Raw genomic sequence first — 132,066 nt, 5'->3', positions numbered from 1 at the left:
GGAATACTGATTGCATTGGTGCAGTTATTTAGACGAGTCACCTTGTTTTCATCCCTAGGAGCCTCAGCTTCTGGGCCTCTCTTCCTCCTTTCCTGGTCAGGTTTCCCTGCAATTCGCACGTCCCTCCTCTCCCATTCATCACTCAGTGGGGGCTTCATTACCAACTGTTAAACCCTCCTTACCTTTAGGATGTTAGGGCTTGCAACCTCTTTGTCACCCAGGGCCTTTGCTTTGTCTTCCTATCCTCCAATTTCTCTCTCCATGCATCCTCCTCGGTCCCTCTTCTTCCAAGTTCAGATATTTTCTAATGAGTTGGAGAACATTTTTCTTCCTGTCAGATAAAGCCACTCTCCTTCCTTTTTCAAATTTCTTATTTCTAGGAGTTACTGAATATCAGTCTGTCTGTTAGACATCCAAATTACCCAATGTTAAGTTGAGTGGCAACTGTGTGTAAGACATAATAAAGACTTAAAAGCTACAAAGATTAGAATCTTCTGCTCCTGCTCTCAAAGTTTGTCATCGACTCTTGTGCCCAAGTCATTGTGACATTAGTCAGAATGTGTGCCCAGTATCCTTACAGGAAAAAAAAAAATAATGCCATGGGAAAGCAGAGGGATTAGTTACATTAAAACTGTAGGGAGTTGGCATCAGTTGGATCCTGTAAAGGGGGAATAAGATAATAGACCAGGAAAAGTGAAGGCAGAGCCACTTGCTCCAGGAGTTGCAGAGGCACACAGTCCTGGGGTAAGAAGGTCTCGCTAAGGCCTTTTGGGCAAGGCTCTGTCCCAGGAGAGACCTCAGACCCCTCTCAACGGCTGAGGAATTCCAAGAGTTACCATCTAGCTCTCCTGGAAAGGGAAAGTGCGTTGGAAAGGAATAATACACAGAAATCCAAGTTTCTGTGCCAGAGGGTGCTGCAATAATGAAAATACTGCTCTCCTAGGTAAGACAGAAAAGAAAAACCAACCTTATAGGGCTCCTCATACATTCTCCAAATAAACCAGGGACTTGTGCATCCATTCATTAGTGCATTTGGTGAATGGGGACTTACTGAGTGCCTCCATGGATGCCACCTCAGAAAACATGAAGAAATCTCTACCTATAAAGAGTTCACAATTTCATGAGGGAGACAGAGCAATAGACAGAAAATAACATACTTGCAACAAGACAAGTGCTACTGCATATTTAGCACAGGGTGCTGTGAGAGCCCCATATCTCAGCTTTGGGGAGATCAGAGAGGGCTCCCCAGAGATGGTGACATCTAAGTTCAGACCTGTAGGATCAGTTGGAGTGGCCAGGGAGAGAGACAGACCACCACCCCAGGGAGAATGGAGCCCCATATGCAGTTGGTGAGGCTTAGAGACAGCAGGTGGAAGAATAGCTGGGAGTTAACATGTAAAGGGAAGAGGGGCAGAGTGGAGTGCGATAGGATTAAGAAGGTTTTAGGGGTGTCAACGTAGGTGCAGGAGGTAACAGAAGATAAAAAGCTTTTCATGCCATGCTGCACTGAGAGAGTTAGAAAGTATTTCCTGAGGAAGATGGGGAACTTCTGAGCTACTGAGGGTTTTACAAATATTAAACTCACATGACTCGATGATAAATTAATACCACAAGCTTAAGGTATATGCAAATGAGAGAGGCAGGACTAAGCTGCATAATTTGCAGAGTCCAGAGGAAACTGGAAATGTGTGCCCCTCTTGTTGTGGACCCTGAGAAAGAAGGTACCTCAGAAGGGGTCTCAGCTAACCGGGCTCAAATTGTGAAAACAGAGCCTAGCAGCCATTTCTTCAAAGGGCCTCTCACACAAACTGCACTTCAGGGAGAAGCCTGCACTGAACTACCTGCCTCTGCACTGACCTGCCTCCCGGCCCTGTTTCTGCCGCCTGAGACAGCCCTTATACAGGAGTTCCTGGAATCCTATTTCAACCAATAGGACGGAGGCTTTCCCCAGGCAATGGGAGGCTTCTTCACTGACCAATCAGAGCAGCTCCAATCTGGCCAATCAGGACAGTGCATTTTGGACCAATCTAACTTCCAAGAATTTGGAGTCCTCATTTGTATGAGGATGAACCAATCAGGGGCCAGAGAGGGGACTTCTATATAAGTCAGTTCCCCTCTGGCTCTAAGAGCTTACTTTTCTTCCCCTGAAAAGAAAGTTGGAGCCCTGACTGGTTTGGCTCAGTGGATAGAGCATCGGCCTGTGGACTTAACCTTTTGGACTCGGATGTCGAGTGTGACTCGACACGGTTAGCATCGGTAGCCCATCCCTTCCTTCCCTCCATCCCTCCTCCTTTATTTGGGCTTTTCTTACATTAAATAAATAAGGTTGTATGAAAAAAAACTCCAGTTTTTTATTCTATTGCCACGCTTTGTAAAATCTGGGGTATTTAAAAAATTAAATCCCAAATAGAATAAAGGAATCAAGAAAAAAGCAAGCGAGTGCAAAGGGTTAAGGGTTCCAGGTTCAGTTCCGGTCAAGGGCATGTGCCTTGGTTGCGGGCACATCCCCGGTGGGGGGTGTGCAGGAGGCAGCTGATAGATGTTTCTCTCTCATCGATGTTTCTGACGCTCTATCCCTCTCCCTTCCTCTCTGTAAAAATCAATAAAATATATATTTTTAAAAAAGAAAGAAAGCTGGAGCTGAAGCTGAAACACGGAATATATCTGCGGGTGCAGAATGGAGCAGACCAGTGCAGAGTTGTCTAGCTGAAGAAGGGCCTCCTAACAGCCATGCTGTTTGCACTGAATAAAATGTTCTTCCTCACCACATCCCAGACTGAGGCTTCCTGTCGGTGTTGAACGGACAGCAACAACCTTCAGTTAGCATTGTTTAAAAAGCATGAATAACTTCAACATGGCAACGGTGGAACATGAACCAGGCATGGGCCCGTCAGGGGGACCCTGTGCGCCTGCCAGGCCCCATGCCTGACAGGCCAGCAGAGGACATTTGGCTCAGGCGGACTAGAAAGTGGCCCCGGCCTCATGCCGTGGAGCAGCTAGCAGTCACTCTATCCAGCACAACAGGAGGCAGCCGCACCGGAGGGCGAGGCAGCAGGCCATCGATATAAATGGCCGCTTACAGCCCCCAGCCTCCATGGCCAGCACGAATCGGTCTGCAGGACGACGAGCTCCATCTAATCAGACTAGAACACTTACAGCCCCAGCCGCCGCCCCTTGCGGTCTTTGCACAGAAAATGCAACCCCAAGGACAGCGGAGGCTGAGTCCTAACCTCCCCCGGTTGGGGCTCCATCCCCCCATTCCCGCTAATAAACTCCCCTCTTGCTCGCTGTGCCTCCAGTCTTACAATGACCATGAAGCTGGCCCTGGAGATAGGCCCCATCTCTCTCTTAGAAATTAAAAACAAAACTAAACAAACAAGCAAATAAGTGAGAGTTGTCTCTTGTGGGTTTTTTTTGTTTTGTTTTGTTTTTTGTGTGTTTTTTTTTTTCCAGATAATAACTGCTTCATGGGGGCTGTGATAAATGCCACTTTCATAGGAGTGTGTGGGAGAAAATAAGTAGTATGCCAGGTGATTCATAAAAGAATCTGGATCTTGTCCCAGACAGGGGGTCAGGACTGTGAAGGTCGGAACGTGGAACTGGCTCCAGCCCTGAATTGCAGCCAAGGTGAACGTCCAAAATCAAGATTGATCTGCTCTCAGAGACCCGTGTAATTCATCACGGAGTTATTAAAGCTGGGCAGCGGCAGTGCATCTCGGGGGGACAGTGAAACAGTCATAGACGTAGTGGGGTTTGCTCAGGTTCTGGACCGGGGGCTGTGAGAAAGAGTGCAGGAGACAAACCCCTGCCTCTGAGAAACTCAGACAATAGAAAAAGAGAGAAAGATGGACAGAGGGAGTCCTTGGTGGAAGATGGTGCGGCTAACAGTGAAGAAACAGCGTTCTGATTAACAGTGCGATTCATATGACACTCCGTAGTTTACCGATGTTTAAAGGTTTGGGAGGCGGTCAAATTCATCTACTCGTGTATCAGAGTCCAGCCAGGAAGATCGGAACCGTTCTCGCTATTCCACACGGAGGGACTGTAATACAGGGAATGTGATGCTGCAATACAACATTTCACAGGTGCCATCTTGACCCAGTTTTGAAGTCATAGCTAAAAATCCTCAATTTCCCTTCAAAAGGCATTTGTTAAGCCCCCGCCCCCTCCAACTACTTTCTTTTTTTTTTCCAACTACTTTCCTTCTAGGCCAGTGGTCGGCAAACTCATTAGTCAACAGAACCAAATATCAACGGTACAACGATTGAAATTTCTTTTGAGAGCCACATTTTTTTAAACTTAAACTTCTTCTAACGCCGCTTCTTCAACATAGACTCGCCCAGGCCGTGGCATTTTGTGGAAGAGCCACGCTCAAGGGGCCAGAGAGGCGCACGTGGCTCGCGAGCCGCGGTTTGCCGACCACGGGCCTAGGTTATAATACATACTTTTTGAAGGCCAGGCACCCAGACACCTAGGGTCCTTTCTCCCTTGGGTCCTCAGAAATATTCAAAATACCGAAACCCCAGAAGCCCTCCAAACCCAGCTGACCTCCCCCACTCGCCATGCATAAGCCACCTCCTGCCATCCCAGCGGCTGTTTCCTTGTCCCCCCAGGTGCAGCCAGTTCCCTCGTTTGGAGCTGTAGGTCACCAAGAGTTCTGCCTTTCAGAGTGTCACTGTGTCGGGTCCTACCGTCCCTGGCAAGGGCTGGCCCGGAGCGGGTCTGCCTCGGGCCGGCCGTCGTGTGTCGTTCTTGACTTTCATGCAGGAAAGATTTCCCAGTCTGAGCGCAGCTGGTTTGGAGAGTATGTTCACTAAAGCTGGGGCCGGAGAAACATTTGTGTTCAAGCTGGGGCCAGAGAAACAAAGGAAGGACTAGAAGAAGCCACAGGCGAGCGCCCAGGCGGGGCTCTGCTCCGGTTCCCTAGGAACCTTCTAGGAAAACAGTGAGCCAAGCGGGGGCTGCTGTTCGCTCCCTGGGAAGTCAAAGGAAAAGGGGGCCTTGGAGACAGGTTCAGGGGATGAAGGGCCGCTGCCCAGTTGCAAGTCTTGTGGGGACTCCTAGAGTTTAGGAGGGACTAAAACGTTTATGCTCAAGAAGGGGCATGGGGGTTCCCTAGAGGAAGCCCACCCTGGTATGCTTTGTCTGGAGGGGTTTTATCTTCTGTGGGCCAGAGTCTTAGGGGAGGGTCTCGGCAGAATATTCACCAGCTTTCCAGGTGCGCTTTTCATAGGCTGATGCATCAAAATGAGCGTGGAGGCGAGCTTGAGCTCATTCCCTGGCCAGCTTCACTGTTTTACTGGTATCGTGGGCCTGTCTGGTTCTAATCAGGTTTTTTTGTTATGTGTTCCCCTGATTTCATCCGTCCTTGGGTTTGGCTGGCACAAATAGCATTCATTGGGTCTCGGTTCTCTATCTCCCTGACCAGAGTGATTTAAGCTCTGTGTTGTCCGGTGAGGGAGGAGAGGTATAAGCCATTTGTTCAGAAGTGTCCTTGGTTTGGGGAGATAAGGTCTTGTGATTCATTCACCAGCTGTCGGTAAGTTGTTCAAATTGTTTGGCGTTTAGTTATCTTGTCTCAGTTTCCCATTCCCCTTGCCCAGTAATTTTCCTAGCTTCTTACTAGCCTGCCTCGCCACCATGGAAACCTCACCCCGCACCGGGCCAGAGCTGAGACCGTGGCAAGAAGGGCCCAGCCCTTGTTGGATGCACCTCCCGAAGCCGAGAGAGGAGGAGAAATGGCTGGGCCGCTCCCCTCCTCTCATCCTCCAGTCTTCAGCTAGTGGGTCCCATTTGGCTCAATTCCCAGACACCTGGAGACATACTGTCCTGCCTTGTGAAAACAGCAGTGGGACTTGACTTTGGGTGGGGACACACAGTGCAATTCACAGATGAACTATTATAGAATTGTACACTTGAAATCTATATCACTTTATTAGCCAATGTCACCCCGATACATTTAATAAAATTGTAAAAATAAATAAGAAGATAAACATGGAACCACATGTCAGGAAACTAGGACCCACAGGCCAAACCCAGCCCACTGCTTTGTTCTTGTACAGCTTGTGAGTTAAGACTAGTTTTCTATTTTTTTAATGGTAAAAAAAAAAAAAATCAAAAAAAGAGTAAGATTTTGGCCCTGGTAACTCAGTCAGTTAGAGCATCATCCTGAGACACCAAGGTTTTTGGCTTGATCCATAGTCAGGGCACATACGGGAATCAACCAATGGGCGCATGGATAAGTGGAACAACAAATCAGTGCTTTTCTCTCTCCCTCCCTAAAAATCAATTCTAAAAATTAACAAATTAAAAACATAAGATTTTGTGACACTTGAAAATTATATGAAATTCAGATGTCAGTGTCTACAAGTAAAGTTTTATTTGAACACACACAAATAAAAGAAATAAAATATGGCCTTGGCTCAGTAGATAGAGCATCAGCCTACAGAGTGAAGGGTCCTGAGTTCGATTTTGGTCAAGGGCATATATCTGGGTTGCGGGCTCAGTCCCCAGTAGGGGGCGTGCAGGAGGCAGCCGATCAATGATTTTCTCTCATCATTGATGTTTCTCTCTCTCCCTCTTCCTTCCTCTCTGAAATCAATAAAAATATTTTTTAAAAATATAAAATCAGATAAACTGTCAAAATATATCAGGGGGTACATTCATGTTTACAGCAGCCTTATTCATAGTACCCAAATGTTGGAAGCAACCCAAGTGCCCATCTACAGATAAATAGATACACAAACTGTGGAACATTATTGAACCTTAAAAAGGAAGGAGCTCGACTGATATGGCTCAGAGGTCGAGCGCCATTCTATGAACCAGGAGGTTGCTGTTCGATTCCGGGTCAGGGCACATGCCCGGCTTTCTGGCTCAATCCCCAGTAGGGGGCGTGCAGGAGGCAGTCGATCAATGATTCTCTCTCATCATTGATGTTTCTATCTCTGTCTCCCTCTCCCTTCCTCTCGAAATCAATAAAATATATATTTTTAAAAAGTTCTAGAGGCCCTAACCGGTTTGGCTCAGTGGATAGAGCGTGGGCCTGCGGACTCAAGGGTCCCAGGTTCGATTCCGGTCAAGGGCATGTACCTTGGTTGCGGGCACATACCCAGTAGGGAGTGTGCAGGAGGCAGCTGATCAATGTTTCTCTCTCATCGATGTTTCTAACTCTCTATCCCTCTCCCTTCCTCTCTGTAAAATATCAATAAAATATATATTTTTAAAAAGTTCTGGAGATCTGTGTCACAACAATGTGAATGTACTTAACACTACTGAACTGTTCACTTAAAATCAGTTATGATTTTATATGTCATTTAAACTACGCAGCATCAGGGCTGGGATTGGGATGCAGGACGGTCTCATTGCAGGACTTGAGTGCATTCTGTCTCCATGCTTCCACATAGATCCTATTCTCAGGGATTCACCGTCTGGGAAACAAAGCACATATATGCTGCTGGCTGATGCAGGGAGCCCGTACATAACGCATTCCTGAAAACATACATGAAACCAGAATGTTCAAAATTGATGCAATGGTTTCTGTTCCAGGAGAGTTAAACATCTTTCTAATTACACCACAACTTTCAAACACAAGCTTTGATGATGTTGCTTTAGCTTTTTACAAGTTTCTTAATGTGTTTCCTTCACAAATGAGCAGCCAATTCGCTTAGACGGTCCGGGGAGCCTCTGATGAATGTAGTCACAGCGTCTGGCATACCCAAGGATTCCTCTCGAGTGTTTTTTTTTTTTTTTTTCCCGAGTGTTTTAAGTTTATGAAATCTGTGTTTTTATGATTCATATCAGCACTTTAACATTCCGTTTTCCACTCATGGTTAGAAATTAATAAGGGCTGAAATGTCATAATATTAAAATGCTTGTACAAATAGTCCCTTACGAGGGCAAGACTGATCACACTGGCAGCATCAGTAGGTGACATCACTTAATGGCTGTCAGCTGAGAAAGGAAAGTTCAAATTCAGCAGAAGAAGCATTTCCTAACAGAGTTGGCCGATTTACTACTGACCTGCTCGCCAAGTCATCTGGTTCCCTCTCCATGGTGCCACTCCTACCAGGAAAATTAGACACCCTGCCCTCTTGAACTCAGGAGTCCCCAGTGACTTGCTTTGGCCAATAGAATATGGTCAGAAGCCATGTGGGCGGGCGTTTTAAGAGTTAGAGGATGATCACCCCAGGTCTTCCTCCTCTACCTGGAAACAGGCAACGTGACGGGTAAGCCTGCTCCTCCATCAGCAGCCCCAGGGTGAAGACGCTGAGGATCGGAGCCGTGGAGTGTGGGCCGGAAATGACGCCTGGGGCTGTTAGCCCAGGGACTCGCCCATCCTGATGATACAGGATGAAAATGTGGTTGTCACACAAGCAGAGCGTTAAAAAGCAGCAGGTTAAGTCCCCAGTAGTGACATCTCTGGGAGATCTGGGCAAACACAAGGGCTTCATAGAGGAGCTGGAACCTAGTAGGAGCTTTGAAGGGAAAGAAGGACTTCAATGAATGGGTACTTCTCCTCTTCTCTGCCCTATTTTAATGGTCTGACTGTGCGTTTTCAAATACCAGGTAACTAAAGGGTCAACACACACAAACACACACAGAGAGATAGGAGACATTTTTATCCTTTTTTATTTTATTTTTATTTTAATTGATTTCAGAGAGAGGAACGGGGAGAGAGAGAGAGAGAGAGAGAGAGAGAGAGAGAGAGAGAGAGAGAAACATCAATGATGAGAGAGAATCATGATTGGCTGCCTCCTACACACCCACACTGGGGATCGAGCCCGCAACCCAGGCATGTGCCCTTGACCAGAATTGAAACTGGACCCTTCAGTCTGCAGGTCAACGCTCTATCCACTGAGTCACACCAGCTAGGGCTAGAAGTGTACTTTTCAAAAAATGAAACACAATGTATTATATTTAGGTATAAACACCAGACAATCATCAAAATGCCAGCTGGCCGGAGGAGGGGACGAGGGAGAGAGAAGACAATATTTGATGATTGCACTGCTGTTCTGCCCAGCTATGCTCACACAGAACGGAGAAAGAGCATTCTCCTGGCCCTTGAGGATTTAACAGGCTGAGGCCACTTCAGCTGCGACGTGTTTAAAGCCGACTTACACCAGTGTCTTCAGTGCCTCCGGCTCATCACTCGGCAAATGCCCTCTCCGGATCCCCGATGCATTTTATATAACTTTCATTTTATTGGCTAAACTATTTACAGCAAAAAAAAAAAAAAAAAAAAAAAGCCATTTTTTATTAAAAATGTCTTTCTCATTCAACTCTTCTCTCTGCCGCCTTTTCATGAAGCCTTTATTATCCCAATAAAAGTGCCCACTGTCTGACAGTTTTTATTTTACATTTTACTGAATTTTACCGTTTTCTTGGAATGGTATTTGGTAGTATTCTTAACCACCGCCACCAACCCCACGTTAGAAAATGAACGAACCTCTGCACGTTGTTTGTCGTGATCCTCGAGATCTGAAACAGTGTGCAAGGTTGGAGGATATAACCAAATATTTCAGGAGTTGAGAATTCTGTAAACATTTGTGTTAGACTGTGTGGCTAGAAAAACACATCCTGTGCTAAGCCGCTGGTAGCCGCCTGCGTTGCTGTTTGATAAATACGTAGTCGGGAACATCTCGTGCTTCTTAGAGGCCGGGGACAGTTGTGAAAGAGAGGGAGGAGAGCTCCCTACGGTTCAGGACAAAGAGGAGGGTGACCTCACTGAAAACAGTGGGGGAAGCTGACTCCAATGTTAGAAATGCTCACGTGGCCCTTCGGTTGGGCCGAGACCGGACCAGGGGGACGTCCTCACGTGAGTGATGCTGGGGGCCCTTCCGAACAGCTGTTGGAGGTCTTCTGGTTCGTTTCCATGGCATTTATTGGTAACTAGAGGCCCGGTGCACGAATTCGTGCACGGGTGGGGTCCCTCGGCCTGGCCAGCATTCAGGACTGATTGGAGCCATCTTGCCCAGTCCCGATGGTGGTAAGGGGGGCCGGCCAGCTGTGGAGGGACCGCAGGAGGGCTCCAGGGCATGTCTGGCCCTCTCGCCTAGTCCCTATCGGCTGGACCCCAGCAGCTAGCTAACCTACCAGTGGGAGCATCTACCCCCTGATGGTCAGTGCAAGTCATAGCAACTGGTTGAGTGGTTGACCAAACAGTCGACCAATTGGTCAGACACTTAGCATATTACACTTTTATTATATAGGATGACCTCATTTCCCGGCCCTGGGACACAAGCTGATTTGAGACACCGGCGCTCCTGCCCTAGCCGGTTTGGCTCAGTGGATAGAGCGGCAGCCTGTGGACCGAAGGGTCCCAGGTTCAAGGGCACATGCCCAAGTTGCGGGCTCGATCCCCAGTAGGGGGCGTGAAGGAGGCAGCCAATCAATGGTTCCCTCTCATCATTGATGTTTCTATCTCTCTTTCTCCCTCTCCCTTCCTCTCTGAAATCAATAAAAATATATATTTAAAAAAAACCCGCCCTGATCGGTTTGGCTCAGTGGATAGAGCGTCGGCCCTGCGGATTGAGGGGTCCCAGGTTTGGTTCCAGTCAAGGGCACGTACCTTGGTTGTGGGCACATCCCCCGTGGGGGGTGTGCAGGAGGCAGCTGATCGATGTTTCTCTGTCATCGATGTTTCTAACTCTCTATCCCTCTCCCTTCCTCTCTGTAAAACATCAATAAAACATATTTAAAAAAAAACAGCCCTGACCAGTTTGGCTCAGTGGATAGAGCATCGGCCTGCGGACTGAAGGGTCCCAGGTTCGATTCCGGTCAAGGGCATGTACCTTGGTTGCGGGCACATCCCCCTGTGGGGGGGGGGTGCAGGAGGCCGCTGATCGACGTTTCTCTCTCATCAATGTTTCTCTCTATCCCTCTCCCTTCCTCTCTGTAAGAAAATCAATAAAATATTTTTTTAAAAACCCAAAAATACAAAACCTACTCATCTCGATACAGCTGTCCTCAAGGAGTCCAGGCAACTCCAGGGAAGGGCTGTGAAATAGGAGACGAGAGTGAGACAAACAGCAGCTGGGGCAACACAGAGCACCCGAGTGTTCAGAGCTATGTCCCCACAGCCAGGGAAGAGCTGAGCCACCGTTGTGGTGTCGGTGACCGTGGGAAAGGCATGTAGTGAGACTAGAGCCACCGCTGTCTAATCATTCTTCACCTTACTAACTGTAGAGGAGAAGGGTCCTTACCGCCCTGGGAAACTGGAGGATGAAGCAAGGCTGTAAAAAGGCAAGATGCCTCGAGGGGTCCATGACTCAGGAAAGAAATACATTTTTGAGAACAGACCAAGGACAGGTGACTGTTGCATCTGATTTGGTTGCCGTGCCCAGACCTTGACCTCCTCCGGGAAGTTTTCTCGGGAACGCTGACCCTTCTCCGGTCCCAGGAACGGGCTGAGCTGGCTGTGACATCACAGAAGATTAGCCACCTTGTTATCGGACTCTGAGCTCCTGAAGGCCGGGCTGCAGACTCTGCCCTCCCCGTTCCCTGTTACACTTGCAGCTCCCAGCTGCACGAGCTATCTTCTCCCTCGTGTGTAGAACCAGCCAACTGGCAGGGTGGGGGTGGGGGTGGAAGGGGGGGGGTGGGGTCAGAGCAGAATTTCTAGGGTGACCTGCTGCTCTCCCATACGGCCGGCATTATTGGAATCAACGCTCATATAGGATTCAATCCTGTCTCTGCTTAATTGGCTCAAGTAGAGACAGGCCGCTCGGACCCCTTGGCTGTCTGGTTACCTTAGAACAAGAGCTTAGAGTCCTCCTGTGCTCCCCTCAGCCCTCAGTGTGCTGGCCATGGCCAGGTCAAATGATGCCAACCATCAGGTGAGGGGAATTGTAACAGGAGGAATAAGAGAGGCCAATAATAAGATTGTCTGGCATCCAAAGCAAACTGTTACTTTTTGAGGGAAGGACTGTCTTAGACCTTGGCCGTTAGGAGCTGTCCTTCTCCTGGAATCGGGGGGCCCGGCAGTTCTCTCTTGGGTTCCCTGGTGTGGCTCCGAGTGAGGGAGCTCTGTCTGAACAGCGGACACGTGGTGTGTGTCTCACCGGGAAGTAATCTGGAGCCTTCTCTGCATCGTTGTCCGACTACCATAGCTCCCCGCTGGGCCTGCAGTAGCCTTAGGGTGACCCGCCGTCCCTGTTCGCCTGGGACTCTGGTGGAGGGAGAGGTTTCTGGAAGGCAGGACTTCCAATCCTAAAACGGGGGGAGTCCTGGGCAAACCAGGAAGACTTGGTGACCAGGAGCAGCCTCCTTCCTGGTCCCCTGCAGGCCTCCGGTGTCCCCCTCTGATCCGTTCTCCCCAGAACAGCCAGAAAGAAAAGGCAAATCCCATGGGGCGCTCCCTCGCTGGAAACCCTCCGATGGCTCCTGGTGTGAGTAGAGCCAAACCGCCCAACAGGTCTACATGATTGAGGCCCTGCGGTTCCCCTGGCTTCACGGCTCATCAACACCCTTCCTCCCCACCCAGCACCCCCCCCCCCCCGCCACCCCCCCCCCCCCCCCCCCCCCCCCGCCCAGGCAGCTGCAAGGTAGGCTCCAGCCACGCATGCGTCCTGCATGAGGCGCCCTCCTCACGCCCAGGCCTCTGCTCATGCTGGTCCCTCCAACTGGAACTCTTCTCCACGGCGACTGTGATTTGTCTGCCAAGGTCTCACCTCTGACGTCACTTCCTCCGGCAAGTCTTCTCTGATGTACCCTATTTGAGCTAGGAAGTCTACATCTGTTAGGGTAATTTTTGGCAATTCATAACAAAAACATGACTACTGTGGCTTAGAGGTTTACGTTCTGTCTCATGTAAAATGCATGTGGAGGCGGCCAAAACCGGTTTGGCTCAGTGGATAGAGCGTCGGCCTGCGGACTGAAGGGTCCCAGGTTCGATTCCGGTCAAGGGCATGTACCTTGGTTGCGGGCACATCCCCAGTAGGGGGTGTGCAGGAGGCAGCTGATCGATGATTCTCTCTCATCGATGTTTCTAACTCTCTATCCCTCTCTCTTCCTCTCTGTAAAAAATCAATAAAATATATTTTTTTAAAAAATGCATGTGGAGGCGGATGGTCCAGGGCAGTTTAGCAGCTCTGCACCGATTGGGGACCCAGGCTCCTTGCTTTCTGCATCCCCACCTCAGCAGGGACCTCCTCATGGTCCAGGCTGACTGGCTCAGCCCTCCTGTCCACGTGATGTTTTAGATTCTGTATTTGTCTAAGTAGCAAAGTGTTTTAGATTCTGTATTTGTCTCATTGGCATCCATTAATCACAGGACCAAACTAATGGCCAGGTTTCTTTTGATCTCCCCCATGATCCTGAGCTCATGATCCTGAACCACTTTCTTCTCTAACTCTCACACCAAGTCAGTGTCTCCCCTGCTCTCAGTCACCCAGGGCCAGGGCCCAGACAACCAAGGACAGCCCTGTGCCCCACAGCCTGCTGGGATTTCTCCCCCAGGCCGATCCTCGGCTTGCCTGTCCTGCAGAAACACAGGAAGGAAGGGCCGTGACCTGTGCCTGCCCCTTGCCCCTTCTTCGGCATCCTGACCAAACCCGGAGCTTCTCTGCGTGGCCCTACGTGGCGTGGCCGCGCCCCCTCCTCCTGGGAACTGTAATACACTCTTCTTCCAATGGCCTTAGCTTCTCCACGTCATCGCTCAGTCTGCTTTGTACATTGAGACCTGGGCACACATACAAGGTGAGCCTGATCCCTTTAGCCTCCCCTGGCCCACACAGCACTGCAGAGTAAGGCCATAGCTGGTCTCCTCCCACCACTGGCTCCAGAGGAGGCGAAGAGGGTGGGTGTGGTCCCACAGGAATCAGGGTTCTCTCCTGGTCACCTCACGGCTCGCTCCCCTGGCACTCTACACGTCTGGGCTGGCATGTATCTTCTTGTCTCACAGCTGCCTGCTGCTTGTCATCACTCTAGGGGCACGTTGGTAAGATGAGAGGCGGATCTGTCATGTTTTCTTGGTGACTGTTGCATCCCTGCACCTAACGTGATGCCCGATGCCTAGGATATTGCAGGTACTCAGGACTGCAGGAGTGTAGCTTGGCCACTATGAGGAACAGAGACATGTCTGCCTTGTTAGTGAAGCTGCCTTCTTCTTCTTCTTCTTTTTAAAAAATACATATTTTATTGATTTTTTACAGAGAGGAAGGGAGAGGGATAGAGAGTCAGAAACATCAGTGAGAGAGAAACATCGATCAGCTGCCTCCTGCACACCTCCCACAGGGGGGGATGTGCCCACAACCAAGGTACATGCCCTTGACTGGAATCGAACCTGGGACCTTTCAGTCCGCAGGCCGACGCTCCATCCACTGAGCCAAACCAGTTAGGGCGAAGCTGCCTTCTTTATAAAACAGGCAACACATTCGACCTGGATTTGTATTTATGCAGCCGTTGAACAATACTTTTCTGAGCCGCTAATCAGGCTCAGTACCGGTTCTAGGTGCCAGAGACGGTGCTGAGCGGAGCGGCACGGACTTTCCCTCGGTACTAGGTTTATAATAAATTCCTGGCAGCAGATCTAAGCCTGGCTGGGCTCACCTTGCCTTTTCCTTCAGACGAGTTTAATCTCAGGCTTTTTACAGTAAGTGTTTAATAAATCTCCACGGAGCCTCTGGCTGAAACAAGGACAGAGCGGGGGATTTTAAGTAGTCTCATTATCATCCCGATTTCCTCTTTAAAGATGCTACTCGGTCACTCTTCCCTTTTAAGTTTTATAGCCCCCAAGAAATGCAGGAGTGAGTAATAAGGGCTGGATATAAATTCTAACTCCCTTTCCTGGAATCTTTGCAACACTCTGTGCTGTTTTCCTTTGAACTCTGGATATTGCAGAAATGTCTGCAGAATAGGTTTTTTGGAGCAAGCTGCGTCACAAAGCACCACGCAGCTTTCCTGGCCCCAGGTTCTTAGATTTAAGGTCTGGCGTGGCGTGAGCTACCATCCTCTCTCTGTACAGATTTCCCAGAGACATTTTCTCCATGCCTGCTAGCTGAGAAAATAATTCACTTCCAAATAATGACTCACTTTGTCATTGGTGCCCAGGTCTTCATTTGTAAAGGAGCTGCATGGTGACATGGAGAGGCTAAAGCCATTGGAGGAATTTTTTACTTGCAGTTCCATTTATTTAAAACCTTATCTATAGAGGGAAGGCGGGGGAGGGTGGCTGGGAAGAGAGCCACCAAAGACCTTGTATGCATATATGTGTACCCCACGGACACAGACAATATAGGGTGCTGAGGCCTAGGAGGGCGGTGGTTGGGGGCGGGCTGAAGGGAGTCAATGGGGGGAAAATGGGGACATATGTAATACTTTCAACAATAAAGAATTATTTTAAAAAATAATGAAGCCTTATCTATGCCTGGCCAGTGTGCCTCAGTGGTTGAGTGTCAACCTATGAACCAGCAGGTCATGGTTCAATTCCCGGTCAGGGCACATGCCCGGTTGCGGGGGCTCGATCCCCAGTAGGGGGTGTGCAGGAGGCAGCCGATCAATGATTCTCTCTCATCAATGATGTCTCTATCTCTCTCTCCCTCTCCCTTCCTCTCTGAAATCAGTAAGAAGATAGAAAAATAAAATTTTATCTGCTCACTGCCTTTCTTGTTTTTAAATTGAATTTATTGGGGTGACATTGGTTGATAAAATCACACAAGTTTCAGGCGTACAGTTCTACAATACACCATCTGTATATTGTGTGTTTACCACCCCACGTCAGGTCCACCTGCCCTTCCTATAGTGATGGTGATAGAAAGGAATGGGTTCTAACTCGGGGTCTCTCAAACACGGCATTACCGACTTAGTAGTGTCTACGCAATGAGGTTCATAGCATGAAATGGGGTCTCAAAGAGGAACTGCATTTTTATTAATTACTGTCAGTGCAGTGGTGTCTAAGAACAAAACAAAACTCCTTCCTTCATTTCCTGTTGAATTCTCCATTAGAGCTGTCCTTGGAAAATCCCATCATTCCCAGGCACTTGCAGTAATTCAAGTCCAGTCCCCTCCGTGGCTGCAGCCTCAACCTCATCCCTTGTCCTTCAAACCTGGCCAGGCTGTGGTTTAGGGATTTGGGGGCGGATGGAGCCTCCCCTGTGCTCCCATTCCTTCCCCCTCCCACCTGGCGTGGAAGAGGGGCTGGCAATCTAGCGTGGGGTGGGGACTCCCCCTCTTCCACACTCCGGTTTCTCTGGGGAAGCCAGCTGGGAGACAGATGTTCTGAGAGTTTCCCTAAATGACTGCCGACCCTCCTCTGGGGTTAGCGATGCATCACCCAGAGTTTGGTCAAACACAAATCTAGATGTTGCTGTTGTTAGGCGGATTATCTTCCATCAGGTGGGTGGGTCTCATCCAATCAGTGACAGCCTCAGGGACAAGACTGAGGTCCCCACAGGGGGAGGACTTCTGCTTCCAGGCCGCCTTTGGACTCCAGGCGGCAGCAGGGACTCCTGCCAGCATTTCCAGCCTGCTGGCCCGCCCCGCAGATTTCAGACTCCAGACTCGCCACCTCCCACCTTCACGTGAGCCGGTTCCTTCAAGCAATGCCCTCCCTCTCAGAAATGAGCTGTCAAGCCACGGAAAGACCCGGAGGAACTTAAATGCATATCACTGTGTGAAAGAAGCCAATTCGAAAAGGCTACATCAAATACGATGGGTTCAACCATAGGATGTCTGACAGGCAAAGCTAGGAGACAGTGAGAAGATCCGTGGTTCCCAGGGGTTGGCGAGGGGGAGGAGGGGAAGAGGCAGAGCATGGAGGACTTGCAGGGCAGTGGAAAGACTCTGACTGACCCTACGATGGCGGGACACGTGCCCTAGACATCCGTCCAAACCCAGGGAATGGACAACACTAGCGTGACCCTGCGGCAGACGGCGGACTGGGATGGTGATGTGGCCCCTGTCCTTCCCAGCGAATGTGACGCTCTGGCTGAGCACGGTGATGATGGAGGGGCCCGTGCATGCGCGGGGCAGGGAGTATACGGGAACTCTCTGTAGCTTCTGCTCAATTTTGCTGTGAACCTAAAACTGCTCTAACAATATAAAGCCTTAATTGAAAGAATACTAAAACAGCCTGGCTGGCCCGGCTCAGTGGTTGAGCGTCGACCTATGAACCAGGAGGTCACGGTTCAATTCCCGGTCAGGGCACATGCCCCGGTTGTGGGCTCGATCCCCCGCAATGTGCAGCGTGTAGGAGGCGGCCAATCAATGATTCTCCCTCATCATGGATGCTTCTATCTCTCTCTCCCTCACCTTTCCTCTCTGAAATCAATAAAAATAAAAATTAAAAATCATAAAGCAACTGGTATGCATCACGCAGTTGTGATTATCATGTATATAATCTCCTCTTTAAGGCCTTCAATTGATTGGATGAGACTCACATTTTGCACACACGTTCCGCCCCCCCCCCCCCTGCACCCTCCCCCCCCCCCACACACACTGTGAGGGTCATTTCTGTGGAGAGCCCCGGTGAGGGGCTTTCTCTGCTTCTCTACCATCACTAACTGGCCTGTTTCAATGGCCTCCATGTGCAGTTACACATCTGTTACGTGAAGCCATTTTTTTTGTTAATCACTGAACTAAAACACTACCTAAGTTGTATACAAAATTCCTATGCAAACAGGAAGCTATTTCTGGGTCCTTACACTGTTCTCTCGACCTGTTGGCCTGTCCTTTGTTGATAACTTGTTGTATGGGTGTAGAGGAAGGACGCTAACCCGGTTTCGGCTGCTCCATCATTGAATTTTGAATACCCTATCTGTTTGGCGTTCCCCACATGGTCCAAGTTCAACCTGCAGTACCCCTTGCTTCGAACAGGCATGGATTTGACTTGCTTCTGCCCAACACCGACAAAGAAAGGAGTGAGGTCATGGGAGGCCTGAGCAGAGCCAGTGGGGACGCTGGGGGGGAGCTCCTGGGGCAGAGGCAGCAGGGGTGGAGCCGGTGGGCAGGCCGCCTGGCGGGGGCCTGTGGGCGGATGGTTTTGGCTAGAGCAGCTTCTGAATGTGGCTGGGTGGCTAACACCCTGTTCTGGGGTGGGGTGAGGACCTGCACCTCTGGTGCCTCCAGATTCCCTCCCAGTTTAAACTAGCCAAAGGGAATTCCTGGTTTCACAACTAAGAATCCTGACAGGTAACAAGCCATTTCATATTTTATCTGATACCTGGTATTCTTTTTTTAAAAAAATATATTTTTATTGATATCAGAAAGGAAGGGAGAGATAAAAACATCGATGATGAGAGAGAATCATTGATCGGCTGCCTCCTGCACACCCCCTACTGGGGATCGAGCCTGCAATCCCTGCAGGCAGACGCTCTGTCCACTGAGCCAAACCGGCGAGGGCCTGATACCTGGTATTCTTTTTTTTAAAAAATATATTTTATTGATTTTTTACAGAGAGGAAGGGAGAGGGATAGAGAGTCAGAAACATCGATGAGAGAGAAACATCGACCAGCTGCCTCCCGCACACCCCCTACTGGGGATGTGCCCGCAACCAAGGTACATGCCCTTGACCGAATCGAACCTGGGACCCTTCAGTCCGCAGGCCGACGCTCTATCCACTGAGCCAAACCGGTTTCGGCCTGGTATTCTTAAGGCTAGTCCCCTCCCACCCATCTCCTGCTGCTGCCCAAAATACCTGATTTTTTCCAAATAATTTGCTTTCATAATCTGTGAGGTACTTTAAAAAATCTATTGCATTCGAATTGAAACCGAACTCAATTTGTATGTTAACTTAGGAAAGATTGTATTTTATTTTCCAAACAAAGAATAGGACAGTTTTTCATTTGTCATATTGGTTTCTGTCCTTCAATAAGACTACAGTTTTCACATGATCTTGTCTTTCTTGAAAATTTATTTCTAGATATAGTTTTCATTGTGATGTAATCGGAATCCCCCCCCCCCCCAATTTCTTTTTTTAGGTGCTTATTCCAATACAGAAAGCTCTTTAGGTTGTTTTATAAAATATATGCCTTTTATTGATTTCAGAGAGGAAGGGAGAGGGAAAGATAGAAACATCAAGGATGAGAGAGAATCATTAACTGGCTGCCTCCTGCACGCCCCCCACTGGGGATCCAGCCTGCAATCCAGGCAAGCGTCCTGACAGGGAATCAAACCATGACCTCCTGGTTTGTAGATCGATGCTTAACCACTGAGCCTGGCTGGCCTCTTTTGATTTTTTGAGTATCAGCCACTCCAGTGTATTCTCTCCCCGGTGCTGGCAGCGTTTTATCTGGTACACAATCAGGAAAAAAAATTCTTTTTTGTTATACCAGTTTTTAAATGTTCGTGTTAATCTCTCTTGTGGAGGAGACTATTCCATAAAGTGACCACTGCAGGACCTTCGAGATGGATCCTAGGCGGAACCATCAGCCCGAGCCTGACTGTGGGAACCCTCCGCGCTACGCCCACGCTGGTTGCTGGAGCAGGCCTTTGCCCAGATCTCAGCAAGCGTGTCAGGTATTTATTTCCCCTTATCTGGGCTGAGTCAAGCACCAGTACCCTATCTATCGTGCCTATCCTACAGAATTCTTTAGTGTCTGCCATGTGCCTTGTATTCCTTTAATAAACTCCTGATATAATTAATGATGGAGTTGTCAGCCCCTTTCTTTGTTCTTGAGGCCCTGGGAAATCTTCCCAACACACTTCTAAGACAATGCTGGCTAGCAGGTAACCCTGCCTTGATTTGATTTTAATTAGATGGCTTTAGTATTTCACTTATTTTACGTTTAAAGAAAAAAAGCAGGATTCGGAGTGATGACTGGATTTTTAAAAAGTTACTTAGCAGTGGCATGATCGCCTTTTCTGTTTTATTTCTGTGATAAAATGTGAACAGAGTTTTGATACCGGCTGACACTTGCACCTTTTGGTAATTTCCTGGATTTTATTTGCTAACAACAGAAATGCATCCTCCCCTTGTTCCAGTCTAAGGCAGGTTTTCTTCCGTCTTTCATTGTTGCGATCATGTCACTTTTGATAAGAAATGGGACTAGTAGCAACTTTTCCTGGTAATCCCATGTAGATATTTAATTACAGATTTAGAAGAGAAATAAATCACCCATACTTCCCCCATCTAGAGTGACTAACAGCTCTTCCTGTTTTGCCATACCGGCCCCCCACCCCGCCTTGTGGCATTTGTCAGGAAGTCTGCAGCCTCTCAACAAACTTCACGAGGAACCTGCCCCGAAGCCGGGCACTTGCTGCTCTTCTGCCTCGTCATCCTCCTTCCTCATGGAAAGGCTGCCCTGCACTACACAACTCTGGGGTCACAATTCACGTGCATTCATTGTCCCCAAGTAGCACCATTTCCCAAAACGTCAGTCTGACTTGAGGAGGAGCACTAGGGAGGCTGCCCACGAGGAGGCTAGATGTCACTTGGGACCCTTAGCCAGTTCCGGCACCAAGGACGACCTGGGACAAGCTGGGGCATTTGACAGCTATTTTCATCCATGGCTTTCCCTTTTGGATCCTGATACCAAACAACAACAAAAGTCAAGTTCACCCCCAATATCCCACTGGTAATGTTCTATTTCTTAAGCAGAATGGTGGTTTTAGGTGTTCATTTTATTATGCTTTATAATTTATATACAGGATACAGATATTCATTTTAAAGGCTTTGATACAATAAATAAAAAAGGAAAGCACACATATACAAATAAGAATGCCATTATCATGGGGATGACCTTGAATTTGCTTAAGTTTTTCTTCAAATTAGCCTGTTCATAAACCTCAATACTGTAATGATTATTAGTCAACAAACATTTACAATGCACCTCATATACTTGTCTTGATGCTAGGGTTAGAAATTACTCTCTCGTTAAATTTAGAAAGTAGTAATGCCTTATTTTTAACCTTTTGCACTCGGATGTCGAGTGTGACGGTTATTGAATGTATCAATAATTTGAAATATAAAAAATCCAAATAAATAAGTTTGTATGAAAAGAAACTCCAGTTTTTTATTCTACTGTCGCGCTTTGTAAAATCTGGGGTATTTAAAAAATTAAATCCCGAGTAGAATAAAGGAATCGAGAAAAAAGCGAGTGCAAAGGGTTAAAGATTAAATATTTTACACACGTTTCAGTAATTCTATCGTAACTAGTTATAATCTCATACTTGCAGTATACATGTGATAGGCTACTTCTTTCAGCTTTTCTCTGGAATTTAAAGCTTTCATCGAGAGGAAGAAATTTCTCCCAGAATATACTACCTATAAATTATTAGCTGCTACTTGCAGCAGCATCTAAGAGATGTCAAACTTTCCACTCAGTTGGATAAGCTAAAACCTGACTTAAAAATGATGCTTGGGTACAGCCTACCTAGTGCATGTCAACCCTACGACGGAGACAACTAGCTGTGCCTCCGCCGCTTCCTCAGTAATGGGTCCTGAAATGTTCATTTGGCCAATGACAACACAGAATAACGACTATTTTCCATCCCTCTTTGTAGCTAGGAATCAAGTGATCAAGTTTGTGTTGAGAAGCCCATGTGGTGTGAATAATTTGTAAGAGGTGTTGTTAAAGGGGGCAGAGATGCTGATAGGACATTTCCAGCTGCTACAACTCTGCAGCCCTGACAGGAAAGCCACGTGTTGAGCACAGGGCGGGGCAGCAGAGGGACCGTGCATCCCGGACCCTGCGGCGTCACGTAGCGCTGGGCTGCCTTTCCATGCGCGAGAAAGAAACTATCTTATTTAAGTTGTTATTGTTGGGGGACACGGCCACACTAACACATAATGCCAAAGGGGAGTCAACTTCTTAGCCTACACGGTTGACACGATTGGTATAATGCACCTGGTGGAAGTTACGTCTCTTGCTAACGTGAGGTAAGATGGAAGCTGTTTCCCAGTGTCACGAACAGGGACATTCTAAGAGGTGCTTAACTCCAACTATTTGACTGGTAAAGCCTACAAGTGCACCTATGGTTTTAAACAGAAACATCCAGAACATCAAAAAGTAATTGATTTTATACTAGCTTAAGATGCAAAATGACTGAGAAGTCCCTCCCCATAAGAGATCTAGAATGAGCAATTTAAACAAAACAAAAATGGCTTTATTTACAATACTCAATGCATTTTACAAATAACACATTTGCATTCCCTAAGTCTTTTGGAAAGTAATTCCAGTTTGTGCAATGTGTTTACAGGAAAGACTTAAGACATCTATTAGACATCTTAAACCTAATTTCTAAGTTTTGAAAGAACTTATATTAATAGAGGACTGTTTTTAATGAAGAAAAACTAAACTCTGTAGTTAAATATTGCCCTTCAATAATTTTTAACCAAATACAAACTGGATTAGTCTATGAAATAATACCATTAGATCTGAATGTATTATTTTCACTGTCTCTGCCCCCCCCCCCCCCCAACAGAATGCATGCACAAAGTAAACATGGTAAATTACATTGACATTTTATTTGAATACTTTTTGGACTCTCTCAACTGTTTCGCTTAGTCCAGAGTATAGTTAGATGAGGTTTCCGCCTGGGGAAACCCTAAACCACTACTCCCTGGTCCAGAACAGGGAGGAATTTTCAGTGAACAAAGGATTAGGATGATTTTAAAGTAGTTTCTACAGGAGCCTTAATTGCTCCTCAGAACAGGTGCCCTCCAGGCCTGATGAAGACCAAAGGGATCAGTCATCTCCCTACTGACAGTTTGGGGAGCAACTAATCCAAGCCCCAGGGAACAATGGGCTCCTCCTCCCTCCCCCTCCTCCCTGAATCACTACTTGATTTTATGCCCTCCGAGTTGATGATGGGGAACAGTTCCTGTGTTCAGATTCGAGAAACTCCTTTCAAGTCACATAAAGACCTCTGGGACAGGTAAAGAGCAAGCAACAATAATACTGTCATCAGGCAGGAGTTTGCACCTCATGCATGTGAACGAGAATAAACTTACTTTTCCACTTCCACAATTCATTTCTCCTTAAAAGACAGTATCTTTAACACCTGGCATAAATGGTTGACTGGGAGATACTAAACTGGAGAAACAAAGTCCAACACTTGACATAGCCAACAAAATTCTAGGATAAAGAAATGGTGAGGTAGAGTTGAGAGAGTTCAATTAAGTTTTTTGAGCACACATCTTTTGGCACATCCTAAAATTAGACTCCCTACTGAATTCTCCTTTGTCAGACCTTTACAAAGTGCTGGAAACATAGGAATCCTTGGATCTACTTAGGAATCATCTACGTGAAAAGCTAACAGAATAAAGTCATTTGAAGAAATCCATTCCTCGAATGTTAGCATATTTATCCCAATATTGAAGCAAATAAAAACAATGCTATCCATTTGCTGAATTTATTTAAAACAAATCAATTTAGAAATATCATAAACAAAACTTCTGACATGTAAACATACTGCCGTGTTCCTGAAACAGATGTTAACACCCGATAAGAGTTAATAATCGCGTGTTAGGAAAGCTGTCCATTAATAAGGCCAGTCTTCAGCAAAACTAAAACCATTTTGTTTCTTTAGCTTTCCTGGACTGACAATGCAATACTATCAAATCACAATCAAAGAGAATAAAGACAACGCTGGATGGATAGATCAGTACCATTGGTTACAGCTAAACAGTTTCATTCTTGGCGCCACATAAAAACAATTAAGCCAATCACATCAAATAAATCATGGCTTTTTTCTTTATCACAATTCACTAAGTGATGTTAATTATGGTCCTTGTCAAACACGTTTGGTAAAGGCTATTTACAGTGTACATGGCTGAGCATGCACTATTTATAGTTACAAAGATACCTGCCAGTTTATCACAATAGAATTACACAGTGCCTGAAATGGTGAAACAGCTCCCACAGCATTTAAATTAATAGTTTCAAGCAGGAAACATTCCTTATTTGACCATGATTGCAATAATTACAAGAAAATTCTTATAAAAACACGAATCCCCTTCAAGAAATTGATGCATATTCTACGCACTACAGGTTAAGGCAGTAAAAAATGTATTCCTGATAACTGGAGGTCTTGACAATGTCAATTAAAGCTGTCTGACTCTAGGTTTCCATTCTCCATCATATACTCAAAGTTCTGTCCGTAGAACTAGTTTGTGAAAGATTTCATTTTTATAGTCAAAAAGTGTTAGTAATGAAGAGATGACACTGGAAAAAATTGCTAGGGAAAGGAAAAATAAGTTACATTTTGCTTGAAAGTTTTCAAATCATAAACAAGAGCATTATTTGTGAGTCTCATCTTTGAAAGTATAAAACAAAGACATACAGTTTACCATTCTTAATTTAAAATATACTGTACTTTGAACAATTCAAGTAATGTAAGACTATCAAAAATAAGTTCATAAGCCATAAGTGTCAACTGCATTTTCAATGTTTTAATTAAGAACTTTTTAAAAATTGTAAACTAAACCATGACAGTTTAGTTAAATAAATGATAAATGACTTTTTATTTGCACTTGTGATTCCTTTAATACAAATTGCTACCAACAAATATGTAAAGATATGGCAGATTATGCATTTGATCAAAGCACTTTGATTTAAGCATAAAACAGATTCAAATGGTATAAGTTCCGTGCATAAGGTCCGAGAAGTTGCCTACGAATTTGTAGGCAACCCTCTCTCTCTAAATCAGAATCCTTTATTCCTCAGTTGCAGAAGAAATAGGGCACAATCTGTTGTAAACAGGGCACTGTTGTAAAACCAGGATAATATTCTTGAATTAAGAACGTTCTCATTAAATTGAAAAGACTTTCCCAAGTGTCTTCCAGCAATGTAGTTTATATATTCTGCTGACCTCTTAATTTCATAAATTAACTTTCCTTTGATTCCATTTTTATGGTGGTTGTGTTCACAGTTTTGTCTTAAAAATTGGTTTAAATTTATATAAAACTCTGTACATGTTCACAAATTATTGCATAAACAGCATAATCTTCAAGACAGTGTCTGCAAACACATGTCCTATTCAGGAAAAGAAAATTCACGTTTCCCGCCTGGCTTTTTTCTTCTTTTTTATTTGTTTTGGAGATTCCCAGCTAGTTTCAGACTTGGCTGAAAGAGAAATTAAAACAAAAATAATAATAATAATAAAAAAAATACAAAAAAACAGGAGAGAGAAAAGTTAGAAGGATAATAAATATTATGTTTCAAAAATATAAAAGTAGCACCAATGAAAACATGCTTTGAAATCCACTAAGAATGCCTTAGATTTTATGTTTAAGTTTTCAAGTTCTAGTTACATGTTTTAGGTTATTCTATGTCTGCCTTCCTCTTTTCTTTCAACTCCAATGTATTATTTGGTTTAACCATATGGATGGCATTTTAAGAGTTCTGACCTAGAAAAATGATGAACAATCTGCTGTTTCAAGAACATGTGCACCCTCTGCCCTGGCGGGGGTAGCTCAGTTGGTTGGGCATCGTCCTGTGCACCGAAAGGTTGCTGGTTTGACTCCCAGTCAGGGCACATGCCCAGGTTTCAGGCTTGATCCCCAGTAGGGGCTATGCAGGAGGCAGTCAATGATATTCCTCTCACACATCGATCATTGATGTTTCTCTTTTCCTCTCCCTTTCCCTTGAAAAAAATCAACTAAAAACTACCATCAGAAGTCTAAATACCTTAGGCTTCTAAGATAGTAACACTTATAAACAGTACCGAGAGCACACAAAAGAACCAAAAACGAGATGACTTACTTTGTGAAGGAGGCACACTATTTTGCTTAGCATTTGACTTGGATTTATCTGACTCTTGTAGCATCGGTGGCACTTGGGAAGAGCTCTTGTCAGAATCACTTTTTGATAAAATAACAGATGGCTCGGTAGAAACAGCAGGTGGAAGAGTCTTGATAGGCTATTTTGGAATACAATTATTTTAAATTTTTTGTATGAAATTCCAAATAAACTGAAATATCATAATAATAAGAGGCCGGTTAGCAGCAACTAAATACAAAAATGGTTTCTAGAAGCACAACTCATACCTGCCCTCTAGTGACAAAACTGAATATATCTTTACCTATAAATACAGGTTGAGATAAAAAATGAAGATTTAAAATTACAAGATGTTTATTGAATCTCAAATAGGAGTAAATAATTTTCATTAACTTTTAAATTGCATGATTTTATATTTGTTAGCAATTCAATGGTTCTGTCCACTACCCACCAACTCAACTCAAAACCTTTTCATGTGAAAGACAAAAAGAAAACCGCTAATTTTAGAACTTCAGAACTACCAGTAGGCAATACCCCCCATTTTTTCCTTCTCAAGAGATAGGAGTATCTCAAATAGCAGCAGCAATAGCTTCAGTTTCCTACCTAAGGAAAAACATGACCTCAAGCAAAAGCCGACTATGGCTATTAGTTCTGCCAATTAAAGCAACTTAAACTCAGGTCCAAATCTTCCAAGTTTTATCCAGTTTGGTGGTGATATCATAATGCCTAGGGCCTAGACTCTTGAGCTTTGCTTCTCCTCTTCAACCTATGAGCAGAAAGGAGTTAAACTGATTTGCCTCCCTGAAGTCAATGAACTGTCAAAACCAGGTAATAATAGAATCTCCAATATTTAGAGTTCCCTGAGGCTTCAACAGATGAGTAAGAGATCATCTCACCCTTTAGCTTTACCTGTGATTGTTATTTTGAATACTAGAGGCCTGGTGCATGAAATTCATGCACTGGGGTTGGGGTGGGGGTGTGTGTGTGTGTGTGTGTGTGTGTGTGTGTGTGTGTGTGTCCCTCAGCCTGGCCTGCACCCTCTCCAATCCGGGATCTCTCTCGCAATCCAGGACCGCTGGCTCCTAACCACTCACCTGCCTGCCTGATCGCCCCTAACTGCCTTTGCCTGCCTGCCTGATCACCCCTAACCCCTCTGCCTGCCTACCTGCCTGCCTGCCTGCCCCTAACCACCTCTGCCTGCCTGCCTGCCTGCCCCTAACCACCTCTGCCTGCTGGCCTGATCGCCCCTAACTGCTTCCCTGCTGGCCTGATTGCTCCTAACTGCTCCACTGCATGCCTGATCACCCCTAACTGCTTCTGCCTCAGCCTCTGCGGCTTTGTCCAGAATAACGTCCGGAAGGTTGTTTAGTCTAATTAGCATATTACTCTTTTATTAGTATAGATAGAAACCAGGGTAAGTAATGTTTCTCCTGCCCTTTGTGCTTTCAGGCTTCTTAGTTCAAGAAAGCACCAAGGAAAAGGAAACAAAAGGAGGGAGCTGTGTGTGCCCAGATAACTGCTGGGGTTCTTCCTATTTCAGGGATCTGAAGCAGCATTATGGTTTCATTCAACTTTCTTAAGGTTCCCTGTATTTATTTCATACCGAACTTATTGTTTTACTACTTATTTTTAATCTCCTTTCCTCCTCTGTTCTCTCACTTATCTACATTAATATTCTTTACAAGATGGCTTCTGAAAATAATTTAAGCAAAACATCAGAATGTCAAATGACCCTTTGTAGTCCTATTAAACCTACAAATGTGTTGAGATTGCATCCTTTTATCTCAAAGTACTCTCAGGAAAATAAAAGCACCCAATCCAAATAGGAAGAATGGTTACAATGTGTTTTAGGACAAGACGGTTATGAATTCTCTCTCTTAGTGGTAATCCCGGTTCTTGTCTAAAGCTGTTTTGTTAAGCAAGTAAGCTCCACAAAGGCAGAGATTAGCTTTTGTTTCCTTTGTTCTCGGATATATCCCCAGAATCTAAAACAGTGTGTGGCATATGGTACCCAATATATTTTTTTTAATGAGTAAATAAATGAACCATTCAACTCTAGTAGAATTTAATATATTTCAACATGATGTAATTCACCTAAATATAAATCAGTCTGTGTCAGTGATCTAGACCTTCTGTAACATGGTGCCTTCTGACACATCAAAAATTTCCACAAAAGGCACATGTTTTAAGAACCTGCTACCAAATTTAATAAATGCTCCGTTTTGAGAGGTTGGACCATAATCATACTATGTGCATGCTTTGGGAAAAATGCAACCAGTCACATTTTCTCTAAGCTATATATTGATCCCTGCGTGCCTAGACAGTTAATAGGAGAAAATACAGACTAGCAGATCTGATTTTGCCATTGATAGCTATGCGACTTTGGACAAGTTTGTTCAACTTCTCTAACCTCATTTACATAATGGTCCTATCTTTCTTTTTTTTGGTGAGGAATAAATTATTCTGAGTATTTTAAATACCTAGTACAATACTTCAATAAAATATTAATTATAATATAATTCTCAAGTCATCAAAATTTTACTTTTTAAGTATCAAAAAATCACCTGGCTATTTTTGACGAGTGTTTCTGCTGGATCACTAGTGCTTATGGTTTTCGAAGAAAAAGCTTTTTCCTGTTTTGGACGGACTTTAGAGGTATTCACTGGAAGCTCTTCTCTAATCTCTTTTTCTAATTCTTCTGGGTCCTAGAGAGAAAAGTAGTCTATTAGATGATATAAATTACCCATTTTTACTATTTAAAATCTATTTGGTTTGTTGTACTAATGTCCAGAAGATATTCCAAAAAATAACTTTAGTTCGGGACTTGTTCAAACAGCTTAAAAGAGCATATAAGAAACAATTATTCAAAAGTTTAAGTTGAGCAAGTAGCTTTGAAAGTATGTATGTTACGATTTGCAATCTGTACAAAGTTAGTGAGAAGACATCAGTTTGTTCTATGCTAAGCTGAACTCAACAGTAAAAAACCGACCAACCAGATACCATAAACTAAATAGAATTTTACTGAAAAAAGAACAAATTTAAAAATGTATTAATTTATAGGTAGGATCATGTGCTATATACTTCACACAGAACTTCATGGACACCTCATTTAAACAATGAAGAAACTAAAATTTGAAGAAAAGTCTGACTCTAAAGCTTTTATATACTTACTACAGGCGCATCGGTGGAGTCCCTCAGCCTGAGCTGCACCTTCTCGCAATCTGGGACCCCTTGGGGGATGTCCGAGAGCCGGTTTCAGCCCGATCCCTGGAGGTCAGGCTGAGGGACCCCACCTGTGCACGAATCCGTGCACCGGGCCTCTAGTATGCATATAAGATCTTTGGTTAATCTCTTCCCCCCTCCACCTCCCCCTGTCCCTCTGAGATTCATCAGTCTGTTCCATGTTTCCATGCCTGTGTGTTGAGCACCTGCCCCCTGGTGGTCAGTGCATGTCATAGCTATCAGTTGAACAGTTGCTTAGGCATACACACACACACACACACACACACACACACACACACACTATATTTTATTTATTTTTATTTTCTTAAAAAAATATATTTTATTTATTTTTTACAGAGAGGAAGGGAGAGGGATAGAGAGTTAGAAACATCGATGAGAGAGAACCATCGATCAGCTGCCTCCTGCACATCCCCTACTGGGGATGTGCCTGCAACCAAGGTACATGCCCTTGACCAGAATCGAACCCGGGACTTCAGTCCGCAGGCCGACGCTCTATCCACTGAGCCAAACCGGTTTCGGCACATTCACTATATTTTAAATACACACACACACACACACACACACACACATACGCACACACACGCACACATTTATTTCAGAGAGGAAGGGAGAGGGAGAGAGAAACATCAATGATGACAGAATCATTGATCGGCTGCCTCCTACACGCCCTCCTCACTAGAGATTGAGCCTGCAACCTGGGCAAGTGCCTGACCTAGAATCAAACCATGACCTCCTGGTTCATAGGTTGATGCTCAACCACTGAGCCATGCTGGCCAGGCTTCACTGTATTTAAAAAAAACAGATCAAACTTAAAAAAAAAAGGAATATCATCAAAATACCAAAGGAACTTTCACAATGACCTTTTCCAGTAAGTTGAAATTTACAGAATACATTAATCTCTCAAAATTTCCTTTAAAAGGAATTCACCTAATCTACAAGCCCAGGAAGGCCATAATCAACACAGAAATCCAGAAAAAGTTGGCTAAATGGATTTCAGGTGGTATTGCTAACAAAGGATAGCTGTCAGTAACATTTCTCAAACAATTATTTAGCATAGTTGTAAATAAGAAATAAGATTTTCATATATTGTAATGTAATGGTGATATGCTGCTTTCAAAAATAAATCCAGCCCTCACCGGTTTGGCTCAGTGTGATAAGAGCGTCGGCCTGCCCAGGCATGTACTGGGTTCAATTCCAGTCAAGGGCATGTACCTTGGTTGCAGGTTCCTCCCCTACCCGGGCCCTGGTCAGGGCACATGCAGAAGGCAACCAATCGATGTGTTTCTCTTACATCGATGTTTCTCTCTGTCTTTTCCCCTTCCTTCCACTCTCTCTAAAAATCAATGGAAAAGTATCCTCAGGTGAGGATTAAAATAAAAATTAAAAAAATCCATGTAGCCCATGTGGCTCAGTGGTTGAGCATCAACCCTTGAACCAAGGTTACCGGTACCATTCCTGGTTAGGGTACATGCCTGGGTTGTTTCTCTCTCTCTCTCTCTCCCTCTCTCTTCCTCTCTAACATCAATAAATATATTTAAAAAAAAATAAACCCATATATATTTCCAGTAATATAGCATGTCTAAAATTAAAATATCTTTGTTTTCATCTATATCAGTGGTTCCCAACCTTTTTTTGGCCATGCCCCACCTAAACATTCCAAAAATCCTGATGCCCCCCTGTGACATACAATTCTATTATTCAAAAAGTGAACTCCTATTCAAGTGGCAGAAGCCTAAAAGGCCATTAACTTGGTCTAAACAAGCTTCCAAAGAACATGGCATCCATGAAAGAGGAAAATAAAAGAACGAAAGGACAGTTGAAGTACTGAGGAAGAAATCCCTAAGAAATTGTTTTTTAAAAAAAAGATGTGATATGAAAAAATAACAAAGTTCAAAACCGTATGATAAAGAACTGAAATGCATAAATATCACAATATATATTTATATACTGTATTTGAGGCCCCTAGAACAATAAGAAATGTAAAAAATTCACTGTTAATAACTCATTCTCAAATTGCCCCCCGCCCCGCCCCCGTGGGGAGTGTGCCCCACATTGGGAACCACTGATCTACAATATAATCTAAAACATTTTCCCCAGATAGGAAAGACCAAAGAAAAGAAAAGGAAAACGGAGGAGCAACAGAAAGTTAGAATTTCTGTAGGTGTGAAATACTGTATGAACCTCCTTTTCCATTTCAGCACAAAAATGCATCTGGACTAATTTAGAATTTTATTTATTTACTTTTGGGTTTACAACTTGGATTTTTTTTTTTTTTAAGCAACAAAGGTTTTTCTTTTTCTTTTCTTTTTTTAGCAGTATGATGTATAAAATCTTTAGAACATTTAGGGAATTTTCAAATAAATTTGATGTGTCTTTTATCTCTACATAGTCTTAGCATTCTCTTTTCACATTTCTGCAGTAGGTGCTTACTGAATGAAGCTTGTTGTTTTGATATTCTACCTGTGCAGGAGAGTTATCGTCACCTTGCTTCTTCTTTTTCTTCTTTTTCTTTTTAGATTTCCCGGTTGAAAGAGCACCCTCTCCTTTTTCTTTATCATCATCTGAAACCTAATTTTAAAAGCAAAAGTGTTAAAAGTGAACCAATTGATTTAGTTCTCATTATTCTAAAAATATTTTGAAATAATTTCATTTATTAGGTTTAGTCTTTATTTAAATACTAAATAAGAATTAGTAACAAGCAATAAAACTGATCTAAAATTACATCTTAAATAACGTACATGGAACTTCATTCTCCTATTGTCTATGACTGACCACTTTTTCCTTACATCTTTCCTTACTTACTATAAGAGCTGTGAAAATCTTGGTTTTTAAAAATTCATTAGGTAGGTAATTTTGTTTTATTTAAGAGTTTAAATGTAGAACTATTTGTATTAAAATTGAATTTGACCCTGTAAAGAGGATGGCAAACTACAGAGTGGGAGAAAATATTTGCAAACCATATATCCACCAAGGACTTGTACCTGGATTATATAAAGAACACTACAAATTCAATAGTAAAAAAACCCAAGCAGTCTAAATAGAAAATGTGCAAAGATCTGAACAGACATTTCATGAAAGAAGACAGATAGATGGCAAAAAAGCACATGGAAAGATGTGCAATATTATTAGCCATTAGGAAAATGCAGACTAAAAATTTAACATGAGTTATCACCACATACCTATCAGAATGGTTAAAATAAAAAACAGTGGTCCTGGCCAGGTAGCTCAATTGGTTAGAGCATCATCCCAATATGGCAAAGTTGCTGATTTGATACCTGGCCAGGACTCATACAAGAAGCAGCCAATGCATGCATAAATAAGTGGAACAACAAATTGATGTTTCTCTCTCTTTCTCTAAAATCAATTACAAAAAATTAAAGAAAAAAAAAATAGTGACAACAACCAAGTGCTTGCAAGGATGCAGAGAAATTAGATCGCTCATGCATTCCCAGTGGAAATATAAAGTGATACGGCCACTCTGGAAAACAAGCAGTTTCTTAAAATATTAAATATGAACCTACTACCCAGGGATTGTACTCCTAGGCATTTATTCCAGAGAAATGAAAACTTGTATTTGCATAAAAACTAGTACATGAATGTATACAGCAGCTTTATTCATAGCAGCCCCCAAATGGAAACAACCCAAATGTCCTTTACAAGGAGAATGATTAAATATAGGCATACCTCAGATATAATGCAGGTGCGGTTCCCGACCACCAATATTAAGCAAGTATTGCAATAAAGTGAGTTGTAATCTTTTTCTGGTGGAGGGTCTTGCCTTCAATTTGTAAATAAATGAAACATTTGTGAAGTGCAATAAAGCGAAGTGCAATAAAATGAGGTATGCCTGTAAACGGAGTAGAGCATGGACTACTACTCAAAAGTAAAAAGAAGCAACTAATGATACATACAACAATTTGGAAGAATCTTTAGAGTAGTGGTTGTCAACTGGTGGTCCGTGAGGTCCAGAAGGTTGGCGACCGCTGCTTTAGAGATTATGCTCAGTGAAAAAACAGTACCAAAAGGTTATCCTATATAATAAAAGCCTAATATGCAAATTGTCCGTTCGACCAGGGGGTGGGGCCAGATGGCCAACCATGGGAAGGGAGGTCCCGACCAGCAGCCAGCAGCCGCTAGGGACCCTACCTGTGCACGAATTTTGTGCACTGGGCCTCTAGTATACTATATAATTCTTTACATAGAACATTCTTGAAATGACAAAATTATAGAGATAATGAACAGTTTACTTCCTGGTTGGCTAGGGATTTAAAAAGGGGGTGGAGATAGGAAGGAAGAGAAGATGGTATGAAAAAGAGCAACCTGAGGGATCCTTGAAGTGACAGAAATGTTCTGTATCTTGACTACATCAGTGCCAACACCTGGTTGTGATACTGTCCTATAGTTTCCAAAATATTACCAATGAGGGACACTGGGTAAAGGGTACAGGGGATCGCTCTGAATTATTTCTTACAAGTAAATGTGACTTTCTAATCATCTCAAAATAAAAGGCTTAATTAAAAAATTAAATCTGAGAAAGTCACTGAAAATAACATTCTGCATAATAAAAACAGTGAATTAGTATTATTAGTACTGATGATCTCTCTTCACACATCACATATAGTAGTTGAATTTTCTATAGAAAAGTGTCTTTTGTTTATTTTGCACAGGTAACAGCCAAGATCCCTAGACTATTCTTAGAGAAAGAGATGATATGGATACCTGCTATTTCTCTGTTCAGCACCATAGTCATTAGGATGATTTTAGAGGTCTCATGAATCACCAAATAGTTTACAAAATTATTATCAGAGAGAAAAACAAAACAAAACAAAACGCTGTACCACTTAGCTTTAGCTAACTGTAACTCAGCCATAAAAGAAAGGTAGTTCTGCATGGCAAAACACTATTTTTGTTCATGGGAAAAAGGAGGACATCAACTCCATACCGTCTTTTAACTCAAATATTCTGAAAAACTGAAAATTCCTTTTATCCCCTTTCTCAATCCCATTCCCACATTACTCCCTAGAGGTAACCATTATCATGAACTTCTTTTATATCCATCTAATCAATTTTTCTATAAATTTATGTGTCTCCCCACACAAAATGTGCACAAATGGTATCATTATTGTTATCTTTATGAAACTTGCTCATCATCATATGTATCGTTTTAAAAATATATTTTTAGATATTTTATATATACATGTGTATATATATATGAGGTTTTAGTAATATTGATATAATTTAGCTTTAATTCATTTTAAAACTCTGTCTAATATGCCATTGTACAAACAGATCACATTTTATTTATCCATCCCCCAACTAATAGGCATTTAGGTGGCTTCCCATTTTTGCTTAGAAATGTAAAGATGATCTCTGAATCTACTCAGATAAAGAACTGCTATGATATGTGACAGTCTTCACTCTATTCAGTGTTTCCACTGTTAAATTCTGATGAACAGGCATGGGAAGTTCCAGTTAAGAGAAACAGACTTTTACTTGTACATTCACTAAACATTCAATAAGTATCAGAATGATTACTGTGTGCTAAGATACTATATACTAAGAAGCTTTTTAAAAAACGTAGTATTTTTTTTTTTGAGCAGTTTTAGGTTCACAGCAAAACTGAGCAGAAGGTAAAGATTTCCATATACTCCCTGCCCTCACACACACACACACACACAGACTCTCCCCATCCCCCATTATCAACATTCCTTCAAAGTGGCACATTTGTAACAATCTACAGTGACGCACCACTATCACTCAAAGTCCATAGCCAACATCAGGGCTCCCTCTTGGTGCTGCACATTCTATGGGTTTGGACAAATGTATAGTGACATGGATCCACCATTCTAGTATCATACAGAGCAGTTTCATTGCCCGAAGTACCCTCTGTGCTCTGCCCATTTGTCCCCTTTTCCTCCAGCTCTTGGCAACTGTAGCAAGCTTTTGTAGTACCAATCTAAAATTCGTTATCCCCCCTGCCCCCGCCCCAGACTTTGATTTTACTGGTAACTGTCCCCTCTACATTTATTTACACCCTTAGTAGTAAATCTCATTAAGGACCTCTCCGTTTCTCTGGTCCCTGAAGATGAGAGGTACTACATATCCAATTAAAGGCTAACCCACAATCCACTTGTGCCTAAGGTTCCCCGAACTCTATTGCTAGGATCTTATTCTATTAGTAAAATCACTCAAATATATTTAATTTTACTTAAGATTCTTTGCCTCTTTGCCTACAGATATGTTAAAGCAGGAGTAGGCAAACTACAAATTTAGCCCAATGCCAGTTTTTGTAAATAAAGTTCACTTCTGTATTGCCTATGGCTACTTTTGCACTATTGTGTGGCTCTTTATTAAAAAATCTGGCGATCCTGCATTAAAATCTCTTCTATAGCCCGGCTAGAGTGGTTCAGTGGTTGAGTACTGACCTATGAACCAAAAGGTCATGGTTCAATTCTTGGTCAGGGCACATGCCCAGGTTTTGGGCTCAGTCCCCAGTGTGGGGTGTGTAAGAGGCAGCTGATCAACGATTTTCTCTTTTTTTAAAAAAAATATTTTATTGATTTTTTACAGAGGAAGGGAGAGGGATAGAGAGTTAGAAACATCGATAAGAGAGAAACACCGATCAGCTGCCTCCCGCACACTCCCCACTGGGTATGTGCCTACAACCAAAGTACATGCCCCTGACCGGAATCGAACCTGGGACCCTTGAGTCTGCAGGCCAACACTCTATCCACTGAGCCAAACCGGCCAGGGCTGATTCTCTCTCCCTCTCCCTTCCTCTCTAAAAAAAAAAGAACTGAACTGATAGCTCAAGGTGTGGATTGGTTCAATTATGTGAATCTTACAGTTATCATAAATGATGACAGGGCTAGAGGTGGAGAGGAAAATTATTTTATATATATATCTTTTTAAAAATATATTTTTAGATATTTTATATATACATGTGTGTATATATATATTTTATCTTTCACTTATTTATTCCTTTTTCTGAATGCCAAGCATGTTGCTTGAGCTACAGAAACAAGATCTTCATGGACCCTTTCTTTAAGGAATGTAGCCTAGAAGGGGGAAGACAGACATGTAAATAATTGATCCTGTTACTAGCTGGTTCCACAGCTGTGTACTATTTTACCTCTCCACTAAGCATGTTACTTAATTTCCCTGCCTTGGTGCCTTTTTCATGATGTTCTCAGTCTTGTCTGTTGCTATGAAGCCTTCCTTAATCCTATACTGGACACCAATTTACTTTTTACTAAAACACATTAAGAGTTGGTAGGTTATTTTAATAATTCTGATAAGTAGACAGGAAGTGTTGTTTGTTTTCCTATCAATGTCTAACAGTGCTTTCCATATAAAGCCCTCCATAATTTGTGGGGCAAAAAACAACAGTGATATGGAGAAGATAATTGAAGTAAATACGATCATAATGTCTCCCTGAAGCAATCTGGATATACTTATAATAATACAGACTGTATCCCCTAATAATTCTAATATAGTTGGGTGTAAAGAAATAAACATACCCGCCAATCCCTTTACTCACTTTTTGATCATCAGGAATTGGCTCCTGGGACTTTAGAAGTGATGCTCTTTCTTCATCTACCCAATTCCCCCACTCTTCTGCTGGTGCATTCCAATCAGAGCTGGGATCAGCAGAAGACAGACCATCTAAAATTTAACATTGTGAATTAGGTATCTATCAATTCTGCCAAAAACTAAAATCCCTTATGTAACACTAAGCTGTAATTTTAACTATAATTTCTTCTCCCAAGCACATTTTAAAAGCTAGAAAAAACCCCCAGTAACAGGATGGTAAAAAAACACACCTTTGCCCAACTTCTACTGGGCACATCATCTGGCTATTTAAGTGGAATTTCTAAGGAACTCCAGAAAACTTATGAATTAACTATTTAATTCTACTCTTCTTACCTCCTTTGTTATCAGTGTCCTGAATTTGCTGTTTAGGTCTAACCTAGTAAAATCTGGTCATTTCTTTGTCCTGATTATTACAACATTTTTGTAGTTGATTATATTTCTAGAATACAGAATTAGTCAATCTTTAAACAGTAGTACCAAAATTATACTCCCTACCTGTCATTTTCCCCTATACTCCCTCCCCACCTTATGAGCTTTTCAAGATTAGGTTCTTCTTTAAATTCACTAAGTCATTACAGAATACTTAACCTCTTCTTTTCCCCTCCTCTTTTAGTAATTGTACCTTTATTCCAAAATATGGGTCACTTTTTGGGCTTCTATCACCCTACTGTCATGAATAACATTTTACTCTAGACTTCAAAATTCCTTCCTTTCACCCTAGGAGGCACTGGCTTATTCTAAAAGGGAAAAACATTCTTTGGCTTTACCTTGATTAAGCAACTAATTCTCAAAGTTAATCCTTCCTTCCTCTTCCAGGATATCCTACAGGTTTGCATATATACTTTTGTAACAACAACTTGTAGTCAGATTTCATTTACACTGGTTTAAGATAACAAAGGTTAGACTTTATTTCTAAATAGTCAATGAGTTTAGAATTCTAATATAGTACTGCTTTATTGAAAAAATCCACTCTTTCCCCACTAATACCAAATGCTGCTTTCATTAAACACTAAATTCTTTCATATACATTTCAGTCTGTTATTAGAATTTTTATTCTATTCCACTGATCTATTCCTGGGATAGTGCCATCTATAATAATAAAAGCGTAATATGATAATTAGATGGCCGAAGTGCAGAACGACCTTCCGGATGAAGCCGGGGCTGCGAGGGCTGAGCCCCTTTGCACGAATTTCATGCATCGGGCCTCTAATATACATAATATAACTGTGCAATATATTTTAGTATCCAGGAAAACAAATCTGTCAGCATTACTCTCATTTTCTTTCTATTCTTATTTTTCCATGTAACAGTGTTTTTGTTTAAAGGGGAGGTATTATGACACATCTTCATGAAGGCTTTAAAATCTGTATTATGAAAGAATATAGTGCTTTCCATATAAAAAATCTCACAGGAAAAAAATCATAGACATAACTGTCTGTACAGTATGATCCCAAATTTACAGGAGGAAGATTTACAAGAAAATAATATATAACAGATATATCTTAACAGTGGAATTACAGGAATTTCATCTTATTAAGCACTTACTATGTACTAGAACTTGAGCTAGGTAGGTACCAGAGATACAAAGATCAGTATGACATAATCCCGCCCACCCCCATGACGCTCAGTCTATCTACTCAGGGATGGAGATAAGTAAATACAACAGCAGAGTGATAAGATTCTGTCACACAGGGTGTAGAGAGGGAGAAGAGGGGCTAAACCAGGAGAGGATGAGGAGAGACTAAAAATGAAAGCAAGAGAGAGTCTAATGGAGGTAAAACATGTAACAAGTGATTACAAGTGTGAAACGTGTTATAAAAAAGGAAGTCCCTTCTTATATTTTGAAATTTATTAACATAACTTGGGCCATTGTTACATAGCATTAACAGAGAGGGTAAGAAGGACCTTTTACAGCCCTGACCAGGCAGCTCAGTTGGTTAGAGTGTCGTTCATACACCAAAAGTTTGCAGGTGTAGGGCAAATAGCTAGGTTGTGGATTCCATCCCTGATTGGGGCAAATATGGGAGACAGCCGACCTATCTGTCTCTCCCCCTTGGGTGAGGATTTAAAAAAAAAAACCAAAAATAAAAAAAGTATCTTATAGTCAAACTAGAGGCCTGGTGCATGCATTCATGCACGGGTGGGGTTCCTTGGCCTGGTGGTGATCGGGGCTGTCTCGCCCAGTCCCACTCGGGGCAGATCAGGGCCAGCCAGCCTGGGGGAGGGACCACAGGAGGTTGGCTGTGGGAGTGCACGGACCACTGGGGGCAGCTCCTGCATCGAGTGTCTGCCCCTTGGTGGTCAGTGCGCATTATAGCAACTGGTTGACTGGTCGTTCGGTCTACTGGTCATAATGGTCACTTAGGCTTTTATATATATAAATAGATAGATGGTTCTACATATCTACATGGGAATATTGCTCTAACAATAACTATGTCATTTTTGTTAAATTTCTTAACTGTAATGAACTACATACTAACTTCATAGGACTGCTGAGAGGATTATATGAGATACATGTAAAGAAGTTCATAATAATGCAGTTAAGTGGTCAATAAATGGTAGCTATTGTTTTTACAACAGAAAGCCAGTTTTCAAGCTATAAGGCATATACAATTAAGAATTTACTTTTCGCCCTAGCTAGTTTGGCTCAGTGGATAGAGTGTTGGCCTGTGGACTGAAGGGTCCCGAGTTTGATTCCAGTCAAGGGCACATGCCCGGGTTGTGGGCTAGATCCCCAGTAGGGGGTGTGCAGGAGGCAGCAAATCAATGATTCTCTTTCATCGTTGTTTCTGTCTCTCTCTCCCTCTCCCTTCCTCTCTGAAATTAGTAACAATATATTTAATAAAAAGTAATTTACTTTTTGTCCAGCCAGTGGTTGAGTGTTGACCTATGAACCAGGAGGTCACAGTTCGATTCCCGGTTAGGGCACATGCCCAGATTGTTGCCTCAATTCCATGTGGGGCATGCAAGAGGCAGCCAATTAATGATTCTCATCATTGATGTTTCTGTCTCTCTTTCCCTCTTTGAAATCAATAAAAATATATTTAAAGAAAAAAGATTTTTCATAATCCTGATAAATCTCTCAATAAGACATACTTGGTATGTCTCAATGTAGAAATCATTTTTACAAGTATAAAAGGTCTAGTAGATGTCTAGAACCATTTGCTCATTTTACTCCAAGCATTCATTAACAATACTACTGTTAGGAGATTTGAATACCAAAGCTGTCATTGGTTTTGCTTAAACATGACAAGTGAGAAACCCAGATTTGGAAAATTACTATCTATAAGCCAGATCTCTAAGTTCTCTTACCAGAAAATTTATTTTCTTTTAAGAAAACAAGTTTAGGCAAGTGAATGGGAAATATACTAACATATAAACTATTCTCTTAATAAATATGGTATGTGGGTGTGGGGGATTAAAATCTAGTGAAGTACTTAGTGAAAATATATTTTTTAGCCCAGCTGGTGTGGCTCAGTAGTTGTGTCGACCTATGAACCAGGCGGTCATGCTTCGATTCTTGGTCAGGGCACATCCCCGGTTGCGGGCTTGACCCCCAGTGTAGGGCTTGCAAGAGGCAGCCAAACAATGATTCTCACTCATCATTGATGTTTTTATCCCTCTCTCCCTCTCCCTTCCTCTCTGAAATCAATAAAAATATATTTTTAAAAATTATATATTTTAAAGGCTTAAATCGCCATAAAGTTTGGAGAGTAACTGTACTATGGTTTAACTTCCATTAAGAACATTAACAGAAGCATAATTTCTATAGGCTTCCCAAAACTTTATTGGTGCCCAGCTGGTGTGGTTCAGTGGTTGAACATTGACCCATAAACTAGGAGGTCACGGTTCGATTCCTGTTTAGGGTACATGCCAGGGTTTCAGGCTCAATCCCCAGTGGGGGGCTTTCAGGAGATGACCAATCCATGATTCTCTCTCATCACTGATGTTTCTATCTCTCTCTCCCCCTTCCTCTCTCTCTCTCTCTCTCTCTCTAATAGCAATAAAAACATATTAAAAAAAAACTTTATTGCCCTGACCGGTTTGGCTCAGTGGATAGAGCATTGGCCTTCAGACTCAAGGGTCCCAGGTTCGATTCCAGTCAAGGACATGTACGTTGGTTGCAGGCACATACCCAGTGGGGAGTGTGCGGGAGGCAGCTGATCAATGTTTCTCTCTCGTCGATGTTCCTAACTCTTTATCCCTCTCCCTTCCTCTCTCTCTAATAGCAATAAAGACATATTAAAAAAAAAAACTTTATTGGTGATGTTTATTGATCTCAGGTTTTTTTAAAATTAACTAGGTCAAATGAAACTATTTTAAAACAACAGATCAATAATCTAAACCTAAACACTGTCACGAGGAGACTTCTCAACACTTAATTCTTAAGACTCATGGGCCTAATCTGCTAACTTCTTAGACATAGTTTCCTTAAAACTACATAGTATAGCTTCATTCATAATATTGGTCGCTCCATCTATCTATAATAATAAAAGCGTAATATGCTAATTAGACTGGACATCCTTCCGGATGACCTCCTGAACAAAGCTGGGGCTGCGAGGAAAGCCTGGGTCCTGGGTGCCTGCTGGCGGCTGGAGGGAAGCCGGAGTCCTGGGTGCCAGAGGGAAGCTGGTGCCGGCAGCCAGGGGAAGGAAGGCCTACTCTTGCATGAATTTTGTGTATCAGGCCTCTAGTTTATAAATAATTTCCTATTTTTCAAAATTCCCCAATTAGTTTTCCATCATCTTTTCTTTTTTTTTTTGTTTGTTAATCCTCACCAGAGAATATTTTTTCCATTGATTTTTAGGGAGGGAGGGAAAAGAAGGAAGGGAGGGAGGGAGAGAGAAAATATCCATGTAAGAGAGACCCATTGATTGGTTGCCTCCTGCTACCAAGGTCTGGGATCAAACCTGCAACCCAAGTATGTGCTCCTGACCGGGAATCAAACCTGTGACCCTTCAGTCTGAGGGCCAACACTCTAACCACTGAACAATACTGACCAGGGATACCAATATCTTTTCAAAGAACCGTACTAGCTGTCTTCAAAATGGTAAGCAATGTGTCTCTCCATTTAACGTGCTTGTGGAGTTAAACATCTCATAGCTAATCTCTACTTTATCTCAGCAAGAAAATGGCTGTTAGCTGTTTCTTACCAGAATTTAATTCATTAACTTTAATAAAACACAACAATTACATTAGGAAGACATTCTTCAGTTTTTAAACACACCATACTAATTAATTAACCCCGAAGAACAGACTAATTTTGCCCCTAGAAGACATCAACAACAGCACAGAAGCACATACTCAAAATTTACTAGAATATTAGAACACAGGGCAGTGTTCTAAGTGTATTATAATGTTCTAATATGTATTATATTATTTAAGCCTCTCAACAACTCTGCCGGGGGAGGGAGGAAGGGGGGGAGAACTACTATTTTTACAGATGATGAAACTGAGACATAGAGCCATGTCTTAGGGCAAAGACAAAGATTTAAGCCCACATAGTCCTCAAGGCTCATGGTCTTAACCCCTTCATTATGCTGTGCCAACAAAAACAAAGTTCTATTCAAAATCTCACTTTTTATAGGGGTTATGATGATGATTTTAAAAAATATATATATTTTGTTGATTTTTTACAGAGAGGAAGGAAGAGGGATAGAGAGTTAGAAACATAGATCAGCTGCCTCCTGCACACCCCCTACTGGGGATGTGCCCGCAACCAAGGTACATGCCCTTGACTGGAATCGAACCTGGGACCCTTTAGTCCACAGGCCGATGCTCTATCCGCTGAGCCAAACCAGTTAGGGCGATGATGTTTTTTTATGGCCAAGATAACTGATAGATTAACATCTACCCTTAAAATATAAGATGCTATACTGTAGCATCTTAACCTTATATTCAAGTCCCTGGGTAGAATCAATGCCTTTTTGTCAGATAATGTTGTCTATGCCTCAAATCAGACAGTCAATATATATAGATTTAATTGATTTTTAGAGAGAGAGGAAGGGAGAGGGGTAGAGATAGAAACATTGTGGACTGGCTGCCTCCTGCATGCCCCCTACTGGGGATCAAGCCCGAAACACAGGCATGTGACCTCTTGGCTTATGGGTTGACACTCAACCACTGACCCACACCAGATGGCAGAGTCAATAAATTAATCATATTACACTGTTAAATGTAAAGCTAGTGTATGTGTATGTGTGTACACACTTTGTAGATTAGTAATCTCAAATATTAAATCATGCCCTCTACAAATTTAGAATAAGTAAATTCACCGAGTACCAAATTAGCCACATTAAAGATGACAACACACAAAATAAAATTCACATAGGAAATGAGGTTGAAGAGAAACTTTGGACTTAAAAGACTACCAATACAGCATAACAAGTTTGAGAAATATGGTATTCCTGATACTACTTTAAGTAGAGTCATGTGCATACATTTTTCAGTCTTATTTTAGCAGCCAATCATATTTTTCGTATTACAAGGATTGTTAAAGAGACGAAAGAGGAGCTGTTTTATTCAAGTTGAGAAGTCTAGAATCTGGTTTGCTCAGTTTTCCTCAGCCTCATACCACAGCTGCCCAAGACATCTCCACCTCACTCCTGCTATTTTCTTACAATCACTCTATTGTTCTTTAATCACTCCTCAATTCTATTGGGCATAAACTTGATCATTCTTCCCAAAGTTTTTTTTTGCTCCATTTTACAACTCAATTAATCTAGATTCCAAGATAAGTGACAAGAAAATGTCCAAGCCGTACTACATTTTAAAATCAGGACTAGAACTAGGATACATGTTCTAAACCAGAAACTCCAACCCCCAGCTTCCTAATTTAGCCAGCAATTCAAGGCTTTGCACAATATGGTCCTCCCTAATCTACCTTTTCAAATTCATCTCCCTTAATCTGTAAGAACTGTGTTTCCATTAATCTATATAGAGATTAATCAGTGTACACACTAATCCTTGTGCTGTGTTTCGAGCTTACCTTCACGATTACAATCATCACCAAGGCTGTACCATGTAGTGGTTAAAAGCATGAACTCTGGAACTAGACTACGAAAGTTTGATATCATCTTCTCCACTTAACTTGAGCTGTGTGGCCAGGGGAAGTTAGATAAATTTTCTTTGCCTCAGTTTCTTAATATGGTAAGTATGGAAAAAAACACACACCTACTTCATGGAATTGTTATAAGCATTAAATTAACAGTATTTACAAGACTTAGAGCAGTGCCTGGCCAATGTGGGTCAGTGGTTGAGCATCAGCCCATGAATCAGGAGGTCCTGGGTTCGATTCCTAGTCAGGGCACATCCCCAGGTTGCGGGCTTGATCCCTAGTAGGGGACATGTAGGAGGAAGCCAATCAATAATTCTCTTTTTTTTCTTTAAATATGTTTTTATTGATTTCAGAGAGGAAGAAAGAAGGTGAGAGAGATAGAAACATCAATGATGAGAACCATTATCAGTTGCCTCCTCCACGCCCCCTACTGGGGGTTGAGCCCACAACCCGGGCATGTGTCCTTGACCAGAATCGAATTCAGGACCCTTCAGTCTGCAGGCCGACGCTCTATCCACTGAGCCAAACTGGGTAGGGCCAAAACATATTCTTTTAAAAAAATTTTAGTCAAGGCAAAAATGGTAGGAAATTCCAAAAATAATGTGCTGTAAAAATTCTGAGAAAGGAGTAAATTCTGAGGTTTGGAGTTAAAAAAAAAATCCAATTTTAAAAAAAAGATAGTATGAGCTTTCTAACATAAAAAACATTATGTTTTTCCCTTCCTCTTTTTTTTTTTTTTAAAATAACTCTTGCCTTTAACCTTCTTATGCTTCTATTAGAAATTAGGCTAAACAAATGGTTTTCTACCAATAAAAAAACTTGCACGCCTCACAAATTCAAAGCCATTCTGATATATTTTAGAACATTCACTTAAAACAAAAATTGTAAAACTAGAGCAAATATAAGACAATTTCATGTTTAAATATCATCTCAATCATAAAAAATGAATTTAGTTTTAATTCTATAGGTATTCAATAATTAGTTTACAAGTAATACATTTGGTATTAGATTATATTACTATGACCTAAAAGGTTAGAAAGTAGGATTAAAATTAAAATATAAAGCATGAATTCAGGAAGCTAGAAATTCTGAAAAAGAAACAAAAATAAACAGAAAAACCCCCCAAACTGATAATTTTTAAAAGGACATACTTAACCCAGACCATTCATCATCGATATAGGGCTGATTACGGCTAACATCCCACTGATAATCAGAAGTGGTAGACTGAGAAACTGGCTCAGCAGTAGATCCTTAAATGAAAACGAATGCAATAAAATTAAAAATGGAATTTTCTAATGATGTTTCATAACAATTCTATACTTTGCATATGGAGACTTAATTTTTTTAAAAATTTCTCCTAAAAGAAAAAACTCAGACATTATAAGAGTTAAGATAAAGGAAAAGTAGAATAAAGGGTAATTTTAGATTACACATGATAATCATTTGATCCAATTCACTAATAATATATTTTTCCTTAGTACCAATCCATTAGATTTTGTCTTTTATAATATAATTCTTCAAACTAGTTATCTATATATTTCAAAAAGTCAAAAAAGTTTTATTGGGGGCACGGGTACAGGATGGAGGGGGTCAATGGGGAAATCTGTAATACTTTCAACAATAAAGATAAATTAAAAAAAAGTTTTCTCTCTCTTCTTAATTAAAAATGATAAAGCACAAAAGAAATCCTGGATGTTTCAGGGTAGCCTATATCCTTAGAACCCTGAAGGAGAGAACTTGAAAATGTCTGAGTTTGCTAGAACCTTTGGCCTAAGGAAATTTAAAGAAGAGAGAGATGATTATTCTAGAGAGTTAAGGCAGTGAGAAGCCAAAGAAATAAGAGAGTTATGCTGGTGATTTAGAGAACAAGTTAAATTCAGGTGCATTTAATGAAAAGAGAATACAGTTGACCCTTGAATGATATGAGTTTGAATGGCGTGGGTCCACTTACTCACAATTTTTTTTCAGTAAAATTTTTGTAAATACTTTCTGATTTTTACAACAGTTTTCTATTCTCTAGCTTACTTTTTATTGTAAGACTACAATATATAATATATATAAAACATACAAAATACGTGTTAACACACTGTTTATGTTTTCAGTAAGTCTTCCGGTAAACAGTTGCCTATCAGTAGTCAAGTTTTGGGGGAGTCAAGTTACATATGTATTTTCAACTGTGCAGGGGTGTGTGTGGAGGGGTGTCAATGTTCCTAAGTCCTGCATTGTTCAAGGGTCAGCTATATTCTAAGTGTTTTCTGTTTTTACTTTTCTTTTTTTGGGTGGGTGGAGAAGAAGTGTGTGGGGGTGTCATATAGTCCTTTAGGAATCTGATAACAGCTGTGGTAGACTACTGTCCAGAACTTACACAAAATATTGCATATAGTTTTAGGGACATATAAATTCATGGTACCAGGTCAAAACACCCTGCTCTACAGCCATAAATTCATTTCAGAATACAAATGTTCTTCATCCAGGATATATATACCCCAGGCCTTCTGAATAAGAATCTCTGTATGTATCAGAATCCTTAGGTGACTCTGATATTCACTTTGGATTCAGAGCCACTGATATAAAGAATTGGTTAAGAAAAATACCTGTTAGTATAAAAGATACAATCGCTTCCTCTGATCAAAGTCTTTACTACCAAATTTTAGTAGCATTCCACTAATATAACTGCTTGATATACTCAAAATAGTTATATATTTTTACGTAAATTTTAAGAGAGTAACACTATAAAATTCATATATATAATTAGCACATGTACTGCTTAGAGGTGCTATAGTAACACTGTTGCTATTTTTTTAGCAGCCCATGCTACTTTCTCTGAATATATGAAGGGACTAGCATCTATGTTGTACAAAGTCACCAAATGAAGGAAGCAATTAACTTGTACCTCTGGAAATAAAATGTATTCTGAGACCAAGAATTGGCAAACTATTACCCATAGTACAAATCCAGCCACCCCTTCTTTTGTATACCCTATGAGCTAAGAATAATATCAGATTTTTAGGTGGTTGGGGGAAAAAATCAAAAGAATAATATTTCAGAACCAGACACTCCTCTGTTTATGTATCATTTCTGGCTGCTTTCCTGTTATAATGATACAATTCAGTAGTTGCAACAGAGATAGTATGGCTCACAAAGCCTCAAACATTTACTATTGGGCTTTCTACAGAAAATGTTTGCTGACCCCTTTTCTAGACTAGTGACTCCAAATACTGTGGAATCACATAATTAGTTCACTGGGCCCATGAATTCCAACATCAATCAAGCATTACAAACTAAATATCTCCCATGTTTAAGTAATATTTGTTAGGTACTTATAGCTTCTATACGATTAATAAAAGGCATATCCATTTAAGTTATGCTGAATTTTTAGAAGTTTACTAGCAATAATATACTTTCTAATCAATATATACTCAAGTAGAGTGATTATGTGAGGGCCCATATAACCTGAAAAGCTTCACTATAAACTTACGATGAATAAGGGAAAATAGAAACAAAATGCCAAATTACAAGTATGGCAGGAGTACACTAGTAACAGCAGAGTATCTTGATCCTGAAAGGAAGGCCTTCCATTTGTACTTGTCTGTGTGCCAAAGCACTTCCAGTTATGTTAGGCCACAGAATCTTATGTCCACTGCAGAAAGGAACTCAGTCACTTGCAGATTAAGAACTTAGGTCTTTCTTCCCCTTTTATTAAGGCCTCTGTCAGTGATAGTATATATCTATTATTATATTGATAGCAATACTTGACACTATTTTTCAAATAGCATGAGCTAAATTAAACAGAAATTTTTTGTTAACTAAATGAAAGACTGTTTTCACATACCAGGAACAGCAGAGTTAAGTGTGAGAGATGCAAAAGAAGCAGAATTCTGTTCAGAGGTATTCATTCCCCTATCCACACTAGACCAAGCAGCTGTTAAAATAAAGAACGTCACTTGGAATCTTCGATTTGCAATGAAACTTGAAAGATTTGTACAGATTTAAAACTATGGTATATTGATATAACCTTGGTATATTGATTATATAACTATGGTATATTGATTATATAACCTTGGAAATTAGAACCACTTAATATAGCAATTGCTACTATTTAGTGAATGTTTATTATGTACTGGCTCTTTACACCAACCACTTTTAATCTTTAGGGCAAACTTGCTAGCAAAGTTTCAGAGTACTTAAGTAACTTGCTGACAGCTAGAAAACATCTGAGCCAAGACCTGAACTTAGGCTGATTTCCAAAGCCTATTATGCTCTTTCTACCATTGCAAACTACTTTATTATCTACCACAATTAAGCTATGACTTTGGGCCAGGCACTGAACTTTATTTATACTTGACATTCATTTATCAAATCCTCACAAGTACTTAAATATGAGGTTCATACAGGAGGTTAAATAAACTACCCTAATTTACATAAAAGCCAGTGGAAGAATAGGGATTCATACCAAATTGATTTATTTGAAGTAATCCATGCTTATTCCACTACACCATGCTATCTTCTCAACATTTCCAAGAGATTTCTTACTTCTATATGAATATTTTAAGGAGCATATACATCTATGATGTCAGACACTCCTGAGCAAACCTAATTTCACAGTTCTCTTTCAACAAAGGTCCTAATCCATTTACGCAGGAACTCTAATCTGCTGCTTAATTTCATCTGTAACAACATTAAGCAAATACCACCTAATTTATGTCCTAATTATGAAAATGCCACATAGCTTTTGTAAGTTGCAAATAGGTCACAGTTCTTAACATTACTTGATAAAACTTGACCATTGCTTGCTTTACAGCATAGACATTTATGCTTTCTTCACTGCTGAAATTAGCTGGGAATTTAGGGATTGTTTCTTCTTCCAAATTTTGGTATTCCTACAATTTTTGGATATTGTAGAGGGAGGAGGGGAGAGCAAGCTTAAGAACAGTATTAGTAAATGACCTACAGTTTGCTTCTTGGAGACATTAGTCAACATGAGTCTTTCTAAGCTTAAAAGTGATGGGAAAAGCAAATAACACAGGAAGAAGGGATTTCTTTCTACTTAAACTAAAAGGAATATACTAACAAAAATTATCTGGCAAGCACAACAGAAAAAAATATCTTTGATGCACAGAAATTACAACTTAATAAAAAACACCACTAAGAAGCAAAGAACATGAATAGAAATTCATGAAAGAAATAGACATGATCAAGAAAGTTGTGAAAATATGTAATACTTTTAACAATAAAGATTTAATAAAAAAAGTTGTGAAAAATATTCAGCCTCATTATTAATTTAAAAAAATTAACCAAAAACAATGTATGTTCTTTTTGCTTATCAATTAGGAAAGATTTTTAGAAATAAGAATACCCAACCTTAGTCAGCATATGACAAATGGCACTCATACTGGTACTGATATATAAATTAGAACTCTCTTAGAAAATACATTGATATATGTCATGAGCATTATAAACATTCATATTATTCCCTTTAATATCACTCCCAAGAATCTATCCTAAAGAAATAATCTCAAAACAAATATATTCAATGCAATGCTATATATAATGATTAAAAAAAATAGAAAAATTATTTCTCTAATAACGTGAAAGTATTTAGTAACTTATGCTATGCTTATACAATGTATTATAGGGCCATTATATAAAAATACTTACAAAATGGAAAATGTTTATGTAATAATGTTAAGTGGGAGGTGGGAACATAAAAATGCCTATCTGATTTGGATTATGTAAAAGAAAAATTGTACACGGGGGGAGGGGGCAGGGGGAGGCCATAAAATACACAAAAACACAGTGGTTGGCATTGGGTGGTGTAGTAACATTGAGTTTTTTCTTCTCTTTCTGCAGTTTTCCATATTAAACATGCATTTCTTTTCATAATACACCCACCCACCCCTGAAATTAAGTTGCTTTTAATTTGATGGCTCTCAACAGAAAAAAGCTCAACTACTGATCTTTGTCTTTAAAACCCAGGGGAAAAATTAGTTACAAAGAGGCATTAAACTATTGAAATTAATAAAAAAGACTGGCCACACATTACACTTATTACATCACTAAAAATATAATTATAACAGTTAGCTACATGGGTAATCAAAATGTGATAAAGTATGTGAAAGCACTAGTCAAGAGCAAATAATAAATGCTATTATTTATTTAGTTTGCTCCATAAGAAGGACCTGAGATGAGTTAATTATTGCTATTATTTCTGTATGGTATTACTAATTTTTATACTCATGGATCTTTTTTCATTCTTGGGAAATTCACAATGTACCAGATAAACAATTTTAAATGAATTAAAAAATTTCTAACATTTCTTACCAATGCCAGAAAAAATTGAACGGTCACTCCAACTCCTTCCCCAGTCTTTTCCATTCACATTAGCATCTCCGGTGTCTTGACCCCAAGCAGATGGCTCAGTTTTCCTCTTGCCTGCAGAAGCAGGTGAAACAGAATTCCACTTCTCCTCCCCTGCACTTATCTGTGAGGAGAGTTTTATAGACTTTTCATTCCAGCCTCCTCCATTTACAGTGAGGTTTTCATTCAATCCTGAAGAAACTTAAAGAAAGAAAATAAAGATTAAAAACTGGTACATGACTCTTTGTTAAAACTGGGATATTTTCAAATTTCTAGAATTGCTCAGTTTATATTTATCACTCATTATTTCCCTATACTGTCCTCTAAATAGCCTGAGCTTAAAAGAAAAAAATAAAGAATTTAAAAAGTGACATGACCAACATAAAATGACTTTTAATTTAAAAACTAAGGGGAAGTTTGGCCTTAATATATATTCACTAATGTTTTCAAAAGCAGAATGACTTGTTCAAAGGAAATGCAACAGAACAAAAAAGGAAAACAACAACATAGCCTGTATACTCAGAATACTTACCCACTAAAAATATAAAGACTTCGGCTTAGTTACAGGTTCTTTACTTAAATATTTGCATATATACCATGTATAAAGCAGTAATTCTAAAATCATTAAAATCAACTGAAAATTTTCTTTCCTTTTTTTTCATGCATGAAAGATGTTTACTGCAACATTGTTTATAATATTAGAAATGAAAAGTAACCTCACATTACATCCAGCCTGCTTCTAGACCTTTTTGTTATGTGAAAATTTTCTTAAAAGTAGACACTGGAGCCCTAACTGGTTTGGCTCAGTAAATAGAACGTCGGCCTGAGGACTGAAGAGTCCCAGGTTTGATTCCAGTCAAGGGCACATGCCCAGGTGGCAGCCGATCAATGACTTTCTTTCATCATTGATGCTTCTATTTCTACCTCTTTCTCCCTCTCCCTTCCTCTCTGAAATCAATAAAAATATATATATATTTTAAAAAGTAGACACTGGAGCCTCAGCCCAGACGAATTAAAATCAGAATCTCCAGATGTCAGTATGTATGTACATATATATTTGTATACAGTTACATGTGCTTATGTGTCTGTATGTATATATAAATGCACATAGGTAGGTGTAGGTGTAGGTGTGTGTGTGTGTGTGTGTGTGTGTGTGTGTGCGCGCGCGCATACAAGTCCATGTTCCTTTTTATATACATGATTGCTATTTTTCTAAGCTCCCTAGATGATTTTAATGTGTAGTCAGGACTCAGAACCATGGGAAAGAAGAAAGCTGACAAGTGTTAAGAACAGCCTAAAATGAGAAGGTGCCTTTTCATTTCTGAATTTAAGTTGTACTACAACACTTTAGTTTTGAAGTAAGGTATATCACCAATTTAATTCAATATTTATCATAAACAAGTAAATAAAGTATGTTTTCTATTTGTGAAGCACTGTATAATTTAGACTATACTTATTGTGAAATACCTGATGGTGTTAAGGAAGCAGTTTCAAAGGTTATAGGTATTAAGGATTTTTTCGTAATAAAGAGTAGAAAAGCCTTTATATGCCTATATTAAACACAAGTCCAAGAAAATCCTTCTTTTCTCCACTGGCTTAAATGAGGCAAGCAAGAATCAAAACTGCATATAAACTATTACTAAAAGAATGTTTTCACATATGGAGGAGAGGGGAAACAACTAGAGCATATCAAATACTATTAGAAGTGGGAGTGATTTTACTTTTTATCTATTTCCAAAATCTCTAGACTGTGATTATGTTACTTTAGTAATTAAAAACCATTAAGCCCCCTTTCCCTTTCTGTGTCATTCATGTGAGGAAAGAGACATGCCTGTAAAGTTTCTATTTTGATGGGCCTTCAATTTAAGTTACATGTAATTTCTCTCACCCTGATGTGTAGGATCTCCTTTTCCAGACTTAAAGTTGCTAACTTGAACATTTAGATGAGATTCACCTGGTTGAAATAGAAATAAAATTTATTTATTTAATACTAAATAGGCCACTATGCACATTAAGTTAGGAGTAACATACAAATCAATTTTATTGCTATTTATAATAAATTGTTCCTTTAAGCACTAAATTCTTTCACTGGAAAAGAGCCATTTTTACTCACAATGTAATTTCACATGTCCTTAAGGAATTTAGTTCTTTAGTTACCATATTCTGAGTCAATGAAGATGCCAACAAAGGACCTGGAATATTTCCCAAGTAAATAGAGCCTGCTCTTATATAATGGTTAATAATCAAGATTCTTTTAAGTAGGAACTAGAGAACTGGGCTCTGTAATTGAATTCAACTTTGCCACCTCATTTTGCTACCACAATACCAGCTGCCACTTCAACAATCCTGGAAGCAAGCACATCAACTAAAGAACTCTGTCAGTATTTGGGACCAGGACTTAGAAAATGTGGCACGAGGTGAGAATACATGTTTTAACAAACATACAATTTATCTGACACTAAAAAGCATAATGATCACAATGTATCACAAAACCAGCATGACACAGGATTGTGCTAGCAAGGAAAGCATGCATAAGACAATCGAAAAAGGGTGACCAACAGAAACACTAAAGTATGGCTAATATGTAACAGTGAAAATGAATAAGTAGATGTCATTTCTGTACCAAAGCAATAAATTCCACCAATTCATCAAGCAAAAATGTAAAAAGGGAACAAACGCAAGAAAGTGGTCTAGAGACAAATGCGGGGTGGGGAGGCAATTAATAAAAAGGTGAAGAAGGTAAGTCAATGCCTTAAAACAAGCTGAACGGTATAACTCTCCCGACTGATGTCTCCAGGGTAAAAATGATGGCAATGTAAAGAGCTACCAGGAAGTTATCACTATTAGATAATCTGAACATTGGAGATACTTGGGAAGAACCTCTGAAGTTCCGATCTAGCTTTATCAAACACCTACGGCATTCTCAAACGTTTGGGGTGGTGAGAAATCCAGATAGAACCTGCACTGCCAGAACATGCTTGTTTCATCTTGGAGTAAAAGCACCACATGCACAATGATGACAAATAATTGCATTTAACATATTGTCCACTATAAGAAATGGAGATGTAAGAGAGTTGGGGCAAAGCAATATACACGAGAAAAAAGAGATAACATCATTTTCTCATGTGACTCAAGGCAATTTTAATTTAATAGGCCATTCATTAAACAGTATAACTGTACCAGTGCTGCTATCAGATAAACCAAGATGTGGTCCACAATGCTCTCACAAAGAAGGGTCTACCAGCACAATGACGTAACTAGTTCAAAATAATAGATTTTGACGTAATGATATTTTGTACATTAGATTTAAAGGAGTTGGATTTGATGTATGACTCTTATGTTCCACTAATATACCTTTATTCTTCTTGGAACCAACAGGAAATGATGCAGTTGTAAGTTGCTCGGTGGTAACTGTGATGGTATTTTCTATCCCAGGGATAGTTGAATCCAATGAACCAGAATCAGTCTGTACCTTATCACGTTTACGTTGCTGTCGTTTTTCTCTGTGACTAATTTTAGTTTCCCAGGCTCCTGACACAGCCCCAGAAAAAAAAATGTTATTCAGTAAGGGGAAAACAAAAAGTTGTAGTGTTGTGTTGTGTTTTTTTTGTTTTTGTTTTTTGGGGGGAGAAAGGGGAATGGAGCAGTGCACACAAGATAGCATGATAAATTTAGATATTAAATATACTATTTAATAGGAGTGCTGATTATAACAATTTATCCTAAGATTTATTCTAATCTCAATATATTGTTTTAGGCAGCTAATTGCCATTATTTATTCTCATAATTTTTATCAAATCTATCTCCTGTGGCTTAGAAAAAAAAATGACGCAGAAGTCATCTTGTATATTTTTCTTTTGCTCAATAAAACTGATACGAGAGTGTTATACATAACTACTAATAAATGGGCTTACTAGGCGATAACAATAAATGCTCACTCGAAAAATTTGTGCACAGCCTTCTAGGGATAGTATATTTAAGAACAATGAGGGAAAACCTAAACTGTATTTCTAGAAAACAAAGACCAAACAAATGGCTTTTTAATTGCTCAAGATATTGAGTTAGACCTTAAGTTTCAAGGCAGTTCCTTTTAGGAAAAGCACTGTTAGATCCTTAAATAATTTAGATAAAAAAGTGTTTCCTAACAATGTCATAGATCTGTACATTAAGATCTATAGTTATTAAAAAGAAGAGCTAGATACAAGATTAAGAAAAACAAACGCAACTTTGATATAATGCACCTTGGTTAAAAAAAAAAAAAGATTAAATTTTTTTTTCTATAGTCCTTTCACTTGCTCAAGTACCTTCATCAACTTCCTTCCCATCATGGCGTGAACTGTTTTGCACTGCTTTAGCATCTGATTTTGATTTCTTCTTATTTTTCTTTGACTGAAAGTAAAATAAAATGTTACTTAATATTTCATGTTTTGAAAAGGTAGTAGTCAGTAAAATACATAATAAATGTATGATACTGGCAACCAAAAAAATTAATGTTTGATTAAAAAAATTAACATACTAAAATGGCAATAATACAAGGTTATCATTTATTGAGTAGTTACTAAATGCTAAGTACTTTACACTATTTTTTTTTTATTAAAAAAACTCAATGGAGAAGGTATCATTCCTATTTTAGAGATGAGAAAATGAAGACTTAGAGATGTTAAATATTAAAAAGGCTGTTCTGGGTCACATAGTTAGTAAATCGTAGAGTCAAATTTGGAAATGGGTCTATCTGGCTCCAAAGTCTGTGCCTGTAGACATTATGCTACCCTAATTTAAATAATAAATAAATAAAGTGCTATAATTTGGTGTTTTTAGAGCATTAAAATAAAAACCTATTACTAGTGTTCAGAAGAAAAATGATGTACCGACTAATGGGTTTGGATTTCATAAAGACTGTTGGCATACCCTATGTATAACAAATTGAGTCAATGGTACAAAGTAGGTAATATTTTGTCAGTTTAAAAGCAATGTGCAAATACCTAGAATTTGTATATACAGGGTGGGGCAAAAGTAGGTTTACAGTTGTTCATATGGAAAATCTTTCTATATAATCGAGGAATATGCAAATTAGCAGGGATGCCATAATGTCACGACCGAACAGCAGGGACCTGAGGCTGCATGGCGCCTGGCCAGAGTGAGGGACTTCAGGCCACGCCCCCCGCCCGGTGGGGCTTGACGGGGACCTCAGGCCGCGCCTCCCGCCCAGTGGGGCTTGACGGGGACCTCAGGCCACGGCCTCCCGCCCAGTGGGGCTTGACGGGGACCTCAGGCCGCGCCTCCCGCCCTGGCAGGACTTGACAGGGGACCTCAGGCCGCGCCTCCCGCCCAGGCACTGGGTTGGGGCACCTAAGGCTGCCCGAGTTCTCCACCGCCCCTCCCCCGCCAAAGACGGGCTTGACAGGGGTGGGGCCGGCAGGGTCTGGGTCTCCTTCGTTTTTTGAAGCGCTGTGGGTGGTGGGCGGGGACTTGACTCTAGGTTCCGAGGTGCGCCCCAGACTCTGACAAGAGGAAGGTTTTCATATACATTTTACTAATTTTCTTTCACCTCTGACACATCTATTATAGAGAAAGGGCAAATAGCAATATTAAAATATTTCCTCTAATTAATTCCCTTTTAATGTGCATGAATTTCATGCACCGGGCCACTGTAATACAATAATAAAGAATACAAGAAATGAACTGTGTTTTGTGTACTTACAACTGTAAACCTACTTTGCCCCAACCTGTAGTAGATGCTTAATAATTCAATTAAGAAAAAACACACAAGACATGGACATTTTGGAATGGCCTGCCAACTCCCTTCCGCTAATATTTTCTCATTTCAAAAGCTTGCTAATAAACTTCTAAAGCCACAATTTCTATATTTAGATTGTTTCCAAAAATTAATAGTCATAAGTGAAGTTATTTATACTTTGTATTCACTCATTTAACTATTTATTTAGATTAACTATGTGCGTATTGTTGCACACTATCTTAAAGTTAAGTTTATAACTAAAAAGAGATTGTTATCTTCATAAGTCTTTTTTAGGGTAAGCAGTAAACAGACTAAGGCAAGAAATGACAGCTAACTGCTTTTTCTACCAATAAACTACTTGCAAATATTCTCAAGTGACATGACCTCTTAAAGGTGATTAAAAATTATCTTTGATAATGGGAGCATATAAAAATTAAATTTTATTTACATTCCCCATAGTTCATTTGCATTTGTTTGTTTCATTGTATGTTATTATCATCATTAACATGTATCATGTATAATGCCCTGTTTTATCACATCTACCAAACCAGGTTCATATCCACTTTTTAAAAATTAAGAGATCATAAGTTGCATAACTACCATCATTATCCAATCCAGAACATTTTCATCATCTCAAAAAAGAAACATGACACCCATTAGCAGTCCCTCCCTGCCACCTTTCCCCCAGTGGCACCCACCATGAATCTTCTGACGGTCTCTGATACCCACTCTTAAGTAAAGATAGCAACATCGAGCATCTGTCAATACACAGTCTAGAGCAGTGGTTCCCAACGTGGGCCAATTTGATTTTTAAGGGGGGCAATTTGAGAATGAGTTATTAACAGTGAATTTTTTGCATTTCTTATGGTTCTAGGGGCCTCATATACAGTATATAAATATATACCCTTTATAATAAAGAGCTAATATGGTAATTAGACTGGACGGTGGAAGGACCTTCTGGAACGATGGGTGGGTGGGGGAGGGGCCAAGAGGGCTGAGCCCCTCGCACGAATTTCATGCATCGGGCCTCTAGTTGTGACATATTTATGCATTTCAGTTCTCTGTTATATGTTTTGAAACTTCATTTGCTATTTTTTTCCTATCACTTCATATTATTATTATTATTTCTTTTAACAATTTCTCAGTGATTCCTTCCTCATTACTTTAACTGTCCTTTCATTCTTTTATTTTCCTCTTTCATGGATGCTATGTTCTTTGGAAGCTTGTTTAGACCAAGTTGATGGTCTTTTAGGCTTCCTCCACGTGAATAGTTCACTTTTTGAATAATAAGAATTACATTTCACAGGGGGGCATCAGGATTTTAGAGATGCTTAGGTGGGGCATGGCCAAAAAAAAAAAGGTTGGGACCACTGGTCTAGAGAATGGGTTGGCAAAATTTTCCTATAAAAACAGTAAATATTTTAGGCTTTGTAGACCATATGGTTATACATGTAGCAACCACACAACCTTGCCACTGTAGCATGAAAGTAGCCATATACAGTATATAACTGAATGGGTGTGACTGTGTTCCAATAAAATATTATTAACAAAAATAGACACCTGGCTCGATTTGGAGGGTTGGAGTTTGTCAACACCTGATCTGGAGCAGTACTGTCCAATAGAAGCACATAGTAATTTAAAATTTTCTAACAGACACGTGTTAAAAAGTGAAGAGAAATAGATAACATTAATTTTAATAATACATTTATCCCAACACATCCAAAGTACTATTATTTTGAAATGTAATCAGTAAAAACACACACCTAATAAGAGTATGAGCAAGACTGCTTAAATAGCCACATGTGGCAAGTGGCTACCATACTGGACAATACAAAACTACAGGAACTAACTAAAAGTGGTACCCCATTTTACTGATAAGAAAACTGAGGCCATAAAGCAGTGGTTCTCAACCTTTCTAATGCTGCGACCCTTTATGTTGTGGTGACCCCCAACCATACAATTATTTTTGTTGCTACTTCATAACTGTAATTTTGCTACTGTTACTGAATCGTACATTACGATTAATCGTACATTACAATTAATCACAAATTAATCTCAACCTGTAGTCTTTTATTCACACATATAACCATTTGGATCCAACAAGACTGTCACCTGGACACATGCCTGTCTGTGCCCAAGCTGCACTGACTGGATTTCTGTTAATAAAAAGTGCTGTAGCCAGGGTGCAGGGTGATTTTCTTGGCCCCCTGAACCATCTATTCTCGTACTGATGTTCAACGCACGAAATGATCTTTTCCTTAACCCAGCTCAAGTTCTACCGCATTTGTGTTATCCATGTCACTTCCCCTTTTTCTCGACTCTCATTACATATCCTTGAATCTTTAAATATTTAAAACTGCCAGGATTTTTGTCATTTGTCACAAACTTCTTGTGATATTCCCAATACTGTGCAAGTGTTCACAGTTTTCCTAATGATAATGTGAACTTCTTGAAGGTAAGAAAACAAGACATTTCATTATGTATATTTTAATCCTCACCAGAGGATATTTTTCCATTGATTTCTTTTTCTTTTAGAGAGAGTGGAAGAGAGGGAAAGACAGAGAGAAATATCAATGAGAGAGAAACATATCGACTGGTTGCCTCCTGCACGTGTCCTGATCAGGGGGGATCAAGGGAGGAGCCTGCAATCAAAGTATGTGCCCTTGACCGGAATCGAACCCGGGACCCTTTGGTCCGCAGGCCGACATTCTATCCACTGAGCCAAACCAACTAGGGCCATTATATTTCCAATATAATCTTTAGTTTGCTTCATTTGAATAGCTCATGATAGATACTGATATACAAAGATGAAGAAGGAAAAAAATACCTATTCTTGAGGAAGTCTGTAGACTATCAGACATAGGCAAGAGCTCAGATGCAGCATGAAGCAAACTACCCTAAACCAAAAACCTCCAACATTATTTGAAATAGATGTCACTTAAAACATTAGAATTGATTAGAAAAATCTGTTTCTAAAGTAAATGTTTTCCTACTGGCTTCTTTTATAATCTCACATTTTGTCTTTTCTCCATCTCATACACACAATATAGGTATTACAAAAAATTTACACTATAATAGTCTCAGAAGAAATCTGTCAGTGTTTCATGTTAAATATATATGTATGTTTGCATAATATAAATACATAAAGTAAGTAAGTACTTCTGAGGGAAGAATGAGTGTATAGATGTAGATGTGAACAAAACCAACTCCATATCTGTGTCCTGGATTTCATTTCCTTTTTAAGTTTCATGCTGTGACCTCTGACTAACTCCATTGTTCTTAACAAGCAGCATATCAAAGCCTTTTAGTTGATGATTATCTGTGTTCCTTAAAATGTAGCCATAAATATTTTGGTTAGCAACAGCCAGAATCATATGACAACTGAGATAAATATCAAACTGGTAACAGTATCAAGTTTAAGCAATCATCTATCACAAGGCTACCAGGAGGTATGGCCCCTTTGTCTTTTCAATCATGAGAACATGAATTATACTATAAAAAAAGGACTGTACAGGGTTTGGTAGTGAATAATAATTTGTGCAAAACTGCTAGGCCATCTGTTCACTTTGGCCCAATCTTCCCCTAGTAAATTACCCTAAAATAAATTCTGGTATATTCTATGAAGTTGTTGGCTTCATCTTAAGCAAAAGTAGAATTATATTCCTATTTCAAAAAATCTTCCTTGATGATTTCAATTTTGGGTAACCAATGTCTACTTAGACCTGTTTAAATCAGGGTTAGGCAACATCCAGCTTGTGGGCCGTATAAGGTATAAGACCCTTGAAATAATTTGGTCTGGTTCTGCCAAGGCATTAGGGGTGAATTAATTAAATGTTTGATCAAATATAGCAGGCTAATTTTTAAGCTGATAATTTTGCATGGCCCTGGAATGTTGTTATAAATATCCAAATGACCCTTGGCAGAACAAAGGTTCCCCACCCCAATTAAATCATCTTAACCTCATGATGATGTGGCTGACAGGGTTCTTGTATGAATACTAATGCCTACTCTTTTTCTAGTTGTTTACTTGCATTACTAAAAGTTTAGTTTAAATTGGGTAATACCATCAATTAACCCATAGAATGGAGCATACATATGTTACAATCTGTCAGGATATGCTATAAGCAAAGAACCAATGAGTACTTTTTCAACTGTAACTCCATTCTTCTCAGAATCCCTCCCATATAGTGTCTTACTACTCCATCTAACATCCCAAATGAGGGTGTCGATGACTAGTCACATATGAGTAAAGCTTACTTTGCTTTTTCAATATAAAACTAAGTACACATAGAAAGTCTTATTTTTTTCCCCTTCATCCCAATTGATCTTCCTATACACTGCACTTTGGAGACCAGGGTCCTAAAAGCACATGCTAAAGTAGTTCTAAGACCAAGAGTAATTTGTTCTCAAATTCATAGAACTTAAAATATCACAAAATTTTAAGCTGGTCATCAAAGAAAACACACAAAAATGACTTCCATAATTAAGCTCATCCTTTAGCTTCTTAACATGAATGAATATTCCTAAGACTAGACAATACTCAAAATGGAAGTATTATCACTTATTAGAGTGGCAAAAGATATATGTTGGCAGCAAAAGTATATCCACTCAAATGGCTAACTGCTCTCTTAGCAGATTTTGCTATTTTAAACAATGGCAAAGAATAAAGGCAGGGCAGTGCCCAATTCATGCTAAAAAGATCAACTTAGGGAGTATGACCTAATATTTGTATAGCATCAAAGCTATCACAAAAGGGATACTGTACAAATTTCAAGTGACATTTTATTTTGCAATTAGCTACTTAACACACCAGGTAAATAGGTTCTGAATGTAATCCTTAGCCAATTTATTAATTCTCTATTCTGGAAAGTACTGGTCCTTAAATTTTTGGTGAACTGACATCTATAATATTTATAGCTTTCTACTCACCTAAAGTCTCTGCTGATAAAGTCAGGAGTAATAAAGGAAGTGGAACATGAGAAAATAGGAATACTGAGTATTTTCTAAAAGTTAGAAATGAATTATGATGATGCTTTGGTCTGCAGGCTAGTGGCTGGTGTATAATGTTTTTCACTAACAGCAAAATGGTTCTGTTTTCTAAGATTTTTGTTCTTTCTATTTTCATTGTGTCAAAATTATTCTTTTTATTTTGAACACTTAGCAAATGCCACTTGAAAAGTCTGGAAACCGTTGCTTTAGAATTAATTTCATCCACTTTCTGCTTCAACAAATATGGCAAGTCCCTATTTTATATTGCTCCACATTTTGGCACTATTTGTTTTCCTCACTTGTCTCAAAACACATAGAGGAGTTGGGCATGGCAAAAAATAGATGGTTCAAGAGGTATACAATTTAGATTTCTCTACTCTGTCTATACCAGTAATTCTTAATCTTAGTAGTCTGGTGACACAATGTCAGGATAAGATTAATTATGAAATGCATCACAAATCTTGCCCTTGCTGGTTTGGTTCAGTGGAGAGAGCATCGACCTGCAGACCGAATGGTCCAGTTAAGGGCACGTACCTCTTTGCAGGCTTGATCCCCAGGGGCGCATGTGGGAGACAACCAATTGATGTATCTCTCTCACATTGATGTTTCTCTCTCTGTTTCTGCCCCTCCCTTCCACCTTCTCTAAAAATCAATGGAAAAATATCTTTGGGTGAGGAGGATTAACAAAAACAAACAAACAAAAAATGCATCACAAATCTTATTATCCCCTTTGGGGAGGAGCATAATTTAAACTATAGTCAAGATTATTGTACTCAGCCCTAGCCGGTTTGGCTCAGTGGATAGAGCGTCGGCCTGCGGATTCAAGGGTCCCAGGTTCGATCCCGGTCAAGTGCATGTACCTTGGTTGCGGGTACCTACCCAGTAGGGAGTGTGCAGAAGGCAGCTGATCAATGTTTCTCTCTCATTGATGTTTCTAACTCTCTAACCCTCTCCTTTCCTCTCTGTAAAAAATCAATAAAATATATTTTTAAAAAAGATTATTGTACTCACTACTATTCTGATACATTTTTCTGAATGGAAGTAAAAAGAATAGCAGCCCGGCCAGTGTGGTTCAGTGGTTGAGTGTTGATCCATGAACCAAGAGGTCACACATTCAATTCCCGGTCAGGGCACATGCAGGGTTTCAGGGCACATGCAGGGTTTCGGCTCAATCCCCAGTAGGGGGTGTGTAGAGGCAGCCAATCGATGATGTTTCTCTCATTGATGTTTCTATCTTTCTATCCCTTTCCCATCCTATCTCTAAAATAAAAAAATAAAAATAAAAAAAAAACATTAAACACACACACACATAATTGCAGGTGCAGGTAAATGCCCACAACTGTCACTTTTTTACCTCTTTTTCCTTACCCTGGTTAGTTACCGTATTTTCTTCCACAGCACTTATCACTACCTGACAGTAGAGAATATATTTGCTTGTTTTTTAGCTGTTTGCCCCACTAGACTTCATGAAAATAGGGACTCCTTTTTCAGCCATTTTATCCTGTTCAGCTGTTATATTCCTACTGCCTAGAATAGTATCTTGCACATAGAAGGCATTAGATTAATATTTGGTTAATCAATGAGAGCCTAAAACTACACTGTATTACATATAGCCCTGTCTGTCCAACTCTCACTGTCTCCCCAAATAAAACCTCTGAGCTATTTCATTTGTATACCTGATCCAACATCCAAGCCATTAAATTACTTAAATGTTTGGTGTGAGCTCTTAAGTTATGGCACACTACACATGTTATGATATCAACTCACAATCTTAAAAAATTTACAAGAAACCTTTCTTAGGAACTCCTTTTACCTAGCTCTGAACACTTTTCTATACATGGTTCTCATCTTTTCAAAAGCCTAATAAATTAATTCCACTTGGAGATCCTTTCTCGCCTCAATCTCTGCATGTTTAAAACCAAATTCACTGTATTTCAATCCCCTCTTGCCACTTGCTGCCTGATACAACCATCGTTCTGGTTCTGGTCTCAGTTTTGCTATTTGTTAGGAGCTTAGACAAAAAAGTTTAGGGATGGAAATAAGGTTTCTTTGGTAAGGTATTCCTTCCTTTATATAATGCTACGTTGTTTACCTTAAAGGAGACCTTGAACATTAATTTCTTGGGTATATAACTAAGAAATCACAAAGCTATAGACTGTCACAGGAGCCCAAGGAGCCAAGAGTCCAAGACCTAGAGAACCAGACCACACCAAAGCACTCCAGATAACATAACATTTCAATGAATCCAAAAGACTTTATTAGGAATTTAAAACAGGGATTCAGCAAAAAGGGGCCAGATAGTTAATATTTCAGGCTTTTCAGACTATAAGGCCTCTCAACCACTCAATTTTGCTGTTGTAGTGCTAAAGTAGCCACAGTGTGGCTGTGTGCTCCACACTTTCAAAAATAGGCAGAGCTGTAAAAAGAAAATTTTACCCTTTGTGAAAGCATGGATGGACCTGGAGAGTATTATGCTAAGTGAAATAAACCAGTCGGAGAAAGACAAGTACCATATGATTTCACTCATACATGAAATTTAATGAACAAACTGAACTACCAAGCGAAATAGAGATAGCTAGACTCATAGAGAGCAGGTAGACAGCTCTGGTGGGGGTAGAAGTGGTATTGGGGTGTGTGTGGAGGGAATGAGCAAAAAAAAAAAAGAAAAAAAAAAGAGAGAACTCATCCAAAAGATCCAATAAATGTGTAGAACTGTTAAAAAAAAAAGAGAGAGAACTCATAGACAACAGTGTGGTGATTGTGGGTAAAGGGGGTGGGCGGAGGAGGAAGAGGGCAGAGAGGGCATACATGGTGATGAAAAAAATAAAATAAAATAAAAATAGACAGAGAGCCAGAATGGCCAGCACATCATGGTTCATCAATCCCTAATTTTAAAACTACAGTTTCTGGACTGTATTTAGGAAGGTCCAATACAAATGTATATAAGCTCTCTGAATGTATTCTCTATTTTGCTAAGAACAGCTATCACTTATGCTTAATACCTATGCTGCCTCAATAATTTTGTCTTTGGTCTTCTAAATACCGATCACTCCTAGAGCAGTGGTTCTCAGATTTCTTGGTCATAGGATACTCTTCTATACTCTTACAATGTATTGAGGATGTCAAAGAGCCTTTGTTTATAACTTCTGACTCTACCATATTATAAACTAAAAAATTTAGATAGGTATTAATTTATTTCAAAATAATGATAAACTAATTACATATTGTATGGTTATACATAAACAATTATATTTTTCAAAAACAAAACATTTTAGTGAGAAGAGTGGCATGTTTTACATTTGCAATTATCTTTCTTTTTTTTTTTAGTGTATTTTTATTGATTTCAGAGAGGAAGGGAGAGAGGTAGAAACATCAATGATGAGAAAGAATCATTGATTGGCTGCCTCCTGCATGCCCCCTACTGAGGATCGAGCCTGTAACCTGAGCATGTGCCCTTGACTGGAATCAAACCCGGGACCCTTCAGTCTGCAGGCTGACGTTCTAGCCACAGAGCCAAACCAGCTAGGGCTGCAATCATCTTTAGGGTCTGGCTTCATAAAAGACAGCTGGATTCACATATCTGCTTTGCATTCAATTTACAGATGTTATTTGATTAAAGCACATGAACAAAATCTGGCTACATAGGACATGGAAGCAACCCAAGTGCCCATCAATAGATGAGTAGATAAAACAGCTGTGGTACATATATGCAATGGAATATTGCTTAGCCATAAAAAATTATGAAATCTTACCATTTATGACAGCATGGATGGACCTAGAGGGTATTATGTTAAGTGAAATAAGTCAGTTAGAGAAAGACAAATACCATATGATTTCACTTATATGTGGAATCTAAAGTACAAAATTAATAAACAAAATTCAAACAGACTCATAGATATAGAGAACAGACTGATGGCTGCCAGAAGGAAGGAGTTGAGGGATTGGGTGAAAAAAATGAAGGGAATAGAAGTACAAATTGGTAGTTACAAAACAGTCATGGGGATGTAAAGTACAACATAGGAAATGTAGTCTATAACAATGTAATAACTAGGTATGATGCCAGGTGGCATTGGGAATATTGAGGGGAACACTATAAAGTATATGTTTGTCTACCTGAAACCAATCTATACTTATAATAGGGTAATATGCAAATTGGTCAGGACGCTGTCACATAACGACCCAACAGCAGGAGAGCAGGGCAGTGAGCTACAAGTGGCAGAGAGCTACAGGAGTATGGGGCAGCGAGCTACATGCGGTGGAGAGCTACTCATGAACGGATTCGTGTGCAGGGCCACTAGTCTCTCTCTCTATATAAAAGGCTAATTTGCAAAGTGTCCCCTCAGGAGTTTGATCGGGAGACTGGGTGTTCGACTGCTCACTATGATGTGTGCTGACCCCCAGGGGGCGACATGGAACCAAGGAAGGCCCTGGCCAGCAGCTGGGGAAGGAAGGCCTAGAGACCCTATCCGTGCACGAAATTTCATGCACTGGGCCTCTAGTACAAAATATTATTGAATGTAAACTGTACCTGAAAAATTAAGAACAACAACAACAACAACACAAAAAAACTGGCTACATACACATAAATATGTAATTGGGAAATGGAGGAGTATTTGAATAGTTTTTTTCAGATAATTGTGATATTATTTGACATTACAAAGATTAGCGGTTGCCAGGAGCTGGGGCTAAGGAGAAAAAAAGGGAAAATGGGGAGCGATAGCAAATGGAGACAAGATTTCTTTCTGGGAAGAGGAAAATGTTAAAAAATTAGAGATTGTGGTGATAGCTGTACAACTCTGCAAATACACTAAAATTGTACACTTAAAAAGTAAATTTTACTACCATAAAATATATAAAAATAAAGGTGTTTAGCAAAAAGAAAAAGAACCAATGTGTTTAGAGCTTAAAGAGGGCAAGAGGTAAACAAAGAAATTTGAACCACAGGCAGGGCCTTTAGGTTATGGTCAGATTGTGGAGTAAAAGCAATAGGAAGTCATGAAGGATTTTAGGTTGAAAAAGAACAAAATATTATACCAAAATCTGTCAGCTGGTAATTTCTTAAAAATCGTTACAATATGGAATCTGAGACTCCATCAACGAACTTTCCATACTCTATTACATTAATATCCATTGGTCTATCTTGCACTTTGAATGAATCTTTTACACTTGATTTTGTAATATGCAAGCATTGGGCAATTTGGAAAATATTGGTTCACTGAGTATATACATCTCCCAAAATGTTAAAACATTCCATTACGCACAATATTTTTCAAAAATCACATTTGTTAATATCATAACTGATCTCATCAGAAATTCTTTAAGTACTGGTATGTTGTCAAGCTCATAGTGGTGGATATAAATTTTCCAAATTTCTGATTTTCACTTGGCAACAAATCATTTTATCATTTGTAACAGATACTATCAGTTGTTTTCTTTGAAGTGACAGGACTGTCTTGATTATTTTTGAGAAAATGTCTGCAAATATCCAAGTCTAAATAGCCAGTTGTCCTTTCAAGTAAAAGTGAACATAATGAAGCTGCTAATCCAGCTTGCAACTTAATTGTACAAGTGTTTTTTCAATACCCAGCACACTTTATACATACTTCCCATTTCATCATCTAGAATAATTAAAAAGCATGTATTCAAAGGTCAAGATTTATAAAACTAACTAGAGGCCTGGTGCATAAAAATTCATGCACTGAACGGGGGGTCCCTCAGCACGGCCTGCCCCCTCTCACAGTCCGGGAGCCCTCAGGGGCGGGAGGCGACCCGGTGATCAGGGGTTAGACGGCGCCCCATCAAACCTCTGCTGCTGCCACTGCCGGCAGTGCAAGCCTCAGCCGGCCCTGGTTACCTGCGGCTTGGGTGGCCCTGGGCGGCTGGGCAACCACCATCTGAGGCTTGCCTGCACCTCAGGCCGGCCCTGGGAAGCTAGGCAGCCACCATATTTGAGGGTGTGGCAGCCAATTAGCATATTCCCTCCTTATTGGCTGTGGGCACCGCCATCTTTGTGACGGTGTGAGGATCAATTAGCATATTCCCTCTTTATTAGATATGATAATTATTTCAATGTGTCATCAAGGATACTCTTAACTGAAACTGGTATTTATTTATTTTTACTATAAGTGGATTGCAGTAAAGAAAACCACTATTAGTAGTTTGATGTCACTGCCTTGATTTGTGCTGAGTCAGCAGTTTCATCCACTATTGCTTTTGCACCATTAGTGCAAATATCAAAACAATAAATAAGGCAAATAATGTCTAAATTATTATAAAAATAGTTTTGTTTTCTGTGACCCCTTCTCAGGAGTCCACAGACCACACTTAGAACTGCTGCCTCAGGAAGATTGAGGTGTATTACTTACTAGCTTGTGATCTCGGGCAATTCACTAAACTTTTTAATGAGCTGTATAAAAAAATAATTATCCCCCCATCAAGTTGTTCATCAGCGTTAAGACAGATGAAAGCATTTTGTACACCATCATAAAAATGTAAGAGCTAATTGATACATATAATGAATGATATCAGTATTTTAGTAGATACCACCAACATTATCCTTAACAACCTTATGGAGACCACGTTTTATATGTTTTTGCTTCTGCTGTTTCTGCTTCTAGCAATCTTTACACTTTTATCTTAATTCAGACCCTTACAAGCACAGCTGTAAGAATGATTTGTTACTCATACATGTTGTGCCAGGCTTTACATCCTGATACACCCAAAATCTGCATGTAAGATTTATCTATCCCCACTCCACCCTGAGGAGTCAAACTTATCTAGGGCTTTCCCTGGAGTATGTCTGAATATGTTCTTTTGATTCAGCTGAATAATGTCTGATTGTGTTCATTTGTTTCTCTCTCCTGCCAAAATTGGTCTTACCCCTTGTACTTACTGAAATACCATCCTCATCCTTAAGAGTCCAATTAGTCAATCTTCTGGATACGCAGATAGGATAATCTAACTCCTCTGAATACCTGACACTCAGTGCCTTGTTACCTGACCTCTCTATTGTGCTTGTTTTTCCTTAATTAGACAGTAATCTCTCTGAGGGTAAGTACATCTTACATTTCTCTTTATTCCCCTTCAGCATCTAATAGCATAACGCATTCAGCCTGGATCATGGCCCTATGTGTGCTCTGCTAGTATCAATGAACCATCGACCTTCATATCCAAATAAAGACCTTTACAGAGCCAAGATCTGTAACTCTTGTCATATGTAATTTTCAGACAACGTTCATCTATGAACCTTACTCAACTGATAGGACAAGTTGTTCACTGTAACAGCTTAGAGTGCAATTATTTACTGTATGGGAAAATTGTACTCCTCAAAGTGCCCAAGATGTGACTCTGAGAGATAAACAAATATACAATAATGTATAATAAGATAAATAAGTATGCCGAAACCGGTTTGGCTCAGTGTATAGAGTGTCGGCCTGCGGACTCAAGGGTCCCAGGTTCGATTCCGGTCAAGGGCATGTACCTTGGTTGCGGGCACATCCCCAGCATGGGGTGTGCAAGAGGCAGCTGATCGATGTTTGTCTCTCATCGATGTTTCTAACTCTCTATCCCTCTCCCTTCCTCTCTGTAAAAAAAATCAATAAAATATATTTTTTTAAAAAAAGATAAATAAGTAGATCTAAGATAATGTTTGTTTACAAAGAAATATAAGAAGTCTGAAAATATCACTTATTTCAAACACACAAAAATACAGTGCAATAGCATAAAAAACTACCTGAAACAAGTCTCACTTGGACTGAACCAAGTTAAAAAGCATAAATTCAAGATGCAAGATAATCAACAGAAATACTAGCCATGAGTTGCAGCATTTATTATGCAAAAGATGAAGAAAATAGGCAACAAACCCGAAGTAGAAGCTTTGTACTGAAAGAGCAACAGCAATTGAGAGGAGGTACTCTCAAATGATTAAAAAGTGCATGGGCTCTCATATCAGAATGAGTGGGATTCAAATCCTAGTTCAGAAACTGTATGAAATTAGTGAAACCACAAAATTCTTCTATGCTTCAGAGCCCTTATCTACAAAATGGGCCATTATTATCTACCTAACAGGTTGTGGATCAGAAATAATACAGAGCAATAAAAAGCACAGACTTTGTAGTCAGTTAGGGCAGTGATGGCGAACCTATGACACGCGTGTCAGCACTGACATGCGTAGCCATTTCTGATGACACGGCCGCATGCTGAGGATAAAACATTTGTTGCTCCTGAGGATGAAACATTTGCGAAATAATTTTTTTTCCTCAAAGTGACATACTACCCGAGTTATGCTCAGTTTTTTGGTGAAGTTTGACACACCAAGCTCAAAAGGTTGCCCATCACTGGCTTAGGGTAATTTAAGCCTCAGGTTTCTTATTTGTAAGATAGGTGTAATACCGCCGCCTCAATGCTCTTGTGAGGATAAATAAGCGATGTGTATAACTATTCTATATAGTCTTAAAAGTACACCCAATAAATGCTCAATAACTTGTCCCTACCAGATATATGTAAATACTAGAGGCCTGATGCACGAAGATTTGTGCAAGAATGGGCCTTCCTTACCCTGGCTGCCGGCACTGCCTTCACTCTGGCGGAACCACCTTTCCGCCTTCCCACACTGCCCAGAGGCCCCGAGTGGCTGGGGGCAGTGCGGTACACCTGCGTTGTCGCCATGGCGCTAGGTGCCTGCATATGCAAATTAACCCAACATCTTTGGGCGCTCACTCCTGATTGGCTGGTGGGCGTCACAAAGGTACAGTCAATTAGCATGTTTCTTTTATTAGTGTAGATATTCACACATATACATATACCTCACCTTACACAATGCCTGCCACATTATAGATACTTAACAAATGTCAATGTTATAATTATTTCCTATCATAAATTTCAGATTATAAACTTCAAACTGGTTTTACATCTTATACACCCAATCTATATATGATTAGTCAATCAGAGTTATTAAATGATAGTTCGTTAGTCCAATCACAAATTTTCAGAATAATTCAGAGAATGGAAGCAGGGATAAGTATAAAATGCTTGCTAGTAGAGAAAAAGCCCAGAAACAAGGAAACACTAAATGAGAGAAGGATAATTCCATAATAAGCATATAAACTATTCATGGTATAAAGTCACAATCCCTAAATTGAATGCTTATTTGTTAATATAGTCATTTACTATTTATTTTTCTCCCAAAGACAAAGTCAGACATAAATGTAATTCTTTCCCACAACTACCCTTCATATTAAGCCATCCTACCTGCAGCTATCTTAGTCGTAGGCCAATTTCATTAGGTTACAGGGGGAGAATTGATTTCATCAGTTCTTCAGTTATTTTGAAAATGCAAGCATTAAGAAACTGCAGCAACTATTTCATTTCACTATGCCTAAGAGCTGGAGCTGCACCCTGGTTCTTAGAAATCAGTTACCTATCTGTAATTGTTTTTTTTTCTGAGAAGGAGTTATGCATGTATAGGGTTAATAAAAAATGGGGAGAGTACCAAAAGGGATTAAAAGGAACATCTTTCTTCCACAGCAGAAGGAAACACTGTTAACAGTTTCTTGTATATTTTGCCTATTCACAAACTAAATTAAGTCAAATAAAATGGTTAGTCCTAACACTGGCAAGTGGAAAATAAATAAAATCCCAGGATTTGTTAGATTGTCTTATTTGAAAACTTAGGGGTGCACATCCAAACATTTTAATAATAACCTGAGTACAGAGCATTTTCTTTTGTTAAAAAAGTCAAACTATGTCACAACAGAAATCTAACACAATACCAAAGGAAAATTTTGTTAAGCTTTTTATTCCAGAAATGCACTATTAACAAAGGTAATACAATTTTGTTTTCAAATAAGAGGTATATTACATATCCGGAACCTTCACTACCTATCCATCCGCTTTGATAAATTTAGATCTTCAGTTTTCCTTGAAGGGGGAGTGGGTAATATGTGCAATTTTGTGAAAAAGAAAAGCATAATTTTTTTACATGTCACTCTCTTTATTTAGAGCCTTGCATCTAATTTTATATGATCCCACCTTACCTTTTCATTTTTCTTATCTGTCTCTAATGGCTGCTTTGCTGTTATACTTCGAGGAGTTCGGACAACTTCCTCCTCAGCCACTTCAACAGTCCGTCCATTTGGCTGCATAAGGAACAAAAAAAAAGACACTTGTTATCAAATTGCTTGGTAGATCAAACCAAAGATTTGTACTCAGAAAAAAGAATATACTACAATCAAATTCTTCCCCCAACCCAAATTAAAAAGGTTTCTGCCTGGCTGTAGTGATTCAGTTGGTTGAGTGTCGTCCTGTGCACGGAAAGGTCGCAGGTTCGATTTCCAGACAGGGCACATCCTGGGTCTCGGGTTTGATCCCCGGTTGGGGCATGTATGGAAGGCAACTGATTGATGTTTCTCTCTCATATGGATGTTTCTCTCTCTCTCTAAGCATGTCTTTGGGTCAGGATTAAAAAAAAAAAAAGTTTTTTGTATAACTATGTTATCTAATACTTGATGGACCATTTACTAACCCAATAACTGTGTTTTATAATATAACAATAAAGTTATAAACAAAATTCTATTTTCTGACCTCACCCAGGTATCAGTCCCTTGAACAAAAAATAGTAGAATGAAAGCAGGAAAAAGAACTGTATTTGCACTCTGACCACTAATCATTGGTGTAGTCTCAGAATATTTCACTCATTATCCTTTTTCTACATCTATAAAATGATAAGTCTGATCTATTCTAAAGCCACCTAACTCTTTCAGTAAGGGGCCAGACAGAGCCATAGATGGCACAAAAATGAATGAGTATGACTACGTCCCTCCAAAACACAGGTGGAGGGCCAGATCTGGTGCATAGACCATAGTTTGTTGGCCTCTATATTAGGTAATCCCTAATGTCCCCTGTAAATCTATAATCTAATGGTGCTACTGTTCTGGGATTAGAAGCTTTTACAAACCCACTGCCATAGTTTTAAAAGGCTACTTCAGCCTTCCTGACACTCCTAAAATAAAATGATAGCACTTAAGAGATGTTCATGAGTAGAATTAAGTATGTGAATACCAATTTTGGCTTCTAATCATAATCACTAGTTTTGTTTTGTTTTTTAAATAAGCATTTCTGAGCCCACTCTCCCTTATTTATATTCAGGAATTTGAAGAATGGGACCCAGGTATCTAACTCTTCTTTCTGGGTACTACTACTTTTTTTACTTACCCATTCTCCTCATATTCAAAACAGTAAGTTAGTAAATAAGTAAAAAATCAATATACTAGTTTCAATTGCTTTATTTCCAGTTCTGCAGAATAGACTTCTATCAGATTACTAATTATAGCAGAGCTATACTCAAGAAAACATGAATGTTCAGTTTCTATAATGTGACATTATCTGCATTTGTAGAAAATTATCAGGAACTAGAGGCCTGGTGCACGAATTCATGCACCAGTGGAGTCCCTCAGCCTGGCCTGCAGGATCGGGCCAAAACCGGCTCTCCGACATCCCCTGAGCAGTCCCGGATTACAAGAGGGCACAGGCCAGGCCGAGGGACCCCACTGGTGCACTTAGGGCTGGGGAGGGACGCGGGAGGTTGGCCAGCCAGGGAAGGACCATGGGAGGGTTCCAGGGCGTGTCCGGCCCGTCTTGCACAGTCCCAATTGGCCGAACCTCAGCAGCAAGCTAACCTACCAGTCAGAGCATCTGCTCCCTAGTGGTCAGTACACATCATAGTGAGTGGTTGAGCAACCTTAGCATATCACTAGCATATTATGCTTTGATTGGTTGAATGAACGACCAGACGACTTGACACTTAGCATATTAGGCTTTTATTATATAGGATATGCAACTGGAAAAAGAGACCATTAATATTCTAAAGCCCAATTTATAAGCTTCCCAAAGACTTATAGCAGAAAAAAAAAACAAAACAAAAGCTGTCTTTTAGCTGATTAAATTCCTAATGAATCCAAATTTAATCTGCTGAGTCTTAAGCAACATTAATAAAAGCCCTCGGATTTTAGAGTCTTCTTCTTTTTAAAAAAATATATTTTATTGATTTTTTACAGAGAGGAAGGGAGAGGGGTATAGAGCTAGAAACATTGATCAGCTGCCTCCTGCACACCCCCTACTGGGGATGTGCCTACAACCAAGGTACATGTCCTTGACCGGAATCGAACCTGGGACCGTTCAGTCCGAAGGCTGACGCTCTATCCACTGAGCCAAACCAGTTTTGGCTTTAGAGTCTTCTTTTGGAGGAAAGCCAGCTCTTCAATTGTTTACAAGGTAATTTGAGTTGTAAAAACTCTTTGTGTGTGTGTTACCCCTTTAAATCTTGGCTAACACAATCAGACAGACAGAAAGCGTGAGTGAGGACCCTTTTTTCTTGCATCTGCACTGGAATCTAAGCACCAGACAGTAACTGCGTCAGGTCTGTCAAATAGATGCATTTTAAACAACTAGTTAAAGTCAGACAGCTAATGACACAACCAGGTCTCCTCACTATTTCTTCTAATTTTCTTTCTTCTGTGCTCTTTTGCCATTTTAATGCTGCCTCTTCTAATCTCTGAGTATATGTATATGGGAGGGTGTTGGAATTGGGAGGAGAGGCAGTGCACAAAGAAAGGTAAGAAGCTCCAAAAAGGAGTTTGGAATTAGAACATATCCACATCAGGAATATAAATATATATATCAGGAATATAAAACTATAATTCTGCTTCCCAATATCACCATCTTACTTGTCAATTTTCATGCTCTTTCTTAGTTCATCCTATCCTCTCTAGCCAAGCCTACTTTTTCTGATTTCCTGTGGTCAACCTCACCGTTCTATGAAAGCCTTGCCAACTGAACTGTCTTGCAGGTCCAATGGAAGTTTCCCATCTCTTTTACTGGCAGCTTACAAAGCTTACATCTGCAAACACTTCATTTAACTAATCCCTTCAGGAAACTTTTCATCATAGTCACTTATATAGCACCTCCATTTTACTCATGACCATGACTGCACTGAGTCATTTAAATTTACTTACTAACTGCTAAAAGATGAGAAATTAAGTGGTTAAAAACTATCTTAACCTATTAAAATATTCAATGCAATTCCTCTGAGAAAAACTGTGAACACTGTTCTTTCAGCCTCCGAGGTAAAAGATGAAACAATCTTTCCTTTTAAACAAATATAAAGTCTGAAGTCCTCAAATCAGTGAAAAGCAGTGGGAACACTGTTTCCATCTCATAGGCTCTGGAATGATAGGCAAGCCAAACCCTGTGCCAATTTTACTTTCTTCTTTGCAACATCAACTTATGTAAAGGCTATAAAAAGAGTGGGACAAGATTGTTCCACAAGTGTTAATCATAGCTCATGTAAAAGCATTGGGTTGTGAAAATGTTTGAAGAACTGAAAAAAGATCACTATAGTTGGAGGTAGCAAATGAGAGGAAACTAATGCAAAATCCGCTTAGAAAGAAAAGGAGATGCTAGGCCATATACAAAAGATGTTTAGATTTAAAATGCAAAAGCTAGCGAAATGTTGGTTTTAGACAAGATCAGATGATTTGTTTTTAAAAAGACTCCTTTCTAGGGTTCTGAGAAAGGATTGGAGACAGTCAACAGAAGCTACTTGTAAGCTAAAGTGACAGTAAAATAAGCAGATTGAATATATATTTTGGAGGTAAAATTGATGGTACTTGCTGATGGATTAAATTATGAAGAGAAGAAGACACGAGGATGTGGGGAAATGGAAAGAATCAAGAATGATTCTGAGTTTTGGCAGGAAATTATGAATTGTTTTGGAGATGTTAAAATTTGAGACAAATGTCAGCTTTCCAACTGGAGATACCAAGTATACATCTAGAATTAGGTTTGAAGATGAGAGGTATGGTCCAGTTACAAATATTGACTAATATACAATTGATCCCCATTATCCGTGGATTCCATACAGGCAAATTTGCCTACTAAAATTTAATCCTAACCCCAATACTTGAGGTGCTTTCCTGATCGTTTTGTGGACACACACAGAACTTTAAAAATAAAAAAATCTGAGTCACCCCACAGGCAACACTCTGCCTTTTTGTTTTAGCTTTCATGAAATATAAAAATTAAACACATGAAAAAGACTAACTCTAATTGGGGAGCTAGGAAAGGCTTTATAGTAGAAGTAACACTGTAATTGGGCCTTTTTGAAGGATAGGTAGAAATTGGTAGAGACACAAAAAGAAGAACCTTTTAATAGAAGAAAATAATATAAATAAAGAGATGCAGAAGTCTAGCTAATTAATGGTCATGCCTGTGGGGTAATGGTAAGAGATGAGACAGATCATGAAGAGGCTTGAGTTCCATGACATAGGCTGGATTTTATTCAAAAGGTGATGGGGAAACTATTGAAAAGATGTGAACATGAAAGTCACATGATTACAGTTGGGCTTTAAAAAATTTAACTGACATGAGTGGGTACAATGGATTGGCAACAGAAACCGAAAGCAGGAAAACTAGTTAAGGTCTGTTAGGACAGTCCAAGCAAAAGGTAACAAAGCCCAAATATAGGGTAGTAGCAGTGAAACTGGAAAGGAAATAGTAACTATAAAAGATACTGCATATTATTAGAATGATCTATTGGCTATAGACAGATGGACCTTACAAAATTTTAGCCCGATGAGGCAAAAAGATGGTTCATATGACTGTTTACCAGGCATGAGGAAAAGGAATAATTGTTAAATGCCAGTTATCTGAGATCTCACATCCATCTAAATAATTGCTCAGATTAAGTCAAATTCTTACTGAGTGCTTGTTTAATACTCACATTGAGCTAGGTGTCATGGAAAATGCATGTAAGATAACAATGATTTCCAAAAATACCAAGAACTAAGCCCAGTGAAAAGAGCCTCCCCCTTCACTTTTAAATAAACTGCAATTCATGCCCTAAAAGACCTAGGGTAAGATATTAGAAGATAAAACCAACCTAATATAAGAATTAAAAAAAACAAAACACCACTTATGACTCTAAAAATAAAAACAACCTATTAGAAATAAATTTTGAAAATTTGTGTTGCAAAATTTGGAATGATTTAAGAGAAAATTAAAAATAATGGGGGAAAGGAAGAAAATAAAACTGTGGTTTACATAACTGAATCCACTTGAATAAGTGTATCCTAAAATGCCCATCAGAATGACACAGTAATAAAGAAATGGATAAGATTAAATCTGAGTGAATTTAGAAACCTCTTATGCTATACAGTTCTTATGGCCCTATTCCAATGAGTGTTTTTCAAACTAACAGGCAAGGATTTACCAAGGGAGCTTGTTAAAAATGCAGATTTCCTGGATCCATTCAGAAAGTTTGAATTTATAAGATCTGTAGAGAGGCTCAGGAGTCTACAAATGTTAACAAGCATTCAAAGTGACTCTACTACAAGTAGTCAGGGGTTAACACTTTGAGGAATCCTGCAGTTTTAACTTAACTAAGACCTTGAATTTATAAACAAGATAAGCTCAACAGAGCAAGGTTAAATGCCTTACTCAAGTTTAGAGTTGCCCATCTCTGCCAGGCTGACAGAGTTGGGCCTTTGCTGATTCTTCAGCCTCTCCCACTAATCTGCTCCTACCCACTTTCAAAGTCAAATTCTGTGACTCTGTCTTCCATTGCCACCTGGGCCCACAATAGGGTTGCATTGTTAATTTTTCTGAGCCTATCTTTTTCACAACTGGAGTAAAAAGCTCCCTAGGGAGAAACTGAGCTTTTACTTTTGTATCCCCTTCACAGCGAAATATCAATACTGTATTCCTTTTCACAGGAATTTGCAAACAGTATCCTGCTTTTTTCCAAAGTGTATGAGTACTTAAAAAAACAGCAATTTCTACTTCTTAGCCCTATAAAGCAGTGTTTGCTAACTGTGGGTCATGTCTCATACTCACATGTAAAACCAATTTAGTGGATCACAAATATCATTAAAGAAAAACAAACAGAATAGTTAGATATGTGTATGGGAGGGTACTGTAATGTAAATATATTTCTTATTGTAGGGTGCAGTCAAAAAAGTTTGAAAGCCACAAGTTTGTAAATGTTTACAAACTCCAACACACATTTTTACCATTAGATAGGCAAAGATATTTTTTCACCCAATTAACATTCAACCATTTGTTTTTTCTTCCCATTCTCCACTTCCCAACGCTAAGAGATTCGTTTCCTCATTTCCCCTTCCTTCATTTCAATGAAAAGGAGAAGGGATAAGCCCTGGGTCTGATGAGCCTTTTCCACAGGAGTCTGTGTTCTTCAGATGAGTCATCTGAGTGTCACCATGCTCTTCAGATGGGCTCTGGGAGCACCTGTCTCTCCACTGCAGGCTAGTCTATCTGCAATGTTAGGCGTCCCAACAGGGCTTTGAAAATTTCACAACCCGCTTCATCCACACGGGGATGAGGCTTATTAGTACATGTGGGTTGTTTTTTTCTCAAGATCATCTTTCTTCAACTTGGGGCCAGGTTCTCTATTTCCACCATAACCTTACTTTCTGGTAATCCTTGATGTTCTCTACAAATTTAAATATAGCTACATATGCTCCAAATATTCTTTTCTATTACTTACTTAGTATTCCTACTGACAAAGTTGTACCCCTTTCTAGGTTTTGCATGTATCTGGCATTCTCTTAATCAGCACGCAGAATGTTAATATTTATCTAAGCCTAATAATGCCCTGTGACCTGTCAAGTCTCTAATGCAGCTTATTCTTTGTACTATCATTACTTTAGTTTGAATTCAAATCCCACTTCCTCGAATAACTTTCCTAAATTCTTCCCATGGAATTAGTCTTCCACCCTCCAAACCTCATTAACACTGCTCACACTTACACAGCACCCATCCGTTTATGCAATATTGGAATTACGAATCTGTCTCCTACATTAGTCTCCACGATTGACTCTAAAACCATCGATGTATAGCCCCTAATGCCCACCAAACACCAGAGTGAATTTCACATGGGAGGGCCTCGGCTACATTTACTTTATTGCATTGAAAAGGCGAAGAGCTTAATCCAAGTGGATACAAAAACAGGCTAGGAGCGGGTTCCAGTTCTGCACAACCCCTTCAGACTCTATTGCTCAACCGCCAAGTATTTTTAAAATACGTAAACCTATGCAACATTTCATGGAAGAAGAACCACCACGGGGAAATGGCAATAACGAGTGCAGAAATAAAACCCGGGGCACGATGCAGACGGAGGTGATGCTCTCCGCCTCTCTGCACGTGGCCCGGTCCACCGGAGCCTGGAGACCTGTCAGCCGGCACCATTCTGCCCCGTCATCCCCCGTCGACTCTTTATTCCCAACCCTCCCCACGCCACTTTGCCGAACTTGCCTCCGCCGTCTCCTAGGGCCACAGTCCCCGAGAGTGCCTCGGACCACCGGCTCCCTCTCTCGCCTCGCTCCTGCCCCGGCCTCCACCGGCCACAGTCACAGACAGGAGTCGGCGTTGGGCAACCATTTCCCTTGACCAGTTCCCACTAAAATGGAAGCGCCTAGACCCGGGCACCTTTCGTCCTCGCAAGCCCCGTCGTTTTTTATAGGTCACCGTATTTCCTTCCGCGGCTGCTTGTCTCAACGTGACCTGAACTAGAGACACCGTCTCCCAAGGCGCCGTCTTTCCCCTAACTTCCCACCGCCGCCACCTTAGGGTCCCAGCGCGCACGCAGCCGACCCGCAGGCCCCCAGGTTCCCGAAACGGCGTGACCGCCGGGCTCTTGTACTTGCACACACCCCGGGCCGTCTAACTTCCTTCCCCGGGACTGTCTCACCCACCCGTCCGACACCTCCCGAGTTTCCCCCATTTCCCCCCCAAGGAACGTGTCCACCGACCGCCCCTCCTGGGAGACCCGCGTCCCGGCTCGCGACCGACCCACCTCTTTCCCTTTCCCAGTCCCGGCTTGGAGCGGGGTGGGGGGGGGGGGGTCCCCCGCTCGCCCTCCTCTCCCGCCGCTCCTGCCTACTTACTTTGGGCTTCTCGGGCAATTTCTTGCGGTTCTTCTTCTTCGGCTCGTCGCTCCGGAGACTCTTCAGCAAGGCCAGGTCGTCGGGGGCCGAGGCCGGCGCGGCCGCCTCCTCCCGCCGGCGGGGCGGGCTCCTCCGCTTCTTGCGGGCGCCGGCGCACGCCGCGGCCCAGCCGTAGCCCAGCAGGCAGAGCAGCAGCAGCCCGAGCGCGCCCGTGCCCACCAGGATCACCCAGCCCGGGTACCGCTTCGGCTCCAGCCCCAGGTCGAGGCCCAGCTCGGTGCGCAGGAAGCCGAGGCCGACCGAGAGCATTTCCCGCAGCCGAGCCGAGCCCTCCTCGGCCTGTCGGGCCAGCTCGTCCTGCCAGCTCCGTGCAGCCATCTTCCCTCCCGTCAGAGGGACTCGAGGGATGACGCCGGGGCGCACGACGCCGATGGGAGAGTCAAGGGAAGCGAGCAAAGGGCCGGGCCGACGACGGCCTCAGGCCGAGCGCATCGCAGCCGCCCCTCGCGCCGGAGCCGGGGATCGGCCGTTGACGCCACCGGGAGGTGAGGGGGGCTCCCCACTCTCCCCCCCCTCGTCAGCCTCGCTCCGCCACCGCCGGGGAGGAGGGGGCGGCGGAGGGAGTGTCTCCAGTGGCGGCCGCTAAGCGGCGTCCGGGCGCCAGTGCCAGGCCGGGCTGACCTCCCTCGGCGGAACAATGGCGGCTTCGGCCGCGATCCAGCCGCGCGCCGGGGCGGCGGGCGAGGGGCGCGGGTCACGTGGGCGGCGGTGGGCGGGGCGGTGTGACGTAGGCGCGGGCGGGGCGGGGCGGGGCGGGAGCCGTTGGGCGAGGGCGCGCCTGTGGCTGTTGGCGGCGACTCTTTCGGGGCTGGCGGAGGAGTCGGGCTTGGGGACCGGTGACGGACGGGGGCCCAGGAGGGGTTAACAGGAGGAAGCCTTTCGCGGGTGGCTGGTGGCTCGGCGCTGGGAGACGTGGCGCTGTGACAGGCCAGGGGGCGGGGCGCCCGGGGAAGCGGGGCGGGGTGGGTGGGGGTGCGGGGTGGAGGGAGAGGGGAGGAGGGTGCAGAGTGCGCAGCTGGGTCGCCGGGTCTAGGTCAAAGTCTCCCTTAGGTTTTCTTCATTCTCATTCGGGGAGTGGTGCCGTCAGGGAAATGGATGTTTCCCCTGAGTCACCGGCGGGCTCGCTGCTCCCAAAGGGGCTCCGCGGAGTCTGAGGCCGGGCACTCGGACCCGGGCCTGGGCTTAATTCACAAAACGGGTGTTTCTCCCCCGGGGCCAGCGCTCCGCGGGCTCGGGCGCTCCTCGCGGCGTTCTGCTCATTTCATTCATTCTCGCTCTGGCTGTTGTTACTCCCCGAGCTGAAAAGCTCGTGGGCGGCACTGCGTTCCTACTAATTTATAGCTTTAATTAGAAACAAGAGAATCGCATTCGAATGGTGTTTACACCGTACAAGTAGCTTCCCGGTTGCACTTGAAGCTTTTTGTACAGGACCACACAGGAGTTGTAAAAAAAATTCTATTTTTATAAGCTGTGCTGAAGGGTAGGAGGAAATGAATTACCTTTTCAGATTTTAATTACAAAGGTGATGCTTTGGGATTACATTAGTTTTTTTTTTTAATTCCATTCGATGATAATTAGCATGTAAAAAGTGTCTTAAGTGAGCTAAATGAAATACAGGCTTTCTCAAAGACTCGTAAGACCTTGAATGCCAAAAATGTATGAAAGAGTCGTTTGACCTACTTGGCAAGTGCTGTTTAATGCATGTTGTGATTAATGGTGGGAGCTTTGTAAATAAAATAAATGACTGCCCTGGCTGGTGTGGTTCAGTTGACTGCGTCTCCCATACACCAAAAGGTTGGCAGTTTGATTCCTGGTTGGGTGCTTGGCGGAAGCAATTGATACGTGTTTCTCTCTCCCTTCCTCTCTCACTATAAGGTCAATAAAATAAAATTTAAAAACATACTTTAAAAAATTACTGCTAAGCTTTCTATAGACTGAAATTTACAAGGCCCCAAACTTAGATGTTATCGGGATCTTCTTTAATTCTAAAAGGCTCCAAATTTTATTTATGTTTATGAAATTAGATTTATAAGTCTATGTTTATGTTTTGTTTTCAGAGACATGAGGGGGATGCCGTTGCTAATGTGAAGGAAAGGAGCCACATGCTAACCTGACAAGCTCAGGGGAGGCCTGCGTGGCAGTCTTGCAAACTCAGAGACCTGAAATAACCACAAAGGATGGTTTGAAAATTAAATATTTAACTACAAACAGGTAATAGTGGGTAGTCATGTCCTAGGCCAATATCTTCCCTGACAAAGGTCAACTTAGATCTTCCTTACTGAGCCCATTTGCCTTTTTGCCTCTAAGATAACATATCTGTGAGATGTCTGGGTAACTTGTAACTTCCTTCTTTTGCTGGAGCCCCTGGGGCACAACCAAATGTGGTGGGCGCCAGGACAGATACTTCAAATTCCTTCATTATCATGTTAATTGTTCCTGTACCCACCTAGGTATGTGTCCATCATTTTACTTTTTATCCAATCCCAGGGGTTTCCCACCCTTTGACTTTAACCCACCTCCTTAATCCGTCACCAATGAATTTCATGTAGCCAACCTATGTCCCTCCTTTAATAGCAATGTATAAATACAGATGTAACCCACCATTTCCTCGGAGCATTATCTCAATTCATTGAGATTCTGCTTCCCGGCATATGTCGACATTTTGGCTCAAATAAACTCACTAAAATTCTTTACAGGTTTCAATGGTTTTTTTCGTTAACACTAAGAAGTTCCACTGCCCATTTTGTAATTGGGGCAGGTTGTGTGTGGGGGTGGAGGGTTGGGGGGAGGGGTCCTTGTCCTCACCTGTTGCTTGTGGGAGTGGAATTCTGCTATATCCCAGAAAAAGAATTTTCTAAGGCTTGCAAGGGAGGATGAAATATTGAAGAAAGCTTTATTTCTGTGGGATTATCCCCCTGAGTTTCCAAGGCTCCTTCCCTTTGTCCCCCCAAGGAAGAAGCGTGGCTGTGGCTTCGATGGGGCTGAAATAAAAGCCAGCGTTAGGGCATAGTCCCCTCCTGCGTCAGGCTAGTTTAATTTGTGTTCCCAGCTGCAGCCCATCAGTCCATTGCATGTGGGGTCTGCGTGGCTGTGGGAGCCAAGAGAGAGAATTCCTTTCTCAGGGGTGGGGAACCTTTTTCAGCCAAGGGCCATTTGGATATTTATAACATCTTTTGTGGGCCATACAAAATTATCAGCTTAAAAATGAGCCTGCAATATTTGGTCAAACATTTAATTAATTCACCCCTAATGCTTTGGCAGGGCCAGACCAAATGATTTTGTGGGCCTTATATGGCCCAGGGGCCAGGCGTTTCCCACCTCTGGTTTAGGGGATTATGCATTCTCAAATTTTAGGGGCTTGCAGTGGGCCATGCCTATTCTGGCCAAAGATCTCTGTTCCCAAGTGTGACTGACAGACACCTCTGTAGTCACTCCAACTTCACTGAGCATGCGTCCATTTCCCCTTTGTTGGACCCCATCCCCCAGTGTTCTGCAGGGGATGGGCTGGTGGTTCCCTGGGGAGTGCAAAGTTGCAGCTTCCTGGTGAAGCTGCCCAAATGACATGCCTATAATGTCTGGCTTCCCTTTGCTCCTTTCCTATTATAAATAACTAGCTGATTAGAGTGGTATCGATTTTAAGTTAACACCAGTGGATTTATGAATCAAGCTATTGTACAATGATAGCAGGATTTGCCTCTTACTTTGGCAGCCTAGCAAGGATTGATTATGTAAAATCATTATCACCTTTTTTTTTCTTTAATCCTTACCCAAAGATATGTTTTCACTAATTCTAGAGAGTAGAAGGGAGAGAGAAACATCAGTTGGCTGCCTCCAGCACACGCCTGACCAAGGATTGAATCCATAACCTAAATATGTGCCCTGCCTGAGAATCAAACCTGCAACCCCTTGGTGCACGGGACAACGCTCCAACCAATCAAGCTGCTTGGTCAGGGCCATTATTATCTTTTTTCCATGACTGTCCTTTAACCTTAAAAATAAAATACATGTTTATGTATTTGGTAATGCAAATATAATCATTTTTACATATAACTTTATCATCCGTCATCCTTTCACTTAATCATATATATTTTATTTACTTTTTAATCCTCACCCGAGGATATCTTTTTTCTTTTCTTTTTTTTTTTTTTTTTTTTTTTTTAGAGAGTGAAAGGGAGAGAGGAGAGAAACATTGATGTGAGAGAAACACATCCATTGGTTGCCTCCTGCACTCGCCCCGACCAGAGGCCAGGGATTGAGCCTGCAACCAAGGTATGTGCCCTTGACCGGGAATCAAACCCAAAACCCTTTGGTCTGAGGGCCAGCCTCTAACCACTGAGCAACTGGCCAGGGCTCACATAATTATATTTTAAAAACAAAGTATGGAGTCATATACTATTTACTGTTTTGCACTTATCGTGGTCATGAACATTCATGTCAATTGATAAAACCCATCTGATAAAACTCACAGGAACACACCTATGAGCAGCAGAATGAAATTTAGGTAAAATTTAAATGAAGCAATGTTTTGAAAAACTCAAAGCAAAGCAGACTGTGTGTGAAAGAGTTAATATCAAACCTGAGCCTGAGTAAACGCAGAATCCTAATTCTGTGGAAATGGCAAAGTTATTTGTTTAAGGCTATAATGAATAAAAATATGTATTTGATAAAAAGCAACTGCAGCCCAGAGACACAGAATCAGGAAGCAACCTAAATTATGTCCCAGGGAGAGAGAGGGGAGGCTGCTTTTTATAGTGAAAGTTCCTCCCCAGGTTCTCAGGTCCATTTGACATAAATGAGATATCCAAATTTGTATACTTCTGATTGGTGTGAGTCAATAGTCCTGATTGGTCATTATAGAGCAATTCTGATTGGATGGGGCAGGTCTTAGTCCCTTGGTGGAAAGACAAAACCAAAAGCTCCATATAATAGTTGACTCGGCTGGGTAATCAAGCAGGGCATAGTGCAGGAAGCCAGGAGTTGAAACTGAGGTTCTTCCTGGTATATAGGGTACATGAGAAGCCCCTGCCCTCAAATGGCTGCCAGGGATAATAGGGTGTTTACAAAATCTTTAACATCACCAGGGAGGGAGAGATTATTTCTGCATAGGGGTAGCAGAACACTTGTAATGCAGTATGTTTAGGTTAAGTCTTGAAGGATGAGGATTGCCCCGCAGATGGCGACCAGTGGCAGCTCTGACACTTCCATTACAGAGAAAGGGCAAATAGCAATATTAAAATATTCTAATTATTTTCCTTTCAATGTGCACGAATCTGTGTACCGGGCCCCTAGTATATCTAGAAAATGGTGAGTACTGCTCTGTAACTAGTGATAAAATCCATAACATTTTGGTGAAGGACTGAAGAAAAGGGAATTGTCAACCATGACTCCTAGGTTTCTCATCTCCAATTAGACAGATGGTGGTGCCATTCACTGAAATGGGGAATACTAGGAAAGAACTAAATTTAGCAAGCCAAGATTAGTAACTTGCTATTATATACATTAATTTTGAGAATTCTAAAATATCCAGATGAAGATATCAAATAAGCAGCTGGATACATGGGTGTGAACTCCAGAGGAGAAATGAGAGTTGGAGATACCTCTTGGTTTCCTTGCTTCAATCACCCTTTTCATTTGTCAATCATTTGATGCTTCTCCTCTCACAAGCTCCTTGCACTTGCTCTTCCTAGGGCATGGAATTCATTTACTTGCTTTTCCCAGTTAATCCTTAATCAGGCTTCATATCTCATATGAAACATCATTTTCTCCCAGAGGTTGTGCCCAACCACTAGATCAGGTCACTTCCTCATGTTACATATTTTCATAGCACCACAAATTTCTATAGTATTTCTCAAAATGTAATTTCACATTTATTTTTATAATTATTTTCTCTCTCTCCTTCTGACTATATTTCTGTGAGAACAGAAACTGTGTTCGGTTTTACTCATCCATCAATTATACCTTGCATATGCCTACCACATGGTAGATGTTCAGAAGATATTTAAACAATAGTTGATATTACTGTGAATGATAATGAGAATTAAAAAAAAAAAACAATATCTATTTACACATGGTGCAAACAAAGGTATAGCCCTAATTGAAGGCATCAGTATTTTGTGCAGGAAAGACTTTCAGATGCACCTCCACCCCAGATATTTTGGCTCCTGGTACTCACATCTTTGAATACTCTCTACCCTTGAGCATGGGAGAGACCTGTGATTTGCTTCTAACCTGTAGAATATGGCAAAGGGTGATGTACTATCACTTCCACGCTTTATATGACATAAAATTGTAGTTCCACCTGCTAATACACTCTTCTTTCTCTTGCTGGTTTTGGTGGAATAAACTTCCATGAGAAGGGGCCTCTGTGGCATAACCAAGGGTGTCTCCTATTAACAGCCAGTAAGAAAGCAAGACCCTCAGTCTGACAAACCAGAAAGAGCCGAATCCTGCCAACAATCACATGCGTTTGGAAACAGATTCTTCCCTGATTGGGCATCATATAAGGCCCCAGTGCTGGCCGACACCTTCAGAGGGACCCTAACACAGAGCAGCCAGTGGAGCTATGTCCATATTCCTGACTTACAGACACTGTGAGATGTTAATGTGTATTGTTTTAAGCTTCTAAATTTGTGGTTATGTAGCAATAGATAACTAATTTTGCGATTTTGGTACCTGGTAGTGGGGTGCTCCTATAATTAATACCTGAAAATGTGGGCGTGGCTTTGAAACCAACCAGTGGTCAGAGACTGGAAGAATTTTGAGGAGCATGATATAGCCTAAATTGCCTTGGACAGACAGTATAAACTTTAAAGACACTTCCAGCCCTGGTTGGGTAGCTCAGTTGGTTAAAGCATCATCCCAATATGCCAACCTTGCTGCCAAGGTTGTGGGTTTGATCCCTGGTCAGGGCACAAGAATCAACCAGTGAATGCATAAATAAGTGGAACAACAAGTCCATGGCTAATATACTAATCTAAAAATTTCCAAGCAAAAGTGAGTTTCTTAATATTTATGGTAAAATACAAGAGGAGAGAAATAAAAAAGAGCTATAAACTAAAAGTAGCCACAACTTAATGATTTTGAAAGTTCTCAGTCTCTTCAGATAAGAAAAGATGCTAAAACTCAGAAGTGGCTCCCAAGCACTGACTAGAAAAGTGACCTAAAGAAAAGAGGAGAGTGTGACTATACAACCTTTTGTTAAAGCCTCAGATCAAAGGATCAGAATATGCAGTCACACAAAGGAGGCTGGAGAGAGATTAGAGGTGTGCCTCAAGGAACCTCTCAACTAAAGCACAGGTCTTTGATCCTCAGCAAAATCAGTGGGGGCCCAAGGTAGAGAAGTGCTTACCCAGGAGAAATTTCCCTTTGCCTGTCATACTATTGCATGTTGGGTGTCTCGGAGGAAGAACACTCATCTCTTTAGTTTCACACTTCCGCTCAGTTGCAAGGAATTGTGCTCCAGGAGATATTTCTATATAATAAAGAGGTAATATGCAAATTGACCATCACTCCAACACACAATATGGCTGCCCCCATATGGACACAAGATGGCCAGCAGGGGAGGCTAGTTGGGGAGGAACCAGGCCTGCAGGGGAGGGCAATTGGGGGGGACCAGGCCAGCAGTTAGGTGTGACCGGGCTGGCAAGGGAGGGCAGTTAGGTGTGACCAGGCCTGCAGGGGAGGGCAGTTGGGGGCAACCAGGCTGGCAAGGGAGGGCAGTTAGGGGTGACCAGGCCAGCGGGGGAGGGCAGTTAGGGGCAATCGGGTTGGTGGGATCGGGCCTAAATGGGCAGTAGGACATCCCTCAAGGGGTCCCAGATTGGAGAGGATGCAGGCTGGGCTGAGGGACACCCACCCCCCTGCCCCCTTGCACCAGGCCTCTAGTATTTAATAAAACTACAAGGCATACCTTGGAGATATTGTAGGTTCAGTTCCACACCACCGCAAATAAAGCTAGCATACCAATAAAGCAAGTCATAATCTTTTTGCTGCTGGTGGTAGGCAAGATCTTCAATTTGTAAAAATGGCAACATCTGAGAAGCTGCCATAAAGTGAAGTGCCATAAAATGAGTTATGCCTGTACTTCTAAGGAGCTTTATCTGCACCTGATTTAGATAATGAGATTCTGGATTTTGGGCAGATGCTATAGTGAGATGAAACTCTTAAAGGCCTTAGGAGAGGCTGAATGTGATTTGCATGTGGAAGTGATGTTAATTATTGGGGACCAGAAGGTGGACTATGGTAGGCTTTTCCAAGATGGCCCCAATGATTCCTGCCTTTTGGTATTTATGGGTTTGTGTAATCCCATCCCCTTAAGTAACTTGCTTCTATGAACCAGTAGACCTTCACCATTGAGAGAAGTCATTTCTATGATCAGATTACAGAAGATTCTGACTTCCATCCGGCTAGCAGACTTTCTCCCTTGAAGGCTTTGATGAAGCAAGTTGCCATGTTGGAGAGACATATGTGACAAGAAACCGAGGGCAGCCCGGCTGGCATGGCTCAGTGGACTGAGCATCATTCTATGCACCAAGAGGTTGCTGGTTCAATTCCCGTTCAGGGCATATGCCCAGATTTTGGGCTCAATCCCTAGGAGGCAGCCAATTGATATTTCTCTATCATTGATGTTTCTATCTTTCCCTCTCCTCTCTCTCTAAAAAAATTAATAAAAAACATATTTAAAAAAAACTGAGGGCAGCCAGTTTTTTTCAGTGGTTGAGCATCGACCTATGAACTAGGAGGTCACAGATAGATTCCCAGTCAGGGCACATGCCTGGGTTGTGGGCTCTACTAAAATTTAAGGTATGCCATCCATGTACTTCTAAGGGTCCAGTTACATTTCAAGATGTATTTCTGAACCTGTGAAACTTTTATTAATAAGAGGGAAACTTCTTTAGAAGTTGCTAAGCAGTTGGAAGAGAGAGGAAAAAAAACCATCAAAAATCATTTGAGACCCAATATTCGAAAAAACAAGTATCTCTTCTAGTGGCTGAGCACAAAAGAAAGTAACAGGTGTCATTGCTGGGAAAGACCAAAGTGTTTATACAGATGAGTAACCTCAGATACTCAAAAGCTGACAAAAGTAGTGATGTAAAGAGTAATCTAAAAATAACTTTAACAGTAAGTTTATTACTCCAATGTGGCCTTGCTACATCTAATGTACCCTAAATTTGATGAATTACTTGAACTCAATGGACTCTCTCTCCCTCCCTCCTTTCCTCTCTCCCCCCTCTCTTTTTCTCTCAGAATATGGTGCATGTGAATTGCAAGTATGAGGTATAGTTACTGTTCGGAGAAATTTATTTAAACCTGATGAACTGTTTTATGAATATGTGTGAGAACTTTGCTTCAGAACAAATTTATCACCTTTACAAAAAAAAGAAAAGAAATTTTTGATAGATATCGTTTTGTGATAAATATGTTAGGACATCGTTTTCTTGGAAAAATAAGGACACAAAAACCTGTAATATGGAATACCTAATTACTTTAAAATAACATTTCACAGTTGTAGTTAGTTTTGGCCAAGACTATTATCAGCTTTCTACTCTTCTCCTGTGAGCTTCAAATGAAATCAAATGAATCATCGAACGTGTGTGAAAGTGCAGGACAGATGCAAATTCACCAAGCCGGCAATTACTTTAAATTTATGACTCCTGTTCCTAGGAGGTTATTTAGTTCCTTATGTGCATTTTGTTTGCAATTAGAGGAAGAAAATCCCCATTAGTGCTTCAGGTATAGCCTCCTCTTTTAAATAGACTTCTAGTCATAGGCAGCAAGATCTAAGAGAGCTTAACAAACGTTGCCTACAGTTATGCTTTAAGAAATACTGCATTCTTTATTGAAGCAGTAGGGTAATACCAGTGATGAGGAGTAACACGAGCTAAGGTTTGGATTAGAAAGAAGGGGTGTGTCTTTGGAGAATTTTCCTTCACTGGAGCTGAGGCTGGTGTTAGAGAATAGTGCCTGCCTCATGGAAACTAGAGTAACAGGATGTCTCAGTCAGCCGAGGCTGCTAAACAGTACTGCAGACAGGGAGGCTTCAATAACCGAAATTTATTTCCTCCCAGTTCTGGTGACTGGCAGTCTAAGATCAAGGTGCTGGCAGAGTTGGTTTTACCTGAGGGCACTTTCCTTGGCTTGTAGATGGCCACCTTCTGTGTCTTTCAATAGCCTTTCTTTCTTTAAAAAAAAATTTTTTTTTTATTTTTTTTTTTTACAGAGAGGAAGGGAGAGGGATAGAGAGTTAGAAACATCAATGAGAGAGAAACATCGTTCAGCTGCCTCCTGCAGACTCCCTACTGGGGATGTGCCCGCAACCAAGGTACATGCCCTTGACTGGAATCGAACCCGGGACCCTTCAGTCTGCAGGCTGACGCTCTATCCACTGAGCCAAACCAGTCAGGGCCCAATAGCCTTTCATCTGTACACATGTGGAGAGAAAGCGAGAACTCTGGTGTCTCCTCTCCTCCCCCCATCCTCCTCCTCTTCCTCTTCCTTCTCTCTCCCCCTCCCTCCCCCTCCCCCTTCTCCTCTTCCTCCTCCTCCTCCTCTTTTAAATCTTTATTGTTGAAAATATTACAGATATATCCCTTTTTCCCCCCATTGACCCCTTCTAGCCTGCACTCGCCCTCTTCTCCCACCCCCCCAAGGCCTGCATCACACTATTGTCTGTGTCCATGAGTGATGCATATATGCATACAAGTTCTTTGGTTGATCTCTTCCAACCCACCCAACCACCCCTGCCTTCCCTCTGAGATTCGACAGTCTGTTCCATGCTTCTATGTCTCTGAATCTATTTTGTTCATCAGTTTATTTTGTTCTTGAGATCATGTGATACATGTCTTTCTCTGACTGGCTTATTTCACTTAGCATAATACTCTCTTCTTCTTATAAGGACTCCTGTCCTATCAGATTTGGGCCTACCCTTAAGACCACATTTAACCTTAATGACCTCCTTGAAGGTCAAATCTCCACAAGTAGTCACATTGAAGGTTAGGGCATCAATATATGAGTTTTGGAGGGGAGATAATTCAGTCCATAACACAGGACAAGAGCTGGGATTGTTCCATAGAGTCTTTGAGGGCAAGAATATAAGAAAATTGATTTGTTAGTATCCCTTACAAGAACATAAGTCCCATGGGGGCAGGAAGGGTATCTAATTTGTGCACTGGGGCACCCCTAGCACTTACTGCAGTGCCTATTAATATAAATATTTGTTCAACTAATGAATTAATGAGCCTGGTGATTAGAGAGTGGGGTGGAAGGGAGACTGTTTAAATAGTTTGAAATGTTAGGTACCACATGCCTAAATTCAACAGTGGTGGAAATGAAGTGAAAGAGGGACAATAAAAAGGTGAGATAAAGGGGAAGGAAGAATCATAGATGACTGATATTCTTTGACTGAGTAACATGGTGACCACTACCCCATTAGTGAAAAGAGAGAAGTTGAGAGGAGTTAACTTATTACTATGAATCTTCATTTTGAAATGAGTTGCCGCTGATGACTTATTCATAGTTTGTGAAACGGAAAGTCCTCATAGCTTCTCCCAGAGGCTCCCTAACGCTTTCTGGAGGTCATGTGGTTTCTTCCTCTGAGGGCTTCTGTTTTCTGAATTACCAGTCTCATTCAATTTTGGTAGCCCAAAGAGGATTAGAAAGAGCCCACACACACATTTCTTCTCCTCTTCTAATTATATACCTCTACCATTACTGTCTTTTATTTGTGGTAGTCACAGTAGACAGGGAAATTATGGTGAGATTGAGCATCACAATGAAATAAAACTTCCAGGCACTAGTAGTCTTCATTTCAAAATTATCTCTCTTCCTGACTGCTTCCTTTTCTTTATAATTCTAAGAGAAACAGCTCAAAACTTTCTAATTTAGTTCTCTAGCTGTTATTTATGAGTGGAAATTTCATCTACTAGAAATCTACTTTCTGAAATTGCTTACACTTACAAAAATCTCAGTTTATATCAGAAACTTTTGAACACATTCATTACTGTATCTCTTCTGAACAAACTATTCTTAGCCAACTTTAAAACTGAAACTCAAAAGGTTGTTAAATATAGACCAAGAGTAATCTGTTTACAGCTGCTAAGAGGATTTAGCAACTGGATTATTTGTTTTTCATGAATAATTGGAATACTTTTTCTAGCTTTTGCCCTAGTTACTCCAAAAGGAGCCAAGTTCAAAGTTCAGGCGCATTCCCCCTAACAGACTGTGTTAATGTTCTTTATGAATAGACAGCATTGTGCATTACCTTGAGAATAGAGTTTGTTCATTGGGTTTGAATTTTTATAGTTAGCCAATAAAATGTCCGTTTTGAACTATTGCATCAGTTTTAGCAAATTTTCATCCTTCTTTGTACAGAAATGTATATAATTTTTAATATATTATTGCTCCTTGACTTAAGTATTCTGTAACAACTAGTGACAATGAAATAGCAATTAGTAACCCAAAGCATAAATTCTAAATGTAATGTAATTGAAATGTAAGGTTTTTCAATTAGGATACAGATTAAGATGCCTTAACAAAGATTTACAGAGGTTTAAACAATATAGAATTTCCTCATTTAACAATGTGATTCATTTCTCACATAATATTGGTATGTTGTCTCCTTCCATCCTATAGTTCTATCAGTGTCCCTAAAATATTAACCTCATCTTGGTCCTAGATGCCTTGTTACTATGTCCAAGCACCAAGATGAGAGAAGGAGTAGAATAAAAAGATACATCTTCCATTAAGGGGCACAACCAAAAAATTGTATATATAACTCTGCTTATGTTCCATTGGCCAGACCTTAGCCAAATGGCCACACTTAGCTGCAAGGGAGTCTGGGAAATATGCCTGGCTAAAACTAAGGATTTTATTTCTTAAGAAAATCTGAGAATATGGATATGGCATGCCAAAAGTTGTGACTCTTCAGTCTTAAATGAATGCTCATTGGACTACGCTAGTTGACTGTAGATTCAACTGTGAAGGAAAGAAACAAAAGGAAAATTATGTATCATTAACAAAATGTTAAAAATATGTTTCCACGTCCTAGCTGGTTTGGCTCAGTGGACAGAGTATCAGCCTGCAGACTGAAGGGTCCCAGGTTCAATTCCGGTCAAGGGCACATGCCTGAGTTGCGGGCTTGATCCCCAGTGGCACAAGTTTCATCCAGTGAAACATGTTTTCCAAGACCGCTCCTACTCTGGCTTCTTCTAGGCTTAGAATGTCTGGGTTGGAAGCAATGTTCATTTTTATGGTGGCCCCGGTCGCTGTGGTTTAATATATTACATATTTTTCCTGTAAGGATGCATGGTTTTCTTCACCTAATTACACCACTACATTTTCAAAAGTATGATCTTTAAATGAATATATTATTATGAATTACAAATTTGGGTTAAAACTTTTATACTATAGTCGTATGGACAGGAGCAAAACTTTGATGAGCTTAGTATATGTATCTTTATAGCTTATGAATAGTATGAAACTTTACTGATATGTCTCTAACCTAAACAAGTTAAAAAATCTAACTACGTTTCTTTATATAAACTTTTTGTTAGCTTTCATGGGATTAAAGAGGATTCCATTAATATATATATATTTAAAAATATTTTTATTCATTTCAGAGAGTAAGGGAGAGGGGAAGAGAGATAGAAACATCAATGATGAGAGAGAAGCATTGATTGGCTGCTTCCTGCACGCCGCTGCAACCCGGCTTGTGTGCCAGAATTGAACCATGACCTCCTGGTTCATAGGTCAACCAACACTCAGCCACTGAGCCACGCAGCTGGGCTAATTATTTTAAATTGATTTTTTATAGAGAGGAGGCGGGAAGAGAGAGAGTCATTCATGTGAGAGAGAAACATTGATTGATTGCCTCCCACATGCATCCAGTTGAGGATGTAATCCACAACCTGGTTATGTGCCCTGACCTGGAATTGAGCCTACCACCCTTTGGTGTATGGTATGCTCCAACCAACTGAGCCACACTGGCTAGGGCTCCTTTAATAATTTAAGAGAAGCTGTCAATCAATGGAAAATGCGTTGGACCTGGCCCAGCTTGTGTGGCCCAGTGGATTGAGCATCTTTGTATGCGCCAAGAGGTCCTTGGTTTGATTCCAGAGAGCGGGCACATGCCTGGGTTTCAGGCTTGATCCCCAGTTATAGACATTCAAAAATTAGAAAAGAAATCTTTAGCTGTCCAGGAAGAGAAAGCAAGTCACCATAAGGAGGAAAATTAGGCTTGCCTTAGACTTCTCGGCAATATTCAAAGACGGAAAACAATGTAGCAATATTTACAAACTTCTGGGGACAAGAAAGTGTGACCCAGCCAAATGATTGTTTGGTTATAAAGTCAGTAATCAGGCTTTCTCAAACAGGGAAAAAAACAGGGAAAGTAGTACTTAGAATCTAGTGTATAAGAGATATAAAATCTGTGAGCCCTTCTTGGAAAAAAAAAAAAAAAAAAAAAAGGCATTGAAATCCAGCCAAAGAAATGAGTGAAGATGGAGAATTTAGGAGTGGTAAAAGAACTGGAAATGAACACTGGCTCTCTTTTTAAAAAGAACAAGAACTAAGTAAGTAGGAATATTGCAATTACAGAACACAATATGATGGTTTATTACCTGGCAAAGTAAAACATAATATAAGCAATGAAAAATGAAATATGGAATAGTGTGGGTAGGAGAAATGCAAGAGTGCTTCATCCTCATCTTTCATAGCAGTGACTCAATTCCTGCCGTCTAAAATTAAACCACATAGTTAAGAAAAAAAAGGTAGCACCATTTCCAAACTTTTGATGATTTTTATAACCTCTTTGCTTAACCTGAGAGCCAGCAAGGCAAGCCAGCATATGTGTGCCAGATTCGCGTGCAGCTGTTTTGATTATTATTTTAAATATTTTAAAATCTGAATGTTATTAGGTGGTAGTGAATTTGCCAATTAACCCCTATTTTCCACCTTCTTATTTCCCACATTTAGGGGCCTGCCTGACCCTGCCTCTGCAGGAACTAAAATCTCCTGTGGTGAAGAATCATTATCTGAAGTTCAGCAGTTCCTACAGTAAGATGAAATAATAATTGATCCACTGATACATTCCCCTCATTTGTTTTTTAAAACATATTTTTCTCTGGCATAACAAATGGTATTTTCCCATACTACAATGACAGAAATCTGTTTCCTGGTAAATACAGGCATCACTGCCCCATCTTGTGCTTAACTTGGCTGCGACCAGGCCTTGAACTCCGTGCAATCATGAGTGATGCACAGAGAATGACTGTCATGGAAGATCCCTTGCACCATGTAGAAACACTCAAGGGATGCTTCTCCTTATGTGGTGTCTTACTCTATTTAAAGCCTTAAGGGATTAGCTGCTGTCACCTCTAAGCTATTTCTTTGGCTCAGTTTTAACTTTTAGTCCTTTAAATAAACTGCAGATTGGGGCTGAACCTGAGCCAGAAGAAACAGCTGATTGTGAAGGCCCCTTTGGGAGGTTCTGGCCCTGACCTTAAAGGCTGAGCTGGTCATTCTAAGAAAAACTGTGGGCAGCCCCAGGGTGTACTCTGATGGCGTTAGGAGGGACATCTGATTGACATGGGAAGGACTAATATCCAGCAGGAGACCAGAGATTAGGTAGAAAAAGAACTGCAGAATTCTCAAGTTAGTATTTCCATATACAGTTACTATATTATTTCCTCAGAAATCTGCTGACGACAAAAGACACTACCTTAGAAAAGCAAAACTAGCCTTTTATTTGAATTAAATCCTGCAGCAAATAAGAGAGAACTGTCTCTCAACTTAGGGTTTGAACTTCTAAATATTTCCATATTTGAAAGAATAAAGGCTGGACTATATGATGGTGGCAGTGAGAAAGGGCGTGGTAGTAGCTTGTACTCCCATTTCCCTGCCACCATCACATAGTCAAATTTTGGAAGAACCAAAGTTTGGTTCCTAATTGGATATGAGAACAGAGAAGAAATCAAACTAGATCATTTGAATGGCAGGCAATATCATTAACCATGGGCAAGTAAGTTTTATAATGTCTAATCACTGGGGTGTACATCTGAAACTAATATAATATTGTATGCAAATGTAATTGAAATATGATCAAAATAATGGTAGATATTGCTGACATAAAATTCCATTATCAGCCTTTTATTTTATAATATGTGGATGACCTCCTCCTCTGCTCATCTTCAAAGGAAGCTTTACTTGAAGACAATCTGCAGCTCCTTCAAGAACTAGCAAAAAAGGGGCATAAGCATAAAGTATCTACAGAGAAACTTCAGTTCTGTAAGACTTAAGTTAAATATCTGGGATATTTAGTTACTGATAAAGGTCTCCTCTTGGATTCAAGTAGGACCCAGGGTATTTTAACTTTTTCTATCTCCAAGACTGAAAAGTAACTCAGGAGTTTCCTATGCTTGACTGGATTTTGTAGAAATTGGATTCTTAATTTTTCTGTCATGGCTTAACCTTTATTATCCCTTCCCAAGGCTGAAGAGACAGATCCCCTCAAATGGTAGACAGAGGAATTCCAGAAAGCCTTCAGTGAAATAAAAGGCAGTCTTTATGATCCCCCTGCTTTAGGACATCTTAATTTTGATAGCCCCTTTCCCTTTCTGTGCATTAAAGAGAGGGTAATGTGATAGGTATCGTGACTCAATGGCATGAAAGCCAACATAAGTCTATTAGATACTAGAGTCAACAATTGGATCTGGTAGCCAAACGTCTACCTCCTGGTATGAGAGCTATTACAGCCCCTGCCAATTTACTACAACATATAAAAGAGATAATAATGGGCTCTCCGCTGACTGTGTGCCTCATTCAGTGGAAGTCTTACTTAACTCTCATAGTACTCAGTTCTTCTCTGCCAGCAGACTAACCTTCTAAGATGTTCTTTTATTGTCTTCATCTACTGGGACTATTTTTCGCTGCATTACTCTGAATCCTGCTACTCTCTTTCCTCTGCCCTTCAAGGAAAGCCCTCATGACTGCTTAACATTAATAGACTGACCACTAACTTCTTAAATTGATTTACAGGAAACACCTTTTGAAAATGCTGAATTAGTGTGGTTTACTGATGGTTCTTACCTAATAGATGAAACAGGCCACTATCAAGCAAGCTATGAAATTGTTTTTCTCGCCCTAACCGGTTTGGCTCAGTGGATAGAGCACTGGTCTGCGGACTGAAGGGTCCCAGGTCAAGGGCACATCCCCAGTAGAGGGTGTGCAGGAGGCAGCTGATTGATGTTTCTCTCTCATTGATGTTTCTCTCTATCTTCCTCTCTGTAAAAAAATCAGTAATAATATATATATATACTGTCTTTCTCTAAATGGAACCGTTGAGGCAGTCCAATGCCTCAGGCAACTTCTCCTTAACAAGCAGAGCTCTATGCATTAATTCAAGCTTACAATTTGGTCAAAGGTAAAACAGCTAATATTTACACTGACAGCAGGTATATCTTTGGTATTGCCCATGACTTTGGTATGTTCTGGAAACAGAGAGGATTCTGGACTACTTCTGAACAAAAGATTTAAAAAGTTCATATGGTGTAGAAGTCTTAGAGGCTAATCCAATTTTCTAAATCTTTAGCAATCATAAAAATCCCTGGACATTCAGTGGTAAACACTATGGAAAGTAGAGGTAATCATTTGGCTGACACTGCTGCTAAGTTAGCAGCATTAAAGCAAGCTCAGCCCTTTATGGAAACTCTGATGCTACTGGCTAAAGCAACTGAAGGTTTAAAAATAACATTATGAAATATTATCTGCTTAACAAAATAGAAAGAAATTGTTAGAACAAGGCTGTAAAGTTTACCCTTAAAGAAAAGTATGGGTAGGTCCAAATGACTGACCACGCCTCTCTAATTGCATACAACATCATATGTTACAATAGACACATGACTTAACTCATTGGAATGCTGACAAATGGTTTTATGGAGAAAACAATACTACTGAAAGCTATCTCCAAAGATAGACTCCTACGTACACAAAAATGCCGAGTCTGCCCAAAGCACATCCTTGAACACCCATTCATACCATATGGGGCTTTTCCCTTGCCTTTAAGACCCTTTGAGGTCTGGCAAATGGACTTGATCCTGTTGCCTCTTGTCAAGGATACAAATATGTGTTAGTAATGATCGGTATGCTTTCTCATCGGGTGAACGCATTCCCATGCAACAGAGACACAGCCTCAGCAGCCAGTAAAGGACTCGTAGAAATTATCTTCCCCATTTGGGGAATTCCCTCGGTGCTCCACAGCAACCTGGGAGCTCATTTCACAGGACAAATTATACAATCTAAAGTCTGGCTGATTTTGCAATATTTCCATTGTGTTTATCATCCCCAGTCCTCTGGTCTTCTCAAACAAACAAATGGGGTAATAAAAACTCCCTTGGCAAAACTCATAAAGTCTTTTAATCTGCTTTGGCCTAGGGCTCTTTTCTTGGTATTGCTCAACCTTAGATGTACCCCCTTGGGCAAACATAGACTGTCTCCTTTTGAAATTATGACCGGCAAACCCATCATATTAGATCAAGGAATATATGAACCAGCACAGCTGAAAAGAGACCTCCTGATCTACACTAATAAAAGAGAAAGATGCAAATTGACCGTACCTCCGTGCCGCACACCAGCCAAACAGGAGTGAGTATGCAAATTAACCCAACAAATTGGCGGGTTAATTTGCATATGCAGGCACGGAGCGAAGCCTGAAGGCTGAAGACGGAAGGCTCCGCTGTGGCCTGAGCCAAGCCTGAAGGCTGAAGGCTTGGCTCCACTTTGGCCTGGGTCCCAGGTGCCGGAGGAAAACCGGTACCGGCAGCCAGGGGAAGGAAGGCCTATTTGCACGAATCTTCGTGCAACGGGCCTCTAGTTTACTATAAAATGAAACAAAACATGTAAGGGCCCTTAAGACTAATTCACAGCTCCTGTAGCAATTTCTCCATAGTAAGCTCCTGGGAGACAAAGATCTACAACATTATTATCTCCAACCCAAAGATTTTTGTCTATTGGAATGCCACATCCATAAAGATACCCTTCAGCCACAATGGGAAGGACCGTATCAGGCATAACTTACTAACCTTTATGCTGCTAAACTTAAGGGTTAACTCAAAGATTCACATTTCTTATTTAAAAAGGACACCAACACCTGAGTGGTCATCTCATCCCACTGGAGATCTTAAGCTGAGAATCTCAGAACCCAGACCACCGCTAGAAGTCTCATTCCAAGACAAGCAGATGGCAACGGATGTCTCTCTCTCTCTCTCTCTCTCTCTCTCTCTCTCTCTCTCTCTCTCTCTCTCTCTTCTCTCTGAAATCAATAAAAACATATTTTAAAAGGTTATATATTTTCCCACTTATTTCAAGATCCTCTTTTTGAGTCCCTTCTCTGTGCTGGTACTTCTAGATGTCACATAGACACATCAATAAAATAGAATCTCTTTGGTGAAGCAAACATATACACAAATAATTACAATGTAATAGGAGAAAAAGGTAATAAAAAGCTATCACATAAATTTTTAGAGGTGGAAATTTATTTGTCATAACTACTGAGTAACCCTTTTAGCACTTGTTGGTTCTTCTGCGGGGGACACTCCTTCATCATGATGGGTTTTGTACAAAGCACAACACAGGCTTAGATTGTACAGACATTGACTTTGTGCCGCCTTACATTGACATGTAAGCCGTGCTGTACATGTGCCCAGCTATGGAGACCAACGGTACCCTGCCGACACCTATTTGTCCTGGTCAGTTGGAAAAGAGGACCGACTTTAGCTCTTTGAGGTAGAGAACATTTCCGGCTTATCATAGCTCTCTCCTCAGAGCCTAGCCCAGTGCCTGGCATGTGGAGGGTGCTAAATAAATGTTTTCTGAATGAAGAGATGGATGAATGAGTGAATTCAAATCCTAAATTTCATCTTCCTACTGACCAGGATTCCCTTATATTTTCTCTTACATTTAATATTATTCTAATTAACATTTAATGGCAGTTTTTGCAATTTCTTTCTTTGGCATCTTAGAATGAATCCATAATGCTCTTAAATCTTTCCTCTGATAACAAAGCTTCTGGTTAAATGGTATCAAGACAATGCATCCAATTCTTTTTTTAAAATTTTAATTAAAAATATTTAAAAATTTTAGTTAACATTCAGTATTTTTATATTAGTTTCAGTTGTTCATTAATATCCTTATGTTGTTTCTAAATGACTCTCATTAAGCAACTCACTGTGCAGTGTAATGCAGCATTTTTATAAAATTTTTGTCTATAACACAGTAAAAAAAAGCATTTAAATGACAACTTTCCAATGCATATATACGCATATGTGTGTGTATGCGTAAGGCAATATATGTGTGGGTTTGTATATTTTAAACAAAAATTTTCCAAAACAATACTTAATATATGGAATGCACCATGATATTTTCTACTCTGGATTATTCTGTTTAATTTTATCTTTTAAAAATTCCTGGTCGTGCCCTGGCTAGGGTTTCTCAATGGTTAGAGCATTGGCTTGCTCACCAAAGGGTTGTGGGTTTGATTCCCAGTCAAAGGCATGTACCTGGGTTGCAGGTTCGATCCCTGGCCCGGTTGGGGCCTATTCAGGAGGCAACCAATTGATGTGTCTCTCTCACATCAATGTTTCTCTCTCACCTTCCCTCCTTCCCTTCCACTCTCTCTAAAAATCAATGGAAAATATCCTCAGGTGAGGATTAACAACAAAGATTAAAATAGAAATTAAATAAATGTCCTGGTCGTGCTCCACTATACTGATGTTGGAGTTTGTAGGTCTCAAACTGTTTTTGAAAAATACTGATCTTTTGGATACAGCTCTCCACAAGAAGGCAGGATATTCTATTTCATTATTGACTAGTTTTAGGCAACTCACCAACTGTTCTGTATCTTCATTTCTCCATTGGTAAAATGGAGACATGTCACGAGAATGAGCATGATTTCTGTGAGAATATAGTCAAGGAAGAGTAGTCATGTTCTAGTAATCGGTGAACCTTAAAATCTCATCGGCTTAGTAGAGCAAAGTTCATCTCTCACTCACAGGAAATTTGATGAAAATTGGTGACTTTCCAGGGCATCTGTCTTCCTTGTTGTGACCTACCTATCCATCTTGTGAACCTTTATCTCAACACGTGGCTTCCATGACCTTCAGGAAGGGGAGAATAGACCTGGAGAGTAGCAATGTTTCCTATATGCTTCCTCCCACAAGGGACAGATTTCTCCTTGTAGCCCATGTCATTGGCCAGAACCAATCACATGACCCTGCCAGATTGTCAAGGAAGGATGGAAAATTTGGGAGACAAGAAACAACATGTCTATTTTATCAACACTAAATATCTTAGTGAGTTTTCTGGTAAAATAAACATTCAAATTTAGCTTCCCCTTTTATGTTCTTTCATAGAACCCTACCTTTCTAGGAGTTATAATTGTAATTATATTAGTTCCTAATCTGATTACACACAAATTGTCTCTTTAGTTGTCTCTCCCAACACTTCCTGTGGGGCAAGACCGTCTGCTTTATTCTCAGTGCCTAGTACAGTGCTTGGCATATACACAGTAGTTTGTCAAATTCACTGCTATATTTGTTAAATGAATGAAAAAATCTATAATATACATTGCTTTGATTTATAATGAAGAAGGGACATGTAAGTGAGTGATAAATAAGTGCTTTTGAGGACTGAAATAAGTATGACAGCATCTACAACCTATATATATATATATAAAAGTGTCCCCTTGGGAGTTCGACCAGGAGACTGGGAGTTCGATTGCTCACTATGACGTGCACTGACCACCAGGGGGAGACGCGGACCATGGTGGGCGACCAGTGGTAGCAGCGGGGCACTAAGGGAGCAAGGGAAGGAGGAGGTGGGGAGGCAGGGAGGCGGGGAACCTGATCGACCCTGATCGCTGGCCAGGCCTAGGGACCCTACCCGTGCACGAATTTCTGCACCAGGCCTCTAGTGCCAGTAATGTGAAAGAGTGATGGTGGACTTCATTTTCAGTGATAAGTTTTTTTTTTTTAGCAATTCAACATATATTATTTCTCTGATTGTGTACAAAATATTGACATATTCTCTTCAGTGGAAAAACTGATAAAATGAAATATCTACTACAATTTTAGATTTCCTAATTTACATATATTTATATTACTTCATATTTTCTCAGTTTTCATTATTTTTCCCCCATTTTACCCCTTTGGGTTGTATTAGAGAATCTATGAGAGTTTTTTCCTTTAAGGTTTTTATTTTTTAGAAAGAGCATTTGCATTGAACCGTGATTAGTTATGAATTTTCTCTAGTCTTTTAATATTTTGCTTCATATTCCCACGTGGCAGGCTTGAAATTCAGTGAAACTGTGATGAAACAACACCGGTGGTGGTCGTAAAGCAGGAAAAGTAATAGTGAAGTGGCCTCACAGTGCTTGTAGCCTTGGGCTAGTTTCAAACAAGGTAAAAAAACAGAACAAAACACACACACACACACACACACACACACACACACACACACACAAAAAAAAACAACAACAACAACACTGGTTATAAATCCTTCAAGATAGGGAAAGGGCTATTGAAAATCTATTCTGTACCCACTTTGCCCACGAACCTTGTAACATTTAAAAATCACCTGTTTTACGATCAAGTATCTTATCTCTGGTGTCTGAAGAATCCTTGTGCATATTGTATCTTTGTTTTTTAGAAAGAAGGAAGGAATTAGGCTGGTCTCTTGCTGTTTTACAAAGTGATTTCCTCCCAGAATAGAATGTTTGGGGGAGATAACAGTTTTCAACCTCAAAGCTATATATTTCAGTCAGAGACTTAAAGTCTGGGTCACTAGATACAAGCAGCATGATAAAGATGGCTTTCTTGAGTCACATTTGGAGGAAAAGATAACACTGGCCTTAAATTAGCCCGAGGGATACACTTCACACCAATTTTTATAAAGACTTGGAAACACGTCATTCCAAGCTTGGCACCTTCTGTTGCTGAAAAGTCCCCTTTAATATTTCAATGAGACACTTGAAATCCTTTGAAGCCGTGGGTGAGTGGGAGTTGGTTCACTCCTCGCTAACCATGCACTGCGAAATGAGCAAACAACCAGTGCCCGGGGTCAGGCGGACCAGCGGGTGGCCCACGCTTCCCTTCCTTCCAGATGGTCCTGCAGGCCAGCCAGGTGGGCCGCTGCCAGCACCTTCTGATCGCTGTTGGGAACGCACCGAACGTCAGACATACATCAGAAGTTCTAAGAAGCAGACCCCTCTCCATTGTTCAAGTTCTTCTCTTCACATTCATATTCCCTTAAGGACATATGTCTATTTGCCTGTCTACATATATTATTCCTCCTTTTTTTTTTTATTCATTAAAAGGCTCAGTAATACTTTTTGGGGGGATAACGTGTCAGCTTACATAGGTTTTGTATTATGAATAGAAGTAGAGATATAGTTTCCTTGGCATGGCTTGAACACGCTATTGTTTTCCCAATTACTTTTGGTATATCTTTTGGAAATTAAAATTTTTTTAAATGACTCAACCCAGATGCTAACTGTCCCCAGGGATAGCTTCTGTTCTCATTTCATGCAACCCTTGACACAGGACTCAGCACCATATACAGTGTCCAGAAAGCCCACGTATAGGGTGGTCATTATGGGGAATTTGAATCTTGTTCTGGCCCTGGGACCTTCTATACATAAATTCACCTTTCTAAGTCTCAGTTTATCACTAAAATGGAGATGAGCCCTAGCCGGTTTGGCTCAGTGGATAGAGCATTGGCCTGTGGACCAAAGGGTCCCAGGTTCGATTCCAATTAAGGGCACATGCCTTGATTGTCAGTGGGGGGCATGCAGGAGCCAGCCAATCAATGATTCTCTCTCATCATTGATGTTTCTTTCTCTCTCTCAGTCTCCCTCTCTGCAATCAATTAAAAAATCCTATATAATAAAGATGTAATATGCAAATGGTCATTACGCTGTGAAGCGTAACGACTGACCGTGTAACAACTGGATCACAGATCAGCAGGAGGATTGGGCAGCGAGCTACAAGTGGGCGGTGGAGAGCTACAGGAGAGGGCAGGGCAGCAAGCTATGAGGGGGGGCAGGGGGAGCTATAGGAGGGTGGGGCAGTGGGCAGAGAGCTACTGGAGGGCGGCAGGGAGCTACTGCCGCACAGATTTATGCGCAGGGCTACTAGTATATATATAAAAATAAATAAAATGGAGATGATGGTAATAGTAAGTACCTCACAAAGTTACCAGGATCAAATAAAAGAATTCATATTATGTTTTCAATAAATTGCAGAAAGAGCATTTGCATTGAACCGTGATTAATTTCATGAACAACAAATAATTTTTAGTATACCAGGTGTACCGGTTAATAATGTGTGTTTTTTTCAATTGATGGAGTTACACATATGTTGATATAATGCGGTACACCTGGTAAACATGTCCCATGTTAAAAAGAAGAGGAAAATGCATGGTGCTGAGTCCTGTGTCTAGGGTTGCATGAAATGAGAACAGAAGCTATCCTTGGGGACAGTTAGCATCTGGGTTGGGTCATTTAAAAAAATTTTAATTTCCAAAAGATATACCAAAAGTAATTGGGAAAACAATAGCGTGTTCAAGTCATGCCAAGGAAACTATATCTCTACTTCTATTCATAATTTATTAGTGGGCAATATAGATTTTAGAAGACTTAATTTAATATTTTTATTTTTATTTAATTTATTGGGTTGACATTGGTTAATAGGATTATTTAGGTTTTAAGTGTATGATACCTGATCTGTATATTGCATTGTGTGCCCACCACCCAAAGTCAAATCATCTTCTGTCACCATATTTTGGCCACCTGTACCCTTTAGTACACCCCCCACACCCTTCCCTCTGTTAACCACCATACTATTTGTTGTCTGTGTCTATGAGTTTGGGTTTTATATGCCCCCTATGAGTAAAATCATATTATTCTCAGCTTTACGACTGACTTACTTCACTTAGCATAATATTCTCAAGGTCCATCCATGTTGTTGCAAATGGCAGTATTTTATCTTTTTTATGGCTGAGTAGTATTCCACAGTATACCTGTACCACATCTTTTAAAAATGTTATTTTTATTTATTGATTTTAGAGAGAGAGGAAGGGAGAGAGAGGAAGAGAGAAACATTGATTTATTGTTCCACTTACTTATACATTTATTGGTTGATTCTTATATGTGCCATGACCAGGAATAGAACCTGCAACCTAGTATATCAGGGCAATGCTCTAACCAACTGAACTACCAGGCCAGGGCTTATACCACATCTTATTTTTATTCAGTCCTTTATCAATGGACATTTGGGTTATCTCCATATCTCGGCCACCATGAATAATGCTGCAGTGAACACAGGGATGCATATATCTTTGTGAATAAATGTTTTCAAGTTTTTTTGGGGTAGATATTCAGAAGAGGGGTTGCTGGGTCATATGGTAACTCTATTCTTAGTTTTTTAAAAAGTATGTTTTGCCCTGACCGGGTTGGCTCAGTGGATAGAGCATCAGCCTGTGGACTGAAGGGTCCCAGGTTTGATTCCAGTCAAGGGCATGTACCTCGGTTGTGGGCACATCCCCAGTAGGGGGCGTGCAGGAGGCAGCTGATCGGTGTTTCTCTCTCATCGATGTTTCTAACTCTCTATCCCTCTCCCTTCCTCTCTGTAAAAAATCAATAAAATTAAAAAAGTATGTTTTTATTGATTTTAGAGAGTGAGGAAGGGAGAAGGAGAGAGAGAAACATCAATGTGAGAGAGAAACATCGATCAGTTGCTTCCCTCATGCACCCTGACTGGGGATTGAACCCACAACTTGGGTATGTGCCCTGACTGGGAATTGAGCCACAAAAGACCACAAATAGCCAAAGCAATACTGAGAAAAAAGAACCAAGTCAGAGGTATCACACTACCTTATTTCAAATTATACTACAGAGCTACAATAAACAAAACAGGAAGGTATTGGATAAAAAGCAGGCACACAGACCAATGGAAGAGAATTGAAAGGCCAGAAATACAATCACATGTATATGGACAAATAATTTTTGACAAAGAAGCCAGGAATACTGTTCCTTAAGTAAACTCCCTAGAAAGAAATCCAGGTGAGAGTGACCACTCACATCAGCACAGCAGGTCTCAGTTCTCTTGCCCATCTTGAAAATGTTTCCACAGCTAAACTAACCTGGTTGCATCCTACCAGGAATGACTTGCTCATCTCGATTTCAGTGCCATGGACACGCACTTCCCACATGTGGAATGTCTTCCGTTTCCGTCTGCTGCTTTTGTCAGCAGTTGGCTTAAAACTCGTTTTCTCCAGGAAGCTTATCTGACCAACTCCCCACTATTAGGATCCTGTCTGGACCCCACGTGCCTCAAGTTGGGGGTTTTCAGATTTAGAAAATAATAGTACAGGATGTCCAGTTCACTGGAATTTCAGATAAATAGCCAATGCATTTTCCTCTTCTTTTTAACATGGGACATGTTTACCAGGTGTACCGCATTATATCAACATATGTGTAACTCCATCAATTGAAAAAAACACACATTATTAACCGGTACACCTGGTATACTAAAAATTATTTGTTGTTCATGAAATTAAAATTTACCTGGGGGTCTTGTATTTTATTTGAAAACTCAAGTTTAAAAGTCTTGAAAAACAGATACCCTCTGAGCATTGTCACACATGTTTATTATGTTGCTTCCCAAATTTTCCATGTTATTTTATGTGGAATGTCTTGCTCTCTAAGTTGATTGTAAACTCCTTGAAAGTAGACACTTTAGACATAAAACACTATAAAGCTAACTTAAAAATTTATTTTTAAACCAGTCTAAATTTATAAGGCTGGTTTGGAATAAAATCAGAAGCTATTATCATTTACTGTATTTTATCCATATTACCTGCAATACACATTCACACTAGTTCCGTTCAATTAACTGCGTTTTAATTCACTTAAAGACACGCAGTAGCAGTTGCTTCCAAAGGCTTTAAGCACTAAGCCAATGCAAAACATTGCCTAGGCCAGAGCCGGTGTTTGCGGTGTCAGATTCTGTGTCAGCAAAGCCTGGGCCCTTTGGCGTCAGCAGAGGAAGCCAACCTCAGTTCTGATTTCTCTCTGCTGAGAATAGGCTGACTTCTACTTCCAAAGGGTCAGCGGTAGAGGCTGCTATTTGGAGACCATTTATTTGTTCTTTGCATGAGAACTCGGGCATCAGTAAGAAGGCTCACTGAGAGAACTCAGTGACCAGCGTCAGGTTTATGTTAGCAACTGAGTGGGGTGCAGTGAAAGCTCATGCCACGAACTGCAGTAATAATTTGCTGTGAATGCTCTAAACACGACGTTCAGGTGTAAGCCAGGATTTTGCCTCTTTAACCTTGGTTTCTGAAGGAACTGGCAAGGTTGTAAAGAGAAAACCCATGGTGAAACAGCTGAGAAGGGATTCATTCCAGGGAGCAAACAGACCAAGAAGGAAGGGGCTGCGAGGGGTGGGGGTGGGAGTGGGGGTGCGAGAGAGGAGGAGAAGCTGTGGTGTGTTTTTTTTTAAATCTAAAGGGAACAAAAAAGGGAAATGGCGGTAGAAAGGCAGAGATGGTGTGACTGGAGGGAACCTAATCAGGGGAATTAGATTTTCTCAAAACAAGGAGCGGTTTGGGGCCCTGGGTAGAAAGAGGAAGTAGGAATGGGATGGGAGAACCCCTTTTGGCCCACCTGGAGGGAGGGAGGGGATGAGCTGTGGGACTAGAGCAGATGGCAGAGCTGCCTTGGGCCTTCAGAGCAGCCCCAGGGTAGGGAGGGGGGCCTGGAAGCGCAAGCTAGAATCAAGGGTGGGTATAAAGAAAGGTTTGAAACAAGCTCTGGTGAGATGAGAGATGGAATCAAATCTTTTTAAAAGGGAAAAGGAAAAGTATTAGATACACTGTAGACCAAGCATCTCAGACTGTCATATGCCTCGTTTATTATACAGTGTGGACTTTGTTTTAAACAATGATTTTTGTTATTACATAAAAAAATAAAATATCCCCCCCCCCCTCCTTAGAAATATGGTATGGAAAGTCAATGTTACAGATCTCTGTGTAGTTGAGCATATAGAGCCACCTTCAGAATTTTTCTCCCCAAATTATTAAGAACTTTAATTAATTAGACCTTCCTTCCCCCAGCTGCCGGCACCGGCTTCCCTTGCAGCCCAGGCTTTGTCCGGAAGGTCGTCTGGAAGGATGTCCGGTCTAATTAGCATATTATGCTTTTATTATTATAGATATCACCTGCAATCTCATCACCCAGATATTATAACCACTGTAACAGTTGATATGTATCCTTCCAGAAAATGCATGTGTCCACATATAAATATATTAGATATTTTAAAAAGCAGTGGGATCACACTGTACGTTATATTGGTGGCTACCACCTGCTGAGAGCTTAGCATTGCCAGGCACTATTCTCAGTGCTTTCCCTGTAATATTTCACTTAATCTTTACAACAACCCAGTGAGGTAGTAATATCATTCCCATTTTATAAATGAAATCCTCCAGAGAGGTTAAGAAACTAACTCAAGGTCACATAGCTAATTGTTGGGATTTGACCCCAGACCATGTGATTCTCGATCCAGTGCTTTAACCATTATAACAAGTTATCTTCCATATTAATGTTCTGTGATCTGCTTTCTTTTCACTTAAAAATAACATATAAGGGACATCCTTCTGTCAATATAGATCTTCATCATTGATAAGGTTTCATACATAATGTATGTACTCAGTCTTCCACTGCTGGCATTTAGGTTGCTTCACATAATTTGCTATTGTATACATTCATCTTTGTTCATTTATTCTATTATCTTTTTTTTTTTTTTGCATGTAACGGTGGTAGGCAGTTAGACAGACCTAAGCAGACCAAGGACAATGTGCCTGGTACAGAAGGTAACCAGGGTGGAGAGCCCTGGATGCCTAGCAAAGGACTGTTGTAGGGTGGGACCTCACCTCTAGGGTGACATTTCCTCCCTAGAGATAACATCTAGGCCTCAGTTGTATTTCAGCTTCAGGCCCAGAAAAGCAGCAAAACCAGACAAGTGACCTCAGGACCAGCTGCATAGAATCAAGACCCCCTGCCCCGGTGCCACAATCCATCAGTGGAGACCTCAACCCTGAAAGGACACACCTGGAAAGCTGATGAATATTCTATTGAGATCTTCCCCTGGGACCTCCCCTAAAATCTCCACCCTTAGAACCCTTAGGACAGGACCCAGTTCCCTCTCACTCCCCCCACCCCTCTTCTCCATGCATGTTACATTAGCTTCCTCACTCCTAAGCTCCAAGGGCCCTCCCTTTGCACCTATAACTTGTTCCCTAAGCCCATTTCTTCTACTAATTACTTATTCTCCCTCTGTGACTTTCCAGATAAATGTTCTCTTACAGGTTGAGTCTTCGCTCTGAATTCTTTCCTAGCCAGAACCCAAGTACCAAGGTTGCTGAACACAGGTCTAGTGTGACCCCACCTGTCTATAACACCTTGGTGCCATTTCCGCTGCCCACAACAAAACATTGTTATTTAGCTTGACAAAGATTCTAAACACATACCATATTCCACAAGCATTGGGCTCTGACTGCTCGAAAGCTAACCTTGAAGGTGGACTAACGTCAGAGACTCTCTATTGCCACCTTGTGTACCATCTCTGAATTGTAGTAGCTATTACTCAGCGTTAAACAAGAACATATTTAAGATCACTTCCTTAGGGAATAGATTAATTGAAATTCTATACATTGTCAAAAGGTATAAACATTAACTTTTTGTCATTTATTAATGTAATGCATAGTATAAATATAATAAAGAATGAAAATTATATTAAAGAAAAAGAAAATAACCTGTCATTTCATTAAGCAGCAAAACCACCTTTTAGGGACCATTTAAGTAAATTTAATTTTAATATTTTTGTAAATAAAATTAGTGTTATAGGTGTATACAGTTTAATAGCATGATTTTTTTAAACTTGACTTTTTTCTTGGGGAGGGGGCGGGTGTTACATTTTACTGATCTGACTTCCCTGTGGGGCTCTTCAGATCAGGAACTCTGCCTTTTTACTATTTTATTATTAACACCTACCATAGTGGCTGGCAGATATGGCTACCCAAGCAAGATTTTGTGAGACCTGAAATTAGTGTCTGTGCTTTTTTCTTTCTACCTTTTTCTTCTCCATTTTTATGAGGTGATGTCTCCTAGGCCCTTGGTTGGCAAACTGCGGCTCACGAGCCACATGCGGCTCTTTGGCCCCTTGAGTGTGGCTCTTCCACAAAATACCACGGCCTGGGTGAGTCTATTTTGAAGAAGTGGTGTTAGAAGAAGTTTAAGTTTAAAAAATTTGGCTCTCAAAAGAAATTTCAATCGTTGTACTGTTGATATTTGGCTCTGTTGACTAATGAGTTTGCCGACCACTGTCCTAGGCTATGAAACTGGTCACCTTACCCAAAGGAGAAATAGTTTCAGTGTTTTCTAATTTGTTGATCCTTTCAGGCTGTTCTTAGCGCTTCTCTCCCACGTCTGTCTTTCTTGACCCTGTGTCTTTCTATAGGCAAATGGAATGAGAGCCAAGAGTAAACCCGAGGGGGTTTAATTAGAAAACTTGCTGTCATTGAGAGATAGGCAGTCAGGTGATTCAGTGGGGAGAGCCCTGGGCCTGCAGAATAGGAATCTTCGAGGCCGGCTGGTGTGCTCAGTGGTTGAGCGTCTACCCATGAACCAGGAGGTCATGGTTCGATCCCCAGTCAGGGCACATGTCGGGGTTGTGGGCTTGATCCCCAGTGTGTGGGGCGTGCATGAGGCAGCCTATCAATGATTTCTCTCATCATTGATGTTTCTTATCTCTCTTTCCCTCTCCCTTCTCCTCTGATCAGTAATAAAGTATAAAAAAACAACAACAAAACATTTAATATTCACAGAAACCTGGTGAGTTAGCTACGATAACATTCCCTGCATTGTGTTAACTCTCAGCAAACAGCCTCCCTCTGGAGCCCAGAGCAGCTGCCCTAACTCAGGCTCTTCTGCAACCACGCTCCCTGTGCAGGTGCCATCTGTCTCTTTTGCGCCACCCTGTGGAAACTGCGGCTCAAGGGACCAGCACAAACCTTGCTGATACTCTGACCACTGCAGTTGTCAGCAGTCAACGGGCCTTTCTGAAAGAAAAATAGCAAGAAGAGGTTGATATTATCAAGAGATAAATCTAAGGTGGAGCTGGGAGCCTTCCAGGAAGCTGAACTAACACCCCGCCTCCATGTGAATCTGACATTTTTTTGTAATGTAAAGTAATATAATACATACATTACGAATTCCTTTTTACTTTCGTTTATTTTACTTTTTAATTTAATTTATTGGGGTGCATTGGCTAATAAAATTATATAGTTTTCAGGTGATCACCACTCCAAGTCAGCTCTCCTTCCATCACCATTTATCCCCCTTATTCCCTTCTTTTACTTCCTCCCACCCTCTTTCCCTCTTGTAATCACCATACTGCTTTCTGTGCCTATGAGTTTTTTGTTGTTGTTGTTTTTGTTTTTAATATCTTTATTGCTTTCAGAGAGGAAGGGAGAGAGAGATAGAAACATCAATGATGAGAGAGAATCATTGACTGGCTGCCTCCTGCACGCCCCCTACTGGGGATCGAGCCCGCAACCCCGGGGCATGTGCCCTTGACTGGAATTGAACCTGGGACCTTTGGTCCGCAGGCCAACGCTCTATCCACTGAGCCAAACCAACCAGGGCTGCCTATGAGTGTTTTTTTTTTTTTTTTTTCTTAGTCCCTTCACCTTTTTCACCCAGCCCTGCAACTTTTTTTTTTTTTTTAAATATATTTTATTGATTTTTTACAGAGAGGAAGAGAGAGGGATAGAGAGTTAGAAACATCGATGAGAGAGAAACATCGATCAGCTGCCTCCTGCACACCCCCCACTGGGGATGTGCCCGCAACCAAGGTACATGCCCTTGACCGGAATCGAACCTGGGACCCTTGAGTCCGCAGGCCGACGCTCTATCCACTGAGCCAAACCGGTCTCGGCTAGCCCTGCAACTTTTGAGCTGGGCTACATCCTGATACAGTTCCTGGAACTGGCTCTGCATAACTCAACTTTCTATTAAAAAATAAGAGGTGTGTGTGTGTGTGTGTGTGTGTGTGTGTGTTTACCTCAAAATACACATAAGCAATCAATCAGTGCAAGTCTGCTTGCCAGCACCAGTCACAGCTCTTTAAAAAAATACTGTGTAACCACTTTGGAAGCCTCTCTTTCTGTCTATAAATTTTGTCTCCCTCCCCGCCACTCCCCAGAACACAGTTTGGTTTTTACTCAAGTGCAGTTTCTAAAGACCCCCAAATAAAGCTTTTGTTTACCTTGCTGTTCTTGGTCAAAATTGATTGACATCTTCATGTCTGACCCAAGAGTTTATATTTCCTACCAGCACCCGTGAAACTATGGCAGGCTAACTTGCTAGTTGCAATTAGGGTAACATTTCAGAGTCTTCACAGTTCTTGGTGCTTATGAATGAGGAAGTTGAATGACAAAAGGGTTCAATGACTTGCCAGTAGATGGTGGAGGTGGGATCCAAACTGTAGGAAAGTTGATGAGTTCAGTTTCAAGCATGTGAGGTTTGAAGTGCCTTAGATCGTCCAACCAGTGATATATCCGGTACATATTTGATCATATCTGAAGGAATTCAGGACATAGATTTACATTTTTTTAAAAATATATTTGATTGATTTTTTACAGAGAGGAAGGGAGAGGGATAGAGAGTTAGAAACATGGATGAGAGAGAAACATTGATCAGCTGCCTCCTGCACACCTCCTACTGGGGATGTGCCCGCAACCAAGGTACATGCCCTTGACCGGAATCGAACCTGGGACCCTTCAGTCCGCAGGCCCGATGCTCTATCCACTGAGCCAAACCAGTTTCAGCCATAGATTTACAGTTGAGAACCAATTATATAAGTGTTGCTGAGATGATGAAGTGGGAATAGAAGTGATAGATTCCTCTTTCTAGAAGGTTGGCTGTGGAGAGACAGAGATACGCTGGGTGCTAGAGAAGGACTTAGACGAGAGTTCACTTATTTATGAATTTTTCCTTTGGTGTAGACTTCAACATGTAAAAATATTGTTGGGAAAGAACCACTAGCAGGGATGAGATTGAAGGCAGAGAAGAGAGGAGAGTTGATGGAGCAAGAACTCTAAGGAAGTTTGATTCAGGTAGGAGGGAAGGAGACAAAGTGGGTAAAGTGCTGATATGTGTATAGATGTGAGAATGGCATAGAACGTTGAGGGAGTCTTTATCTAAAATTGGCCAGGTCACTGCTAAGAGAAATGTGGAGTGTGTTGGGGGTTGGGGCTCCAGGAGAACAGTGTAGGTGAGAAAGAGCTGTAGGAGGAATAGAAGATGGAGGTGTCTGTAGACCACAGACTCTCTATGTCTGGCCCACTGCCTTGCACACAGTAGGTGCTCCCTAAAATGAATTAATAAGCAGACACACGTGCAAGAGTTCCTTGGTAGTACTGAGGTGTTGATTGAGGTTGGAAGCCACGTTTCTACAGAGGCTGGTTTCTTAGATGTTGAATTAGGCGAAGCTAGGAGAGCAGGCAGGGAGCAGTGCCATACTTGGTGACTACTGATAGCCAGTGAGTGGGTCAGGGCCAGGAGACAGCGCAGGGCAGCTGATCCTGGAGCACAACGTGGGGTCAGCTGGGATGGAGAAGGAATAGTATAGCACAACTTGAGAGCTCTCCTTGACCACTGTGGATGCCAAGAGGTTGAGCCTGGACACATCTGAATTCTAAGCATATTATAGGGAAAAACAAACAAAACAAAACTTGTTTAAGTCATGATGAAATCTGGGAATAAATTCAACCATATGACTTCAGTCCAAATGGGATCCGTTTTTGTTTTTAATGTATTTAGAGAATTGAGGCTCAGGCTTCCAAGGGAATGAGATAAAGGGGATGGAGGTCAATAAAGGGGCTGGGAAAATAGCTCAAAATGAGCCGCCGGGGATTCCATTTTAGAAGAAATGTGTTTGTGGCCAGCAGCAAGTGATCATAAATGGCTGTAAAGAGGGAATCGTCATGAGAGGGAGACTGAAGGGACTTTCCATTACTTGGCAATGTTTTTAATTTGGATGTGTCTGACACCGACAGAGGAGGGAGAAAGCCAGCCCATGACTTGAAAACTAAATTAAAACTGCTCGTGAGGCCTCTGAAGATCTGGATCAACATCAGCAGGAAGGGGGGAAAAGTCAGCAGGCAGGCCGCAAAGCAGTGGCCTCCCAAGCAGGGACCTCGGGTTCCGTAAGTGCAGTTTACAAAAAGCTCTCCGACCTTCTTCATCCTCGCTGGATGGTGCCGTACAATTTAGATGGACACGAACCTCCGCCCTCACGTATTTGGCAGGTGTCCAAGGAGACCCGCAGCTCCTGGTCTTGATATTATGGCAAAGGACAGCATGATAGTACATCTCAAGGGAGCTATTTCTAGAACAATAGTGCATGTCATTTTCCTTAATGACCACCCAATGCATGGCGATGTGTTTGGGTTCTGACATTTATTTCAACATTAACTCAGAGGTTTTGAAAACTATGCCGTTGTGCCTGGCCACCCAGTGGTTTCCTATTGCTCACCTGCCCCTGCTTGGGAAAGTCATCTGAGGAAATGTAACTGAGGCAACCCCTCTTCACAGCTAATTATTCCAGCGCACTCTGTATTGCATTGTTATTTTTAACTCCTCCACATGAGCTTTTTTTCTTTTTCCTTCCTAGGGCAACCGAAGTCCACTCAATTTCCTTGACTGTCAAAAACGCAAATTGCAATTTTATTTATTTTTCCTTATTTCCTGGGAAGCTATAACCTTCGTGTCCAGCCCCATTTTCTCTTTTCTCTTCGGTGGCTTCCTTACAGAGCAGGGATGCAATCTGCTTACTGCAAGATGACGTAGCAGGAGCAGGCGGGACACATTTCACGTGGCCTGACCCGGGGAGGGGGCTGTTGGGAAGGGTGGCTTCCGTCCAGGAGGGCAACAGCCTCTGAACGCATCCCCCTGTTCTGCCCCGAGCCCTCTCCAATCGATGCTGAACCCAGGGGCCAGGGTGATCCTGGTAAGACACCAGGGGCCTCTATCAGTTCTGATCCCCAAACCCTACTGGATCCCCACTCCACCACTTTCCCCTCCGTTTCCCCCACGGACTTTCTTACTGTCCCTTGAACACACCCGGCGTGCTCCTGCCTCGCGCCATTGCCGTTGTCTGTTTTCTCGTCCTAGAATGCGCTTCCCCCAGATACCCATATCCTTTGCTCTCTCACGCACTTAAAGTCTTTATTCAGGGAGGTCCTGCTTGACTGTCCCATTTAAAATTGCAAGCCCCTCCCCCAAACCCACCTGAATTCCCTCTTTCCTGTCCCTGTATTACTTTTCTATGTAGCGCATGTCATCATCTATCTTACTACGTGCATTTCATTTTTATTTTTTCATGTCTGTTTCTCCCCACCAGCGTCTAAACTCCAAGATGGCAAGCCAGCGTGAGCATTCCGTGTATCGCTGTATTCAGAGTGAAGAGTTGTAAAATCATAAAAGCCAGCATTTCAGTAAGGGCCTGAGGTCAGTTGAAGACAAGGTCAGTTGAAGACAATTAGAATAAGTCAGCCAAGAACTTTGAGATAGAAACCAGATAGCCATCTATGGCTGGGGGGAACCCGATACCAAGAGCTTGTGTATACCTAAAGAAAAATGTTTGTATGTCAACAGACTTAATTGTCTTAATTGTTCCAGGAAGCAGAAAACCACAGTGGAAAGTTACCGGGTTGTAAAATGGAAAGACCCTGCCCCCTAAAGTGTATTTAACCTGTGTTCAAACCCTGCTTCGGGGCCCACAACCTCTGCTCTGTATTCAGAGTATGTTGTGGGACCGGGCATGCCTGTACCAATAAACCCTTTGCTTTTTGCATGAGAGGCGTCTCTTGGTGCTTTGTGAGTGCGGCCAGCGTTCCGGGCGTTACACGAGGGCCTGGACAAGAGCCTTGCATGATCAGTGGGTTGCCTAACTGATGGCTCCTTTCAGGAAGCCTACCAATCCTTTATTTATTTTTCAGTTGCAGTTGACATCCAATATCATTTTCTACCAATATTTTATAGGATCACCACTTCACACTGCCTGGAGCATCCCTTACCCAGTGGTGTGCTGGTGGTATCCGTCCACAAACAGAAACCATAAACACCCATCACCACCCCAGGAAAGAAACACAGAAGAATGCGATGGGTTTTTAATGTGTGTTTCCATTTTCAAACACTTGAAAAATAGGTCACTCGTAGTCTTTCCCATATAATTAAGAACTCCATTAGCACCATCAGCTAGTTATTAGCAGTGACTTGGAATTAAGTATGTGTGTCATGATCTTTCCTCCACTAAAGAAAACAACTTTAATAGCTCTGATCGAATTGGTTCAACTTGTGTGTGTGTGTGTGTGTGTGTATTTTTATTTTATTATTATTATTATTATTTTTTTTGCAGAAGTGATTTCTCTGAGTTGGGGGACAATTTTTCAACTCGTTTCAATATTTATTAAGCATCCTATATATTCCAAGCAACAAAGTCATACTTGTGGTTGTTTCACTTATGAGGTTCTATTAGCAGTCTTGAATTGGGGTACTTGGTTTGCACTGAATCAGGCCCTGGGTAAAGGTGCTAATTGTTTTTCCTTTTGAGAATCCTCAGGAGGTCACACCTATTAGAAACAAGACAACAGGCCAAATAGAAAGTCGATAATGCTAAGCCCCATGTGACCAAACGGAGACAACTTAATTACAGTTTCAGCTCTCCAGAAGCGAATGTTAACCAGTCAACCAGGAATCACCTGATCAGCACTAGCTAGTTAGGTAATCTGCCTGAGAGGCCTGCCAGCCTCTGAAGCAGGGGTGGGGAACGTCTGGCCCTCGGAATCATTAGGTCTGGCCCTGACACGGCATTAGGGGCGAGTTAATGAGATGTTAGACCAAATATAGCAGGCTAATCTTTTTTTTTTAAATAAAATAGATTTTTATTGATTTCAGAGAGGAAGGGAGAGGGAGCTATAGATAGAAACATCCACAATGAGAGAGAATAATTGATTGGCTGCCTCCTGCGTGCCCCCTACTGGGGATCGAGCTCGCAACCCAGGCATGTGCCCTTGACCAGAATCGAACCTGGGACTCTTCAGTCCGATGTCTGACATTCTATTCACTGAGCCAAACCGCCTAGGGCTAGCAGGCTAATCTTTAAGCTGATAATTTTGTGTGGCCCGTGAAAGATGTTATAAATATCCAAATGGCCCTTGGCAGAAAAAGGTTCCCCACCCCTGAGCCTAAAGGAAAGTGACTTTGCAATAACCAGCCCTCTTGCTGTTTAGTGTAACTTCCTTGTTCCCGCTCCCTTCGGCGTACAAAAGCCTTCCATTTCGTCCGGCTCCTGGGAGCTCCCTTTTATCTGCTAGATGGGATGCAGCCCAATCCCCGAATCGATGAAGGAAGCCAATACCATCTAACATTTACTCAGTTGAATGTTGTCTTTTGACACATCCTTTGAGAGACACCGTTTGCTCTCCTGGGCGATCTGGCTCTTTGGTAAGTCCCAGTCTTGGCCTCAAAGTTCTGTTTCATTTCCACCAAATTCCCAAAGAAACCGACAGGATTTCCCAGGGCAGGTTCTGCTGTTCTGTGTATACTCAGTCTTTTGTGGGGGCATAATGCATATATTAATACATATGTATATATATAATATTCTTTGCACTAGTTTACTCCTTACTCTTTCAGGGAATGGTGGGTTCAGTCGTGGGTTGCACTCCCTTCTTAAACGTAATAAACATGTATTTTCTGATTCAACTTTCTTTTATTCTAGTGTAGTGGTTAAGCATGTGTGCCACATACAAATTTCAGAACATTAAAAATATAACTCTCATATAAATATAGAATGAGCCTGTGTCACAGACTTAATTACATTCTTGAGGGAACTGACAGGATGGTAAACCTGGTTCAAGGATTGCAGTTGAGACAGAAGTAGTCATAGTCCCTGAAAGTGCTGAAATGAGATTACTAATTTAGATACAAAACTGGCTAATCTCCTAGAGCAATAAAACTGTAACCTTTGGAGTTCTCTTTCTCACTGCAGAGAAACTCATTTGCATTGCCAGAGGTCAAGAATCATTTGAATCACTTTCAGCTTTCTACAAGTTAACATCTACCTTTACAGAAATGTAGAATACCCTAATCAATTGTAAGGGGTCAGTCATTAGGGCAACCCCCAGAAAGAATAGGCTATTCCTGGAGTGGGTCTCTAATGTTCCAGTATGACTTTGAAAATATGGGTAGCCATCTTTTGAGCTCTTTTCAAGTTTCGGATACTTTGTCTTAACAGCTATTTGGTTGCCTAGATTCAAAATCTGGTTCCCATATGCAGTAGCTGTGACCTTGGTCAAGTTACTGAGCTTCTCTAGGCCTCCGTTTGGTCATTTGTCAAGTAGCGATCACAGTAGTTTCTACCACATTGGATAATTGTGAGGTGCCAATGAGCTGATGCGTATGAGGAGAATAGAATAGTGCCTGGCACGTAGTAAGTGCTCAATAAGGCGTGGCTACCACGATGTATGTGGGCATTGGGCTGAGCTGTAGGAAATCAGTGAAAGGGCTGGTGTCCTTTAGGTCACGGCCTTGTGATGGGGAGAGCTGTGACCCTCAGGCCATCACAGAGTCGGAGTTGTGGTCAGAGGGAGTTCATTTAGAAGCTGCAGGCACTTGCCAACTGCAGGGCTCAGAGTGGCTATTGGCAGTCAGAGCAGAGTCTTGATGGAGCAAAGATGGGGGCCATGTGAGAGAAACAAAGAACTGAGGGCTCCGTGTCACTCACAGGTGGGGGCTGTTGAGCCAGTAGATACTTGAGTTTTACTTTCCTCCCTCGCTTTCTTCCTCTCTTTCCTCATCTGTTGAAGCCTCTGTGGCAGGCATTAAGTATTCTCCTACTCTTCAGAGTTGACTATGGTATACTCCCTACGCTTAAGAAATTCATAGACCAGCAGAGGAACCAAACGTGACCAATCACTAATAGTACGTGTACGAAGTTTAGTGCGTTGCCTGAGAGATGTGTCCGTAGAAGGAAGGTTTTTTTGCTCCTGTGAGATTGTTCCAGCCCTTGGCAACCACCAATCTGCTTCCTGTCACTAGGGATTTACCTATTCTGGATGTTTAATATAAATAAAATCATGCAATATGTGGCCTTTTGTGTCTGGTTTCTTTATTATTGCTTTTTAAAATCATCATTTTAGGATATTTTCTTATATTGATTTTTAGAGAGTAGAAGAGAGGGGGAGAGACGGAGGGAGGGAAGCATTGATGTGAGAGAGAGACACATCGATTGGTTGCCTCCCACACACACCTCGACCGGGAGCAGGCAATTGAGCCTGCAACCAAGGTATGTGCCCTTGACTGGAATTGAACCCGGGACCCTTCCATCTGAGGGTCGATCCTCTACCCATTGAGCAAAACCAGCTAGGGCTGTGCCTGCTTTCTTTCAAATAATATGTTTTTGAGGTTCATCCAGCATGTATGACTACTTTATTTATTTATTTTTGATGTCTGAGTCATACTCTATTGTATATACATACACCACAATTTATTTATCCATTCATGTGTTGATGAACATTGGGTATTATGAATAGTGCTTGTATGAACAGGAGTGTACAGTGTGTGCTTGAGTACACGTTTTCATTTTTGAGTTATATACCTAGGAGTGGAATTGCTGGATCATGTATTGTTTCTGTGTTTAGCTTTTTAAGCTGGTGTCCCTTCTTGTTTCTCATCCTTCCATATTTATTCCTTTTTACAAAACCCTGCTTTTGGAGCACAGAGAAGCAAAAAGGCTGAAGCAGACCAAGGGGTAGGGTCAGGGTCAAGGCAAACCTGGGAACACACCCACATTAATCATCACTCTTATTTCACTTGTCACACTTATTCTGTGGACTTATTCTCAAGTTTTGGGAAAATAGACTGAAAGTTTGCTCCTATTTTGAATCATAGAACTTTCAGGCTGGAAGAGATCATAGAGATTTTCCAACTTCACGAATTTTCAAACTTTCCTTGGCCAAATTCTCTTAGGCCTCATGGGAGAGGGCCCTGGTGTCCTCCCCTCCCATCCCCCCCTGTAACCATATTGGCTCTTATTTTTATCTGTTTCATAGATGAGTTTATGGGTAAAATTTCACATGAAAAGCAGAGGGATGATATTTTAAAATCTAAATTGTTTTTGTTTCTGGTATTTCTTGGTAGCCCTGGGTCCTTTCCCCAGTCAGTGTGCATGGCATTCTGCATTCATTGCCTTAAGAGCAAGATGACGCTGAGAAAGGAGAGACAAAGACAGGAGAGCATTCTTTGGTTGTAAATGGAAAGGCAAAAACACCCCAAGTCCCAAACAAACATATAAAAAACCCCTAGCCTTCAGAAAGGGCAGATTTCTGTGTGTAGATTAGAAATTTGGGAAATGAGCAAAGGCAAAGACTGCTGCCTTCGAAGGACTCTCAGAGCTGGGAGGAAGGGAAAGATGGGAGAGGGCGAACAGGGAGGGAGGTCAGCAGGCTCTGATAGGCGCAGAGCCAGCATCTAGAGACGGCTAGACTCCCCTTGCACGTAAGCCATTGATGAATGGCTCACCTATGTGGAATGTCAAAGGAGGCCAAGGCTCCATTGGCGTGAGCTCTGCATCTGCCACTAGGGGGAGCTTTGGTAATGGATTTCTTGATATCTGGTGAGGACTCCCTCTTCACAGCCATCTGGGTCACCAAAGACTTAGCCAGAGGATCTCTACCTGTGTCCCCATCCTTCCTCAGTCCTAAGGCATATGCAGCTAGTAGCCTACTCCATTTCCATTCACCTATTTCCCCTTGCTATTGTATCTCAAATTTGGTTCTGGACGGCAGTGTGCCCATCAAAAAGTTCACAAGTTTCAAGGTCACCTTTAACTTTCCAGGAAAGTTACTGCTCTCCTAATGAAAATGGACAGACTCAGCTGGCATGGACTCTGTGCCTTCTCCCCCCCCCCCCCCCCGCCTTTTCCTTCTTGAAATGGAGACACGATGCCCCAGGGTGTCCAGACACTTTGTGACCACCTGTTACGGAGGGCAAAAGAGCGCCGTAGAAGGAGCCTGATCCTTGAGTAGCCACCTTAGGCTGACTTACCCACTACTCAGTTTCCTCGTTACATGAAATAAACCCCTCACGTAACCCACTGTTTGGATTCTGAAACATGTAACTGAGGACCCGTGCGACAGGCCCATGACTCTGACTCCAAGTGGACAATTGGCATTGGAACATCTGTCCCACATGCATGCGTCCCACCCATCGACGGATGAGGGATGAGGTCTGGAGACCTGGAGAGGTGGTGCAGTGTGGTAGGAAAAACCTCCTGTGTTTGGGTGAAACCAAATGAGACACCTTTGCCATCTCCCTAAAACTAGGATATTGATAGAATATTCCCCTTCCATTACAGCAGAAGGGTTTCACTTAAAAATAAAAAGTAAAATCCTTCACTCCAGTCCAGCCTGTTCTTATTTTACAAAGGAAGAGAATGATCTCTCCTTGTGTCTTTTATTTAGTTATACAATTTCCCCACCATCTATACACTGTATTGTGTGTTCACCACCCCAAGTCCAGTCTCCATCCATCACCATTTATCCATCCGACCCCACACCCTTCCCCTGGCAATCACCACACTGCTGTCCATGTCCATGAGATTTTTTCCTCCTTTTTCTCCTTTTTTTGTTATATGCTTCTGTTTCTTTAAAAAATTTTTATTGAATTTATTGGGTTGACACTGGTTAATTATATAGGTTTCAATTGTACAATTCTATAATACATCATCTGTATATTGAATTGTGTGTTCACACCACAAAGTTTTTCAAATAAATTAAATGGGAGTAAAGAACCAAGCCAGGGAGGTGACAAGTCCTTTGAAGGTGGAGAGATTGAAGCTCTGGTTTGAACTAAAACCCATTTATTTATTTATATATATTTAAAGAAAATATTTTTATTGATTTCAGAGAGAAAGGGAAAGAGAGATAGAAATATCAATGATGAGAGAGAATCATTGATCGGCTGCCTCCTGAATGCCCCACACTGGGGATTGAGCCCACAACCTGGGCATGTGCCCTTGACTGGAATTGAACCATGGACCCTTCAGTATGCAGGCTGACGCTCTATCCACTGAGCCAATCTGGCTAGGGCTAAAACCCTTTTAAATAAAATCGGCTTGAGTGGTTGTGAAACCTGAATTTATCAGAAATCTCTCTTCTTATTTTCTGAGAGATTAATCCATGTCTCCTATAAAATCTTCTGCACATTGAGCAATAGGATACAATAACCCCCCATCTCTCACACTCACAAAGAGCCCAGATCAGGGACAGGAGAGCTCGTTCATCTCTGTCTAAGGTTGCTGGGTGGAACAGGCAGAAAGGAAGTGTGAGAACAGAGCAGGTGAACTTGGTGAGCTGAACTTGGTCCCCACTAGATGGAGCTGGAGGGTCTTTGGTTTCAGAGAAGGGCTACTCATGCTGATCCCAGGACAAAATTCACACGCCTACATGCTACCTGCAAACTCACACATCCATCTTTCCTCATTGATCTCATATTATAAGCTCACAGTTTGCCTCATATGGTATCAGATGCAAATGAGAACTAACAGCTACTTCTGTGTGAAAATGCTAGTTCCTGTGTTGCTAGTTTCCCTGCCAATTTGCACATACGGGCCCACAGTCCCTTATTCAAAACCCTTGGGGCCATGTGCTTCAGCTTGTTTACCTTTTAGAAAGGTAAAAGAGTGCACACGGTATATATAATTGAATGCCCTCAGCACGGTCTGGGGAAGCACCCCTCGACCAGACATTATGCAGAAAAATGTGGATGTTCTCGCTCAGGAGGGCCAATGAGGACTGTATCAGGTCAGGTTTTGCCACCAAAGAGATCTGGGTAGCAAACGCATTAAACAAGAAGGAATAAAAAAGTAAAAAGTTTTTAGGGTTTCAGAAATGCGAATTAGGTTGTGGGCCTGAATTTGGTCTTCCTTAAAGTCCCACCTTCCTCAGGTCCGGTATTCATTGGACCGCAACAGCACGTCTGATTAGTGCTTCACGCTCGTCACAGGAATCTCATGTCTGAATTGGTTGTTCCATATGTGTCCTCACCACACACAGCAGGTGGGTGGTGCGTGTTTGTGGGCTGAACACAGAGCAGTCTAGCAAGATAAAAGCTATGACCACTGTATTTCCCAGTTGATGAACTAAGTCCCAGGAGTTAAGGGGGTTGGCCCAGAGTGACTCCAGTCTCCAGCACTTTGTGCCGCCACCCTGCTCATTTGCACACAACATGACTGGTGGATTGGAAATGCACCCAGGTTTTTACAGGGGTGGGGGACTTCTGGCCTACAGGCCCAGTAAGGCCCAGGAAATCACTTGGTCTGGGGCCCTGCCAAGGCATTTAGGGGTGAGTTAATTAAATGTTTGAGCAAATATAGCAGGCTAATTAAAAAAATTTTTTTAAAAAAAAATTGATTTCAGGGAGGAAGGGAGAGGGAGAGAGAAATAGAAACATCAATGATGAGAGAGAGAATCACTGATCAGCTGCTTCCTGCACACCCCACCCTGGGGATGGAGCCTGCAACCCCGGCATGTGTCCCAACCAGGAATCAAACCGCGACCTCCTGGTTCATAGGTGAACGCCCAACCACTGAGCCACACCGGCTGGGCCAGGCTAATTTTTAAGTGGATAATTTTGTCTGGCCTTCGAGTGCTGTTATAAATATCCAAATGGCCCTTGGCAGAAAAAAAGGTTCCCCACCCCTGTTTTAAAAGGCAAAGAAGCTGGGTCTGAAGCAGTGGTTCTCAGGAAGGGGCGATTTCATCCCCTCTCCCGAGGTTGAGGGGAGATATCTTTGATGGTCACAACCTGCGGGGAAGGGCTGCTGGCCTCTAGTGAGCAGGTGAGGGATGCTGGGGAGCGCCCTTCCATGAAAGCACAGGACAGCCCCGTGGCCAAGGATCAGCCCCGCCTGAGAGTCACTAGTGCTGAGGTGAGAAACTGGTCTCAGGGTCTCATCAGCCTCATCCAGAAAACACGCTAACCAGACCTCTCGAGTTAGGGGACCAGTGGGCACCTTGCAGTATTGGTGTCTCTCCTTGTCACTCGTGCAAACTGCATCCCCCCCACCCCCCGCGCCCTGAGGTACCACGTACCCCCTGTGCCCTTACCCTCACAACCGAACCAAACCCACCCTCCTGCCGACTGCACGAATTCCTCTGATTTGGGGACAAAATGGTTTTTAATCTGAGCCTGAGGACCGGCTGTGCTACTGGCTCGAAAGGGAGAGGGAACAAATGGACTTTTCTCCCCAGTGGGGAGCATGCGTAAAGAAATGGAAAGCCCGGTCAGGGTGACAATACACAGGGTGCTAAGATCGGGATGACGATCTTACATTTTTTTTGGTCTTTTCGTCACTGCCTTTTGAAGATGGGAAAGGAAAACTCTTGTCTTTGGTAACTTTTGGGTCCCCAGCAGAGGGCAGACATGGCTCAGCTAAAGGAAAGCTTGTAGCTCTGCGTCCAGGCAGAGACCAGAGGCCAGCACAGCCCTCCTGAGCCATCTCCCCTCCGCCCCTCACATCTCTGTTCCTCTGGTCATACCTGACTGGATTAACATGGCCTCTTGCTGTTACAATTCTGTATCTGGAAAGATCTGAGTTCTCCCCTCCCTACCCTCCCTCCCTCTTTCTCAACAACTATTTTGAGATGATTCGGAACTCTTTCTTTTCTTTTAAAAAAATTATTTATTTATTTAATTTATTTATTTATTTATTTTTTATTTTATTGATTTCAGAGAGGAAAGGAGAAGAAGAGGGAAAGATAGAAACATCAATGAGGAGAATCACTGATTGGCTGCCTCCTGCATGCCTCCCACTGGGGATCCAGCCAGCAACCCTGGCATGTGCCCTTGACTAGAATCGAACCCAGGACCCTTCAGTCCGCAGGCTGACGCTCTATCCACTGAGCCAAACCAGCTAGGGCTGGAACTCTTTCTTGAAAAATTAAGAAAAATATTTTTCCTAATCTATAATAATAAAAGTGCAATATGCTAATTAGACCGGATGGCGGAACAGCGGAAGGACCGTCCGGATGAAGCCGGGGCTGCAAGGACCTAGGCTGGTGAGGGCGGAGCCCCTGGCACGAATTTCGTGCATCGGGCCTCTAGTTAAGAATAATGCATGAGCATAAAGGAGGATCTGAAAGAAAACGAAAGTACAAGGGAAAACTTCAGCTTCCTGAGACGATCCCGGTTAGCTAGCCTTTTGGTGCTTGTTCTTCTAATCTCTTTTCCCCGGACATTCCTGAGAGTATCAGTAGCAATGACACACGAGGGGTTCCTCGGCACACAGGAATGTATAAACAGGCCGTGCTTCCTTGTCTCTGTGCTCACCCGGCTCCACGGAGAACTCTTCCTAATTTCTGAAAATCCAAATCCTAGATAGTCTTCAAGGTCAAGCTCACAGGCCTTGCGTGATTCTCCCCAGCAGGAATTGATCTATTTTCTCTATAATTTTGTGTCACTGTGTCTATGACTCTCACAGTAAGGATCACACCCTGCCTCCTATTAGAATTTATATGGACAGCTGAGTCTTTGTACTGGGTGTAAATCTTCTGAACGTGTGAATTTTATATCACCTTTCTATCCTCCATAGCACTGACGTTGGGTCCTTGCAGCAAATACTCAAAAGTATTTCTCAGAAGCAGAGGAGTGAAGGAAGGAAGGTGGAGGGAAGGAAGGCAATTTTTCATTGTAACTTGCAATACACTTAGAGGAAGACAGGGATTATTCTAGTGTGGAGAGCGGCTACAGCATTTGGACAGGTTCAAGCTTTGGACTAAAGAGAGGGCATGATCCTCTCGTGGCAAAAGCCAGGTGCAGGTCCCAGCTTGGAGGGCAAAGCCCTCCCAGCACAAATATAGCCAAAGGCTGTGGTTGTAAGCTTGACCTTATGGTCCCACGTGGCTGAGTGATATGGGCTGCAGGAGGTGCAGCAAGTAAACAAAGCTTGATCAGGTGCGTGTAATTGAGTAGATTCGAAACCCATGAGAACATTGTAAACATCTTAACCACACCCTTACTTTGCCTCGTGGAATCTGGCTATAAAATAAAGACTTGGCTTGCAGGCTGTGGCGCTGTCTCTCCACCAGAGAAGCAGCGTCCCACCTAGCCCTAGCTTTATTCTCTTGTCTGTCTTCTCCATCCTTCACTGCCCCCTCTCAGGTTCACCCATGGCTGTGCCGGCTCAGCACATTCTAGCTTCCGAGAGGAGGCCCAGAGATCCTAAAGTGCTGGCTCATGTTTAAAATGCCCGTGGGTAGAATTTTCTCATATTGGAAGATTCAGAGTTTGGGCATTTTTGTGTGTTGACTTGTGTATGACAAAAGGATATGCTGAAGTTTTAACCCCCTGGTACCTGTGAACGTGACCGTTTTTGGAAATAGGGTCTTTGCAGATGTCATCAGGTTAAGATGAGGTCATACTGCATTAGAATGGGCCCTCAATCTCCATAATTGGTGTCCTTATGAGGAGACAGAGATGTGGACAGAGAGTTACATAGAGGCAGACAACCATGTGAAGAACAGGTGAAGCCAAGGAATGCTACAGATTGTCAGCAACCACAGGAGCTGGGAGAGGCAATTCACCCCCGGAGCCTCAGAGAGAGCACGGTCCTGCTGACACCTTCATTTCATTCTTCTAGCCTTTTAGGTCTGTGAGAAAATAAATGTAGGCTGCTGTAAACCACCCACTTTGCGGTAATTTGCTACAGCAGCCCAAGGAAGCCAATGCATCATGTTAAGAAGTCTTAGTGACAACGGGCCCACCTGGGGAATTAAGGGACGTCCTATGGATATGGGGAAGGAAGTTAAAATTCCAGGGAGATAGAGAGAGTTCTTGGTGACGTAAAGACAGAAGGGGTTGCCCTGGCCAGCGTGGCTCAGCTGGTTGGGAGTTGTCTTGTCCACCAATAGGTTGCTGGTTGGATTCCGGGTCAGGGTACATGCCTGGATTATAGACTCGGTCCCTGGTAGGGGGCGTGCCAGAGGCAGCCGATCGATGTTATGCTCTCACAGCAATGTTTCCCTTTCTCCTCCTTTCCCCCATCTCTCTCTTAAAAAAAAAAAAAAAAAAAGACAGAAGGGGGTTGGTTGTTTGATGGGTTCAAAGGTAACTTTCAGTTGTTTCTTTGCCAGAATTTTAGCACAGACAAATTATTCTTTTTCTCTCATTTATTTTTCAAGGTACTAGGCCTTATTGAAGGTCTTTGAAAAATGTTGCAAAAGTTGAACCATCTGATAGCACCTGTATCATCAATGGACTATTTTCTAAATGCACACAACAGTGGTGATATCTTGTTAGGTCCTAAGTAGTTTCTGCGGTATCATGATTTGTTTCTACAGATGATGTGAAAAGCTAAAAAATGCTAACCAGCCAGACGGAGCTCTTAGAATGAAAATAAGGATTTAATGTACTGCAGCCATTCATTTATCCATTACCATCCTAAGTTTCTCACAAGATCCTGAGAATTAAATTATAACTGGGAAAATATCGCCGAAGTAGGGGAATGGAGCTTTCCTTCTTAAGCCCAAATGCTCCCTCTCACCCCCATAAATTGGTAACTTAGATACTATGGCCCCTAGATAGATAGATATTCTTAGAATAAAATGACTCGCTGGAGGTGTAGGTGAGATTGCTTAGTAGCTGTCATCATCACTCCTCATGGGAGGAAAAATGAGTCAGCAGACATGTAGATGACTTTTCCTAGGTTCCCATCGTGTCCTTCATAGGCCTCCAACATGATACAAATAATGAGGAAGTTGATGGAGACAGGGATGAAATAACGCTGTCTTCAGTGGAACAAAACCAACAGCAAACACTATTTATTCCAGAAAGGATGTTAGCCTAGCTGTGTCTGGCATCACAGGAGGCGTTTAATCCAATGGGTGAAGGCATGCATTTAGGCAAGCACCGCATCCCACCTTTACTGAGACCATTTCCCCGATGGCCACCCCCCTTAACTGTGAAGTCCAGTGGGCTGGCCTCAGTTTCACATTTCTTGACTGCTTGTATCGCTGGGCACTGCTGCTGAAACTCATTGAACCCTCTCCTCCATTGCCTTCAGTGTCTAGACAACCCTCATTCTCTGCTTCCTTCCCAATTTTTTCTTCCCTGTGTCATTGCCTGACTCTTCCCCCCTACCCCATTCCTTAAAGAAAGGTCTCTCTCCATAGTTTTTGTTCCTGATTTTGTGCCCCCCCCTTTTTTTTTTACTACACCCTTCCTGGGCCATATTCTTTCTGCCTTGCTTTCCTCCACCACTTAGATGATACTGATTTCTACATCCTCAGCTCTGACCTTTCTTGGGAACTTCCTCTTTTCAAATGATAAGTAGGCACCTTTGTAAGTCTTTTAGGTTCCTCCACCTGGCAGATCCAAAATTGAACTAATTATCTCCTCCCTCCCTTCCTAATTTGTTTTTTTTTTTTCCTCTTGTATTTTGTATCTTGCTCAATCCCATCCTTGAAGCCCATCAAACTAGAAATCTCAGAGTCAGCTACTCTATTTATCTGGTTCAGGCTCCAAGATGCCCCCAATTATGCTCACCTCCTAAATGTGCATCTTTTTATGGCCTATGTGACTAAGGAATATGCTAGAAGTGGTGGTGTGTGGCTTCTAAGTTAGGTCATAAGAAGAATAACCTCTTCACCTTATTCTCTTTCAGGTCACTTGCTGGGGGAGGGGAGGGCTGCTGTCATACGAGTCAGCAGACATGTAGATGACTTTTCATAGGTTCCCATGGTGTCCTTCGTATGCCTCCAACATTATACAAATAATGAGGAAGTTGATGGAGACAGGGATACACTCAAGCAACCCTTTGGGGAGATCCAAATGGGAAGGAACGGAAGCCCCTGGCTAGCAGTTCGCATCAACCTGCCAGCTGTGTGAATGAACCCTCTTGGAAGTGGATCCTCTAGACCCAGTCACACCTTCGAATGACTGCAGCCAGCTCAGAGCTGCCTATATAGTTGCTCCTTCCTCTTTGACCCCATTCCACCTTGTAAACATCTCAATTATAGCACACCTTCATCACACCAGAGGGCAGGAGGTTTTTTTTTATTTCCTTGTCAATCTCTTCTGTAGGTTAGAGCTCCCTTAGTCCAGGAGCAAGGTCTTACGCATGTTTGTGTGGCTGTGCCAAGCACAGAGCCTGGCATAGCATTGGAGCTTAAAAATATTTGCTGAATGAACGTGTAAATATTTCCTCCCAACAATCCCTGAAGATTAATCATATATACTCTGCTCTTTGATCCATGGACTTGAAGGGATTTCTGCCATCATATTTCCCCCCCCACAATGTCATTTTGTTTTCCCTACTTTCCAATAAAAGACTGACTCTTTCACTTAAAAAAACCCAACAAGTCCATTAGCCATGCCCCATGAAGTTCTTTTTTTTTTTTTTCTGTTAGGTAACCTGAAGTAGCGGTGATTGAGCTCTCACTTGTGATTCTCAACTAATTTCAATCACATTTAATGTCACTCTTTATTGTGCTCTCTACACACCAGTCACAGTGCTTGTTACTGGGGACATAAAGACAAATGATAGTGTCTGTGTTCTGTAAGTCTTGCACCGAAATACTCTATTCCAGCCGTGTCTTCAGGTGCACCATGGGACCTGATTAAGTGTCTTCATAGAGGAGGCTAGCAAAGTGCTTGTTCACATTTAAAAAAAAAAAATAGGATACATGGAAATCCTTTGGTGGAAAGAGAGAGCCTTCCTTCCCAACACCTATTAACATTCAGGCTACTATTGGAGAGTGTTAGCCACTTTAACTGTTTACTATCTAATAGCACCGGATTAAATGCAATTTTAGGGCAGAGGTCTGGGATAGGGGATGGAGTGGCATTACCCTTAGTGGGATTGCCCTTCGCAGAAGTCACCTTCCCCTGAAGCACTTGGCTGTGTTATACCAAATGGTTATGCTACGAAGGAAGAAAGGAGAACAGGCATTTGGTAGGCAACCAGCAATGCCTGCCTCACAAAGCCAGCACAGGTCACTATGGTGCAGAAGTAGGTAGTTATTTTGCTGGACTGTGGTCACACAAAGAAACACTAGTTTTATTTTATTTTATTTTTTTATTATTTTTTAAAAATATATTTTATTGATTTTTTACAGAGAGGAAGGGAGAGGGATAGAGAGCTAGAAACATCGATGAGAGAGAAACATCGATCAGCTGCCTCCTGCACACCCACCCCTGGGGATGTGCCCGCAACCAATGTACATGCCCTTGATCGGAATCGAACCCAGGACCTTTCAGTCCGCAGGCCGACGCTCTATCCACTGAGCCAAACCGGTTTTGGCAGAAACACTAGTTTTAGTTACTTGATTAGCAGGGTTGTTCAGGACACCATACTGAGTTGGAGAACACTACACAGGTGGGGAAGTCTCATAGGCAAGAATACGAATATATCTATCTCTATCTCTATCTCTACCTCTACCTCTACCTCTACCTCTACCTCTACCTCTACCTCTACCTCTACCTCTACCTCTACCTCTACCTCTATCTCTATCTCTATTTCTATCTCTATGTCATCTATATCTATATATCTATATCTATATCATCTATATCTATATCTATATCTATATCCATATCTATATCTATACCTATATCTATATAATCTATATCTATATCTATACCTATATCTATATAATCTATATCTATATCTATATCTATATCTATATCTATATCTATATCTATATCTATACCTATACCTATACCTATACCTATATCTATATCTATATCTATATCTATATCTATATCTATATCTATATCTATATCTATATCTATATCTATATCTGATTGTTATATTGTTCTGCTGCTGCTGAATTCAGGCTTCCACAGGGAAAATAGATGTTTAGCGCAAAGAGGTAGAAAAGAAGAGAGAAGAAATGAATCCACAAGTTCTGCTGTGTGATATTCAGGTGTTTCATCCACTTAGCTACTGGAGTCCCCGGAGAGAAGGCAAGATGCTCTGAGTCAGAGGTTTACTCAGAAGGGGTAGATCAAAAACAAATTAGCCTTTTGCTACACCGTGCAGCCTGTGGTGGTGTCTAGTCATTTCACATTTCTTATTTATTCGCGTTAACAGTAGGAACGAACGGGATGAGAATAATAGGTCAGACTGATTCAGACCATACTCTCCCTTGGGAATAGTGCGGAATTCTGCAAATTCTTGATTATTTCCAGCAATACATGGGAGCAAGAACCTAGCTATTCTAAACTGGCAATAAAATTTTTTTTTCCAGCAACTATGACTTGCATATGAACATGAATATTATCTGCTATTTTGCTACTGAAAAATCTCTCTCCAGAATTATAAATCTCTTTCCAAAATTAGAAACCCCTCCATTTTCACCTTCCTGCCCTCCTGCTGCTCCTTGGACCTCTAGTTCACGCAGACGGAGTAAGCTCCATGCCTTTGCATAGGCTGCGCCTTCTAGGAATGCCCTCGTTCTCCCGGGCAAATTTATGTTGCTCCTTCTATACTCAGATCAAGACTTTGGAAATCCGCCCTCACTACCGAGTCCCTGCCACAGACGTGATCGAAGTGTTCCGCTGTCTTCAGAATGTCCCCAGCCACCAAGAACCTCTTCCCCAGAAGGATGACAAACTGTCCCCGTCGGCTTTGGACTGGGATGCCGCGGAAGGGTGTCCGGGGATGTGGCATTTTCCGTGCCCAATAAATATTTATTATTATTGTGATTTTAGTTTGTGAGCCTCTACAACAGTAATTAAAAAAAAAAAAAATACCATGGCTGCCCATTAGAATCGCCAGGAGCGTTTCAAACACTATGAATTACTGATAGCCCAGGCCAATTACATGAAAGCTTTTGGGCTGGGGCCCAGCGCCAGTGGCAATTCTAATGTGCAGTCAGGGTTAACAACCAGCGGGCTAAGCGGTGCAGCTGTGTGTGTGGGAGCAGGAAGAATGCTTAGCCTCCCCTGACCCGGCCTGTGGGTGCATCTGCAGGGCAACCAAAGGGGGACAAGCTGATGGAGCCAGTGAGGGAGGGAGAAATGGATTTCAGAGAAACGCTTGGAGATAAAGGAACCAGACTAACCAGACCTTACATATGCATGGCCTTTTACCGATTATACAGAGGTGAATTGAGTCATAAAAAAACAGGTCATTTGCTCACAGTCAAATAGCACCTGGTTGGCAGGGTCATGATGACATCGGCATCTCCGGATTGCAGGCGTTTTGCCAGAGTCCCACCTTTGTCTCTTACTTAGCTCCTCCACCTGGTAGCAGTTCCCTACCTGCTTCTTCAAAAAAATTTGAAAAAGATGTATTTTTATTGATTCCAGAGAGGAAGAGAGAGGGAGAGATAAAAACATCAACGATGAGAGAGAATCATCCATTGGCAGCCTCCTGCATGCTTCCTACTGGGGATCCAGCCTGCAACCCAGGAATCGAACCGTGACCTCCTGGTTCATAGGTAGATGCTCAACCACTGAGCCACACTGGCCCGACCCTACCTGCTTCTTCTTTTTTTTAAATTTCTTTATTGATTAAGGTATCACATATTTGTCCTCATCCCCCCATCCCCATCCCACACCCCTCCCCACACATGCCCCCACACCCCTGATGCCCTTAACCGCTGGTTAGGCTCATATGCTTGCACACAAGTCCTTTCCTACCTGCTTCTTAACTAGTGAGGGAAAGTTCTGAAGAACCTCCTGGTTTAGAATGCAAGGACCCGGGAGTGTTTTCCCCCCTGCCTCTTCCACAAATGATGCGAACAGGATAAGAGAAGATTTTTAGGAGAAATAAACACTGCAATTGTGACCCTCAGTTTTGCATGAGCTCGTCTCACGCCCAGAGCTTTGAAGTACAACTAAGCTGACAGTCAGCAGGAATTCCATTTTGGACTTTGTGTCGACAGCAAGTCTCAGTGCTATTTTTGTGCACCAGCTTCTGGACTTTGAATAAAGTTTGTGAATGGGAGACAAATATAGTATGTGGCTGATTTCAGACAACTTCTATTGAAGATTCCAGGAAAAGCTGACTTGAGAACACATGATGCTTTTAGTGTCCCATGTAACTTAGAAGAACTTGCTCCAAAGTCAATTGTCTGGATAACAACAACATGCTTACACACATGTGCAACCACCCACTTCCCCCGGGACAACAGCCAAGAACTGGATCCAGCTCTTAGGTACGCCGTGGCCCACTATTTCTTTGTCACTCTCACACTGTTCACTAGTCCAGCATAAACGATCTAATTTCCCTGCCCTGGGGGATCTGT

General features: G+C 41.5%; 1 protein-coding gene across 4 annotated transcripts; it reads right to left on the bottom strand.

The window, feature by feature from the left end:
- Positions 1 to 20,535: 20,535 nt before the first annotated feature.
- Positions 20,536 to 78,966, bottom strand: MTDH (metadherin). 4 transcript variants are annotated; one of them, XM_028156047.2, is made up of 13 exons: positions 78,589 to 78,966; positions 70,666 to 70,767; positions 54,210 to 54,294; positions 53,260 to 53,436; positions 51,794 to 51,859; positions 49,870 to 50,106; positions 47,381 to 47,470; positions 44,700 to 44,798; positions 36,439 to 36,563; positions 31,359 to 31,466; positions 28,220 to 28,360; positions 25,641 to 25,797; positions 20,536 to 25,001 (listed from the first exon to the last, which is right to left on the bottom strand). In XM_028156047.2, the coding sequence occupies exons 1-13, from the start codon at positions 78,964 to 78,966 to the stop codon at positions 24,931 to 24,933; spliced, it is 1,836 nt and encodes a 611-aa protein (XP_028011848.1). In that variant the 3' UTR covers positions 20,536 to 24,930. The 4 variants fall into 4 exon arrangements, with proteins under 4 accessions (XP_028011848.1, XP_054564655.1, XP_008146741.1 ...); XM_054708680.1 differs by having other exon boundaries at positions 49,870 to 50,097; XM_008148519.3 differs by lacking the exon at positions 47,381 to 47,470.
- Positions 78,967 to 132,066: the final 53,100 nt, after the last annotated feature.

The sequence above is a fragment of the Eptesicus fuscus genome, chromosome 19 (assembly GCF_027574615.1).
Source record: "Eptesicus fuscus isolate TK198812 chromosome 19, DD_ASM_mEF_20220401, whole genome shotgun sequence".
NCBI lineage: Eukaryota > Metazoa > Chordata > Mammalia > Chiroptera > Vespertilionidae > Eptesicus > Eptesicus fuscus.
Note: the sequence above shows the minus strand (reverse complement) of the source record. Positions and strands in the feature narration are given on the sequence as shown.

Bases quoted from the DNA above. Each gene is read 5' to 3' on its own strand.
- MTDH (XM_028156047.2), bottom strand. From the start codon at position 78,966: ATGGCTGCACGGAGCTGGCAGGACGAGCTGGCCCGACAGGCCGAGGAG. The intron at 36,564-44,699 runs GTATGTCCTTTT...GTTAAATTTTAG, and splicing joins TGATGAATGGTCTGGGTTAA to ATGGTCTGTCTTCTGCTGAT. The intron at 31,467-36,438 runs GTGAGTAAAGGG...TTTTAAAATTAG, and splicing joins CAATTCCTGATGATCAAAAA to GTTTCAGATGATGATAAAGA.